The 144,179-nt window shown below is 39.7% G+C and overlaps 3 protein-coding genes and 1 long non-coding RNA gene across 6 annotated transcripts; 2 read left to right on the forward strand and 2 right to left on the reverse strand.

The window, feature by feature from the left end:
- Nucleotides 1–14,004: 14,004 nt before the first annotated feature.
- Nucleotides 14,005–16,491, reverse strand: gpr142 (G protein-coupled receptor 142). The gene is given in 3 exon segments (XM_036571687.1): nucleotides 14,005–14,563; nucleotides 14,565–15,013; nucleotides 16,353–16,491. Coding segments are annotated over 3 exon segments (1,095 nt in total). The 3' UTR covers nucleotides 14,005–14,056.
- A 20,674-nt stretch (nucleotides 16,492–37,165) lies between these two features.
- On the reverse strand, nucleotides 37,166–43,087 carry LOC118809069. 2 transcript variants are annotated; one of them, XR_005007333.1, is made up of 4 exons: nucleotides 42,887–43,087; nucleotides 42,463–42,686; nucleotides 39,526–39,630; nucleotides 37,166–37,211 (listed from the first exon to the last, which is right to left on the reverse strand). It is a non-coding gene; the product is annotated as an uncharacterized LOC118809069 (long non-coding RNA). The 2 variants fall into 2 exon arrangements; XR_005007332.1 differs by having other exon boundaries at nucleotides 42,457–42,686.
- On the forward strand, nucleotides 42,711–52,543 carry LOC118808810 (BTB/POZ domain-containing protein 17). The gene is made up of 3 exons (XM_036571685.1): nucleotides 42,711–42,929; nucleotides 46,791–47,073; nucleotides 51,454–52,543. The coding sequence occupies exons 1-3, from the start codon at nucleotides 42,866–42,868 to the stop codon at nucleotides 52,541–52,543; spliced, it is 1,437 nt and encodes a 478-aa protein (XP_036427578.1). The 5' UTR covers nucleotides 42,711–42,865.
- A 4,503-nt stretch (nucleotides 52,544–57,046) lies between these two features.
- Nucleotides 57,047–96,710, forward strand: map2k6 (mitogen-activated protein kinase kinase 6). Of its 2 annotated transcripts, none has more exons than XM_036572007.1 (12): nucleotides 57,047–57,507; nucleotides 77,784–77,847; nucleotides 78,134–78,182; nucleotides 80,021–80,134; nucleotides 82,423–82,542; nucleotides 83,473–83,589; nucleotides 84,295–84,346; nucleotides 86,943–87,070; nucleotides 88,939–89,016; nucleotides 90,584–90,723; nucleotides 91,942–91,987; nucleotides 92,235–96,710. In XM_036572007.1, exons 1-12 carry the CDS (start codon nucleotides 57,351–57,353, stop codon nucleotides 92,310–92,312), a joined length of 1,143 nt encoding a protein of 380 aa, XP_036427900.1. In that variant the 5' UTR covers nucleotides 57,047–57,350; the 3' UTR covers nucleotides 92,313–96,710. The 2 variants fall into 2 exon arrangements, with proteins under 2 accessions (XP_036427900.1, XP_036427901.1); XM_036572008.1 differs by lacking the exon at nucleotides 57,047–57,507 and adding an exon at nucleotides 75,925–77,341.
- The last annotated feature ends 47,469 nt before the right edge of the window (nucleotides 96,711–144,179 follow it).

The following is a 144,179-nucleotide window of genomic DNA, read 5'->3' on the forward strand; positions in this document are numbered from 1 at the left end:
GTAATATAATATAATATAATATGTAATAATCTACTAACTTGTCTGATGTTCTTCAAAAATGTTGCAATGTTGAATAAAACATCTTGAAATACCTTCTGGTGTCTAGCATATAGTATTTCAATCTATACTGCACTGGCTGAAATTAAATAAAATAATAGCAGTTAGTAAAATGACAAATCATTCCAAATATATATTATGTTTTGTATTCAAGTATACAGTCATATCCAAAAGTTTGGGCGCCCCTGATCAAATCATGTTTTTCTAAGTGAATAAATAAGTTAACACACCCTCTACAGAAAACATACTTCTGCTAATTTTAATGCACAAGTACTGTTTATTTGTCTAATTTAGCATAATGGGGAAAAAATTAAATAATAAAAAAAATAAAATGTGGCCAATGCAAACTTCATGGCACATATTTCATGTTTTATTTTGTTTTTTTCAAATATGTTAAACCCAACAAATCAATAGAAACTGTGCACTGAAATGTGCTTACAAATGCCATATTTAAGTTTGTTCCCTGTAGTGGTTGCGTTAACTTATTTTCACTTAGAAAGCCAACAAAACATGTGATTTGACCAAGGACCGTATATTGCACACTGTTAGAAATAAAGGTTCTGCAGGTACTTTTTTCACTCATCAAGGTACAAACAATGTAAATGTTCCTTCAAAGGTACAAAGATGGTTTTAAGGTCCAATTGTGCACCTTAAATAATTTTTCCCAGATGAAAATACATATTTGTACCTTTTCATAAGCGAATGTTTTAAAACAGAACAATGAAATAAAAAGTGGAGGTGTGTGGAGTCAATACAGCTTAGAAAATATGATTTCAGTGGATTATGGTACAGTTATGTTCCCTGACTAAAGCTACTGAGATGTACCCTTAAGGTTCCCACCCCAGTGACAAGAGGGGCACTGCCCCAGTGATAGGTGTGTGCCTTTTATCTGAGAGTGTAGATATCCAGAAATGACAATATATCAGTTATTTAGAGTTGAAAGGTCCATGTGTTTGAAGAAAAGTGGATTTTGCACATGATATTTACACGTGTTCATGCAACACGAAGTTCCAGTCAGAACGAGGATGATGTTCAAACATCTGATAATGACATTGCTGATGTGCTGTTTTCCACTCTGGGTGCGCTGATATTCTGCTGATATGAGGGACGATATGAAGGAAATCCAGTTTCCGGGTAACACAGTATCTCTCTCACAGCCGTGCTCACGGTAATGTTCTATGTGCAATAATGTTTACGAAAAACTGTTTTGTAGAAGTATCAGGCCTTAAAACACATCCTTTTCCTGATAGATGTAATGGAGAGTCATGTTTGCATTTGGTGTGGTGTAATTCCGCTGAAAAGTCATGATATCAAGGAAACAAATCTGTTTCCTTGCCAGCACTTGTATTACATTGTTCTACACAATACTCACAAACAGTGAAACTTTTGAGAAATGAGGTTGTGTTCCTGTTACACTGAATTAACGTGCTGTAATTCTGATGTGAAGGAAACTAATAAGTTGTACAGTAACTGACCATGACCCACAATCTAATTGGTGAGTTCAGATACGTTAAGTGCACCCATTGCTAACACAGCTGTTTGATTGCACACAGACAGCCTCTGTAATCTCCATAGAAAAGCAAGGGACTCTCTGGAACGGCTGCACCTGGTCACCATGCCCAATGCCAAGCGTCAGCTAGAGGGGTATGAAGCCCCCCAGCAATGTGGAACTTCATGGAACTGCAGTGATGGAGCTCCATCCAGTACCTTTGGGATGAGTTGAAGTGATCCAGAACTGATCATCCAACATTAGTGGCTCACTGCACTGATGTTCTTGTGGCTGAATGCAATCAAATCCTCACAGCAATATTCCAGCATAGTGTAAAGCCTTCCCAGAAGAGTAGAGGCTCTGGATGAGCAGGTGTCTACAAACTTTTTGGACATAGTGTATGTCAGCACTTCTCAAACTGGAGGTGGAGGGCCCCTAGGAGGCCACAGGGGGGCTCTAAGGGAGCTGCAGAAACATCTCAAAAGTTTTACCCCTACTTAGTCAGTGTTAATTTTGCTCGCTGTGGTGGTGAGAGGATCTGGATATTTAGTTCAATGCCTCTAAAAGCTCCCTCACAGAAAGCTGTTATATTAAATGGGTATGAATAAGCTGGCTGATGCCTGAGACACTGTTTTATGATCGTTTTGAGATCAGGTTTTGGCTTAACATGTACTTTTTAAAAATCCTTTCATCGGAGGAGTACATACAGGATGATGTAAGGCGAAATAGTCCCTAAAGAAAACCATTTTTTTCCATATTTACCACGATTTTACTGTTAACAACAATATGTATATAAACTCAGAAGACATGTGTGGGTTCACTGGTGATTTGGATAGTAAATGAAATGAAATATTTATGACCCCTGATTCCTATCACCACCACTGTAAATAATTAGCGTTTATTTAAGCAAAACTTTTGAAAAATTCCCCTTTAAGCATAAAAGCATTAAATCCTTGAGGGTTGGTTTTTGTGGATGAAGGTTAAGCCTAGTCTTGGACTAAACTGCAATGTCAGTAGTGATTCACACAGTTGCACACAGACAGCTTCTATAATCTCCATAGAAAAGCAAGGGACTCGAATGGCTGCACGTGGTCACCACACCCAACGGCGAGTGTCAGCTAGAGGGGTATAAAGCCCCCCAGCATTGTGGAACTGTATTCTCTGGAGAGATGGAGCTCCATCCAGTACCTATGTGAAGAGTTGGAGTGATCAGAACTGACCATCCAACATCAATAGCTCACTTCACTAATGCTCTTGTGTCTGAATGGAATTCAATGGTGATTCGCCATTGAATTTCCATATCTGTTCTCTGGGAAACTAACCCTGAGTGATTTACAACATAAATGGGCGTAAAGCGCCACCTGCTGGTAAACAGCAAACTGCTTCTTCCTGTGTATTTGTTTTTGATAAACCAAGTTTGACTGTTGGACGTTAGAAGCCATTATGATCCTAGAAGCCTTACAGAATCCTTCCCATGCAATTATTTGCCCATTTGTCTTGTATCCTGCCAACATGCTTCAGAGACAGTGTTTTGAGAACGATAACATTATTATTCAAATACACACATAAAATAATACTTGACATTTCACAAAGTATTTTTGATTCTAATTAGTTTTCAGCATATTTTCTCTGGAATCTTTTTCCAAACAAATATTTTTTTTCAGAGATGCCAGTAGGCCTTTGGGAATCGTAATCAGTTCACTGAAGTTCTTGTTCTGAATTAAATCACCAGGATATTCAGGGAAGAATCTCTGTTGCGTAAGTTCTGTGGCACTAGAGGCTTAATAAGCAGCATAAATTATATTATTAATAAAAGCAGCTTAGAGTGACCACTGGAGAGACTGTATAAAGTGAAAACCTGCATGTAGAGACATTTAGCCATAAATTAGGCCTACTTTGGCTAGATGAAATTCAGTGTCATCCAAGAGCCCCAGAGCTGCAGTCATTTCAGTATATAGTCTGAAAAGGTATTTAAAGAATACAGAATGTACATATTTGTGGTGATGCTTAATAAAGCTAAAGCTGCTAAATGGAACAGGGCAATATTTCCATTTTGACTTCACAGTATCTCCGTCTGGGTGGCTTATTCATGTTAACTAAATATTTAAATATGTAAATAACAATTTACATATTTACTAATGTGTGAATGTGTAAACATATATTACATTTTATTAAACAAAATAAATATATATATATATACATATATGTAGCCTGGGAAAACACACGGGACAACAACTTGTAAGCTGTTGGGTCTGTTTATTCTCTATCAGGATTTCAAAGATTTGAGGTAGTGAGAGGAATTCAGCTCACTGTCACAAAAGTATAACAGCCAACCGAAACAAACAAAGAAATAAAGAGAAACAAAAATACAAATTTTAAATGGACCTGGCTTAAATACTTTTTCGGTCCACTACAGCCTCGTATGTATACAGCACAGGCAAAATAACATAAGTATGTACAGTACACAAAATACGGTAGTGGCTGTTAAACTCAACATTAAAACCGCACCACTTTTGTTTTGTACAAAATCATCAATACACCACATTTACTTAAATCCTCTCTTTTCTCAGAAAAATCGGTACTCATTTTTGCTTGTGTGCGAAACACCAACAGCTTCTCTCACTCACAGTAACTATCAAAACAGAAATGGGAATATTCACCACCATTATTGACAATAGTACAATATTTTGCATTCCTATTACAACAAACTACCAATAAACTGAACATAAAACTCTATTAAGCAGCTGCCTTATAGCTTTTAACAGCTAACACGGATTATATAGGCAAACTGACCTGCTCAACCGCTGAGAAAGTCTCCATGCACACGAAATTTTGTGCTTTAAACTCGCTCTGTCTGTACTCTGTGGGATAGCGTGGGATAGATACATATATGCTATGCATTGTAGAGACAGCAGTTTATTTTGTCAGTATGTCATTTTATGTACTGTCCAGAACCAACAGTTTATTTCTGAGTGTGTTAATACAACATTAACAAGAATTAAGATAGATAGATAGATCTGTAGATAGATGTGTCTGATCCACTCATACTAGCACAACACACACTAACACACCATCACGATGTCAGTGTTACTGCAGTGCTGTGAATGATCCGCCACACAAATAGTACCTGTTCTGTGAGGGTCCATGGGGGTCCTGACCACTGAAGAACAAAGTATGCAGAGAAACAGATGGACTACGGTCTGTAACTGTAGAACTACAAAGTGCACCTATATAGTAAGTGGACCTGATGGACAATGAGCGTAGAAACAAGGAGGTGGTCATAATGTTATGCCTGATCGGTGTATATGCTGACACTGACTGAAAAGAACTGTGAGGCACAAATGTTAATGTGTTGAATTTTTAATTTGTCTTTGGCAGTAGAGAGAACCATATTGTCCTGCCAATGTACATAACCGGTTGTTTTTCAGTTCACAGTGTGGCCAAGTTAACAAAGCCATTTCACAGCATGTTTTCTCCGTACTTGGGTGCTTGTTGTGTTGAATAAAAATAGCTTTATTGACAATTGTCTGTAGATAGAACTGTGTGTAGAGGCTACATTTCATGTCGCATTTCACTCAGACTGAGCGTTCACACACAGTGTGAGCATAGAAATAACTTTGTCCATATACAACAGTCTATTCAAATGTACAGTGTGAGTCACCAAAGAGGACATTTTCTAAAATCTTTTGTTGAAAGAGAAAGATGAGGAGTGGGGATCAAAACTATGAAACATGCTTTACTTACAGCTGTAGAGAAGCGCTTTTCTGATGTGGAACAAAACCCACTTTTGTCCACTGCAGTGCTGCTGGATTCAAGGTAACTAATGTAGCATAACTAATGCACTTAATTTAAAATCAGCCAGTTTAACTGTTAATGTATATTGCACTTATTTACACTAACAACTATTAAATTCTGGGTAGGTTATTCAGAATTGTATCAGAATCGGTAGAGTACTCATCATGTACCCATACTCGGTCTGAAAAATGGTATTGATGCATCACTAGTAAATATACTGAAATACATACATATATACATGTAAATACATGGACAAATATGCACATATGCAGATGAAATGTATGTAATTGTCTTCAACCCCTTAAAATCCCAGGCTTGTTACATGCTAAGGCTTATTACTTAGTAACTACAGTGACTTCAATGCAAACTAGTTGAGCTATTCTTAGGTTACAGAAGTGAGTAATAAAACTTTGGCCCTGGCCAATATAATATAATATAATACAATAACAATATAATATTTACATATTTGTCAAACATATATGGAAATATATTACAAACCTGACACATATTTTGAATAAAATATGGAAATATACATCTTTTGCAAATGGGAGACTAATGTAATGTTACATAGTCCAAAGTAGGCCTTACTGAAATGGTCTTTTCTGTTTTAAAGAGTGGAAACATCGTGGTGTGGACGCATAACATTTGACTTGTATTATATTTCATTCTGTTTTAGTACAAAATGCATCAATATCTTTTTTTTTAAATCAATGACTGAAAGCATCCACAACTGTGTTGAGAAAAGAAACATATTCCACAAAATCATGTAAACATCACCATGTAGGCCACATTTTATTCCTCACAGAAAAAGCATGCAGGTGCCACATGCCGTTTGCATGGGCTCATTTTCCAGTGTAGCTGATGTGTGTTTAAACATTACATTGTGGAGCGCGCATTTACAGAGAAACGGCTACATAAAGTGCATAAAATTGGAACTGGGTCATTGCACAAATGCAAAGCAAACACAACACTGGAATAAAATGTGTCTTTTTTTCATTAAGGTCATTTACAAGGTAGATTAAACAATGTTAGGATGTCACTCTAAAGTGCTGGACAGCTCTTCCGTAACACATAATAACAATAACAACAAAAACATTACCATTAACAGTGTAAACAGCAGATGATGAACTTCATATCAGTGACTCAGAGGCCTCCTCAGCAATGGTGATCCTTTTGCTGGTGTCTTTATCAGTGTGAGACAGCAGTGTTTTTAGTGTGTACATGTGAATCTGCTACTAAGATAGAGAACAAGTGTAGAGTACAGTTAGCCCACTGCTTACTACCGTACTTAAAGTAAAGATCTAATTTAGCAGTCAATCAACCAAAACATATTTGGTGTCCAAAACTGGCTTCTTTAGATTTGCCCTGGAACTGGGGCAAAGAAAGCTAATGGAGTCTCAAATGTGTGGTTAAAACTGATTGAACAAGACAGCTGATAGTGCTGTTTTTAGCCATGCAATGTACTTTTGTTCATTTTTGTAAGTGACTGTATGTCACACAGTGTGAGAAACCACATAAACAGGTCAATTTAGGATATTTAATAACTTAATATGGTTTAATGTATTATGATTAAGGCATGCAGTTTGTCAAGGTGAACCACAATTATCAGTGCTGGCCTTCAGTTTGGGCCATAAATGCCAAAACCTATTCATTATAATGCTAATTTCTGCTTGCCCACATAAACATATTTGGCCTTCTAGATCAAACAGAGACATTTGATGCTTGTAAAGCAGATTCTATGTTTTATTTGAAGCTCATAACAGATAAATCAACATCTATTTTACCATATGTGAAACATTTTTCTAGTGGCTCCTTCAGTAAAGAGTCCTGGCATAGAGCTGCCGCTGTTTTCCATTTCTAACAACTCACTGAGACCCAGTTAGACTACAGCTCGTATTCGCAGTCAGTGACGTACCTAAAACTTCCAGAAGGCCTGCAGTGACTTTTTTTACTCCCAAAATTGGTCCCACCCATTCTAAATCAAAACAAGCTTCCACTGTCAGTTCCTAATAATGTAGTCTGTTCATCTAATAGCATAAGGCCTTCAATTTAGCTCCTGAAGTCCAAACCAATGAGAGAGCTCGCTTAGCTGTCTCTACACAGACAAAACAAAACTAAAAATGAACTAAAAGTTACATACATATTTTATTAATCCATTTAAAAATCACTAAGCCTTTTCTGGAGCTGAGGTTTCCCACTGCAGTTTGCACAGTGCTAATGGGAAATTATCATTTTCTATAACCTTTTAGCTGCATTAGCTTTGGAGCTTCTATGGAAAACCAAAGAAGCAAACTTCAGACATCAAACATGTCAGCATTTGGGGTAATGTGAAAATTATGTGGATGTGATTTTTTTTACCAAGCTATTTACAGGGCTAGCATCAGGGAGTCATATAGTGTGGCTGGCCAATCATCATGCCTCACTAAACCCGCTACTCTCTGTACATGGTTCCATACCAGCAGGTGGAAAAAAACAACTAAAACATTATCCCCTCTGCTTGTGGATCGTGCCAGATATAAAAGGCTACACTAATTAACATAGTAGGGTGTACATGCATCTTTCTGTGTTGGCTGCATGTTGGGGATGCACTGTGTGTTGTGCGAAGATAGCATACTTCCTAAATGGGCAAGAAATGGGTAGAAGTGTGGCTACCCCCCAACACCACACACACACATATATACACATACGCACATGCACCCCAGTTCCCTCTATGCCCCACTTATGATTTACTTCTGGCGCCAGGCCTGATAGAGAGGCATGATAAGGCCAGCTGTATGACTGCAAGTCAAACCTTTTTCTGTCATTAATGTTGAATACCAGCTGTCACACTCAGTGAAACTACAGTGGATAAAAAATCAGAAAAAAAATGGGTTGATCTGCCTAAAATGAACAAATCTGAAACAGTAGAATGATGTAGGCATTTTTGCTAGAGAGATTTACAGCAATGGACAGGAGAAAGTTCAGTCAGTATCACTGCCCCTCACTGTCTAGCTCCATCCTGCAGCTGTGTGACCCAGCATGCCTCCATTAGTTCGTAAGCAGAGGCCAGTCTGAGAGCGCGGTGGCTTTTTTGTGTAAAATATTTATACTCTCTGTCTTCCCCCTTTCCCAGCACTGCATTCATTAGGAGCTCAGTGACTGACGTAATATTGATGTATGTCTTCCCTGCTGTCAGTGTTTGCCATACAGTGGGAGGCATCTTCAAAGAGACAAAATATGATAACATCAGGAGGAGGAGAAGAAAAGGATGGTGTGGGGCACACGGTACTAAAAGTTTATGAAGAGGTCATTCATGGGATTCAAACTGTTCCTGAGCAAAACTGTGAACATGTGGATGAACACATGTGGCACTGATTGCATTTAAAGAAATATTGAAACATATTAATTTATAGGAACAAATGCGATAACTGACAAATACGTTCTGGCTATATGTTAACATTAGACCCACCTTCAAAATAAAAGTCATTGGGCCTCATTCACCGACCGTTCTTAAGAAGAAATTTCTTCTTAAAACCCATTAAAACCCATTTTCTTATTTGGAATTTATTCTTAGGTAAGAACAGAATCTACACACACTCAAGAGCACAAGGGAGTGAACAATTCTGCGGTTTAAGAACACGTCATATATCTGACATAGACTTTTTCTTAGAGCCTTCCTCAAGAACAAATTAAGAAAAAAATAGGAAGATATTAATGAACGAGGCCCATTGTGAATCATAAATATTTCTCAGTAAAGCATGGTATCAGGGATGGAGTCAGGGTTGAGCACTTTTGCATTATGAGAGGTGGGGGTGGTAGGTGTGAAGGGAAACTGAGACATTATATCATTGGTTAATACTACTATTATACTAATTAGAAGACATTTTTAAGGCAGAATTAACTGATTTGATATGCTCAATCATACTTAATATGACCAGGGACGTGAAAGGAGCAGTTTGGTGTTAAAAAAAGCAATATTTTTCTCCTTACTCCAGTTAAGCAAATGTGTTTGGTATTTGAAGTTTGCTCTTGATTTTTTCTCCCAACAAAAGTACATCGCATAGCTAAAAACTTAAATATCAGCCATGCTGAGGGCTAAATTTTGATATCCAGTTTGACATTCAGCCATCCTGACACCTAAAATTGTTGTCCAGTTTTATAGATAACAGTTTGTCATTATCAGGCCTTTATTCTCACAGTCATACAGCATTAGAAACCACCTAAACAAATTCATTTGAGATTTATGTGCGATGATTTATGCGTGATGCCATACGGTTTATATACTGCTAACTGATGATGAGATATAAACTTCCATTACTTATTAGCTACATTAGCCATGTAGCTTCACTGCAGAACTAAGGAAGCAAACTTTAGATGTCAAACATGCTTTGGCTGATTGTGTACTATGACCTTGAAAGCAGAAGCATCTTAAGATGTTTTATTCAATATTTATATATTATTTCAAGTTTATTTGAGGTAAGAGTAAAGTTGTACTTATTAGATGATGATGACTATTATTATTATATTATTATTATTATTATAATTATTATTATTATTATTGGATAAGCTGTTCCTTTAACAGAGAGAGAGAGAGAGAGAGAGAGAGAGAGAGAGAGAGAGAGAGAGAGAGTGTTGCTCAATCAATTAACTCGGGTTTTAGCTACACTCTTACAAAGATGGTTCTTTATGGGTTCTTCAATAAGGACGATGGTTCTGTATAGAACCATGAACACTCAAAGAACCATTTGCATGATTACATGGTTCTTTGCATGTTGAAATGGTTCTTCAGATTGACGGAGCATGTGTTGTATATGGTTCTATATAGAACCCTGTTGAAAAGGCTTCCATGTAGCACCAAAAATGGTTTTGCTATTGTATATAAACGTGACATCGTCAATAAAAGCAGAACCCTTTTTGCAGAACCATATGCAACACATTCTCTGTCTATCTGAAGGACCATTTCAACATACAAAGAACCATTTAATCACGCAAATGGTTCTTCGAGTTCTATATAGAAGCATTGTCTTTACTAAAGAACCCTTGAAGAACCATCTTTGTCAAGAGTGTAGGAGCACACATCTTCAAACAGGCTAATTTGTCAGAAACCAGTGAATCGATTCAGTGAATCGAATTAAAGCAGATTGTCATTGGTGATAAAGTCAAGGTCTAATCATTGATCTATCCCGTCTGCTTCCGCTCCACTCTCTTTTCTTTTATCAGTTCAGTGAAGATCAGACTCCTGTTGGCGTGGACAATGAGAGGAGCCCTATGACTCTGATAACGTGCATTTTTTAAGTGACGTTCATGTTGCAGTCACACAATTCTGCAACATGCAGTTAATGATATCATAGTAGTTACTCTATCCAGTGTTAGCATGACCTGTTTTGTCTGTGATCTTAATGGCTTCTATCTGACGGAAACTGTGTGTGCTGAGAGTCAGCGTGATCTTTGGTGTGTTCAGCGGAGAATATAGAGTGTTTGCGGAGTGGGGGCTTCACTCCCGACGGTCCTGAACACATCCCCCCACTGAAAGCCTCATCGAGTCCCGTTTCACCATGAATAAACAACAGGGCTGGCAGATGCAGTTTGCTTACGGGGGGAGAAAACTCTCGGATCATCTCTCTCTGCTCTGCCAACCGTGCAGACAAAAGACCTGATGTTGTGTAATTTAGCCATGCAAAATACACCACAGCTGAGACACATACCTGTCCGGAATATTCCACCTCTGATCTTCCCCTTACTCACTGACTGAAGTGAGTAATATATGGCACTCTGCAAAAAAAGACCACCCCTCATTTATTACATCTCCAATCAAAACTGCCTACAAGTTGTGCCATTTTTTAGGAGATATTTCTGCAGAGATTAATTATAAGATAAACCACTTGCATAAACCACTGTCCCCATCAGAGAAAGAGGAGAAAATCAAGATCCAGATCTAAAAGATCTGAAAAAAGGTGTTTCTGAAGAAAGGAAACTGAACAAAAAAGAAGATTTGCAAATCAAAGAAGCTGCTGTTGTTTTTAGAGCAACGGACTGTCCACTCCAGAGTCCAGACCTCACATTTTTGCATGCGTTTTGGATTTTTTGGATCTTCAGGAGCAGAAAATGCAACCAACTTCTAAGACTGAACTTATGGAAAAATATCCCTGCTGACAGTGTCCAAAATTACCCCTTGGTGTTTGGGGGGGGGGGTCCCATGTTGGCTGGCTACTCCAGCGTTGACTGGCTGTGTTGGTGCATTATCCTGGCCATAGTTACAGTTACCAGGTTGTGAGGGACCAGCTGGGTCAGCCAGTTTGAGACCCCCAAGAATTGTGATTTTGCTTGCGGATTTCTTTGAAACACAGAAAGCCAGTCTGATGAAAAGAACTGAAGCTATAATAAAGAGTTGACACATCAAATACTATTAAAAACTAAATTATATTTAGTTGTTGAGGCTTCTGTGTAATTTTCTGTTGAATACATGTTCTCTGCTTTTTCCTGATGCTGAAAAATTATTAACTTGTACTTAAAGGCCATTTTGACTGGAAATTAAATAAAAGGATGGTCTACTTTGCACAGTACTGTAGATTCCTTAAATATGTTTTCTGATTTTTTAATGATTCTGTAAAATTATTATAAATTATAAATAAATGAAAGGTGGTCTCTGGATTTAGCACAGCACTTTATATCTTATCTGATCTAAGCTAATATAATATGAAATAATATAACATACTATAATATAATATAATATAATATAATATAATATAATATAATATAATATACACTAGTGCTTATATATAAGTTATATTACCATGTAGATTAACATACTATCAGAAAACACAAGGTATTTTAAGATGTTTTATGCAATTTTTTTGGAGCTCCAATAATTATTTATTTATTTCTATCTATCTATCTATCTATCTATCTATCTATCTATCTATCTATAGATAGATAGATAGATAGATAGATAGATATTCATTGATAAAATGCTGTAACTTGCAATAGTATAATATAATACAATATACTTATAATATACATATGTATTAATGTTACTAATATAGTAAGTTCTTAGTAAGTTATCCAGATTTGATCATCATTTTTCAAAAATAAGGCATTGTGGATATTAATTTTATTATATTTCATAAAGCTTTTGCAGATATTTTAGAATCATCTACGGCTCTGTTCATCATTCTGGACATATAACATTTCTTATAGCTTCATAAAAATGACATGTTTTTGTAAGTTTTTTTGAGAGAACTAATCCACACAACAGAAAAACTCAGTATCGTAGACCTAATCATGCCACTTTATCACTGCAGGAAGGAACAATGTGTCTGGAAATGTAATGAAGTGTTTGGAATGTGAAGGAATCCGATGGGAATGTACTGTATCATTCACATACATGCTGTGACTATGATATGAAGATGATAAAAGCAATCAACAAAGAACAAAAAAAAATCATGGTACCAACCACTGCCTGAGTGAATTCACACAGTAACAAAAACAACATCAGGTCTGAATCACAGCCATTTATGTCAAACGTTAAGTCACAAAACTCATAATGAGCTAAAATATGTCTGTGCTTTTTAGAAATAAATACTGTATACTGAGGTATGAACGTCCCTGCCAAAGAAGGAGCAATAGACAACGATGAGGCTGTAAAAAAAAACAAAAAAAAACACACTACTCTGGAGTTGATGAAGGTGATGGGCATGACTGGAGATGAAGCGGATGATTGGCAGCTGTCCATCAGTGCTCTTGGACACTTGGACACAGAAAAGTGCTGTTGTTGTGGCAACAAGTGAGTGGAAGTTTGTTTGGTCTTTTTTTCATTGCAAAACATGGGAGAGTGGGAAGCTACTGACCTCAAATTAGATTTTAAGGTGGTCATGCTTGTTTTCCAATAAGCATTAAAGAAAGGACTATATTAACCAAATGGATTCCCAGTCACAGATGGCGTAGTTGCTTAGACCAGATGTGTCAAACTGGGTTTCTTCCAGGCCACAGCTCTGCAGAGATTAGCTATTTCCCTCTTCTTATGTTCTGAATTCAGATTAAGAAGGCCTTTGCTAATTAACTGATGCGAAGCTGTCATCCACCTGTATCGTTTTGATCACCATGGAGTTTCATGTTGTACAAAACTGTGCAAACCTCACCTGCATGAACTGACCCTCCTGATGCTGCTGCTGCTGCATAAACTCAAACTATCTAATTAACCATTGCTCCACCTGTTTTTCCCTGTTTTGTATTCTAATATTTTATACTGATGCTGTTTGCTATCCGGTGTCAACCAGAGGAGGATGGGTTCCCCTTTTGAGTCTTGGTTCCTCTCAAGGTTCCTTCCTCTTGCTCTTAGAGAGTTTTTCCTTGCCACTGTCGCCACTGGCGACACTAATGGGGGCTTGGACCTGGATTTTTCTGCAAAGCTGCTTTGTGACAACACCTGTTGTAAAAAGCACTGTATAAATAAACTTTGACTTGACTTGACTTGACTAGAGTGATGTGTATTATAGTGCTGGCTTTAGAATAGTGGAGCCTCTGATTGCTGCAGAGCTGTGACCCAAAAGGAACCCAGTTTGACGCCTCTGCTCCTGTACAAAACTAAAGAGAGTTAGCCTCAGACTGCAATGTTGGCTGATTCACTACATTTGGGTCAAAACTATTCCTTTAAGGACAGTCCCAGTACGCCAGTAAACAAAATGAGAGGTAGAAGACCTTCTTGCAGTTCACTGTCCGACAGGCCAGGACATGGTGCTATGCAATGATGTCTGCACTGAGAGCTGACAGTGGGGTGGCATCTCTGTGAGAGCGCTTGGCGTTGCTGGACAGAGAAGAGTTGGAAGTGTTAGCAGAGGTGTGCCGGTGGTGGAAGGATCTTGGTGGGTGCAGTGGCGCCCCCCTCAAGAGCAGCACATCCTTCACCACCTCTCTGAAGGGCTTGCTGACAAAGCAGTAGAGGAAGAAGTTCACAGCGGTGTTTAGCATGGCTAGCATGTTTGCCAGGTCGTAAGCTAAGTGCACACGCCAGTCCCTGTGAACAGACGACACGTAGAGATGGTAGAGTACCACAGCTGTTCGCGGGGCCCACAGCACTGTGAACACAGAAGTGATGGCCAGCAGCATTGCTGTGGTTTTCCCCAGCCTCCCTGCAGCTGCCCGCTGCTGTCTGCTGTCCTCCTGGCACCTTTGCTGGTGCTGGCGCCTCCGCAGTCGCAAAATGATCAGCGAATTTAACACCAGGAAGACGCTGCATGGCAGGAAAGTAGATGATGGTTACGTGGACCCAGATGAGGGTGGAGTCCAGGGTGTTGGGGGGCCTACTGACTCTCCACACATCTGACCACCAGAAGAAGGGCACACCTGATGCTAGAGCCAGTGTCAAGACGACGGTAATAATGCGTCGCGCCCGGGCTGGATAGCTGATCTGCCGGTGGAGCAAAGGGTGGCACAGGGCAACATAACGATCGACGGTCAGTGGAACGGTGGCCCAAATGGACGCGTGGTTGGCAGCAAACTCCAGAGCGCTGACGGAACGCAGCAGCGCCACAGGAACATCGCGGTGGAACACGGCAGTCTCCAGCAGGAAGCCCACAAAGATGATGAAGAGTTGGCTGAGGATGTCCGAGCCGGTCAATGCAAGCAGGTAGACATACAGGGCCTTCTGGGTACGGGCGGCCAAGCGGGACAGGGCCACCAATGTCAGTACGTTTACTAGGAGAGAGAATAAGAGGAATGAGAGGGAACAGTAAAATGTACACAAGTGGGACAGAGCCACCAATGTCTGTTCACTAATAAGCATGGATCAAGGTGATAAACCTTCAATGGTAGCATCCGTCACAATTCTTTGGTAGTTAATGCAAAATAACACCATCACTTCTAGACATTTTACTCAGCAGCATGGAAATTTTTGTCTCGGCCGCTGGCCCGGACACAATGATATGGTTTTGCTTGCTGTTCTTCTGTTTAAATACTGTACCTTCATTATTCTGATTTTTAGATGCGAAGCACCCCATGGACCTGGCTTGTAACTCACTCACTCACATTTTGCAGGCTGAAAAATGTTCTCAAGGGGGCGCCATAAATAAATGGTTTTATGCTCTGCTTGCTGTTTATACCACTGAAAACTAAAATTATAGCCAGGCCATTATAGCCGGTGCAAAGTTTTCCCTATTACTGTTATTTGGGGATTTAGGCAATGCAACTGAAGCACCCACCACTAGCCATCTACTAACCAAAGGGCCCCCCAGACAGTCAACACTTTTATTCCAGCCCAACTCACATACATAGGGATGAAGGAAAACTATGGGCCATCTGGAGGGCCCTGAGCACAGTGCTGGGAACGACTGCTCTGACCACAGAGCTGCTCTTGGCTGGATATTTTTGGGTGGTAGTCCACTCTTACCTAGCAGCAACACTGACGTTTGTAAAAACCTCAACAACACTGATGTGTCTGGTACACTCGTACCAGCACCACACACACGACCATGACAGTGACACGGCTGTACTGAAAATGACCTACCACTCAAATATAATACCTAGACAAGAGCAATCCTGTGGTCAGAAACTGACCAATGATGAATAGAGTAGAGCGCTCTGATAAAATGAGCAGGAACGGACTGTATAGTCTGTAATTGAACTATGAAGCTATAAGGTAGATGGAGCTCATAAAGTGGCCAGCAGGTGAAAGTACAAGGTGGATGTTTCTAATAAAGTTTTAATAACATTTCCTTGATGGTTATACGACCCTGAGCTAATTTAGCCAAGAGTGGGATGTGACCTTCAAACATTCAGACAATTAACCATTTATTTACTTATTGATTTGAGGCCTTGCTAACTGAATTGGCTGAGTAAGTGGTTGATTTTCCCACATTCATAGTGCTCATATCTGTCTAGATTGATTATTACTTGCTTGACTGATTGACACAGATTGTCATGTGATGAATAGAATACAGTTCATTCATGACCTTCCACTGAATGACAGACTACACTGTTTTGAGTCCTTTGTAAATCTACTGTTTCATCAGTGATACGAATACCCATGTGTCCTTACCTGGAACTCCCACACACAAGAGAATGCTGTAGTAGATGACGGGGATGTAGCCGAGTACACACTCTGACCTTTGGTACTCATCTGCACTCTCCTCCTCTTCTTGGTGGCTGGGCACCGTGCCATTATGCCAGCTGATCATGGCCCTTAAGATCCTCCTGTGGCAAGACAGATGGTGGGTTAGAGCACAATAATGCAATATGAATTTATATTCTTGAATGGCCCGCACACCTCTTCCTTTTTCCTTTTTAAACAGCTATCTAGAGGAAGTCCTCATTTTTGATAGACCCCCTTTGATAGACCCCCTTAAAATCTCAGGAACCTATATGTGGGCCTACATTCTCATAACTATGTAACTTACAGAACTTACTTGGTAACTACTATGAAATTCAGTAGCTTTAAGATTGAATGAGTAAAAGGTCTCTAGTTACCATCAGCCACTGTTTTACCTACCAGATGTTTCTTTTAGATGATCTTGTGCCTGCAACTTGCAGGCAAAACAGTTGGTCACTTCTAGCCTTCATAACTTCAGAACGGTTTAAAGTACAAACATGATCCACATATCAGGACATTCAGCAGACCTGCCCCTAACTAGCAAGCATGATGTCATCAAGCTGTGACATCAGCATCAGTGAGTAATTTGGCTCGGAAAATCACCTAAAATCCTGATATTAATTGGCCACTCTGCTTTTTGGCCTTCATATTCCAACAAAGGGTTAAAATATTTTGAGTATTAAAAATATCTGATATTAATTATGCAACTCAATTTGTAATTAAAAATAAAGTCAGTCTTGCCGTGTATCAGAGTTTTAGCGCTCAGGTTGAATCCAAGAGGACAGAAAATAATAAACATGTCCGCCTTATGCTAATTGTTTATTTTTGCTCATAATAACCAACAGAATGAATCACCATCAAAATGATTGCCTTTTCAGCTCACAGACACTCCAGGTGCAACTTGTTTTCAAGATCTCTATAAGGAAAAAATTACAAAATTCTGCAATCGCTAGGTAAATTTTTTTATCAGAAGTGACCCAAATTCAAGTAATGGCTTATCTGAGTAGCCCAGGGTCTCCTGAAAATAACAACATATGGCATGTGTGACTGTCACATGTAAGTATATTATAATTGCATTTCTAATTGTAATAGACCCAAAATATCAAAACAAATTCCCTAAAAGGGTTCTTTTAAACTTCATTGTAAACCTGCTTCTAGCCTAACTGCATGTGTATTTTATCTGGCACAGCCCAGAGGAGGATGGGATCTCCTTTTGAGTTCTGGCTCCTCTCTGTGGTTCTTCCTCGAGCTCATAGGATGATTTTCTTTTTGAGTTTTGGTTCCTTTTAGTGCCTCTCCTTCGTGCACTTAGGAAGTTTTTCCTTTTAAGTCTTGTTTCTTCTCAATAATTCTTTCTTATGCTCTGAGAGAGTTTTTGAGTCTCAGTTCCTCTCAGTCCTTCTTCCTCATGCTCTCATGCCTCCTTTTGAGTGTTTTTTTCCTCTCACTGTTTCTTCCTCATGCACTTAGGGAGTTTTCTTCTTTTGACTCTCGGTTCCTCTCAGTGTTTTTCCTTCATACTCTTACAGGAGTCTTAGTTCCTTTCAGTCTTTTCTCCTCATCCTCTTAAGACATTTCACCTTTTGACTTTTACTTCCTTTCAGTGCTTTTCCTTCATACTCTTACAGAATTTTCATTTGAGTCTCAGTTCCTCTCAGCTTTTCCTTTTCATGCTCTTCTTCACTCCTGTGGAGTCTTAGTTTCTCTCAATGTCTCTTCCTCATTTTCTTCTAGAGTTAATCCTTTTGCTTCTTTGTTCCTTTCAGTATTTCTTCCTCATGTTCTTAGAGAGTTTCTCCTTTTGAGTCTTGGCTCCTGTCAGTGTTTCTTCGTCACGCTCATGCGTTGTGAGTTTCTCTATTCTCGTTCACTATTGCCCTTATTCTCTATACCTCAACCACATTTCTGGACAAGCTGCTTTTTGTTACTTTGAACATGCCTTCAGCATATGGTTGCAGTATGAAAAGAAACTGTATGACTGAAGGATGGGAGAGAGCTCTGAGAGAAACTCTTGGGCACAGAGCACAGATTTGACTGCCTTTAATGATATACAAACTACTCTGTGTCCCAGTCATGAAACTTTCACATGATGTGCAAACAAGGAGATATTTGAGCGAAATATTGAATAAATCTGGTTTCAGGTTGTTAAAGTTTTACGCTCAAATTTACACACACTCCTACCAGATGTGAGTTTGATCATACAGATGTGCCAAAGATCAACAGATCATACAGATACACCAAGGGCTGCTGTCTCATGTACAAATTACTATTCAAATAAATGTGAATTAGCAGGGTGGATTAGCAGCATCCCCTTTGCTTTTTATGACTCCTACGCAACTCTTATAACTACACTGCATTCACTGTGTAGTTTCCTTTATCTGAGACATTCTTCATTTCCACATCCTTACATATCCTTAGATATGATCACTTAGCAAAAGGCTGTGTAACATTAACACAGAGATGAAGTGAACAGAGTCAATGTGAGTTCTCAGTGTCCTGTGTTAGATGAGTAAGCTTGCTATATAAATCTAAGCTTGTCTGAATATTATGCAACATAAGATGACTTACATAAGATTCACATATTTAAGTGTATGCCACACTAAGATTTCAGCTGTGCAGAGCAGAGTGGAGAAAAGCTAATGGCTTCAGTAAGTCCATCTCTTTAGACAAGGCTATTGTTAATGTCACAGGAGAGCCTGGTCTGGCAAGGCTCCATCAGTCACTTAGAGACAAGATCCTGGCACAAGACAAACCCAAAAGACCTGAAACTGCTCTTATTTTTTTCTTTTTCTCTCTTTCTCTCAGTACATTTAACCTAGATTTCACAATGCTTGCCTCCTCTTGCGCTTTATTGTATGGACGTCATACATTGCAAGCGTTTGTTTGCTTTTCGTACTTGACCCAATAAAGGACCTGCGCTAAATTATACCCTGCCTTGTGTTATCTCATTTTAGCATGGATGAAAATCTGGTTGCGCGAATGTCTCTTTGGCAAGACCTATTGATAAGGTCATGTTGCGCTTCTTGGAGCCAGGCATACAGCATGTAGTGCTGGTTAAGGGTCTGTGATTATAACGCTGAAGAGCAGTCATTAAAATTGAACCGCACCAAATGTAAAGGCAGTTCATTCCCTCTTACTGACACACAAGCAATATATCACCAGGATTTATGGTCTAGAACATAAATGCATGCTGGGGATGGGGGGGGGTGTACTAGCATTGAGCTGTTTTTTTCTATAGGTGGGCAGTTTCTCAAAGAGCACGAGAGACAGATCAACAACGATCCGTCTGCTGTCACCTCATAATTGCTGTCCTGACCCTGCCAGCCAGGGTGAGAGGGTTATTAGCGACTCCTCTTTGAGTAAATGTACTTAACTCTCAGTTCACAACACCAGTGAACTGCACCTGACCCCAGATGTTTAAAATTAATAAAAAATAATAATAAAATAAGAAGCAAATTTGGCTACTGAAGCTTTTTGTCAACAAAAGCAGGCTTTTGTGTTTGAAAAATCGGTCTCTGAAATGCAATTTATGGACAGAGAAAAGAGTCGTCATTAACGTGACCATCAATTTATTGACCAGATGTCCAGAATTAGTCAATCAGGTACCGTTAGACAGCTTTATGTGACCTTCAGCTGTAATTCCCTATCAGTGACCAAAGTAAAAGTGAGAAGGGTCTCAAACACAAAAGGATCTTGGCAAGTGAGAACATCTTATATCTATCCTATATATATATATATAATACTTTAAATAAATGCATGTCCTAAAATTGCCTTATGTTGCCATAGTTTGTGAGTCAATGTCTCACTAATAGCTAATATTCAAAATACTGTGAGATCTACCTTTAAGAGTTTTGAGGCTTGTTATGATTAAAGTAAATCAAAGGGGAAGGTGTTTATCTCAACCAACTCCGGATGGATTCCAAACAATGGCAATATTGATAAAATCTGCCTTTTCTTTTAAGTGGTTTAGAATTTACAGTTTACAAATATACAGATATTCTGCTCAGCCTCTGGCATATTTAACTCAGTTATTGGCACATTTCAATGTAGCTAGCCTTTTAGCAAACACTGTTATCCAAGCTAGTTAGCAAACCAATGACAATATTACAGTGCTGTACTATATTAAACCCTACATAAACAGACAAATGCTAAATGCTGTTTTTCACCGTAGCTAATGGTAACATAATACTTACTTCACCTCGTACCTTTTAGCTGATACCAGATGTGACAGATTTACTAAATAATGTTGAAAGTCTAATCTATACTATTATCTACACTATTAGAGTATGAAAGGAGCTTAGGGGATATCCTCACCCTGACTGTGATGCATCTATGTGCTATATAACTAGAGCCACATCCACAGAGTTGAATGAAACTCTCCTTTCTGCTTCCCTTGATTTTAAATCAGGTACAAATCAGACAAAATCAAGAAAACCAGGTAGCAAAGGAAAATGTATTTAACCATTAAGAAGGTGCCTGGTTTGGCTAACCCAAGTAAAAATGTTTAGAAATAAGATTATATCAACTACATTTTAGATGATATACACAATGTCAATCTATATGTATCAATATATATATATATATATATATGTATACACACACACACACACAGTAATCACAGTGCAAATCACTCAGTTATCAATATAGGTCCTAAAACCAAACTAGCAACATGAGTCCTATAAGAATATGTTATAGGAGGCTACCTCATACTCTGAATGATGTATCATGTTGTGATCTTTTTGCTGTAGCCCTCATGGATTAATGTGTAATAGAGAAATCCAATGTTCTGTCAGGGGACCGGAGTCCTTGAGTGCTTCAGAAACTGTGTTAACACCAATTTGCGCATCTATCACACATTTGAAATGGTGAGAGGTTGAGGGTTTCAGGGTTTCTCAAGAGGAAGTGGCTGATCCGAGACAAGGAACATTCTCTTGCGTGCAGCTACTTGTTACAGTCTATTCCTGTGGGAAATCTTGCGAGAATGCAGCTGGCTCACTTCTGAAAATTATGTGTTAGAGTTCTATCTATCCATCTATCTATCTATCCATCCATTTATCTATCTATCTATCTATCTATCTATATATCTATATATATATATATATATATATATAGATAGATGGATAGATAGATAGATATATAGATAGATAGATAGAATTCTTCTAACACATAATATTCAGAAGTGAGCCCCATGACAGGAGACAGAAAGCAGTTCAGCTGCATATACAGGCAACATATCCATGACTCTAAAATACAAACAAATGGTTCAATAGGTTAGAGTTAAATTACACCAAAGGCTTTACTGTGGGTGTATATTTCCTAGTATTATCTTGGTAGGCTTTTACGATTAGAGTCAAACTCCTAGTACATTATTAAAGTTCCCATCAGCTGACGAGCAATTGGGAATAAAGGGCCATGCAGGATAACTGGGACAAGATGTTTAGCGTGTCACTGAAGTTCACAGTGTGGCCCACAGTCTGTGATGGACAAGAGCGATGTTTTTACATGTGTAGCCCCAAGCCTGAGGGCATCCATGCAGAGTAATTCTATTTAAACAGGAAAGCAGCATCTCAAACATGGGAAAAAACAGCTTAAACATAGCACTATGTTCAGCAGTGGGCTCAGGACCTTTTTGGAAGTTCCTTTGGGAACCACTCTGATGCTGATGTTGGAGCATGTATCATTAATGCCAGTCAAGTCTGTAAAGGCTGTAATGACATGAAAGCCTAATGCCACCACGACTAACAATACATTGGAAAAGGACACCAGCCAATATGAATAGACTCTCGAATTGCTTCCCATACTGTTGACACTGTTTCATGCGTTGAGCAACCACTGCTATTGTTCTGAGCCTCATCTGTGGACCAGCATGTCGTGTGTGATTGGGACGAGGCCAGAAGGAGGCCTATCTTTAGTCCTTCTGCTCTCAATTATTCATGCTGAGACTGAACACCTGAAACAATAGCCATGCTCAAGGGCAATGGCATATCCATACAGTCCCTATCATTACTGATTATAGTGATAAGAGAGGAAGAGCGCGTAAGAGAGAATGAGTGAGTGAGTTAAGGTTTCATTTTGGCTGCAGTGCAAACCCACACGGGTTCTAGACACATAGACTACACACAGTGCTGTGCAGAAGTCAGAGACAACCCTTCATTTATTTACTTATTTGCCATTAAACCAGCCATTAAGTACAATTTTGTATTTTTTAATCATCGGGAAAAAAGTAGAAAACATATATTTAACGGAAAACCTCTAAACTACATATAATATTCAGAATTCAGTTTGTCCACACTTTACCTTTATTACAGCTTTCATTCTTTTTGGGAGACTTGCTTTCAGTTTTTTAAAGAAACCTGCAGGGACATCTTTCCACACCTCCAGAATTCAGTCGTAGAAGTTAGTTGGAATATCAAACATACTCATGTCGGACTCTGGGGTGGCCAGTCCACTGTTCGGAGAACACCAGCAGCTTGTTGGTTTTATCTGCCGATGTTCTTTTTTGTCTATTTCCTATTCTAAGTAACAGTTTCTTGACAGCTACACATCCTTTCAGACCCATAGCGCTGAGTCTTCTTCTCACAGTGGAAGGATGGACAGAAACACCTGTGGAGGTTTTCAGATCTGGAGCAGCTTGATTTTCTCCTCTCTCTCAAAGATGAAAGCTTTAAGTGCGGTTTATCTGATAGAGACAATGTCGCTGTCTACCAGGTCTTAGTTCTTAGTTATCAGTTGTTAGGAGTCACATTTTCTCTGAAGCTTTTAATCATTTGAATGTTGAACTTTTGAATGTTTTACTTACTCTCCATTGACTTTCTCCTTCCTTATGCAATTGGATTATCTTATATCTAATCTCCTCAGAATTTCCTGAAAAATAAAGAACTTGTTCTTAAAGGCCATTTGGACTGTATAAACAGTGATCTATGACTTTTGCATAGTAGTGTGAATTTCCAAGTAACTCAGCACAATCACCCAAAGAAGTGAAGGAGTGAAATTTCACAACTTCCCTAAAGGTGACCTATGGATTTCCTGCCAGTCCTCTGACTGGACATTAAGAGGACATAACGCAGGAGACGGACGCTGGGCGTCCAATGAGCATCCGATTTTCAGCACAAATCACTCCAGTGAAGTCTGCATGTTTTTAAAGCCATTTGGTTGGAGGATATAAATAAAAGGCAGGGAGGACTATGGGTATAAATCAATGTCTAGAAATAAAAACCTCCATCATGTTAACTCTTACATGGTCAGTTTAGCATTGAACAATGGACAATGAATGGAAAATAATCCCAAATCGACCTTTATATAAATGTTTTTAAAAATGAGCTACTCTGCAAACAGGACCCAAGAGTCAGTTTTCTCATCCCATCCTCTCATTTCATAACATAATGCCCCATAAAACATTCAGTTGATCTGTTCCTTTTATACTTCCACAGGAAGGAATTATACAAGCTTATTCAAGCAAGGAAAGCACATTTTTATTAACTGACCACTACAAATTCTGCATTTATTCAGCATTAGAAGACACCTTGTAGATTTCTTCCTTACTTAAAAATCTCCCATCAGTGAGCAGCCAAGACAAAACCTCAACTAACTCTGACTCTGATTAGTGTAGCCTCTGAAGAGGAGATCTTTTCACATACAACCATTAGGTTCCTAATGGTTTCTAATGGTCCTTTTTCCAGCAGGGCAGGCAAAAGGCCTGTTTTCTCATCCCATCCTCTCATTTCATAACATAATGTCCCATAAAACATCCAATTGATCTGTTCCTTTCTTACTGTTCTCTTCTTCAGTGTCAGTTTTCTGGACTAAAGCAAGATCTCACCCTTTGCAAATGTGATTTCCACTCTACACTTCAGGACTAACATTAATCTGTGTACAGAAAACCCTCCCTTGAAGTCATACTGTACCATGTGCACCTCAGAGTCAAATATTTAAGAAGACATTACTGTCTAAGTTGTCAAAACCAGAAGAAAATGATGTACATTTAACAGACTTGCCTTTGTAAAATAAATAGCGCTGCCAGTGGGGGCAAATATTTGGACAGACAGTCTGCCTAAGAGCAAAAAAGGGACTGATGCAGAGAAAGGAGAGAGGCGCTCTTACCCTTAGGGCTGCACGCTGGTCCCCATCTGTGGGCTCAGCCAGGCCCGTTCCTCTGCTGGGTTTTCGGAGCCCTATCGCCCGATTCCCAGCCCTGGAGTCCTGCAGAAGGAGTAGGAGGAGGAGGAGGAGGAAGAAGAGAGGGATGGAGAGCAGAGGAACTCAAGCAGCAGGAACATCACTGCAGCTGGCCAGCCAGAGAGTGAGAGAGCAGAGGAGTGCTGAGGAAAGGAGACGGGTGAGAGAGCTAAGAGGGAGGGGAGAGAGATAGGAGGTGGAGGGAGGGGTGAGAAGTCAGGCTGATTTCCATTAAGAAAAAGAGGGAAAAAAGAAATGATAGTAATACAGAAACGGCAGAGTAATCTGGCTGTCATATGGCTAAAAAAAAGGACCTGATTTTTTCCTCTCATTTTTACTTTACGTTAAAAATAGAATAATAATAATGATAATAATTAATTGATGATTTATAATTTATTTCCTGAACAGAAAAACATAAAATAGAAAATGTGCCATGTCTTTGCAAAAGCCACTGTTTATGTGTATCATTGTATAATTTATATATCGTCAGCTGGCCAAAGAAAAACAAGTATCTCCATTTTTGGTGATTTTTATTTTTCTACGTGATTGACAAAGAACATGACAGTTGTCCTTTACATTGTGTGAAAACTTCATGATGAATGGACCAATAGAAATCCCCAAAATCAATTAGAATAAAATCTCTTTACATTAACTTACATTAAAAGTTAAGGCCGTTTTGCCCTCTCCTGTAAAGTTACCATTTTAGATATACTTGTTTTTCTTTCGGACAGCGACGATATTTTATATTTCCCAATATGTTCAAGTGAGCAAATAAACAGTAATTGTGCATTAATATTTACTTATTTTCACTTAGATAATCAACAAAACATGTAACTTGAGCAGGGGTGCCCAAATTTTTGCATATGACTAAACCTGCTAAGCTACTCAGTCATAAATGGCTTGAAGTTTATTTTTTCTTTCTATTACTGTCTTATTTTTTGAGACTGACACACTGAAACAACGTAAGCAAGCCTATTTGAATTTAGCTAACAACTCAACACGGTTTGAGGCTGTGATGATGGCTAATTATTTGAAATTCAATAAGCTTCCATTACTTTTTAGCTACATTAGCCAAACGTGTTGGCTGATCGTCTGCATTTGGGGTAAGACGTCAGTTCTGTACATTTGATTTTGACCTGTTTCTTTAAGCGAACGCTGTAGGTGTTAATGGGGTACCAGAACACTGTAGGTGTGAATTTAGCACCGTGAATTTTGCGGTGTGAGCTCCTTCAGGCTGTGAGCTGAATGTAAATTGGACTAAATATAGCCAATGTGTATGTGTGCTCTCATTATACTTCCACAGGGAGGAATTATACAAGCTTATTCAAGCAAGGAAAGCACATTTTCATTAACTGACCACTACAAATTCTGCATTTATTGAGCATTAGAAGACACCTTGTAGATTTGTTTCTTACTTAAAAATCTCCCATCAGTGAGCAGCCAAGACAAAACCTCAAATACCTCTGACTCTACTGCAGACTCTGAAGAGGAGCTTTTTACTTTTAGCATTTTTAATGCAATAGTTTGGCTAAAAATCTTCTTCTTCCTTCTTACGTACTTTTTTCAGTAAACATTGTTACAGTAAACTGTTATCATAGAAACCATTAAGTGTTTCTGTTGATTTCTGATGGTTTTGTAGTGTGTTTTGGCTCTTTTATGGGTTGATATCACCATGTAAAGGACCCTAATGGTTCAATATGTGACCAATGGCTGATTCTAAACACACTTGATGGTTTCCTAATGGGATCTAAAGGTGTTCTACAGGAAACTAGTGGCCTCTATTGGAAACCATGATGATGTCATGCAGTGTCAGAAACCACATAAGCAAGTCTATTTAAGATTGATCCATGACGATTATGTGATTTGAGGCAAGCATGATGCAATTTGCATGATGCTAACTGGTGTACATAAGCGTTCATTACTTCTTAGCTACATTAGCTAAGAAGCGTTGTAGATCCAGTCAAAACTAAAGAAGCAAACCTCAGACCTCAAACATGTCTTGGCTAACCGACTGCATTTGGGTTAAGGAGAAAACTGTTTACATTTGCATGTTGACTCAACTATTACTTCAATGGTGAAAAAGCAGACTGTAGGTTCATAAATACAGGAGCAGAGCGACTGGTGATTTTGTAGTTTTGCTCAAGCCTCTTTATGTATTTAACCCCTGTACATATTGATACATTATATGTCCAAAAGTATTCAGATGCCCCTTCTAATTCAGTAAATTCAGATACTTTAAGCCATTTAGTTTTGCACACACAGCTTGTATAATTGCCATAGAAAAGCATTTACCAACAGAATGCGATGCTCTGAAGCAGTCGCATTTGGGCCTAAGGTCAGCACGTCCAGTGCCAAGCATCTGATAGAGAGACCTGATGAATGAGCAAACAAGGCAGATGAGATGGCTGGATGCATTTGTGAAAGCATGAAGACGCTGAGAGCACAGGGGATTCTGTAAAGACAACTGAAGACAAACACAGCAGGGAAAATTAAAAGCACGAGAAAAGCAAACAGCATTGGCACATGTTAAAGCCACATGAGGGATGGGGAACGAACAGAGTATACAAAGGCTGAACACTTTGAAGACTAGAAGCACCCAGACAAAAAAATAATTAGGAGGGGTTATAAACTAAACACAGGTGAGGTGGATAACAAAGGGGGTGGTGCTAGAGAAACACATGAGAAGAGACTGGGGAATAAGAGAAGGGGGTGGAACCTGACCACGGGAACTTACAAGAGCTATAAAGTCTCCCAGCATCGTGCTGTGGAGCAGAGGAAAAGTGTTCTCTGGAGTAATGGAGCTCCATCCAATACTTTTGGGATAAGGTCAAGTATAAACAAAGACAAAGTGCTACAACTAATAACACACAATTCTAATCTTTAATGGTTTTATTGTGCACACCAATTAAACATTCACAGCACTGTTGGAAAAAGGAAAAAGTAAATGAATCCTTGGATTTGAATTCGTCCAACCTTCTTTGGCAGCAATAGCCTCAAGTCTCCGGTAGCCGCCCTGACATGATCCTGTAGAACACCTCGATAAACTTGGGAATTCATTTTTCCTTTGATGATGTCATCCGGTCCAGGCCCCAGAAGCAGCCACAAATCATGATGCTCCCTCCACCATACTTCACTGTTGGGATGATGTTTTGATGTTGGTATGTATACATATTATGGTATGTATATTATAGTGCCCTTTTTATGCCATACATAGTGCTGTGTGTTCTTTCTGAACAATTCAACTTAAGTTTCATCAGTCCACAAAACATTTCCCCAGTACTGTTTTGGAGCGTCTAGGTGCTCTTTGGCAAACTTCAGTCATGCAGCAATGTGTTTTTTGGAGAGTAGCAGCTTCCTCCATGATGTCCTGTCATGGACAGCATGTCTGTTTAATGTTTTTCATATGGTAGACTCATGAACAGTGATGTTAATCAGTTCCAAAGCCTTTAGTTGTTGACCTAGGGTACCTTAACACTCATACACACTCAAATACTGTATAAGGTTAGGAAACTGTTACTGGGGCAGTACCCCTCTTGTCACTGGGGTGGCTCCCTCATGGGTACATCTCAGTCCCTTTAGTGAGGGAACAAAATTGTAATATAATCCATTGAAATTATATTTTCTAAGTTGTACTGACTCCACACACCCCGTCTCATCTCCAGGCTTTTTTTTATTGTTCTGTTTTCAACATTAAGTTGTGTTTGAAGGTACAGATATGTACTTTTCACCTGGGAAAAACTTATTTAAGGTACAAAATTGGACCTTAAAACCACTGTTATACCTTTGAGTGAACATTTACATTGTTTGTAGCTTGATAAATGAAAAGTGTACCTGGACAGAACCTTTATTTCTAACAGTGTAGTGTTCTCAAAGTGGAAGAATGAACAGAAACACTGGTGATTTCTTTCAGATCTGAAGCAAAATGGAGCTTGATTTTCTCCTCTGTCTTAAAGACGAATGCCTCAAGCACATTATCTGAAAGTTTTGGTGGTTTACCAGGTCATACAGATATGACACCAGCACTTAGAGAAATTGTTTGTACTTGTGATTCTTAACAGCCTTATATCTACTTATTCATTCTTCTCTCTCTCTCTCTCTCTCTCTCTCTCTCTCTCTCTCTCTCTCTCTCTCCTGATGGCTGATCTGTAAGTGTTAGTTTGTTAAACTGGCTCTGTGCTGGCCTTCCTCCACACCAGATGCTCAGCCAGGCGGAAAAGACTTCCCATCATACAACATAATTCTGACCATTAATCACAGCTACTGGGTGGGGGGCTCAGTTTCATTATGCCCCTGTGCGCTTTCAGGTATGAATGAATGTGTGTGTGACGCTGACACAGGCTTTGTTATAAATGCAAGACATTCAATTTTATCACCCGTTTCAGTCTCCATGTTTTCTGTATTTGACCTCTAACATATTCATAGCTGCTCATACACCCACAGTGTCAGTCCAGTCTATATTAGCCACTCGCCGGACTGAACGCGATTTGCGAATGCACGGCACCAGGGAAGCATAACAAGTCTCACAAGCTTTCTTAAACTAGGCCAAGGCAGCTAGACTCTCAGATGATGTTGATATGTGAAAGGGTGAAGGGCACAACTTCATCTTGATCTTTCTTGATTCATCTTGATAGAACAACCCTATATGCTATTCTTGCCCCTGAAAAGAATACATACTGCAAAATGTCCATGGCTTCCTTTATTCCTATAGAAGCTCACCTCAACTATGACTCTTGAGTAAAATCTAAACATTTATTCTCCAAACAAAAGAGACACATGACTGGTTTCTGGATGCCCAAACATTTATTTAACGGCTCTCCTCCTGACCCGGACACATTTTTACCCACTGCAATCATGCAGTCTGTTCATTTTATTAATGGCTGGGATGTGTCTTTGGCCTTTTTTTCCCATAAGCCAGCCAAATTGTGTCTCGCTAACCTCATAAATTACATTTTGCCTTTGTTTCTCTATCACCAATCAAGCTGCTGAAACATTTGTAGTTTTCAGATTAAGAATTTCAAAAACACCCACACTAAAAGTTTCCTGAAAGAAATAGTTTTTTTGATAGAAACAGTCTATTAGATTATATCTTTTACACAGAAAGGCTTAGAAAGACTTCAATTATTTAAGGACAGGCTGAATATGTTTCCTCTAACATATGATTTTTCTACACTACAGGGTGATTCAAAAAGATTCATCCGATTTCAAAATGATTTTTTTTTCACTTGTAAATCATTACAGAACAATGCAGTAAACTCTAAATGGTTTAAATGAGCATAAAGTTTATTATGTAATTTTACAAGTGCTCAATATGAACCTCCTCCAGCTGTACAGACATCAACGCCATAGTCAAATTCATCCCATACTCGCCTGAGCATGTCGGGTGACAGTACACTCACGGCTCTTTCAGTGCGATTTCAGAGATCATCCAGTGTTGTGGAACCAACGGCGAATGCTCTGAGCTGTTGGAGATTCACTGCCAACTAAAATCACGTCTTACAGTTATGACAGATTCACACTTTTTGAAGTGGAGAACGCAGAACGCTTTCTGATCAGGGGTCGCATCCCCCCCCAGACTGAAAGGGAGCCATCTTCCGCTGACAGTCAGAAACCCTACCATCCCCTCTTTCAATTAGATTGTGACTGGTTCCTAGGCACCTCATGGTTGTGAGAATATGGCGCTTTGAAATCGGATGAATCTTTTTGAATCAATTTCCTTTTGTATCCTATAGGGTTTTTATACTGTTTTTGTGACATGAACGTGGATTTCATATTTCATATCGTGAGTATGTTCTTCTCTGTTTTTACTTAGTGGTACCTTGTAAATGTATTTTCATCTCGACATAATGCCCGTGTGTGCTTGGTGTCTTCAAAGGACTAATTAAGATGAAGTATTGTTGTTATTATTATTGTTGTTGTTATAATTATTGTTATTATTATGGTTGCAAGCACCAAAGCTATGGAAAACTCATTGGTATTGTTCAGGTTTTTGTTACTATTTTTCTCCACTGCAAAAGCTTCCTCAGCTTCTAACAGGGTACACAGAAACCACAGGTGTCACACTTTACCTGAAGTGAAAGCATCCCAATTGGCCTATGGGGGGCACTATTGTGCACAGTATTTCATTTTAGTCTACAAGGCTGCATTAAGATGGCAGGACGTGTTCCACAAAAATATCTTAAAAATCACGGTGAATAATCCGATTGTGACAAATTTTTTGGTAGGTGTTACAGATAGGAAGTTCAGCACCACATCACATGTCACACCAAATAGATGGACTAGAGACACTGTATATTCCCATGTTCGCTCTTGTGTTCAGCTTTACCACCTTTTTGGATTGGTTATCCAGTCAAAAGTGACATATGATGAGGGAGATTATCCGCTTAAGATAAATATTTTTCAATTCAACCCATGAATGTTCTAGAAATCCGATCTAGAAATCCGATTATGAAATCTGATAAAGAGAGCTGGATTTTAGCTCATTAATCAGATTTATCAGTGCATTTCTCTAATTTCTTTTCGATTTCTCCAATCCAAACGAGAACACGCACGAGAGCAGACGGTAATACCAGCAGCGTTTCCGCCAGATGGCAACAAAACACTTTGGGAGCGGCACTGAAACCAAACACGAAATAAAGGATTTAAATATTCTTCATCTTCTAGATTATGTAAGTTCATATTTTCAAGTAAAGTTGCGCGATGTGTAAAAAATAGCTGCGGCATGAAGTTTGAGTTTTACATTACATTTACAGGCAGCACGGTGGCGCAGTGGGTAGCGCTGTTGCCTCACAGCGAGAATGGCCTGGGTTCGATTCCCGGCCGGGCAACCAGGGTCATGGAGTTTTCATGTTCTCCCCATGTCTGTGTGGGTTTCCTCCGGGTACTCTGGTTTCCTCCCACAGTCTAAAAGATATGCAGTTAAGGTAACTGGGACTTGCTACATTGCCCTTAGGTGTGAGTGAATGTGTATGGCTGTCTGTATGCCCTGCGATGGACTGGCGACCTGTCCAGGGTGTTTCCTGCCTTCTGCCCAATGACAGCTGGGATAGGTTCCAGCACCCCACTGCGACCCAGAAGGATAAGTGGTTTAGCTGATGTATGTATGTATTACATTTACAGTACGTCTTCTTCTGTGAGTTTATTGGCTGGTTGCAAAGCAGAAATACGATTACTGTCTGACTCATACAGACCTGGAGTTTACCCATTATCTGATTACTCAAGTGCATGTAAACATGTTGATTGGATTACTGACAAAATGTGATTTTCTGCAGTTCGTTGGATTATTAAGTGGATGTAACTCACTCAGTAATGCATCTGTTCTAGCCAATCAAGGACTTAAATAAGTTAAAACTGAACAAGTTAATCAGTTGGAGCAGGTGTGGCAGATTGTGGCTGGAATTGGATCACATGTGTCAGGCTCCAATCCTCGTGGGCCAAAACACTGCAGACTTCAGCACACTGCCTCATTAAACACCTATTCAGCTCATAAGCTAATTAGCAAGGCCTTCATGAAATTAATTCAGAGCGTCAGATGAGGGTAAACATTAATATCCACAGCAGTTTTGCCCAGATGGTCTCCAGTTTGACATGCCTGAACTAGATTCTGCAGGAAGGTGTATTTCTAGGACCAGTGGTCTAGTCCCCCTTTGGTTTGTGCTTGGACCCCTTTCATTGCTGCTTGTTGTAATTTATTATTATTGTATACTGAAGTTTTCTATGATGTTCTAACAGGTTCCAAAGCTGGTTTGGGGTGCTGGAGAAAAATCTTGCAGGTCACTTTGCTCTTGTTTTCCCAGTTGTCACCTATCACACACCCCACCATGCTCTCTGTCACTTCATTCTCTGTCTTTCTCAGGCTCTATATAGCCAGAACCTTACAGATTCAACACCCAGACCTCAAAAAAACACAACAGTGTTATGATTGTGTTTGCTTGTGTATGATGAAACACTGTCAGTCAGGCTCCAGTTTATTTATCTTCAATCATTCTGACCTCCATCACACCTCCAAAGTTCTCTTCACACTTTCGTATGATGCTGACGCGAACCTACAGCTCTCTTTTCCTTTCTTTGAGCTGGTTTTAATTTACGAATTTCCTTTCACTGCACCAAGCAACACATATCTTCCTGCAAACGAGTATTTCTTTTGAGTCTTTCTCTGCTGTGTAATGAAGCACAGTTCCTTTAGAGCTGAGGTCACAGAGTTCAGCTTCACCAGTGCAGCTTTAAAGCCAATGGAAAGAGTTACAGTACTGTGAAAAAGTCAGAGACCTGACTATCTAAATACAAAACCCCGTAGACCACACATACAAAGAAGATGGTTCTTCAAGGGTTCTTTAGTAAAGATCACAGTTCTGTTTAGAACCATGAGTTATTATACAATGCAATTCCATGCTTAAATGGATGGGGATACTGTTGGATATGGTTCTGTATGGAGCCGTTTTGAAAATAATTCTGTGTAGCACCAAAAAAGGTTCTTCTATTGTTACAAGCTTGGCATCAAATCCTTGTCAAGTCAAGTCAAGTCAAGTCAAGTCACCTTTATTTCTATAGCACATTTAAAAGACAACAAGTGTCCACAAATAGTATTGACAACAAATAACCACTACTAACTAAACAAGACTGCACAATACATTCAACAGGGAAAAAACCAACATGTATACAAAACAAATCAGATAAAAACAATAAAACATAAATCCGCGAAAACAGTCTTTTTTAAGTGTGCACCAAAACAGTCACCATCACATAAAAAGCTTTTTTCTTTGAGAGACAGTAAAAAATTCAAGTTCCATTCTTGCTTCAGATCCTTACTGAGAAAAAATAGGCATAAAAGAAGACAGTTTGCAAATCAAACAATGAAGCTGCTGGGGTCAGAACAACGGACTGACCATCCCAGAGTCCAGACATCAACATCATTGGATGTGTTTGGATTATTTCAGAAAATGATAAACCAACTTCTAAGACTGAACTTTGGAGGTGTTTAAAAATATCCCTACAGATTTCTTCAAAAAGCTGAAAGTGAGTCTCCTGAAAAGAATGGAATCTGCAGTGTTAGAAATAAAGGTTCTCTGCAGGTACATTTTTCGTTCATCAAGGTGCAAACAATAAATAAACAAGTAAATATTCCCTCAAAGGTACAACAGTGGTTTTAAGGTCTGATTGTGAAACTTAAATACGTTTTTCCAGGTGAAAAGTTAGTATTTGTACTTTTTCATAATCAAATGTTTTAAAACAGAACAATAAAATAAAAGTCTGGAGACGAGATGGGGTGTGTGGAGTCTGACATGCACTCTTGAGGGTCCCACCCCAGTGACAAGAGGGGAACTGCCCCAGTGACAGTTTAGTACCTTTATTTCTGAGAATGTGTAATTAAGGTTGTTGAGGCTTCTGTTAAATGTACATTTTAAGCTTTTTCTTAACGCTGAAAAAAGACACTTGTACTTAATGGTCCCTTTGACTAGAAATTAAATAAATGATGGGTGGTCTCTGTCTTTTGCATGTAAGTTTAACATTACATACAAACTCAGAATACATGTGTAGGTTCACTGGTTATTCTGGATAGTAATTAAATGGGTATATTTGTGTCGTACATATCATGACCCACTGTAAAGACATCTGAGTCTGCATGTTTCTCTAAAACAAACCATTTTGTAAGACTTGATCTGAGTCTTGAAGATCTGAGACTGAATTACACAGAAATGTCGAAAAATCAGTAAAATTCCTGTTTGAATGAACATTTGCAGGTATTTTGCATTGAAAAATGACAAAGAAAATGAAATGAAAATAAAGCATGTAAAAGAAGGCACAGTGTTATTTTTTTTTATTTATTTCCTTAATGTAACCTCTTTCCAGTCCAGCTCCTGTTGGTACTGTCTTTAGAGCTGGTTTCTTAGGCCCAGATTAAGCCTAACCCTGGATTAAGTGGAATTTTTTAATGGTGCAACCCCAATGACATGCAGTTTAATCCACGACTACACTCTTAAAAACAAGTGCCACAGTGATGCCAGAGAAAAACCCTTAAAAAACAGGTTTCAAAAAGGGATTTGTGAGCATAAAGAACCTTTTAAAGGTTTAAAGAATCTTCACACAATGTAGAACTTTTAGAACTTTTACATTGTGTGGAGATTCAAAACTTCAAAAAGGTTCTTCACACTCACGTCTCATTTACTAAAACAGAACTGTCAATTGGAAGTTTTTAGGGAACCAAAATTGGTTCTTCTATGGCCCAGTACCTTTATTTTTGAGAGAGTATAATCCATGTCCACAGAGCAGGTCCATAGAGTTTAATTCTAAGCCTGATTTAGCACGTCTGATAAAGCTAGTCAGTGTCTCCAGGAGCATCTAAATCCCAGAGAGAGGTGTGTTGGGTTTGGAGGTGTTCTCTCTCTCTCAGCCTCTGGCGTGGCAGACTGCAGTAAACGGCTCTGACTGCACCTGAACTAAGTGCACAAATAATCACCAACGCAAACTCTCACACAAAGCAGCTCTGAGCAGAGCTTTCCTTCCATCTGAATGCACTTCTCTCTAAAGATGAATAATGTGATTATCACGCACCACATTCACTCAGATTCTGAGTCGATTAATGCAGATTTCATTATCATGAAAGAGCATGAAAGAGAGAGAGAGAGAAAGAGAGAGAGAGACAGACAGTGAGAGAGAGAAGGTTAGGAGAGAAAGAAAGAAAGAAGGATAGGAGAGAGAGAGTGAAAGAGAGAAGGATAGGAGAGAAAGAGTAACAGACAGAGAGAGAGAGACAGACAGTGAGAGAGAGAAGGATAGGAGAGAGAGAGAGAAAGAGAGAGAGAGAGAGAGAGTGAGAGAGAGAAGGATAGAAGAGAAAGAAAGAGAGAAGGATAGGAGAGAGAGTGACAGACATACAGAGAGAGAGACAGAGAGAGAGAGAGAGAGAGAGACAGAGGAAGAGAGAAAGGAAGAGAGAGAGACAGAGACTGAGAGAGAGATAGAGAGAGAGAGAGAGAAAGAGAGACAGACAGACAGAGAGAGAGAGAGAGGAGAGAGAGAGAGAGAGAGAGAGACTTATTCTCTGTTACACATAAAACTACCATATTAAAGTATGTATTTAAAACTATTACTGACATCTGACTTAAAGGAGCACTGCCCTCTTGTGGATTTAAAAGGTATTGTTACATTTTGTTCCTGTCCATAAATAAATAAATACATAAAATACTTTCTTTTAATGTAAGTTAATATAAAGACATTTTATTGTAAGTAATTCTGGAGCATTTGTATTGATTCATTTTCACACAATGTAAAGATGTAAAGGAGATCTGCTGAGCCCAATGCTGTAGAAATAACAAAAAAAAAAAACTAAAAAAAAAATTAAAAACTTCTTTTTTTTGACAGCAATGATTCTTTTCTCATTTGATTTCTCACTAATTAAACCAATACTTTTCTCAATAACCGTCCACTTTTCTTTGTTTTGGAAACACAGATTAGTGAATAAGGGACCGTCTCACGTATTTAACTAAAAGAAGGCAAAATCAAGTCAAACCCTTTAAGCCTTCTACAGATCCCAGTGAAAGTACGGCACTCTACCAAAATGATTTACTTAAATAGGTCCACGGATCATGAACTTGGCTTAATATTTTTAAAAACAAGTTCCTATGAAGGATGGACTCCTCAACCTTCTACTTTTTCTCAATATTTCACTCTTTTCTGACTTATTGATCTCTTATTAGTATAAAACCAGTGGGCCTGTTGTCTAAATGTTCACAGCAACTGCTTACTACTGGTTACTATCTTGCATTTAACCCAATAAACAAGTAGAAGTTAATACTTTTTTTTAATGTTGCTATTATTATTGTATTTTTAAGCCGACAACTAATTTGCTGTTCGTGTTTCATTTTTCAGTGCTGGAGTTTCTGACCGCTGCATTTTTAAATTAGGGTTTTTACAAGATTTTTACACTATAGTTTTTCAGTGTGTAATGAATACTCAGCCAATCAGAGGACAGTGATGTCACAATGCGATAAAAACAAGACACCGCCCACAAGTGAAGTACCGCGTCTCGTGTGGCCTCACAGTGGATGTCACCGTGCCCCCTGTGCTGTCATAATGAGGCCTATAAAAGCCCAAATGTGGTCAATTTTCTTTCTTTTTTTACACTCTACTGTTTTACACTTGAGCTGTGCGCATGAGCCTTGCGAGAATTCATTTTTGATCAACTGACCAAACCAGAAAGGCTGGTGACTTAATCATGCCTGACCAGAGAAAGAAGAAAAAGAAGAAGACGGGCCGAGTTGTGGTCAACCTGCTGCTGTGCTCCTCCTGAGCTGCTGCAGAGGTGGAGCTTCAGAATGTGAGGAAGACCAGACCATTTGTTACAAGCAGAGTTGATCACTGTAATGATCTTCTTACTGGACTTCCTAAGAAAACAATACATCCTTTACCATTCATACAAAATACAGCAGCAGCACCCTAACAAAAACAACACAGAGAGATCAGATCACTCCTGTTTTAAAAGAGCTGCACTGGCTGCCTGTATCGCTCACTAGTTCTGCTACTAGTTTTTAAGGCTCTAAATGACCTCAATGCACCACTTACATCTCAGAGTGTCTGTTTGTTTATGTTCCAGCACGCAATCTTAGATCTGCAGATGCTGACCTTCTGCAAACACCTCTGTAAAATACAGAAAACATGGAGAGACTCGTTCAGTTATTCTGCTTCTAAACTGTGGAGCTCAACTCCACCTTTTATTGGTCAAGTTCAGTGCTCACTTTTAAGAAGCATCTAAAAATGTAAAAACAAATAAAAACGTATAAATTAATACTTATTTGATTTCTTGTATTACTGTTAAACTTTATCACCTGTCTGTAAAGCACAGAAACGTGCAATGTAAATAAAAATAAAAATAAAAATTATAATTATTATTATCATAACAACAATTATGGCATATAAATAAGTTACAATAAGTTAGCAAAAAGTTCTTACAACAATTTCAAAATGATAAATATTATATACTGCATAGATTTAAGATGTTTTTTTGCAGCGTGACTTAATGCGTGAGTGACTGAATGACATGAGATGTTCTGAGTTACTGTATCACACCCTCATGAGCATCGGTCAATACTACCACGGGCAGATCAGCGCTGACCACTCAATACCGGCCCGAGGCAGCTGATTGAGTCTTGTGAATAAAATCTCTGAGTCTATATTTAGTGGACTACTTAAAAACTCTCTCGTGGTGGGCAATAAACCACAGGCCAGTCAAAAGCAGACAGTTCTTCTTTTGTTACATAAGCAAAAACGTGATCACCAAAAGCATGAGCGGAAATCTCTGCATGGCTGTTAGTGTGGAGATGCGGATATGTAGGGCATGTCCGAGTGCGGACATGATTGATGCCCTATTTTGTTCAGTGTAATTAAAATGTCCTCTTGCCTGGAGCTAACTTACTGCTTCACCAGCTCTGGTCACCGCATCCCGCAGAGTTACTATGGCAACACCCACGACTCGATCATACTGACTAATACTATATCCACTGTCCATCACAGCAAAATCACCCAGGCTGAATTAACTCGCACACTGTCCAGAAGCAACCGGTCAACTTTTACATGGAGTGAGCTGGACTTAAACGATCACTGCAAGGATTAATTCAGCTCAGGTGATTTTACTGCACCACCATTCAAAAGTCTGGAGTTTTCCTATAAGTTTTGGTATTTTATACAAAACAGTAACACTGTATATTTAAATACGATCACAGGGGTATTCAAACTTTTATGTGGTATAATGTATATATACACTTATTGTCCATTCTATCAGCTCCACTTACTATATAGGTGCACTTTGTAGTTCTACAATTACAGACTGTAGTCCATCTGTTTCTCTGCATACTTTGTTAGCCCCCTTTTACCCTGTTCTTCAGTGGTCAGGACCCCCATGGACCCTCACAGAGCAGGTACTATTTGTGTGGTGGATCATTCTCAGCACTGCAGTAACACTGACATGGTGGTGGTGTGTTAGTGTGTGTTGTGCTGTTCTGAGTGGATCAGACACAGCAGTGCTGCTGGAGTTTTTAAACACCTCAGTGTCACTGCTGGACTGAGAATAGTCCACCAACCAAAAATGTCCAGCCAACAGCGTCCTGTGGGCAGCGTCCTGTGACCACTGATGAAGCACTAGAGGATGACCAACACAAACTGTGCAGCAGCAGATGAGCTATCGTCTCTGACTTTACATCTACAAGGTGGACCGACAAGGTAGGAGTGTCTAATAGAGTGGACAGTGAGTGGACACAGTGTTTAAAAACTCCAGCAGCACTGCTGTGTCTGATCCACGCAGACCAGCACAACACACACTAACACAGGTCCATGGGGGTCCTGACCACTGAAGAACAGGGTAAAAGGGGGCTAACAATGTATGCAGAGAAACAGATGGACTACAGTCTGTAACTGTAGAACTACAAAGTGCACCTATATAGTAAGTGGAGCTGATAAAATGGACAATGAGTGTAGAAACAAGGCCGTAATTGCATATTGCATGCAGGCACACACATATATGCATATAGGTCTAGTATATTAGAATCATTTTATACAATATCTGCAACAAAATCTGTTTTATATGTCTTGAAAACACTCATTCCAAACTTTTGAATGGCAGTGCCACAAATTGCAGTCACTAATACTGCATGACATACAAATGAAATGATATCAAGCCATGGACCTTTGTCTGGAACTGGGTTTGGCAGCCACGTCTGCTGCAGGCTGGGACTTTGCCTGCCAATTAAAACCAAATCAATGCTCATATATTCACACCATTGACAAGTTCTGCTGCAGCGCAGAGGCTGTCATCTAATCCACTCAAATCAGTCTGTTCAGATTAGGATCAGCCCATGCTTGATAGAGGCCATGAAGATCCTCCTCGAGTAAATGATTTACCTCTCAGAAAGCATTTCTCTCTCTCTCTCTCTCACTCAGTGTATTTGTGCTCTGTTACCTCGTGACACAGCCAAGGTCCTGCCCGTCTCCGACTCAGCACATTTCTCTGATCCCTTGGCTGGCAGTAAACAAGTGACATAACCACAGTGTCTAGAAAGAGAGTCTGGAGAAAAGAATGAAAGTGATACTTTGGCAAAAAAATATAATTGTCACAATTGTAAGTTTGCTGTGTTTGGTACATAAACAAAGTGGACCAAAGTGTAGAACAATAAAAGAAAAGAATAAATGTAGGAAATGGGTACTTTAATAACTCAATGCAGTTTGAGGCAAGTATATGATGATTTAGGTTTGCAGTTTACATTGATTATTGGTGAAGTATAAGTTTCCATTACTTATTAGCTGCATTAGCCTTGCAGCTACAGTGCAAAAAAACATATCACTTTTTACCCGACCGTTTTCCAACCTCTCTTTATCCCTAAAAATTAAACAGGCTGTTTTTGCTACTGTGCCTTTAAGAAACATACAAATGCCCTGTGTTCTGATTGGCTGCCCTGTATCGTGCCTCATTAAAAAGACAGTCCAGGCTTTAACATGCTGCTATTACTGTGAGAAATGTGACGTACTTTATACATTTTTATAGATAATGCAAAGCAGGTTGAGGCAATTGTGTGATAATGTGTGTAATGGCAGTTTGCATGATGCTAATTGGTGGAGTGTATAAGCATCACTGACTTGTTAGGAGTTGTTAACAGTCCAGGCTGAAACACTCCTTATAGCTTCAGTTTTAAAGGGTGGAGCTAAACTGCTGTAGGCTGAATAGGCAAACATATGTAAATGGTTATATTTTGTGACATCACAAGAACAACTGAGGCAAAATGGTCTGTTTTTCAGCTTAGTTTTCCCATTTATAGAGTATATGGACTGGAGACATTTTGAAACTTTAGCAGTGTTTACATACTGCATAAAACCCTTTTATTAAAAAAAAAAGAGAGGAAAAACTGGCTTTCGATAATATGGGACGTTTAAATCATCTCTAATAGATTTGCTTATGTGATCTCTGACACCATATGACATACTGTTGTCTATAAAAATGAACAAAAGCACAGACAAAATTCAGGCTTTAAGATGCTGCTACTGCTGTTTGGAAATACAATGCAGTTTGAGGCAGGTGTGTGGTGATGTGTGTGAAATTGCCATGCAGTTTACATGATGCTAATTGGTGGGGTATAAGCTTCCATTACTTGTTAGCTACATTAGCCTTACAGCTACAGTGCAAAAAGCCATTTCATTTTTTACCCGACCGTTTTCCAACCTCTCTTTATCCTTTAAAATAAAACAGGCTGTTTTTGTTACTGTGCCTTTAAGATATGTGCAAATGGTGTCTGTTCTGATTGGCTGCCCTGTATTGTGCCTCATTAAAAAGACAGTCCAGGCTTTAAGATTCTGCTATTACTGTGAGAAATGTGACGTACTTTATAAATTTTTATAGATAATGCAAAGCAGTTTGAGGCAATTGTGTGATAATGTGTGTAATGGCAGTTTGCATGATGCTAATTGGTGGGGTGTATAAGCATCCAGTGCTTGTTAGGAGGAAAATAAGATGTATTTGATTTGCAGCCTCACACACAGCTCTGGCTGGTCATTCTGTGTGGACAGCCCAGGCTGTAATAGGACTCTCCAGCTCTCCACTCGAGCCACTGAATGTACAGTATGAAAATAGCTTATCGAGGAACAGCATGTGTAGTGGCATGAGTTCACCTGTCTCTAATCAACTGCAAGCTTAGCTGGACAAGACACTTTGTGCTGACACTTTTCCAAATCTTTTGGAATCTGTTACGTACGTTATGTTCTGCACGAATAAAACAGAAAAAATAAGAGTCCGAGATCAGTTTGAATACATTAGACACTTCAGAAGTTTGGAAGAACTTGTCAAATTAATCATTGCTGCTAAGTTTTCAAAAACGACTCAAACAGTGCAGATTGAAATATTATGAACTGTTTACCAGAAGGTCTTTTCGATTTTTGATTCAATATTTCAAGTTTTTTTGGAACTCCAAGAGGTTAATTATCTGTCCATAGTAAAATCCTGCCATGTTATCTGCCTCGAGATTTGATCACGGCTTTCAAAATTAAAGGCAATCTTCTGGGTATTATTTTATTCTAACTCATTCTTGATGGCTTGACAGTTATTTTAGAATCATTTACTGTTCATAGAAGCCCATATTCAACAAGTAGAGCACAAAAAATCACCTCCCAATTTTTTCCTTCTCTGTTTCCGACAGCAGTATGTCAAAATTTTACATAGTATCACTTATTTTCTCAGAATATTGATCCACTATGTCAAAATAATCACTTATTTTTTTCTAAATTATGACATGATGTTAATGAAATGACTTCTTATATTTTGAAACAATGGTTTATTATCCCAAAATTTTGACATAGTATGTCAAAAATTTGTCTTAATTATTAAAACTCTAAAGAACGTAAGTAATCATTTTGAAATACTAAGACAATATTTCAAGGAAATAAGCCATTATTAATAGTTAGTCAAAATTTTGAGAAAATAAGTGATTATTTTGAGATATTATGCCAAAATGTCAGGAAAGTAAGTCATTATTTCTAGTTATTAAGCCAAAATTTTGAGAAGAAAAGTAATTGTTTTGAGATTGAAAATCTGAGCAAATAAGTTGTTATTTTGACATTCCAAATCATCTTTAGATACTGCTACCAAAAACAGAGCCTCAAATTAGTGTGTAAGGATTTCCCTAACAGCACTGTTCATCATTCTGGACACATCAATATTTTATCTATTTTTACAGCTTGAACTGAAATCTATGAAGCTGAAAAATGTAAATGTATCTGCAGAAAAAATGATTACATTATCCAAAACACTAATTCTAAACTTCTGGCATGGCAGTGTAAGTGGCAATTTATCGACAGTAAACTGACACACTTTCATGCATGCAAACATGAACACACACACACACACCATGACCTGTGATGGTAAGCGCGGCTCCCCCAAATCAATGCCATACGACATTGAAAGCAGAAAACTCTGAATCAAAGCTGTCGCCATGGTAACCACCCCCTTTCCCACCTCACGTCCGCTGATCGATTGGGGTTCAGTGCTGGTGGGACCGACCCAGAAGAATCACTAACCTACATAGCAGGCAGAACGCACTGTCCACCAGAGAGCGGAGGCCAGTTACAGAGAGAGAGCTGGGCGAACAGCAGAGGAGGAGGAGGAGGAGAGAGAAAATTCAACAAGAGAATTAAACAAGCAGGACTGGGGTAGAGAGTGAGAGAGAGTGAGACAGAGAAAGAGAGAGAGAGTGAGGAAAAGAGGGAAGGAACTGAAAAACAGGAGAAAAGTGAACTGCGTCCACTACCAGGGGAAAATGATGACCGGTGCATTGTACCTGCTGCTGGCCGTCTGTCTCCACATCAGGCCGTTAAGTGGAGGTAAGGTGACTTGGTCTGGGCACAGTGACAGCAGCGGCTGGGCTTTAGTAGGTAGAAGTGTTCAGACTTGGCAGAGTGAAAAGGAGCAAAGAGCTTCAGAAATGCTAAGCTTGACTGGGGGTCAGCGGGGGCGGCCCCGCGCAGAAAGGAGCTCAGTGTGCCGGGTCACGGCTGGAGCAGACAGAGGGTCCTGTAGTGGGGGGTTTCAAAGGGACTTTGGGGTTTTTAGACAGCTCATGTTCTGTGAGGGAAAAGTCCAGAAAAGCACACAACACAAGAGAGGAAAGAGTTCAGAAAGTTTTATGTGGAGTATTTTTGATCAGCAAGTAAATATCTCTGTCATGGACTCTTGTAAGTGCTGGTTTTCCGGACTGGAATAAAGCCTAGACCTGGATATTTGACTTTCAGTGGAGAAACTCCATTCAAAATAGTGTGTAGTTTAGGACTAAGCTTATTCTCTGTCTGCAAAACTGACCCAAAGTGTGATAAACAACCAGGAACAATTAGAAATGCCACAGTAAAATGTTTTCTTTTCTGATGTTGATACTGGTATTGAAACCTTAGGTATCAATAGATACCAATAAGCACTAAGCTTTAAAATGAGCTATTTTCAAATGAAGCTCTTCATCTAAAGGGGAATTCCATGTCCACTTTTTCTAAATTTCTGCTCATAAATCAATCATTCCGATGTAAACAAAGTCATTCAGAGTGGTTTATTGTGAAATGTTCCATTCTAAAGAAATTCAGTGGTGGTGACTGGAACCAGATGTCTGAAGTGTGTCATCCCTCCAAAAGCTCCCTCACAGAAAGTGTTTATACTAAATGGCTATGCTAATGCATTGCTTGATGCCTGATATATTGTTTTATTACAGTTTTGAAAGAAGATTTTGAATTAAAATAATTTTGTAACTACACTCCTAGCAGAGAAGTATAAGCACTTTGTCCAAAGACAAAATAGTCCCAAAAGAAAATCTACAAAAAGGCAACTTTACAGAAGAAGGCCAAAATGTTCTTAGCTTTTCATGTAAGTTAATATATAGCGCTTTTATTCCAAGCTGTTTTGGAGCATTTCTACTGGTCCATTCAACATGAAATTCACACAAAGTAAAGGGCAGCTGTTGTGCTTAAATGATGTAGAAAAATGAAAATCGGAAAAAATGGAGACACTTTTATTTTATTTATTTATTTTTGGGCAGCGACGATATAAAAACTCTATTCCCTGGTTGTTAAATAAAATGCTTATATTTGCATGGCAGATCTTGTGACTGCTGGTTCCTATCACCACTGTAAAGAAATCAGAATCTGAAAGTTCCTTTACAATTGACCGTTTTGCCTCAAACCACTCTGAATGACTTTTTTTACATCACAACCACTAAATTAAGCAGAAATCAGAGGAGCTCTCCTTTCAGATGTGCATCTAAAAGTGGGCTTTCATGCTCAAACTGCTGAAACATTACTGGAATCAATAATAATAAAGTAAAGTTTTTGAAATTATAAAAAGAAATGTTACTGTAAAATATATAAAATGATTTATTTAATTAGTAGGAAGATGTTGGAAGCTTTTCTTAAGTTGTGTAGACATATCCAGAACCCTGAACAAAACTGTAAACGTCTGAAATAATATTTAAAAGTCAGAGGTGTCGGGTTGGCTTTTGCGTGAGTTTTTCAGACTGTCACACATTATACTGATGAAAATATGATAAACATAGTAGATACTTCACTCACATCCTTGGAAGACATGTCCTTCACCAAGTTTTGACTGAATTCTTTTTGAACACTGTTTCAATATGCTTGCAATCTTCAGATTCATCTGCTCGGGGAAGGGGTCCAAAGCACAACCTGTGTAGTGAAATGTTCTTGGACATGTTCTGTGCAATTACACATTTTAACCAGAGAGGTCCCCAAATCCCCAAATCTACAAATCCTACATAGTGTAGCTTTAAATACACTTCTTTAAGCATGCAAAACTTATTTGAATTCATTGAGCAACTTTAAATCAACGTTTTGTCTTGTGATTCACGTTTCCTGGCTGCTGATGCTTCATTTATGACTCACATTAAGGGTCATGATCATGTGGTTATAAGTAACAAGGAAATCGCAACTAGGACACAAGATATGGTTTATTCACATAGGCGTGTGACCATGCGCACACACATAGGCACACACACGCACACACACACACACACACACACACACACACACACATACATGCACCATATAACTTAGGTCTAACAACAATAGGAATAAGTGTCTGAGAATTGATCTGAGTGAGCTTTGCTATGATATAATATTCAGTGTCATGCCAGGACTTTGAAATCTGATCCTCGGCAGAGGGAGGAGGTCCATCTAGCTGCTCAGATTGTGCAGAGATGTTTACCCAAGCTTGTTTCAGACAGAAAGGGAAGTTCTGGTGTAACCACACTTCAGCATGTAATTTTAACAATGAAAAAGAGGAACAGCACATCACGTCCACACTACAACCCACAGACACATATACATATTCAAATCTAGCCACACTGTGCTGCACCTGACTCCTTAACATGACTAGACCTTGTGAATAAACCATTAACATTCACTGTGTTGTCGGTACTGCTATAATATATTAATGATATAAACTGATTGTTTGTTCCAAACGTCATTAGCGTTAATATTACATTTCAACTAGGTATTTATATGAATTTATTAATTAATTTTATTTATTTATTAATGTTATTCAATATGAGGAAATGAAAAAATAGGAGGTTTCATTTGAGGTTTTATACAAGGCTTTATATATCGCTGTTTTCGGAAGAAAACCTTGTATCTCCAAAACGGTAACTTTACAGAAGAAGGAAAAAATCTACTATACTTTTAATGTAAAACAATGGAACCAGATTTTTTCCAAGTAATTTTGGTCCATTTTTTTTTCACACAATGTAAAGGGCAACCGGCATTTTTTAATTATGTTAAAAACTGGAAAATGGAGATACGAGGTTTTCTTCCGAAAGCAATGATATATATATATATATATACATATATATATATATATATATATATACATATATATATGTGTGTGTGTGTGTGTGTGTGTGTGTGTGTGTGCGCGCATACTGTGCACACACTTTACTTTTAATTTAAGTCAATGGAACAAATCATTTTTTCCTTTCACCATGAAATTTACACACAATGTAAAGAGCAACGATGTATACATTAAAAGTTATAGCAAAAGTTATAGCACATTTTATATTTTATGTCCCAATATGTTACATGTATTATATTACATTATATGTATTATATTGTGTTATATATTACGTTATATAAGTTCAATATATTAAATTTAGTAAATAAACAGTAATTGTGCATTAGAATAGGCAAAAATGTGTTGTCTGTAGAGGATGTGGTCACTTATTTTCATTTTGAAAACCCACAAAACATGTCAGTTCACTAAAGGCACCCAAACTTTCTTTATACGACCGTGTTCCATAACATAACAAATAAAAAAATAACAAATATCCAATACTAGCTATAATAAATACTAGCTGAAATGTCCCTTTAAAATAGTGATGATAGCAAAAGTGTGTTGTCAATCACCAAATCATGTTAAGAATGTACAGATGGTTTTGAGATCACTTACTTGATTCAAATGTGTTCATCATTTCCACATAGATACAGTATATTACATCTCAACAATGACGGCTAAACAGTGAGTAAACAACATAATAAGCAAGACACCCATAATGGTGTACTATATTTTATATTCATGGTGAAATACACATATTTGAATCAAGTAAATTCAGTACATTACTATTGTCAGTAAATGCACATAAGAGGACATACCTGCAGATCCACATGCTCAGTATCTCCCTGTTTGCCCTCCTGCAGGTCTGCTGAAGTTGGAGGGTGAGCTGGAGGGCAGCACTGTGATCAGTCACTCTCAGGGTTTGGTGGGCCGCCTGGAGACCCTCCTCCTCCAGGGGAACAGCAGTGACGTGTCCCTGCGTGTGGAGACGGCGGACGGCGACGAGGTGAAGCTGATCCAGGCCCACGCTTTGGTTCTGTCCCTACAGAGCCCAGCATTCAACCGCATGCTGCAGACCCGCAACAGCAGCACACTGGTCCTGCAGGAGAATGCAGACTGCGTGGCCGTCTTCGAGAAGTTCATCAGGTCAGCTCTTGACTGGACACACACAGCAAAGAAAACAGTCAAAGTTTGTAGACACCCTTTTCCAGTGTTTGTTCTGAAATCATGGTATTAATAGGACGCTTGCCTCTACTGTTCTGGGAAGGCTCTACACTATATGTTGCAACACTGCTGTGAGGGTTTGATTGCCACAAGAGCTCAGGTACTGATGTTGGATAATTAGTTCTGGATCGCCACTCAAACTCATTCCAAAGGTATAGGATGGAGCTCCAGCACTCCAGAGAGCACAGTTGCACTCTTCCACAGCCCAGTGCTGGAGGGCTTTGTAGCCAACACTTGGCATTGGGCATGGAGACACTAGGCTCACGTGTGGCTGCTCCAGAATATCCCATTCTATTATCAGTGCTTTTTAAAGGAAGTTATCAAAGCTATATGTGTGCAACTGAATGCAAGGGGTGCACCTTAAATTTGCAGAATTCACTAATTAGAAAGAGGCATCTGGACACTTTTGTGTATGTATACGAAGGCCAGGGGTAATCCAGGCCCAGAGTTGTGAAACACTGATCAAACACTGTACATCTTAGAGAGCAGCAGAAGCAAACTTGTAACTCTTTGAAATACATGAAAGACATGAAAATCATTGAAACACTTTGATGTGACAGAACCACTACTGAGTCAGTAACTCACTCGGTGGAGCTGAATGCAAATACATTACCTCTGCAGGTAAAACCTTACAGAATGCCAAGGGAACACACAATATGTCCCTCTAGTGGTCAGCAGCTGAAAAGCAGCCCCCCCTCCCCAGCAAGGGGCACAACAAGAGATAAGATCAATCAGACTCTGCTGATTGCAAATGAATTGGCTGTATTGGATTTAGCTTCTCATGTGCAAAACAGAGCACAGGGAGCAATATTACTGTGCTTGTTTTTCTTACCTCATATTTGTAGAATAAGCTGATTTAGGGTTATGTTAGCACCTAGGATAAAATGATGGATACGTTCCAAACAGAACCCAAATACATACAAATGTCATGTATAAAAAACTGTGTTCCCTTTAACTCTGCACTAAAAAGCCTGCTGTAGAAAACCAGCCGTAATTTAATTTAAAGTTTGAAATGGAGCCAACGTCTGTGCAGCTACTTGAAGAAGAGCCTAATATGGTACAGCAATAAATACGCTTTATTGCTTAATTCCTGTTTTTTGTTTGGATGTGATCTATGAATCGTGTTGATATTCATGATCCATATCTGTCATTAGTGTGGACACGCCTCTGGCCTAAAAGGACAATATCAGTATTGTCATAGGGATGGTCCACTTGCGTCACGAACAACAATAAAAACATAATATTTACGATACAGTCCATCCTTGCCATAGCGATGCAGCTCTGTCTGTGCTGGATGATGACCACAGTGATATTAGCACAGTGATGCAAAGTAAAAATTAATAAAATTTGGTGTTGACAGATGACACAAAACCTATTTTTTGTCTTAATGTTACAAGGTCTGATGTTTTTAGAGCTGTGTGGACACACAAATCTGCTCTTTTCAAATCAGATCTGAGCCACTTTTATATGTGGCCTGAGATTGGATTGGATTGCATATCAGATTCATTGGATTGCATATCAGATTGCCGTGCAACCTTCAGAATCAGAATCACTTCATTTCGCCAAGTATGTTACACTTACAAGGAATTTGTCTTGGTGAGTCACACATGCATGACATGTACCAAGCAAACAGACTGTTAACAAGAATTTATCAAAGGGAAAATTAAAATAAAAATACAACAAATAGAATAAAGAATAATGAATAATAAAGAGCTGTGGAGGAGTTAAACAGAAGTGTGTATATCATATATAGAATATTACAGAATGATACGAAAATGTGCAGAAATGTAACTTCTCTACACTCTTAGAAATAAAGGTGCTGTGCTGGTACATTTATCAGTCATCAAGATACAAACAATGTAATTTTACCCACAAATGTACAAAGATGGTTTTAAGGTCCAACTGTGAACCTTAAATAAGTTTTTCCCAGGTGAAAAGTACATATTAGCACCTTTTTTTTATAATCTAATGTTTTAAAACAGACCAATAAAATAAAAGCCTGGAGACGAGACGGGGTGTGTGGAGTCAATACAATTTAGAGAATATAATTTCCATGGATTATGGTACAGTTATGTTCCCTGACTAAAGGTACTGAGATGTACCTCTGAGGGAACCACCCCAGTGACAATAGGGGTACTGCCCCAGAGAGTGTATAGTTGTGCAAATAGCATTACGTTACAGAGGAGTTACTGTAATACAGTAAGGAGGTTGTAGAGTGAGTGTGAGGTGTCCACTGTGGTTGATGAGCTGTAGACCTCTGAGGAAAAAGCTGTTAGCGTGTCTGGTGGTGCTGGTTTGATGGTCCTGAATCTTGTACCAAAAGGACGTGGTGGTAAGAGGTGATGTCCAGGACAAGAGGGGTCAGCTGTAATTTTATTGGCGCGCTTTGTCACTCTGCTGTTGTAAATGTCCTGAAGCATTGGCAGACTACATCGGATGATCCTTTCCACTGTCCTGATTACTTACAAGTAGTTTAGTTCGTTCTTGTGAGGTGGAGGAACCAAACCAGATGGTTATGGATGATGTGATGATTGCTGTGAAGAACTGAATCATCAGGGCCTGTGTCAGGTTGAATTTCTTCAGCTGTCTCAGGAAGAACGTTCTCTGCTGGCTCTCTTGGCTGCTGAGATTGTGTTCCTCCTCCACTTCAGGTTCCTGGATATGTTGACGCCCAGGAATTTAAGTGACTCCTCAGTGGAAACCACAGAGCCATTGATGTTGAGGAGGGGTGGGGAGGGACGATTGCGCCTAAAGTCCACCACCATCTCTACAGTGTTTTGTGTGTTGAGCAGCAGGTGATTGCTGCTGCACCAAGAGAACAACTGGTGATGAAGTCTACACCTTAATAAACCTTAATAAAAATGGTGAGAATTTATGCAGCATAAACAGCAGTGGCTAACTTGACTTTTCTGCCAGTAAACGCTGCAAAAGCGTTAATGTATCTGGCCTTTTTTCACCTTCTGCCTGGTCATGAACAGCTGGGTGCTGTTCAAAGCTTATGATCTTTGCAACAAAGGGTTGTGCTACACTGTAAGCCCGGATAAGTTGAATTTACTTAAAAAATTTGAGGAAACCGGTTGCCTTAAAAAAATTAAGTAATGTTTAATGAAAACTTGAGTTAGAATAACTATAATTTTTGTGTTAGGCTAACTTAAACACATGTTTGTGAAACTCTTAAACTCTAGTTATTGTAATTTAACATCTTGAAATTGGAATTTGACTACGTTTTATTAGGCAATTGAATTTTTTTTCTAATTAAGTGATATTAACCACTTTGACAAACACCGAAGAGTTAACCTTTACAGTGTACATGGTCACTGACTGATATAAACCCCCACTCATCAGCAAAGAGTGCAACAACTTTTGCTCTTAGCCAACAACACAATGTCAGGCAACTGAGTTAAACATATATAAAACACATCCGCCTGAGGAAAGGCAGTCTGGGTCTGACGGTGAGTAAAACAAATGGAAAGAATCACTCAATATGCAAATAGATGGAGCCAGCAGCCAATGGGAAAGAAATATATGTTTAATCGAACAAGATCGTGTTAACAAAACACACATGTAACTGCATTTTACAGCTTACTTAGTTTGACTCCGTTTCACCCATTTGTTCAGCAACTTCAGTGAGAAAGAAACAATTATAACCAACAGAAACGTCGTCATTTTTTGAATGTAGGGATTCAAAGTTGCCATAGCAACAGACTAAACTAAATAGCAATAAGTTAATTCAACTCAAAAATGCCATTTGAGTGTGCAAAATCATCAAAAACGTTCCCTTAAGTTAAAATTGTTGAGTGATATGTGGGATATACTGAGTTTTATGTACAACAGACTTAATTTATTTGAGTTAAAACAAAATGCGGGATTACAGTGTACTAGTTTGTTAATTTGTTGTTAGTTTTGCTGTGCGGGTTGATGTTGATGTGCATATGCGGGTCGTTTCAGGGCATGAGTTTGTTCACACTAAAGACAGAAATGGATCACTTCAATACATGAAGGTGAACCATCAAGGCAGAAGATTGGATTTGAGCAAAAAATCTGCTCATTTCAGCACAAATTTCTGTATAACTTATTCATTGAGTTGTAAAGTCATTCAGAGCGGTTTGATATGAAATGGTTAATTGTAGAGAAACTTGCCATCTTGGATTTCTTCACATTGGAAGTGAAGTGGTTCTTCTGTGGCATCACATCAAAGAACCCTTTTGGCATCTTTCCTTTTAAGAGTGAAAACTAAGGCTTGTAATTTGAACATAGCTTAAGACATCCTTTAGAGTGACGTTATCTGGTCTCTGTCTGCAGGTACCTGTACTGCGGTGAACTCTCCTTACGCTTGGACCAAGCTACATCTCTGCACAAGCTGGCCACCAAATACGGTGTCTCAGATCTCCAGCAGGGACTGACCGAATACATGAGCCAGAACCTGGCCGGCGCCTCAGCAAGCGGTCATGTGGTGGGATGGTACGAGTATGCTGTGGCGGCAGGGGATGAGGGTCTGAAGACCACCTGCTTGCAGTTCCTGTCATGGAACCTGTCATCTGTCCTACGGAGTGCACAGTGGCCATCAGTCAGTGCAGAGCTGCTCCTGGCACTGCTGCGGCGCTCTGATCTGGTGCTTCAGAGTGAGCTGGAGCTGTTCGAGGGCTTGGAAGCCTGGCTGATCCAGAACGATCCAGACAGCTTGACTGTGGAAAATGCTCTCCGGGCGGTGCGCTATGCCATGATACCACCGCTGGAGCTTTTCCGCCTGCAGCGCTACTCACCCATCCTGGGTCGCTACCATGAGTCGGTGCGGGACCTTCTCTATCTGTCCTTCCAGTTCCACTCGGCTTCCCCGATGCAGCTGGCCAAGTTCTTCGATGTCAACTGCAGCCTGTTTGTGCCACGGAATTACTTAGTAGCATCCTGGGGTACATCCTGGGTTGTCAACAACCCGGTGCGGGATGATCGCAGCACCAGCTTTCAGACCCAGCTGGGTCCCAGTGGCCATGACGAAGGAAAGCGGGTGACGTGGAATGCTTTGTTTTCACCGCGCTGGCTCCCGCTTAGCTTGAGGCCCATGTACAATGAGCAGGGTGCCATGCACCAGTCCCAGGCTGCGCAGCCACCCATGAGTGCTGCTCGCCCACGCATCATCATCACTCCTACCACATCCAGTGCCGAGTTTGCAGGTGTCAGCTTCCAGAAGACTGTGATTGTGTCCACCAGGCAGCAGGGCCAGCTGGTGGTGCGCCACATCTACAACTTCCACCAAAGCACAGAGGAGGCTGGGGACTTCCTAGCTGGAGCTGACCTGCAACAGCGCACCTCTGAATACTTAACAGAGGGGTCCCTGCACCTGCATGTCATCATCAAACCCCTTTATCAGACACTCATCGCCATTAAAAAGTAAAAGCAGATGTGTTGATCGGCATCAGAGACACAAACGTAGCTGTAATCCGAAAGCACTGATGTTCTTCGAATGAGAGATGAGGATTCACTTCAGATGTTAAGAGGATGTGGAAAATTTTAAAGAACATGATCATCGACAAGCCCCTCGATCAGATGCTCATTGCCATGAAAATGTAAAAGCTAATGCGCCAATATCCAGAAGACCCAGCATTGTGTGGAATAAGAGATGAGAATTGGCTTCAGATCTTTAAAGATCTCTTATGATTTCAAATTTTGCCTATTGCTGCCAATCCCAAGCTAAACTTTTCATATGTGAATGACTCCACATTGTCACCAAGCAGAGATGGGAACTCAAGTCAGTGACTTGGACTTGAGTCACATTCAAGTTGCATGTTGATTGGCTTGTGACTCGACTTGGACACAACCTTAAATGACTTGCGTCTCGACTCTTTACTCCAGGGGTGTCCAATCTTATCCGCAGAGGCTGCAGGTTTTCACTCCAACAAAGCAGGAGGTCACCTGATGAAATACTTGAAGACTAAGACCAACTGATTAAAGAATCAAGTGTGCTTTTAGCTTGTTGGGAGTGAAAACCTGCAGCCACACCGGCCCTTTGCGGATAAGTTTGGGACACTCCTGCTTTACTATCTTACTTTAACCTCAGAGCTTCAGTTCCATTCTTTAGACTGGAGGTTTTTCTACAATGAAAGGCTCTTTCTTGAATTCATGCTGGAAGTGACAGGTTTTTAGTGGGAGTTTTCTTTTGTAAAATGCCATGAATGCAGCTAATAACGAGACTAAACTGAAATTCTCTACTAAAGATATAAGGCTTGACTTGGGCCCAATCCCATTTCTTCTTTTTACCCCTACCCCTTGTTTTCGAGTGTCACCATAACACCTCGGAACTGAGTTACAAGGGGTAGTGGTTGATATCTTGCCCTACGAAATGGGACAACCCTCAAATAAAAAAAAACAAAACACTGCTTCATTAAAAGGCGGTGCTCTGTAACGTTAGGTGACCCGGCCCGTCTTCAGAGAAGGGAAAAGTTCAGCGACCTTACTGCTGGTATAAATCATATGCCTTCAAAGAGGGGGTATGAAACAATTATTTATTATCGCCCACTGCTAATTCTTTGGTGAAGTCAGATATTCACCAGCTTCTTGTTCGAATTTTTCCGTTCCACCTTAAATGGTGCAGCATTTACATTCTGGCACTTCAGGCGTCAGAACTGCTGGACTATTTAAGGTGGGACGGGAAAGTTAGCTGGCTAGCTACCGAGACATTAGCATGCTATTAGCGATTTTTTATGCTTGCTATGAAGAAAATGACCATAATACACTGAAACGACATTAAACTAAGATAATACGATGGTTATTGGAATTTTTTAACAGAGAAAATTCTCACATTTGTGGGTTTCTTTGGTCGCTCATGCAGCCATCTTGTCGGTTTTTCTTTTTTTTCTCGTATCACTCCGTTTGGAGTCTCTGAAAAACCTCCGTTTGGAGGGCCATGTAGCCCCTACACTTCGTCCTACCCCTCTATCTCAACAAAAATCGGGACACCCTAGCCCTAGACGTGAACTCGCAAAACAGAGGGCTAAGGGCTAAGTGGTAGGGGCAAGGGGTGAAATGGGATTGGGCCTTGGTCTCACGCCTTAGAGACTCGTGACTTGACTCAAACCTGCACCTCAGAAACTCGAGGATTGACTCGGACTCGCACTCCAGAGACTCAAGACTCGACTTTGACCCATAATCCAGAGACGCAGGACTTGACTTGGACTTGTAACCCAGAGACTCAAGACTCGACTCAAGACTCACACCCAAGAGACTGGAAACTCAACTCATACTTGCACCTGAGAGACTCAAGACTCCATTTATACTCGCACCACAGAGACTTGACTCAGGATCTCACCTCAAGACTCAAGACTCAACTTGGACTTGCACTTTAGAGACTCGAGACTCGCATTTGCACCCCAGAGACTTGATCCCCAGAAACTTGACACTCAACTCGAACTCTCAAGAGTCTTGTGAAGATCTTTCATCAAGCCCCTGAAGTAACCACACAACACCACGTAAAATCACTGATATCCATCAAACAAAAGACGACAGTTTGAGTCCAACATCAAGAACACACTGAAGGTTCTGAAGAACACTGAAGGTTTTGAAGGACCTGTTCTTATGGCTGCCACAACAGGCTTTTTTAATGTGCAAATAAGCCGGATATTTCTTTTGCATCTTGCTAAAGTACATACAGCTATGAAATTGCTTGAATGAATTTATGAATTTCTCAAAAGATCAGACAACATAGACTCAGCGACAACCATCTGTCTGACTGAATAAAACTGATATGTAGGATTCTAGGAAAATCGTGTCTTCTGACTTTGCATTTGGTTTCCTAATTAAGGTAGATACTGTCTTACTGCATTGAAATGGACTTTATGCCTATAGCCTGCGACAGAGCGCACCCATATCACAGCCTTAGAGAAAGAGTACAGCCTCATGCACTGCTAGTTACATGTACAGCAACCAGACAATACATCTCCCACTTCAGAACTATCATTTACTCCTCACTGCACTGCTTCCAGACTTTTCAGAGCGACACAGGAACAATGAACATTGTTTCTTTGTGTAATGTGAAAAGGTGCTGCTGTAAATATGACACTATATCAGACCACTTTCAAGTTTGTAATCTCATGCAAACATTACAGTAAGTGTGCTTTAAAAAAGTCACCTAAACTTTAATTTGTAGGTATTTTGCATTTGCAGTAGCCTCATTGCTCTGAGAATGGCTCCTAATTCCTTGTAATAATTCTTGTATTCACAACATTTTTCCATTTATTTTAACTATTGTGAGTAATGATGTTAATGTGTTTTGTTGATTATAACTTAATAACTTACCTGCTGTATGAGTATATATATATATATATATATATATATATATATATATATATATATACATATGTATATATATATACATACATATATATAAAGTCAGACACCACCTTTTTTCATTTATTCAATTTTCAGGTATTTAACTCTATTCTTTAACCATCAAGCATGGTGGAGGATCAGGAGTGAATAAATTCTGGAGTTGCTGCTTTTTTATTATTATTCTTTTTTTGAAGGCATCATTAATTCTCATAAGTATAATTTGATTTTAATACCTCATGTTGTACCCTCTAGAAAACATTTGATTGGGAAGAAATTCATTCTACAGCAAGATAACAACCCCAAGCCCACTGCTGAGAAAAGCAAACTGCTGAGAAAAGCAAACAGTGGGCAAAAGGGTGAAAATTTTGACTTTTTATCTAGAAGTCTAGAAAAATGATAACTTTTAACACTTTTTTGTTGTTTTGAGAGGAAATTAAATAAAAAGGTGTTCTTTGACTTTTGCACAGTACTGTACACAATAATTCAAAAGTTTGGAATCACTTGCCATTATTAATTGTTGTAAATGTATTTAATAGTAAATTATACTGTGGAGAATGAATCATTATAAGTTAGACATCAAAAGATATTTTTATGTTTTATTTAATATTTTTATGTTTTCCTGGGAACAACAAAAACATATTATATGAAAAATAAAATACTATGTTTACTGTAATTCCTTGATAAATAATCCACCTCAAGATTTCGATTATCAAATTTCAAATATGAGACATTCTGGATGTTACTTTAAATAGTTTCATTCTTGATGTTCTACAGTTTTATGAGTCATTACAGAATCATCTTTCACTTTCCTTCTTCCAAGAAATTTACATAAAATGTTTATCTTAATATAATTATTTTATGTTATTGAAAACAGTGATTCCAAATTTTTGAATATGTAAATGTATATATATACCTCGTATCTCCATATTTATCATTTTTTCAGTTTTTGACATAATTTGAATTTGTTGGCCTTTATAGTGTGTGTAAATTTCACGAAAAACAGACCAAAAGAAATTCTGATTCCACTGACTTCCGTTAAAAGTACGGTAGGTTTCTTCCTTCTCCTGTAAAGTTACTATTTTGGAGACATGAGGTTTTGTTCAGACAACAGCGATATGCATATATATATATACATATATATATATATATATGTATATATATGTGTGTGTTTGTGTGTGTATGTGTGCGTGTGTATATATAAGTATGTGTGTATTAGTACATATTAAAATCCTTCCTAATACTGATTCTTTTCACCTATTTACCTAATAAAAATACATTGTGTTTCATTATGTTAATGTGCTTGTTTTTGTTTTCTTTGTTTTATATATATACACGTATTAAAATACTTCCTATATTTTTTTTGTTTTTTGAACGTTACAATAAACTTTTCCAATTTTTTTAACTTCTTCATTGATTTTTTAAAATAAATAAACATGAATAAATAAACAAACATTCAAATAAAGTGAACAGAAGTGGCACAGTAGGCGTGGCCTCCTCCTTCCCTTCCCTTCGCCGCCCAAAAAGGAAACCCGGTGCACTACAACTCCCATGAACCTTTGCGCGAGCTTTTTTTTTGTGGCAGGAAGAGCGTGTTCTCTCTCTGTATCTGTGTCTCTCTTTCTCTTTCTCTATCTCTCTCTGTCTGTCCATCATGCCGAGCGCCGCCGACTTTTCTCTGCGCGAAACTTAACGCGGAGGGGGGGCTTTTCGTGCAAAAAAAAACAACCAAAAAACTAAAAGAGAGACACGGCGTTGTGCGCTGCGTGCAGGCGGCGGCGCGCACCTTCACCCCCCCCAAACACACACATACACAGGAATACACACAGCACCAGCACCAGCAGCGAGCAGCACCGACACAGCACCGACACCGAGATTGCATGCAGATCGCGGCTCGTGCACCTCTGTTTGCAAGGGCGAGCGCTTTCTCGCGGCCAGGGGGAGGAATGGAGGGAGGGAGCGAGAACCAAGGCAAAGTCTTTCGCGCCTCCCCTCCCCCGCAGCAGAGCAAAGGGGAAATGTCCGTGTCCAGAGGAGGTGAGTACAGCTCGCCGTGCGTGTGCATTGCACGGCGCTCGCGCTGCGTTTGATCTTTGCACGCTTTTCTTGCAGCGTGCACCGCCGCAGCCTCTTATTTTTCGGCTTTGCGTGCTAATGCAACTCTAAAACTTGGATGGTTTGGAAAGGAAAAAAGGTGGAGTGGAGTAGAAGGGAGGGAGGAGGAGGAGGAGGAGAAGGAGGAGGGGGGCTTTGCATTGCATTGCATTTCCTGTTTTAAAGAGCTACCGTGTTCCTGCGACCTCGGCTTTCTCCTCGGTTTTTTTTTGTGTCCGTGCAATCGACGCTTATTTGCAGTCGTGCACGATCGATTACGGTGCCTTTGTTCAGGAACTGAGTAACGAGGCTGAAGTTGGCTTCTTATACGAATTACCCCGTTCCACCTTAAATGGTGCAGCAGTATCATTCTGGCGCCTGAGGCGCCAGAATGTTACTGCTGCACCATTTAAGGTGGAACGGGGTAATTCGAATAAGAAGCCAACTTCAGCCTCGTAACTAAGCAGCTAGCTTAGCAGTGGATCGCAATGCATTGCAATGCAAGGGGGTTGTGCAACGGCAACGTCGCCCCGCGCCCGAGTTAATGCATAATATCCCCCCTAAAGTCGACTGTTATGAAATGAAATTTTGCATGCAATCGTGTCCTGCAGAATCCAATGCATCGGGGTTACTTTGCACCTCGTTGCATGGAAAATGCATGCAGTAAACATCGAGCTTTGTCAGTGCCCACTGTGCTGGGAGAGGAAGAGACCTGAGCCTTGGTTGCATGGCATGTCGGAGTGAGCTAACTAAAGGGTGGTGGAAAAATTGCACTGAAGTTTTTTTTTTGTTTCGTTTGCGCCCGACCATGCACGTAATGGAAAATGATTGGGGCGCCCCGTCCTGAGCTTTGTCCCAGCAGCAAGCAGGCCCATGCAATAGGTAGCCACACGCTGCAAAAAGGAACACGGCTAAATATAGTTTTTGTTGCGAACGTGCATTGCTCCCATCATTTCGAGGAAACCAAGCAAATGTTCTCGAGCTGGGACCTCCCAAATCCTGGCCCGGAGCTGCCACCCAGCTGCAGATTCCTCTGTTGCTTCTTGTGCAAGATTCCTGCAACTTGATTGTCACCTACAGGCCAAGCGAGCTGTTCAACAAGGCCTTTTGTTGCACTTTTGCCCAGCTGCACTGCAGGGAGTTTTCCCTGCTTTCTCTACAGAACTGCTAGACGGTGCACAAGCATGCACCTTTGGGCCTAATGGAAGTAGACCAGGCTGCTTCTTTTGCAGCTTAAACCATGCCATATAACAAACAGCTGGTGTGGCAGGTCCTGCAGCCTCGGGGCTGCTCGGGGACCGACCGCCGCAGCCTTAGTCGGCACGGAGAGTGTCGGAGAGCGGAGATGCCCAGGGCCGAGCTCAGTGATGAGCAGTTTTGCAAGAATTAGTGGAGCTCAGGTTTTGTTTCATGTTAGAAAGGGAGTGGTGGTGGTGGTGGTGGTGGTGGTGGTGGTGTTGCGTAACTGGGACACACCTGGCTCCGTGATCTAAGGTTTGTAATAAGGGCCAGCATGCACGCAAGCCTGCTCCTCTACCTGTGCAGGGAGAGTGTGGGAGTGTCCAGGAAATGCTTTATGGAAAGGGGAAGTCTGTGTGGCTTTTCTCATAAGTTTCAGTTTTCCCAGTCGCTGTGTCATCGTGATGGATTCGGGCTGTTCATTCATTGTCAGAAATAGCGCATTAAAGTGGATTTAGGTCTTCGTGGTATGAGGGAGACTGCATGGTGACTCACGTGTCAGTTGATAAAGAGGTTACTGAATACAGTCACAGTGCTGTGCATGCTGGGACGAAATGTCACGTCTCAGAAACTTTGGTAACACTCGTCTTTCCAGCAAGACAGTTTGAGTGAATTCCCCCAGTCGGAAAATCCTGTCTGTGATCATTCTGACAGCTTATGAAGGCAGCATGAGTGACTGCACAGTTTACCTGGACTTACGGGACTTTCAGCGTAGGTGAAAGAGGAAGCAGCTTGCCGAGGCCTTAAAGTTGCAGATAGTGGTTAGGTTTCTATTATTATTATTATTATTATTATTCTTACTACTATTATTATTAGAGCTGACGCTACTCTGGTACTAGGAAAATGCCGGACTGGATATCGGAGGGGAAGAAAGGAATTAATCCTGTGACACATCTAGGCCTACAAGAGCTGGAACATTGTGTCACATCATGTTTTTGTCTATGTCTTATGGGGCAGTAGAGTAGTTTGAGCATGATGACCTTTCAGAGGCTCGTCTTAAGTGAGGTGCTTTGATTTAAATGCGTGTTTTTTAAAATGTAGCATTTCCTAAAGGAAAAAGGTATCAGATGGTACTCAAAGTTACAGCATTTATTTTATTTACGAAGATTTATTTTTTTAAGATATATTTTTTATTGTTATATTTTGTCGCTTTTGGAGAAAAAGAAGAATGCATCCAAAGTGGTAACTTTATAGGAGAAGGAAAAAAAACATTCTTACCTTTGAATATTTGTTAATGGAACAATTTTGGACCTGCTGCACCAATTTTGGAGCTTTTCCGTTGATTTGGTCATCTTGAAATTTTAACACAATTCAGAGTGTAACTGGAGTTTTCAAATTATGCAAAAAAGTAAGAAAAGACGAAAATGAAGATGCAAGGTTTTTGCACAACAGCGATGATATAGATTTTTAATCAATGACTTTAATTAAAGAGTCTTAAGCACACAGTGTGTTTTTAGCCTAGTTGGCCAGCATGTTAGTTTGCCTTAGCCTTCCAATCGGCATGACTTACATGCTCATCTAGTTTTCCTCTGCTGAATAGACATTTATGTTGATGACTCTTGACTCTTTGCACTTGCTGAGTTTCTCTTGCAAATTTAGCTATAATGCATTGTATGTTAATGTTCCCCATGTATGCAAAAAACGTGGGTGCCGCCGTGAAGTCTGTTAAAATCCACTTCAGTGTATTTTGTCCCATTTTGACAGTATACAGTTTTTGTATTTGAGCAAAAGTTTCTAAAGTTTGTCAACAATCTTGACCGTACTAGTGAAACTCTTGCGGTAACAATCCGATCACTCGTTCTTGCAGTTTTTAAATAGAACTCTGCACCTGTTTTGCTTCAGTCATTAATTTTGTGCATAAATCCTATTGAATATTTTAAAAACTTGCCCATTTCACGACCCTTTTGTTTAATCTGAGTGGTGCGCAGAGTGACGTTGCGTCTATGTAATATTTGGTGTTTAGAGTTGGACTCTAAATGTGTATCGAGTGGCAGGAAGTGACAAAAATAAAATCATCCTCTGGATTGTGGTGCTGCAAGGGATTCCCATGAGGGAGATTAATGATGAGGATGAGGAGTGAATCAGCCCCCCCGAGTGAGTTTATCATGTTTTTTTGCCATTGTTCAGTCTGCTGAAGGTGATTAAGAGGCCATGTTTGTCCTATTAAATACAGTCTAAGGTAGCTGCCTAGTGGTCTTGTCAAGGTACTTGTTGGTGATTACTGTTTTTGCACAGAACTACACTGGTTGAATCTCCCTCCTTTTGCACACACATGCTTTTGCTTCTCTAATATGCAAACTCCATTTTGGGCTGCTATAGTTGATGCCAGTTTCAACAAGATGGCACTGAAAAGATGCATCTAAATAAAAAATAAAGTAAAATAAGGTCTCTGGTTTTCTTGGCGTACTGCGTTCTGAATCTTGTCCATATGCACATAGCTTGAGAGGAGTAGCAGCTTGGCTATATAAAAATTGTAGCCAAGATGTTTTTGGAGCTTGATTTCATGCAGGTTGATCAATAACAAGTTGGGAGTTGAGATCAGCTTTGAGATGAACATGCCGAGCGAACTAAACGGAAAAGAATTTTTTTTAATTAGCAGTTCACAATGAGAAATGCAAAAAGCAGGCCTAAAGCAACAGGGGTCAGAACATCTCCGTCAACTTTCTAGAAGCCCAAAAACTGGATAGATTATTTGCAACAGGCAGAGATTTAATTAGAGCACATTTTTTTACTGCTGTTTTTCTGCAGAACGGCTTTATAAGCCGTCCCACACTGTATCAGTAGACTTGTGTCTCGTGCCTGTTGGCCACTGCTCGCCGTGCCTGTTGGCCACTGCTTTAACACGCTATTACAATGTTGCTTCTCTGGCTACCATTGTGTGCCGTGCTGTGGCCCCAGTGATGCACAGTGGCTCAGTGTCCCGGCCATGCCTCGCCCCTGCAGCCGGGCCTAAAGCTACGCGGGGAGGCTTCCACGCCGCACAATTGTCACATTTGTCATGCAAATGGCCCCCGCGAGTTTCAGCGGCACAGATACTAAATCCGCTGTTTCGACAGGCTGATTGTTGGTGGCCGTCCAGCCACGTTGCCTTTTTTTTTCTGCACGAGGGAACAATCCGGTCGTTTTCTGCATTGTGCAGACGACCCGCCGGGCCGCCTACCTTTTTGACTGCACCCCCAGTCTCGTCCATCACAGCCTGCAAAATCAAATCCGGGTTGGGAATCTGCACCCAGTGCTTGCATGCAAATCTGTTTTCACGTGTGATCTGTGTTAGATTTGACTGGAACTCCGCAGCTGCATGCGTTTCGATGAGACCCTTGCATTGCATGTGTGAGTGCACTGAAAGAAGGTGACATGCTGAAAATAAGACAAGCATAAATAGTGTCTCCCTGGTGTTGAATCGCTCAGGAGTGATTAGCCTGTCCGCTCTGCAGGCTCTCAGACAGAGAGGCCCTGCCTAGAGGGGGCAGAACGCTCTCTCTAACTCCCCCTTTCTTTCTCTTTCATTCTCTCTCTCTCTTTGCTCTGAAGGATATGAGCTATGCAGGGTTGCGCAAGCTGCACATTCTGACATCGATCCGTCTTATTGCAGACTTCTGAATAATTGACTGCGCAACCCCCCCCTCCAGAACTCCACTGAGGTGTCTCTTTACGATTGCACTTACAAGATGTGCATATAGGCTAATCAGTCATGTTGTTGCAGTACCACAAGGGCCTGCTTGTAATGCTATTAAAACAGGCCATGCTATATTTTCGAGCGAGCAGAGGAATGCACTGTGCAGCACCACCACCATCTCGTCAGCTCTGCTGGAGGTAATAAATAGCCTCACGTCATCATCAAGCAATGCTGAAATATGTTTGATATTAAAGTAGCGCTCTTACTTGGCCCAAATGCACGGTTCGCTAAAGCTCTTGCACATGCAGGAAATAATCTCCTGCATGCAAATAAGGCTGCCAATTCGTATTGGTTTTAGGGAGCAGCGTCTCGTTCTGCTCATTCCCCTCCCGGCACAGTTGAGTTTCTCTAAATTGGCACCTGCATAATTAAGGCAGCGCATAATAAAGGTGGTATTTGACGTGAAGAGAACTTCAGAGTCCAGTGAGCTACTCAAGGTACTTAGTGGCTCATTTGTACTTTGGTAAATTTGTGTTTTTTTGGCCTTTTCTTATTTTTTTTTCCCCCACTGATCCTGCTAGCTACAAGATGAAATGCCTAGCATGCTTCGTGAGAAACGACTGGAGCAAGGGTGAATGTCTGATGAGGATTAAGTGAAAGAGTTTAACACGCCTAGCTGTTTGCTGTTAACACACCTGTTGAGTTTTCATAATGGTTAGTCTCCCAAGCGTTTATGCTAACGACTGAATAAAAAAAATTGCACGTCACACGGACCACTTAGCGCAGCGGCAGCCGCTCGTAGGAGAAATGTAGGCAGAGATTGGGTGTCAACAGGTTGACATCTGATCTGAAATGATTCCTTTTTTCCACAACACCCCTGCACAGCCTTGCTAGGTCTTCTGCCAAAGAGAGTCAATTGGGAATCTCTGGCGCATCCTGCAGTCACTGAACATGCCAGTAAAGCTGTTTTTAGCTAAGAATCTGGAATATTATTCTCACACTTTATTTTTATTTTTAACTTAAGATAAGAACTGACATATTAGACCCCAGGTTATCTAATGATTTGGCAAATTAGACCCCAAGCTAACATTTTTTAGCTGAGAAGTTCTTTTGCGTGTTAGCCCCCAGGCTAACACTGTTTTTAAATAAACAGCACAAACTAATGCTATTTTTATTTTTTAAACTTTTTCCATAGCCAGCAAGCTAACACTGTTTTTTGTAGCTAAGAACTTTTTATTTTTATTTTTTATTTTTTTTTAAATTTATTTATTTATTTATTTTTTTTTAACATATTAGACCCTAGTCTACTTAATAACTAGACCTCAAGCTAACACTGCTTTGTTTTAGCTGAGGACCTTTCTGTTAGCCTCCAAGATAGCTAATAACTCTTCATAGATATTGGCCTCTAATCTGAACTTAAGAGCAGCCTTGCTAAGTCTTCTGCCAGATAGAATCAGTTGTGAATCTCTGGCCCAGCCTGCAGTCGCTGAACATGCCAATAAGTTTTTAGCTAAGAATGTTTCTTGCATATTAGCCCCAAATCTCAAATCTCTCAAAACTTTATTGAACTTTTCTTACATTATAGACCCCAGTTAGCTAGTCAGTAACTTACATATTAGGCGCCAAGCTAACAGTTTAAGCTAGCTAATAACTTTTCTAAGATTAGCCTCTAAGCTAACAGTTTTGTTCTTTTACATGTTAGCCCCCAAGCTAACCTCAAAAGCAGCCTTGCTAGGTTTTCTGCCAAATAGAATCAGTTGGAAATCTCTGGCACAGCCTGCAGTCACTAAAGATGGCAATAAACTCATAAAGGTTTTAGCTAAGAATATTTCTTGCATATTAGCCCCAAGTCTAACACTTAAAAAAGAAAAAAAAAATCTTTCTTGAACTTATAGACCCCAATTAGCTAGAATAGACCCCAATTAGCTAGCTAATAACTAAGACACCAAGCTAACAGTTTTAAAGCTAGCTAATAACCTGTCTTGCATATTAGACTGTCAGCTAACAGTTTTAAAACTAGCTAATAACCTTTCTTACATATTAGACTGTAAGCTAACAGTTTTAAAGCCAGCTAATAACCTGTCTTACATATTAGACTGTAAGCTAACAGTTTTAAAGCTAGCTAATGACCGTTCTTTCATATTAAACCTGAACATTTTTTAGCTGAGAAGTTCTTTTGCATGTTAGCCCCCAGGCTAACATTGGCTGGGGCTGTTTATTTAAAAACAATGCTATTTTTATTTATAAATTTTTTCCCATATCCAGCAAGCAAACACTTGTAGCTAAGAACTTTTTAGACCAGTCTAGCTAATAACTAGACCTTAATCTAACACTGTTTGCTTTGGCTGAGAACCAGGTTGGCTCCAACACCAAGCTAACAGTTTTAAAGCCAGCTATCAACGTTTCTTACATATTAGACTGTAAGCTAACAGTTTTTGAAGCTAGCTAATAAATATGTTTACATGAGACCCCCAAGCTAACAGTTTTTAGAGCTAGCTTGCTTATTAAACCCTAATCTATCTTTGTTTTTAGCTGAGAAGGCCTTTTACATGTTAGCCCCCAAGCTAACACAGTTTTAGTTAAGATATAAACTAAAACAGTTTTAGTTAATATAGACTCCAAGCTAACACTTTTTTTTTTAAGCTAAGAGCTTTTTCTTATAAAATAGCCCCAAAGCTAACACAGCTGTATAACAGTAACTTCTCCAACATGTGTAACCTTCCCTGCCCACGTTTCCTGTTCAGACTTCTAAAGTACAAGCACTTGTTCTTGGGAAGAGCTCTGTTATTGGCAGGGAGTGTGTGGTGGGTTACAGTCTGTAAGCTAATGCTAGAGGCTTCTGGTGTGGAGACCAGAGTCCTGCACAAGGTCTGTCATTTTAGCTAGTGCGGAGCAAAGGAAGCAGACAGAGAAAGAGCCAGTGATGACATGCTTCCCAAAGCAGCAGCCCCAGCAGCTCTAAGCTGCAGGGTCTGCCATCTTTGGAAGTGTAGAGTGTCTTACAAACTGCCAGAGCGGTCAGGGGGGCCAAACAGCCGGCGGCTCAAGAGAGGTTATTTTCATCTCTGTCTGTCTCTCTCTCTGTGTCTCTCCTGTTCTCTCTCTCTCCCTCTTTTTTTTTCCTCCTCTCTTTTGGTCTGAACTGTTTTAGTTTGCTTGTCTGTCCATTCTCGCTTAACTTGGTTGTCCATACTTTCATGGCATTTTCATTTTGTCCCTTTTTTCCCTCTTGCTCCCTTGCTCCGCGCTCTTTTCCTCTCACGCTGTGATTCATCCTTCCTCCTACGGGTCCCTGGAATTCCGCAGAACTCTTGGGATTATTGGAATTCCGGGCATAGTGCGTTAGAGGGGTTTTGAAGGTTGACAGCAAGCTGCCCAGTGAGTTCTTCTGCAGGAACTCCAGGCACGCTGAGGCTGTGCTAGTCACCAGCCAAACACTCTCTGAAAACCACACACATTAACTGGCAACCGTCCATTCAAATGCATGTGAAGAAATTGCAAGTGAATGTTCAGGAACTCGCTGTGAGGTCGCTTGTCATTTCGCTGAAGTCTCACCTGTCACTTTCTCCTACATCAGCCATAGAATTAGATACAGCTTGGCGGTAAAAGCAACGTACGGCTGAATCTCTGCCGTTCCCAAGACTGTCCATCCTACTGTATCTTGGCACCATCTGCTTCACATTGTGTGCTTCTCATTGCAACATGAACTGCTGAGCTCAGCGCAAATGTGGGTTTAATGTGTTCTGACACAACCGGCTTATGGAAAATGAACTACCTGAGCTTCCTAAGAAAGAAAGCATCAGAGCGCTCCGATCTGGCTGACAAAAATATCTTTCTCTGGAGTCTCGGAGGAAGTGCCAATCTCGTTTTCTTCCCGTGCTGGTCAGACAATACATACTAGCCATTGTTTCCTGCCAACGCTGTGCGGTTATATAATCCATTGATCATGTTATGTCCTTTCTAGTTCTTGCCGGTGCAGCAGGCCGAGCGCAGGCAGGGCCATGTTTCCATCTACCTCCATGGGAACAATGTTTTCATGTTTTTCCGAAGAGTACTTCCCCCAACAATGTTAAGATTGCTAATGGCGAAAGAGACGCAGCTTGGATCAGTTGGTGCTGCTCGCGCTAATCTAAATGGTGTGTTAACCGATTCCTGTTGGCTTCTGGCCACCTCTGCTTGCAGTAGTGCTTTTTTTGGTGAGGTACTCTTTTAAGGGCAGGTTTGATGTGTGTGTGCCATCTTGTGCAGCCTAGACGCGACAGTTAACGTAAGGTGTGGCTACACAATGTGGACCTTCAGACTGCAGACGGGTAGTTAGTGCTTACTGAAGTACTGTAAGGGTTATAAGATCAGCCTGTGATATTTTCCATAATGTGCTTGAAAGAAGTGCAGTGAATAGCCGAGGTAGTTCTTTGGCTGTGAAAAGAGCTTATCTTTTCAACCAAAAAGTCAGTTCATAGCTTCCTTTTGAAAGAGGAGCGTGTGCCATGTTTTTTGGTGTACTGAGTAGGTGTTAGATAATGGCAATATTGCAATGCGCTCCTTTTACATGAAGAAACCAGTTAATTGTGCAGCTCAACTGTAAGATACTGCTCAGCCTGGCTCTTTGTAATCATTGCATTTATGTTTATTTTCTTGGATGTAAAAGCAATTGCATATATTAAAGTGGGGAGGGTGTTTAAAGGAATGATTGAGTGAAAAATCAGATTAACACAATTTTCCACATAGTCGAGCAGCCAGGACATGTTTAGTGTCTAAATTTTGCTTCTTTAGTTTAGCCCTGGAGCTACGAGGCTAACGTAGCTAATAAACACTGGACGCCAATAGTCACCCAAATCTTTTCTGTAAACACTAGGGATGCACCGATATGGGATTTGTGGGCAGATGCTAAAGTCCAATATTTTTCACAAACCTAGCTGCCAACACTGATACATAAACATTAATAAAATGTAGAAATTAGGACTAAATGCACCTGTACTGAAGAGAAATTAACATTTATTTATATTGAGTTATAAATGCAGTGAAATGAATGAAATGCAGACATTTTAACACAGCAACCCAGCATCGCTTAAACATCTGGTGTGCTTAGGCCTGCGTGACGTGCGTGTGCACTAAGGACAGTTTTTGGAACAACGCTGTCTTAAGTGCCTGCCCGTAGCATTTAGCTACGATGAACTTTGGTTCATTTTTATAGTTCACAGTAAGTTGTACTGTGTCCTAATCCACATTGACAGGTCTACACTAGGGGTGGGCGATATAAAGCAAATATATCACAATACATTTTTTTCGATACACAATACAAATCACAATACTTTGTTTATTGTCTGGTTTCCACCTACATGATGCACTAATAGTGCCATATTTATAAACTGCTTATAAAACAATGAGTGCAATGATTTTTATTCAGTGTTTCATATACTGCACTGTGTGGGAGCCATTTTAAGATATTAATGTGTTCTCAAAATAATTACTTATTCACTTAAAATACTGGCTTACTGTATTGAAAAAGACAAAATCTCGTAACAGTGACGTACTATGTCCGAATAATGTCTTGTTTTCTCAAAATAATGACTTACTATGTCGAAATAATGACATGGTGTCTCGTAAGAATGAATTAATAATCCTTAAATAATTACTTAGTTTCTTGAATTTTAATATCTCATTATTTTGACAGTGTGTCGAAAATGTCATTATTTTGAGCTACACTTTATGAAATATTAAGTCAGTATTTAAAAAAAAAAATGAGTTGAGTCAATATTTTATCATACTGCGGCTAAAAACAGAAGAAAAAACAAAGAAAAACAAACAGGCAGTACCTTCCTTCAGTGCCCTTCAATAGCACTGCACTAATTTCAGTAAACAGGACTAGTTATGCTCTTTTTTTAAAGGAAATGTTTAGTTGGTCAGTTTTCTTTACTGATATCGTGAAAACAATAAAAATATTGCCCGCATTTAGTCTGCACAACCTTAATGAAGAGCTGGATGTGATTTGAGCAAGTTTGGGGGATGGACTTACAGAAAAGATTTGGGTGACTACTGACTTCTAGTGTTTGTTAGCCTGAGAGCTCCAGCATTAAACTAAAGGGAATAAAAATTAGACACCAAACATGTCTGATTGCCTACACTTGGGTAAGTGGAAAATTGTGTAAATTTATTTTATTTATTTATTTATTTCTGAACTTCCTTTAAGTCTCTATGGATTACTTTCTGTACATTCATGTTGAGCTGCTTGTCAAGTTTAGGTGGAGTTGGGGATTCCACCAGGTTGCAGAGCGTGAATGCTTATCAGTCTTTGTTAATGTGTAAGCGTCTCTGATTTGTGAGAATTGGTGATTTGCATGGCTGCCTGAGTGCAGATGAAAGCTGTCCTCTAGCCTGTAGAGCGTGCCACTGCCTGTCCCATCAGCTCCAGCCCAGTCTCTCTCTCTCTCTCTCCCCTCTCTCTCCCCCAGACTCTGCTGAGGAGAGAATGGAAAAATGACTGCTTAGCCAGAACACTCGGTTACCCCCATGACAGCTGAGAAGCGTTTGACATGGCATGGCACTGGTTGTTATATTTGGAGGCCTTGAGCTGGCCTTTCTAGTGCTTATGTAATAGTTTCTCAGCCATTTGCAGCTCTCAGAATGAACTGAAGCCTGCAAACTTATTAACTACTTTTTTTTTCCTGCGATGACAGTTTGCAGGAGCTTATGAGGCGTCAGGCTGTGACAGGTTGTAATTGTTCGGATCAGGAACGTTCACTTTGCGGTAGTTTTGAGTGGATAACTAGTTTTGCCTCTATTCACAATAGTCACGTTTTTACCTCCGGTGTGAAACTGTAACCGAAACTGCTTTGAGCGCTGAAGCGCCCCCCCTCTCTGAAGAGCGTCTCTCCGTCCTGTCATTCATAAGAGAGTCGTGTGTGTTTGTGTGGGTGGGTTTGACGGGGGCGGAGTAGTTGAGTGTCAGTTTTCTGCCGCCATTGTTGCGTGTGTAAATGCAGGTGGGAGGAGAGCCTCCTGACTCCTGACTTTCAGGCAACAAAGCTGTTGTGGAAATGAGACAGCGGTGGGCCCGTGGGTGCAGGGAGTGGGGGCATGACGGGGCAGGAGTACAGCAGTCTGCTTCCTGCAGGTGACTGCTCCGGACAAAACGCACCACGTGGTGTTCTACACCTACGCTTCCTGCACGGCGTGACCAAATCAGGGATGGGCATTTCAGTCAGATTTGATGTTCTAATTTATAAGGTTTATTAAAAATGAATAAAGAGAGAACACAGAATAATGTACTACTTAGTCTCCTACTTTTACTGTATAATATTAGTCCCAGGTCACAAATCCATGACAGGTGACGTAATAGATGAACTTTATACCTAGAAATGCAGCCAATCTAAACAGACAAATGCTTAGTGTCTGTTTTCACCTCGGCTGACGCCACTAGTCTGGTCACATCATAACTTATTAAGATACACCTCGTACCTTTTCGCTGGGTGACGGTGAAGTTGTGAGGAGTTGACATTAAACCTGATAAGTTAAGTAAATGATGCTGATGTTTTATTCCATTTAAATCTGTACAGGTAGAGTGTAAAACGAGCTTGTTACAATTATTACGTAATCGCCTAATTGTAGTTATGTGAGATGAACGCATTTATTTAAGGCGACTGACGTCATTTAACGGTCATTAGATTTCACATCTTATTATGCCACTGAATTTAATTGATTGAGACAAATAAATATAAATACAAGAAAGCAGTAAATGTGTTTATTGAGACTAACACAAGGTTTCTAATTTCTAACTTGGTGCTCGAACATGTTTAAATTTCAGCATATGTAATGTGTGTTTATTTGTTAGCTATGTAGCTAATTCTAAATGTGTGCTTTCAGAATGTAGTTTTTTTTTTGCTTACATTTATATAAACGTAGCTTTAATTGTCTGTACACACGATTCTGTGTAACTAGATATTGAAGTAAACATCTAGAAAGCCAGATTGGCCACTTTAGGCCTTTATTAGTTGCATGAAGTGAACAAAAGATAAATCCTAAATCGCAGTTATTACAGCATGTTAGAGTTAATCGCCATCTACAGTTTAATGATCGTTACAGCCCTAATCGGCGCTCTTACTGCAACGCTCCCTGTGTATTATAGCTAACAGGACAAAACAGTCCTCCTGCTTCACGGATGGGCTTATAAACGTACTAAAAAAAAGCCGAAAAGGGCTGACATACGATCACTTTTTGTAGTTGTGCGTCTTTTTATTTTCAGCCCCTGACAAAGCCGCAATGCATGAAGCTATGTAAGCTAAGCTAAGATCAGCGCTCCGATGCTGACGTACTAACAAACAAATTCTCAAAGCTTTGACAACAAACCACATTAATTACAGCTCTGGTTGTTCACACAGCACAGTTTACAGCATAATAGGAGCCGAATATGTAATATACTTCAGGACAAATGTTTTTCATTAGTGAAATAGATATAATGAGGCTGAAGTTGGCTTCTTTTTTGCCAGCTTCTTGTTCAGATTTTTCTGTTTCACCTTAGGTGATGCAGCGTTCTGGTGTCTCAGGCTGGCGTAGCCATTGAAATAACCAGAGCCCATGTAACCGGCGCAGCTAACGGGACAAAACAGTCCTCCTGCTTCTTGGATGGTTTTTTAAATGTACTGAAAAGGCTAAAAGGGCTGGCATATGGTCGCTTTTGTAATTTTATTTTTATTTTCGGTCCCTCCTAAAGCCGCAATTCATGAAGCTAGTGTAGTGTCAGCTAACCTAAGATTAGTGCTCCGATGATAACATACTAACAGAAACAAATTCTCAAAGCTTTGACAAGAAACCGCATTAATTACAGCAGAGTTTATAGCATAATAGGAGCCGAATATGTAATATACTTCAGGAAAAATGTTTTTCATAAGTGAAATAGATATAATGAGGCTGAAGTTGGCTTCCTATTTGTCAGCTTCTTGTTCTTAATATTTAGTTCCACCTTAAATGGTGCAGCAGTTGCATTCTGGCGCGTCAGGCGAAATATGACTCATGTTTTACGTCACTGTTCAGCATCAGGCAAGTTAGAGAAACGTCTGCCGATTGCTGATTTGCATATTTGGGTTAAAAATGTGTCTGATACCGATACATAACTGATGGATCCTTCCGTCTCTACTTAAGCCTTTCAGAATCATGAAACTTTTACATACGTACTGTATTAAATTACACATCTAATGTGGACAAGTAGGTCGATAAGCCGCTTTGCTTCCAACTGCCAAAGCTTAGTAGCTCCCAGTTAATAACAGAAGTCGCTCAAGCTCAAATAAATGATTGTTACTCATCAGTCGCCTCTAAAATGTTAAAGCGCCAGTCAGAAATGAGAACTTTTGTTGTTTTAAGACCCGTAAATATGTTTACTGCTTTTGGATATTTTGCCTTAACCCAGGTGGCAAAATGCATCCAATTCACATGTTGTTGTGATGTCAACATATGATGGTGAAGGCTTACTACAATGGGTACTGAACAAAAATAAAAATGCAACACTTTTGAAGCAGATTAGAAAGATGTTTTGCTAGGAATGTGCTGCTACAAGCCAATGGTGGTCATGATGCTAATGTGGGGAACACTGTTTCATTTTGCGGGTTTCAGTAAAATCTTTTCAGTGTTGCATTTATATTTTTGTACAGTGTATTCATGATCAGCTCAAGTAATTGCAGTCAGATGATTATGTAATAATTGCGACAGGCCTAATAAGGCTTGTAATACGAATGTAGTGGCCTGTTTTTCCAGCACATAGTACCACCTGAATCCACTGCATCACTAAACTGGCACTGGCGTTCCCCATAATAGAGCAGCTATTTAGGTCAAATAAGAGTCAGTTACACTGGAATCCCGACACACATCTAATGTTCTTAGAAACTACACTCATTCTTCTCCGGTATCATTTTTGCCTGATTCAGCTAACGTTGCCTTTAGCAGTTCTTTTGCCAATAGCTCGTACTTAGAGGGGAATATGTGAAATACAAGTAAAACAGGAAGGTTTTTAGTGTTGTCAGCCAAACTTCGATGTGCTATTACAGATCACATTTCCACTCCTCCCAGTTCCACAGTGAAATGATAGATCCAAGCCTCTTAAGATGACTAGAATAAAGACAACGTGGTGCCTGCGTTTTCTTTATGCAGGCATGTCTGTATCCTGTGTGCTTGAGAGTTTTAGAGTCCTTGGCAGTGAGAGCAGATACAGCAGAGGTTAATTGTTGTTAAATACAATATAATTGTGATTAGTCATTTTTCCAAATATCAGTGAAATGAAGCGTTAGCAGATTTAATCTAACAGTAAAAACAGCAGTACTCAGTAGGCTTACACAGCGTGGGGAAAATATGTGTGTGATTATTATGAATCAGTTGCGGAATGACTTGTTACATGAATTAAACTGAATTTAAATGTGCTTAAGTGCCAAGAGTGACTTTACATGCAGTGGACCTTTGAAATGGTGCTTGAGACCGCTTTAGTTGCAAAACGTTTCTAAACCACATGCAATACACTTAAAGGGAACACTGCCCTTCCCCCCTTTTACAGATAGGAGTTCGATGTGGTATGTAATGGAGGTCTGCACTCCCTGTGGGTCCCGCCACAATATCTTGCAGTGTGCGACTAATTTTCAGTGTTGCGTGCGGGAGCGGGTGGGAATCTCGCCCACTGCAGGCGGGAGCGGGCTGAAAGAGAAATCTCGTAAATTAATGAATAGCTTAAATAAAGTAGAACGAGTTGTTACTTCACAGTGAGCCTGATGACCATGACTGCTGTGTTATTTCAGCAGAGAATAATGTGTTTATGAATAGACATTGTCAGATATTGGATGTCAGTGGATCGTCTTGACGGAACTGCGCGGGCGGCAAATGGCGGAAAAATGTTTCGGTTGTGGGCAGGAGCAGGACAAATGATTCCGATTTTCTGAGGGAGCTGGCTGAAATCTTGCGGGAGCAGGTGGGAGCGGGACTGAAAAAACGGTCCCACGCAGACCTCTAGTATGTAAACATGGTTAAAATTTTGAGATGGTTTGGCCCATCCATACAGTCCATGTAGGGAAACTAAGCTACAAAATGTTCATTGTTTTTATGATGTCAAGAAAACCAATGCGTTTACATATATCCAGCCCATGCATGCTGACACCATATGAAGTGTTTCAGCCAGGACTGTTTTTGAATGAGGCACGGTACAGAGCATCTAATCAGAGCTAGTGATATGTCAGTATGATTTTTTTTTTTCAGAGTACCAGTACGTGTTTTTAAGTACTCGCCAACATCGAGTCAGACACCATAATGAATTACCTACTTAGAATGAAGTAGCGTTGAAGTGGAGAAGAGTGGGTCTTGTTGCATGTCAGAAAAGCGCTTCTGTACAGCTGGAAGTAAAGAATGTTTTATAGTTTTGTTCTCATGCTCTTCATCTGCCTCTTTCAACAGTCTCTGTAGTACAGTGACAGCAGGGATCACATCCGAGGCTGAAGTATGCACTTATGCTCGCATTTCGAGCTTTACGTCTTGTTTGGCTGGCTGAGCTGTAGTTGAATGTCCTCTACAGCTAGACGCATGCTGTGCGATTTTTAAAAATCTTGCTGTGCGTGTGAACAGACCATCGTGTACGAACAAAGCCTACAAATTATATACTCACTGTAGGACAACGCTCATGCCATAACGAATGGAGCCCCTTCAGACAGCTCTGTCTATGAACAGTTTCACATAAAGCTGTCATAAAAACAGCACATTACACACCAAGTGCTGCACAAATACGCTGAGAAACTGAGCAGAAACGGTCTAAAATTGCACGTTGTATTTCTAATGGGAATATAATAGCAAGGCGGAATGTTTAAAGTGTCCAGTGACTTGAGTCCAACTACAACGGGGTCAGTAACACTTCTCTGTGCGAGCAAACCCTCGTTCAGTTGTTGGTTCGTTAGCGTGGCAGTATACACTAGGCTTATGTCACATGGTGTCAGTTGGTATTAGATATTGGTATCGGTGTACATTTCACGAGTATCGGTATCAGTGCATCCCTAAACAGAACAGAGCTCATTTACATGTTAGTCTTAAAGGTACAGTAACAAAAAACAGCCTGTTGAAATATTGTTGCTCTCCAAAGAAAAACCTGTATTTCCAAAATGGTAACTTCATGAAGAGGGCAAAAACATTCTTAACATTTCTACTGGTGCATTCATCGTGAATTTTTCCAACAATGTAATACCTTTTTTTTTATTATATAATTTTTTTCAACAGCGATGATCTGCTGTGCTCAGTTGTGCAGAAAACAAAAATGGCAAAAATGGAGGTTTTTTTTTTTTTTGTGGTTTAGGGAGTTTGGACAACGGCCGTGTAAAAGTGAATCATGCTTGTTTTTGGTATGTAAAACTCCACTAACCATAAGTAGGTCTCTTTAAATTAGCTCGTATTGAAAAGTATCGAAAGCAGATGTACTGTACTAGTACTTGAAAGTGTCAATCACTTATGTAGTAGTGGAGTACATGTATTTCTTTACAATAGTAATTGTCAGCCGTTAGAATTTACAACCTAAGTTGATTTTTTTTTGGGGGAAAATGTAGGGGTGCATGACAGTATTGGAATCGTATCGATATCTGCAGATAATTTTTTGAAAAAAAAAAAAAAATTCTTTGCATCGGACCGATGTTTGGATTTGGCTGATGTTTCAATCACAGACACAGAGTTCAAATGAAAACACATTGCTCACTGCTGCCCTCTAAAAGTGTTGTAGCACCAGAAGTTACAACTGTTGTTTTAGTAAGACCCAGGCATCACACGGATCAGGCATAACATTATGACCATTCCCTTGTTTCTACGCTCATTGTCCATTTTATCAGCTCCACTTACTATATAGGTGCACTTTGTAGTTCTACAGTTACAGACTGTAGTCCATCTGTTTCTCTGCATACTTTGTTAGCCCCCTTTTACACTGTTCTTTAGTAGTCAGGACCCCCACAGGACCAGTGGTGGTGGTGTGTTGTGCCGGTCTGAGTGGATCAGACACAGCAGCGCTGGTGTAGTTTTTAAACCTCTCAATATCACTGCTGGACTGAGAATAGTCCACCAACCAAAAATATCCAGCCAACAGCATCCTGTGGGCAGCGTCCTGTGACCACTGATGAAGGACTAGAGGATGACCAACACAAACTGTGCAGCAGCAGATGAGCTACCGTCTCTGACTTTACATCTACAAGGTGGACTGACAAGGTAGGAGTGTCTAATAGAGTGGCCAGTGAGTGGACACAATGTTTAAAAACTCCAGTAACACTGCTGTGTCTGATCCACTCGTACCAGCACAACACACACTAACACACCACCACCACATCAGTGTTACTGCAGTGCTGAGAATGATCCACCACCCAAATAGTGCCTGCTCTGTGAGGGTCCATGGGGGTCCTGACCACTGAAGAACAGGGTAAAAGGGGGCTAACAAAGTATGCAGAGAAACAGATGGACTACAGTCTGTAACTGTAGAACTACAAAGTGCACCTATATAGTAAGTGGAGCTGATAAAATGGACAATGAGTGTAGAAACAAGGAGGTGATCATAATGTTATGCCTGATCAGTGTATGTTTTTGAATCAGCCTGATGGATGAGAATGCAGCCAATTCACACTCTGTTTGTTGTGACATAAACATGTGATTGTGAAAGATAAATTTTGTTTCTTAAGGTTAGAACTGCAGCTAGGAGGCTAATGTTGCTAACAAACAGTACAACTCATAAGTTGCTTAAATAACCCAAATTGTTTCTGTAAAAGTACATCACCAGAACTTCTCTCAGCCCCCTCAAACCACATCCAGGGTTCATTAAGGTCACACAGAGATGCTGATGTGGTTTAGAGCACAGCGAACTATGAAAAACGACAGCTTTGCCACTGTGGGCAGCTTTCAGACAAAGCCTGGGCTGTTAATCGCAGAGCAGGACTGATCTTAAATCAGAGTCCTCTGTATTTTTAGCTCTCATTGTCACAAATACTGATTCTAGATCAGCACTCCTGCTTTTGGGGTAGTTTGTAAACCCTGTTATCTAAGCTGGCTGCCCACGGTTTTGTTCAGTTTCACAGCTCATCGCAAGTCATACTTTGTCCTGAGTTTTCACAACCTCAGTGATGACCTGAATGTGGCTTTAGAGAAGTTTTGGTGATGAACTTTTTACAGAAATGATTTGGCCTATTTGGGTGGCTATTGAGTTATAGTGTTTGTTAGCAACGTTAGCCTCACTGCTCCACTTCTAAACTAAACTTTTGTCATTTATTTTAGAAATTTGTGTAAAAACAGCTCAGTTTGAAAGAAGCGCATGCAGTTTGCAGTATGCTCAATTAGGAGCTTCCATTAGGAGTGAGCTATATCAGCCTCATAGCTCCAGTTTAAAACAATACAGGGAGACTTCAGACACCAAGCATGTCTTGGTGATTGACTACACTGGAGGTAAAGGGAAAGTTGTGTAAATCTGAGGAAAGGCTGGCCTGTTGATTTTTAAAGCTGGTATGATTTAGCTGGCATGCTAATGTATTCATGAGCTCAGATTTAAATCTGCTGCACCACCTAAACGCACCTTTCTGGCACAAGCTGTACCTGCGCAGGCTGTTATTGTTCCTGTTCAGCGGAGTGGAAGGGTCGAGTTAGGCAGTTGGGCGTGCAGCTGCGCAGTGCCGTGTGTGTGTGTGTATACCTGCCCTCAGGTGTTTGGATTGGCTCGCCCTGCTGTCAGTCACCCCGAACCCTGCCCGTTGCCGTGGTGCTCTGCGGCGCCGGCGCAAGAAGCTCCAAATGAGAGAATGCGACGGTGGCTGTTGCCTCGTCTCTCTGTGTCACTGCTGTACGCTCGCTCACTCGCTCGTGCGCTTTCGCTCGCCCTCTGCTCTCGCTCTCTCGCTCCCCAGCTTTCGCTCAGCCAGGATCTGGAGCCGCGTGCGCTGCCCGACCGTAAGTGTCCGTCTGACTTCCAGCTCCAAAACCTGGGATTCCTCTGAAGAGCTGACAGAAAGGGCAGGGTGTCTCCGGAGGCTGCTCTGGAACGATGCAGTCCATTCCGTTACCCTTTGATCTTGTCGTCTTTTTTTTTTTGTCTCTGCGTGTTTTCTTTCCCCCGCTTTGTTCATGCCAAAGTGATGTCTTCCTCCTCTCAGCCTCTTCATTACCCTCTCTCTGTCTCTCGGTGCTCTTTTTTCACTATTACCACCATTTTTTTCTACTTTTGTTTCAATTCGACCAACCAGTGTGATAATATTATCTGGCTAAATGCCTAAATGGAAGTAGCTCTTTGTTGTTGACTGTCAGAGGCACTGTTCATCCCACTAAACGTGTTTTGGGCTTGCTCCTCTTTTCCCCTCTTTTTTCCTCACTCCCTCTCTCCTCCTGTTCGCAGGTAAGAAGAAGCCGGTGCTCAAGCTCTCTAAGGAGGCGTTTGAGCAGCCCCCTCCTGCTGCTACGTAAGCACATCCCCATTTCTTCTCTCAAATCTCAATTAAAATTTTCTTTCCATTTAAGTCGTCTTTTGAAGTCTGCGTTGGGCCTTAAGTGCCGTATCGCAAAAGTAATTAACTGCGTTTTGTAATTGCTGGTGTTATAATGTGAAGAGTCAGAATCCTCATGCTTTTTAGGTTACAGTGTCATTTGAATCATGTCTGTAATTAAGGAAGACTTGTGTCCTCTGTCTTTAATTGATTGTGTGAGAGCTCTGTAGAGACTAAAAATGATTTCTTCATTATCGTGCAGACCCCCAAGAGACCTGGACTCTAAAGCCTGCGTTACTATTGGAGAGAAGGTAAGATTCCTCCAGTTTTCAATTAACTTAGTGGAGAAAACAAAAAAAAACGTGTCTTAGAAGTGAACTACTAGTTATTGTCTTGTGTTACTGTAGTTTCCTATATTTTTTTTTTTTCTCTCAAATGTCTTCTTGGTCGAACGTTTTGTGTTGCCCTTTACACTTTAGTCGTTCCTCTTCACAATTTTATTGCTAACACTAAACCAAAAAGAGAGTTTCCTGTTTGCCAGTTGTATAGCATTTGATGAAAGATGTTGTTGTTGTCGTCAGAACAAAATGTCAAAAAGGTGTAAAAGTCACTTTATAGGAGAAGAAAAAAAGCTTGAAAAAACAACTCTTAATGGAAGTCAGAGGAACAGCATCTTATTCCAAGTCATTTTGCATCAATTCTTGATCCGTTGACCATGAAATTTTATATATAATTTGATTACCATTCTTTCCCATAATAGGGTCATACAGGCAAAAGTTTGGGCACTGCTGGTCAAATGATGACATTTTGTTGATGTTCAAGTGAAAATAAGTTAATACATCCTCTTCTGAGAAAATGAGGAGGCGGTCACGGGCTGGAGGTTAGGGTACCAGCCCTGTGGCCGGAAGGTCGCCAGTTCGATCCCCTGAGCTGACAGTACATGACTGAAGTGCCCTTGAGCAAGGGCCCTAACCCCCATCTGTGCCCTGGGCGCTGCGGATAGGGCTGCCCACCACTCCGGGCAAGTGTGCTCACTGCCCCCTAGTGTGTGTGTTCACTAGTGCTGACTAGGCCTCCATTAGGGTTGGGCAATGTGACGATACTTTTTCGGTATAGCGATGCATCACAATACGCTTTTCTGAGCATATCAGATATCGTCAGCACTTAAAGAGCGCTGACCAACCTCATATTACACTTCAAAGAGAGCATAAGTGGTCCTCTTCATTTGGCAAATATTGAATGAAGATCACTGCACTCATAGATGCTAACAGTATTTTTAGGGTTACAAGTTTTTTTTTTTTGTCAGTTCCAACTCATCAAACCTCAGAAACACTAAATATTGTCATACGCATCATGTATTGTGAAAAGTATCGTGATATTATATTTTTGCCGTATCGCCCACTCCTAGCCTCCATGGACGAAGTTACAGAACATGATCGTCATTCTTGTGCCAGAATGCTCCATAAACACTGGCCCACCTCCCTCTGCGTTTCATATTTTGTGTTATTGTGTGTGGTGATGTAAGGTTCTTTGAGTGGATATAAAAGCTTGGCTCAATTAATCGCCCCTGAGCCCTAAAGAACGGCCCAGTGCACTTTATAGCTCAATTGGATCCTTCTGATTGCAGGCAGACTGGAATGTGCTTTACTGCCTCCTGGGCTGTAAAAATATTTATTTTAAACTCATCAAATAAGTGGAATTTTCCATTGGCAAAGGTGGTGGCTTTTTGTCTTGACAGTTTAACCCGAAGTTTAAGTTGCTTTAATGGTCATCGTGAGATAGAGGCAGATTGGATTTTATGGGGGGGGCGGCTTTGCAGAGATTGAGAAGATCTTAGATTGCAGAAGGCCGTTGTTTTGTGGCTTTGAGGTTCAAAGCCTTTCTGGCGTTAACCAGTCATAGCAGGTAACAGCAGGCAGGAAAGAGCTTGTGCTTTTTATTACCTAACATGGAGTCACGGTTGTAACAGTGGCTTTTTTTGCCCCCTCGTTAATCATTTTTTAACCAGACTTGTCAAATAGAAATTTCTCATTCTGCTGTCTTTTTCTTTTTTGTGTTTTGTGAATGTGCTGTAAGTCTTGCAATGAATGAGTCATGATAAGTGAATGTCCTGGAGTATCTCTAATGGTTTTTCTCTGTGTATGTGTAGAACTTTGAGGTGAAGGCAGATGATCTGGAGCTGATTGAGGAGCTGGGCAGAGGGGCATATGGCGTGGTGGACAAGATGAAGCATGTGCCCAGCGGTGTGATCATGGCCGTCAAGGTTAGCGCCACCGCTTTTGTCTAGCACCATATTTCCCCAGAGTGAGACTATACGCCTGAAATTTTCTCAAGAACTCGAGGCTTATGTGGTTTGCTGGAAATCACCCTTAGCACATCTACTCTTTTGCAAATGTGTTTCTTGCCACTTTGCACTTCTGTTATGAAAGTGAAGACGGGGGTCAGACTGCAGCTGTCTGTTCACTGGTTAAACTGTAACATCACACAGCTTATTTAGTTTATACTCTTCTCAATTGAAGCCTCTCTGGGCCTGCAGACATCTGGGTTCACTAAATGTTTAGGGCTGCAACTCAGATATTTAATTAATTGAATAAGCCATTAACTATTTTTCTGATAAGCCAACTAATGAAATCATTATTTCTTCAAAATAATTGTTATCTTGATAAAACAAGTCACGTCACAATATCAGTGCTGTCGGAACAAAACCTTGTATCTCCAAAATGTTAACATTGCAGAAGAAAGAAAAAACATTCTTAATTTTGAATGGAAGTTAATGGACCTAGATTATTTTCCAAGCACTTTTGGAGCATTTCTGCTGGTCTGTTCGTCAAGAAATGTTGGAACATTGTAAAGGTCAGGTGGTATTTTCAAATTGTGTAAAAAAAATAAAAAATAATAAAGTAATAATAATAAATAAAAAATAAAAGAACAAAATGTCAAAAATAGAGATACGAGCTTTTGTTCCAACAGCAGCGATATGCTTTTCTGAGCATATTGTGGGTATCGTCTTTACTTTGGTTCTGTTCGATGGTTAGTTTTTTTTCTATCCCAACTTATCAAACCTCATACTGTAATACATATTCTGTGAAAATGTCTTACACAATCTTGATGTTTTCCATATCTCTCACCCCTGGTGTCTTCTGGGGTTCCTCCACAGCGAAATCGTCTGTGAGACAAGCATTTGTTCTTTTATGATGCGGGGAAACAACAAAGGTCAAATCACCCCCTTTTAAATAAGCAATGAGTCTTGAAGAATTTACTCTGTCTGCTAATTGTCCCAGCTCAATTTAAGTTCACCGTATAAAGAGAGGAATCTGGTTCCAACAAGTCTTGTAAGCCGCACCCCCTGGTTAGCATCGTTACATAATGACTCCGCAAATTTTCTCCTCTACTAAGTGAGGCAAAGTGGATGTATGTAGTGGAAGATCATGTATGCAGTACTCCTGCCCCCAAAGGCTCGGTGGTGTAACAGTTCCAGAAAATGCCATCACCTGGAAATCCAGGCTAAGTTTGGATAATCTGGGTGGATGTGCTTGGATACAATGATCCTAATGCAGCCAGCACTTTACACACACACACACACACACACACACACACACACACGCACACAAACACAAAAGAGGTGTCTACTTCAGCGCTTAACATCAAAATTATCCCCACCCAAATGTTTCACCTTTGGATGCTGTAAGTCAGGTAGATTTGGTGTGTCTACCTGAGAGTGATTATTTGGAGTCTTTAGAATTGCCCCCCCTCCCCTTGACACTGGTCTGAAATGCACCCCCACTTCACACTGTCCTAGAATGCCCCCCAATTCACGCAATTTTAGAATGCCCCCCTTCACACTGGTCCGAAATGTCCTTCCCTCCATTCACACTGTTCTCAGTGGTTCTCCTTACATTCACACTGTTCTCAGTGGTTCTCCTTATCACACTATTCTACAGTATTCTCCCTCCGTTCACACTCTTCTAGAATTTTCTCCTCCGTTTTCACTGTTTCAGAATCTTCTCTCTAATTCACACTGTTGTAGAATACCTCCATTCACTAGAATGTTCTCCCCTACCCAGGCTGTTCTAGAATGCTCTGTTCTACAGTGTTCTCCCAGTCACGCTGTTCTAGAATGTTCTCCTTACAGTCACATTGTTCTCAAAGGTTCTTCTTATATTCACAATACCTACGATATTCTCCCTCTGTTCTACTCTTCTAGAATATTCTCTGTTTACAGTATTTCAGAATCTTCTCCCCAATTCACACTGTTATGGAATATCTCTGTTCACACTGTACTAATATATTCTCCCCTAGTCAGGCTGTTCTAGAAGGCTCCTTTTACTCAGGCTGTTCTAGAATGCTCTCTTACACTGTTCTAGAATGTTTTTCCTCACTCATGCTGTTCTAGAATGTTCTAGAACTCATGCTGGTTTGTTTGGTTAGTGTTTTTTTTCTAAACTTTCCAAAACAACTGCCAACATCACGATGTTGGTGTTTGTGGCGGCTCTTAATGCTTAGACTTCTTTAATCTTATAACAAGACTTGCGATTTTCTTGTGTTTTCTAGAGAATCCGGGCAACAGTGAACACTCAGGAGCAGAAGCGGCTGCTGATGGACCTGGATATTTCAATGAGAACAGTGGACTGCTTCTACACAGTGACTTTCTACGGGGCGCTCTTTAGAGAGGTACTTGCTGCACTGGCCAATGACCCATTGGTTTAACCTCATATTAAAATGAGCCCCAAACTGGTGAGCAGTTTCACAGGTTTAGAGTTTCATTTGTAGTCTGAATTCATAGTTAGTATATTAAGGCTACGTTCACGTTACCAGACAGAAGTGGCACAAATCGATCTGACCTAGATCTGATGTTTTCGGGGCTGTCTGGACACGCAAATCTGATCTTTTCGAATCTGACCTTTTCAAATCTGACCTGAGCCACTTTCATATGTGGTCCTAGATCAGATACGTATCCTATTCGTGGCCATGCGACCTTAATGTGACGCTCAGATCGGAGTTCACATGCTTTTTTTGCACTGCGCATGCGCCATCATTCAGCATTACCATGGCAACAGCGCCAAAAAGAACTTAAAGCCTGTAAACAGTGGAAAAACAACACATCTCACCTTTTTCGCCTTTGTCTCACTCTAATAATGAGAAGCTGAGAGCTGATAAGAGTTAATTATCTTCGCAGCGAAGGCTTGTTTTGCTCATTAGTTTGTTTGCTGATGATGCACGTGACGCACGTAATTCATTCATGTGACCTTACTGAGTAGGATGTGTGAATGCGGGTCATTTCAGGAAGCCAGTTCATTCACATTAATGACAGATTTGAATCACCTAAACGAGTGTGAACCATCGTGTCAGAGATCGGATTTGAGCGAAAAATCGGATTTGAGCAATGAGGCCTGTAATGTGAACGTAGCCTAAACGTGCCAGTACGTCCTGTAAATATAGTGAGCTGAAATGTTCTCCTAGTATCTAGATGCTGATTCTCCAATAGAAAAGTGACACACAGTTTAGTCATTTTCTTCATGTTAGGATGTGTTATGATGTCTTAACCACTCCTCCTCCACTCACTGCGAGGCTGTTTTCCTCACCTGATGAATGTGTTGTCAGGGTGACGTGTGGATCTGTATGGAGCTGATGGACACGTCGTTGGATAAGTTTTATAAGCAGGTTCAGGAGAAGGGTATGACCATCCCAGAGGACATCCTGGGCAAGATGGCAGTTTCAGTAAGTACTGAGATCATTCTACTCTAGTGGCTTATCCTTTTTATTTTAAACAACACATTGATTAAACCAATCTTTTAAGAGCCATGTGTATCGTGAATAACTGCGAACTGGGCCGAGGGCAGTCCATATGGCATTTTTGTGCTTGTGTGTATGGTCAGGCCTTATGTACACTCCTGGTCATTGTCATTTTAAGCAGTTTTCTGTCTGTGGCTACGAATTTTCTGTTTAGCTTAGTTGTTACTTAGAGTTTATGCAGCTCTGATAGTAAATCAGTATATTTAACCAAAAACCAGCCTGCCTAACGCTGAGTCTCTTGAGGACCCAAATGGCAAAATTGAGACTGCTTTGTTGGGTAATAAGATACAAATGTTGCAGTTCTGGGAGGGAATTTGGATCCCATTTCTTCTCACGTCCTTATCCTGTCTACTTTCCCACCTTCTATACAGCTCTAGATATTGTGTTTCTCCAGCTGGCAATGAAAACAGCAGTTTGGCTGTAGTTTGTCTCTTTTCTTCTGGACTAGCTTCGAAATGAGAGGAAGAAGATATGGTCAAATAGTCACAAGTGTATTTTCCAAGGAACCTATTCATTTGATTCCTTTCACCATGCGTGCAGCATTAATTTTATCCCCATTTACCCATGAATGAGTCCCCTCTCACTGGGAGACAATATATCCATTGTACTCAGTGTTGTTTCCTGTTGCAGATTGTGAAAGCTTTGGAGCACCTGCACAGCAGACTGTCCGTGATCCACCGAGGTGAGAGACTGGGGTGTTTTTAGATGAGCTTTTGAATGCAGCTAATTAAGCAGGTGTGCTAATGACGAGCAGGTTTAACTGTGAGAAGTCTCAGCTTTTGTGATCCATAGCAGAAAATACTTAATTCTTAGGGTAGCAGGCACTAATGTCTCTGGCCTTCTACTGTGCCTGTGATTTTGCTTTGTTTTTTTGGTTTTTTTTTGTTTGTTTATTTATTTATTTATCATTTTATTTTATTTTTTTTCCCTCTGTGATATTCATCATATACAGATTTTCTGCAACTGTCTTTCCAGGAATGTAACAGTGGGGGGGGCGTCTACATTAGGGCTCAACCTATAGAAATTCATTCATTTATCCATTTATTTATTTTTTGTTACTGATTTTAGTGGCGTTAAATTTTTGATAACTAATCAATTTGATAACTGGCCGATATAATTTTATTTTTTCCACTTTAAGTTTATACTCCAGTAGTTTTAGTTAAACACTGCTTTACTGACAGATAATGATTGTCACACTTGTTAAACTCAGTTGTCGTACTTGTTAAACTACAGAAGCTCCCAGCAACCCATGGTTCGTTTTTCAGCTTTCATTTCTGTTTATAACCTCTTATTTTTGTATTAACAAAAACGTAACGTTTGTTATATTTTTACCATGATGGTGCTTTGTTTTCAAATTCAGCAGTTCAGTCTGCGTTGCTGTAATATATTTAAAAGGGGTTGCCTCATACTAAGTTCCCCAGTGGCACAACTGTCTAAGGTTTTGCACTGATCTGAAGCGTTAATTGTCTGTGCCTTATCAACAATATTTTGCCGACATCTATAAAACTACGGCTGTCAGCATCAAGTGATATTAGTGTCCGAGTGACACATCGGTCCAGGGGTGTCCAGGATGAGTCTATAGGGATCCACACAAATAAGACATTTAAACTCACATTTACACTTAACAAGTAGGCTTATGATCTCGCATGCAATGTGCTGTCGTACGATCGTACTACTTAGTAATCACCAATTGCTTGTGCTGTTGTAGAGTTTTGGGCTCGTTTACAACATGCACAGATAAAAAGGGGTCATAAATACACACTGCAGCTTGACAGACTGAGGATGCTGTTAATCGATATCTACGGCATCTTACTCCAATAACCTGTTTTGAGATTGTGATAACACCAGACTACCTGCTGGGACTCCTTAACCTGGACAAAACGTGGTCAGAAACTTGTATGCCAGCTGATCTCGGTATGATTTGGTAGTTTTTACTAAATACATTGAATGTTTGCATGTGATGCTTCTGAATGTTCTAAACCCAGACAGCATATCAAGGCTGATTCAGGACATGCACTAACATTGCACATCAAAAGAAAGCCTGTTAATAAAACAGATTAGGAGAAGAATATAATGACTTTTGTGCATCCAAAAGCTGCGGATGGAGTGTGTTCACACTTTTAAATCATCTGAATTGATAGCGTACTTGATACTATCGTCATTCAGCTCGAGCCTAATTCTCATTTGAGTGAGTGAGGATACGTTTTACATGTTATTGTTATTTTAACTGTGATTTTTATTCAAAATCACCAGTTCAGTCTGCATTGTTGCAATACATTTAGATGGGAGGTGCCTCATGCTAGGCTTCCCTGTGGCACAATTGTCTAATCTGAAGACCGCAAGTCAGATTCCTGGTGGACAAAAGGGTGTCTGCGGGGGTCCACAAGTCTATAAAGGAAGTTACCCATAGGGGTCCACATACATAAGACATTTATATTCATATATATACTAAACAATACTTTTATACCTTCATACTAAAGACGACATACCCTTTATACTGTTTTAACGTTGAGGTGTTCTCAAAAATTCTGAGCACCATTTCAGGGATTCCAGCAACACTGAAAACTATTTCATCATCATTCTTCTTGACATCAACTCCACCCATCCTATTTCTTTGCACAAGCTGTACTTCCCTGTTAAGAATAGTGCCACTTACTCATAAACTGTCTTCATTCTAAGTCGGTGTTGACGTGACATTCATGTTAAAAAACCCACAGGGTGTTTTTTTGTAAAACTGGCATCTTGCTAGTGAATTCATTTTTGAAGTTTTAAAGCTTTCACTCTCTGTAGAAGCTCCAGTATAAACCTCCTACAGGGACTTGTAGGTAGGAACTAAATAAAGCTCCACTCATCAATAGAAGTGTCTGGTTTAACTGACAACATGCTATTACCGTGTAAAAGGAATTTGCATTGATTCCAGAAATCCCAAATTAATCCTTTAACCCCAGATGACTCCAGCACTGCTGTGATACAGCACCTAATGCCACATTTGCCTTCTAGTGTAGGCCTGAAAAACTGCACTGTGCCCTCTGCCTGGTCAAATAAGGCTGTATCAAAAGAGGCCCATGAATGAATGTTCAGTGTTGTCTTTATATAATGATTTTGGCTGCCTGGAGAAATGTGTTTTGCCGTTATGAAAAGGGGTTTTCTTTTAAAAGGTGGTTCTGATGCTGATTGTATGCACTGCCACCTTTACACAAAAGCACAATTTTCTTCTTCTCACCCACGTTTTCACTCTTTTTTTTCTGCGCTGTCTCGCTTTTTCTCTCTGTTTTTAGATGTGAAACCCTCCAACGTTCTGATCAACATGCAGGGCCAGGTGAAGATGTGTGACTTTGGTATCAGCGGCTATCTGGTGGACTCGGTGGCTAAAACGATGGATGCTGGCTGCAAACCCTACATGGCGGTGAGTAGCACAACTTAGGATGTCTGTGTTCAAATAGCTCCTGATAGTATTTGTTTACATTATGGAAAAATGGGATATTGATGTATATTGCCTGATGGTAATTAGGGCTGTCTTGATAACTCAATTAAACTTGATTATTTGATTATAAAAAAAGTTGATTTATTATTTTCCTTCTCAGTAAATTAGCAGTGATTGTTGTCATGATGATGCATTCTTTAAATTATTGTACAGATTTTTTAATTAGTCTTTTTAAAGGCATCCTAACCATCTTTTTACTTAAGTATCAATTGTTATTGCTAAGATATTCAATAATGACATTATAATAATGGCTTTATCTTATTTTTTTGCACATATAATATTTATAACAAATAGATGATATGATGTGTACGGGGGGAATAATGAGACGATTTATCATTGACCAACTGGTAGCATGTTAAATTATATGCTTGCATTATTTAATATTATTTTATTATTCTGTTACTAGTACTGCACTTATTATTGTGTACTCGTTTGGCTTTTTTATTTTGGCTGTATATTGATGTTTGTCTAAATGTTATGCATTCTGTTGGATTTGTAGCCCCTTGAGATTTTCACCTAAATGAAAGGTGCATTATAAATAAAATGCATTATTATTATTATTATTATTATTATTATTATTACTATTATAACCCATCCCTCAATCCACCTAACAATCATGTACCTCTTATGCCAGCTTCATGCACTAATCAAGTATTTAATCTTCTGTGTTTCCGATGATGATGATGATGATGATAATAATAATAATAATACTATTAATAATAATTTATAGTGTCTTTGACACATATAATATGCAGCTGAAAGTACTTTGCAAGGTGAAAGGGAAACAGCGAAAGTGAAGAAAAAAAGGAAATTGAGAAAACAGTAAGAAAGAAAAAATTCTAAAAGTAATACTAACAGTACTGCAAAATGTGAGAAACAATAAAGGTAAAATAGTAATAAAGAAATGGGTAAAACAAAGAATTGATCATCAGGAAAAAAAACAAACTAATAAACTGAAATAATCATTTTATTTCACCAAGTGTGTTACACTTATAAGGAATTTGTCTTAGTGAGTCACACATATATGATGCAACATACTAAACAGACCAGAGAAGCAAACAGCCTGTTAACAAGTATTAACTAAGGAACAAATAAAGTAAAAATAATTAGAATCAAGAATAAAAGATTAACTGATGAAGAGCCAGTGCAAAATTTGCTTAAGAGGTGAATGCTAAATATGTACATGTACAGGGTCTGGAGTGACATAGTATAATAACTGTTGTTTATGGTATATTACAGAATGGTAAAAATGTACATAAAATTACATAAAATGTTAAATAATGCATCAAATATATAAGCTGTAGAAGTGCTAATGTAAACTGATTTGTTTTAACTGCTTTTAGTGGTTTGTTTTTTATTCATTTAAACTATTTTCTCATTGGGCATATCTGAATGGTATTTGTTTGAAAATGTCGATTATATAAATAGCAAAAAATGGTTAAAAGGCCCTTCCTTACTGGTAAGCTGTATGCCATCATGGGAGTTTGACCCCATAGTTTACCCTGAAAGGGCCGTTAACATGGCTGTCAGTGAATGAAGGCTTCATACAGCAAAGTGCAGTCAGAGAGAGAGCGAGGTGGTGGGTGGTTTGACGGCTTTATGAATGAAAAGGCGAGCTCTTGTCGTCTTGAGGAAAAGCTTTGTTCATGCCAGAGTGACGTCTTAATAAACTTCCTCCTCTCAGCCTCCTCATCCTTCTCTTTCTGTGTGCTCTCTTTCTCTTCCACCACCACTCTATCACTGTTCTTTTCAATCTTCCTTTCTCCTCCTCTCCGTTTCTCTCTTCGCAGCCGGAGCGGATAAACCCGGAGACCAATCAGAAAGGCTACAACGTCAAGTCTGATATCTGGAGTTTAGGAATCACCATGGTGGGTCTGAGCTTTAAGCTTTTGTGAACTGATGACTGTGTGTGACCACAGTGAGTCACCACGTGTTTACAGCTGAGCTGTACGTCTGCAGAGTGATTAATCAGTGCAGTGCATGCTCCTGCTGAGACTGTCTCCGATGCTCTAGTGTGAACTAGACAGTAGGCCTGCACTGATATCAGAGTTCTTGGCTTTCGTCAGAATTTGGACTACATCCAGCTGGGCTAACGTTACAGAGAAATTTAAAACCGTCATATGATTCCAGTATCATTGTGAATCCCTAGTAAGTCCCCTAATGCGGTTTGAATCAACTTCAGTAGTCCATAGAACCTTGAAGGGCAACTCAACTGATTTTTCAGAATTTCTGCGTAATTCAGCTGTTGAGATGTAAATGGAGTCATTCAGAGTGGTTTGATGTGCAGTGATTATAGATTCTTTGCATTGGTGGTGACAGGAACTAGAGGTTGCAATCAATATGTACAACACAAATAAAACCTTTTTATTTACTATCCAAAACTACCAGGGAACCAGTGAAGGTGTGTTCTGAGGGTTTTTTATGTGTAATGTGGATAATGGCGTGATAAATCTCACAAAAACAAATGAGCTTTGGGGATGGTTTTGTCTGACAACACCCTGCATGGAGGGGTAAAAAAAAACATATATACTTGAATGTGTGTGTGTGTGTGTGTGTGTGTGTGTGTGTATGTATATAACTTTACCAGAGAGGGGGGCAAACATACAGTTTACATGTAAGTCAATGTAACCAGACTTTTTCCCAAGTAATTCTGGGCTGTATCTTTTGGTTCATTCATCATGAAATGGATGAATGGACGTAAAAAATGGAGATACAAGGTTTTGTTCCGACAACAGCAAAGCTAAATACTTATTTCAAAACTCTTAATTTTCTATATGGGAGATGTTGGAGGCATCAATCTCTCCAGATGTCTGGTTCCTGTCACCACCATTGTGAACAATTCTGACCCAGCAAGTTTCTATTGATTGGAAGATTTCACATCAGAACACTTTGAATGACTGTTTATATTAATTTTTCAAAATGTTTCGAAAAATCTGAAAATCTGGAAAAAATCAAAAATAGAATTACCTTTTAGTTCTAGAGTTGGGCTGCACAAAATTCTAGTCTTGCTCCTGTATTGCAGGCTGTATTGCATTTGTGTCTTGAAATGTATCAGAATGCATTGTGAATCAATGTGTAATTTAATGTATAGTTTAGTTAAACCGTTTAGGCAATTTAACACTTGTAGTTGAAAATAAGAGCAGTTTTGCGTTTTAAACCTCACTGTGATGAAACTGAACTATTTCCCCTTTGGATTAGGTCAATTTGGGGCAAATATACAGTGTAACAAAAAGCCTATTCTTCTCGTTTCCGCTGAGTGCATCATGTTGTAAAAATCTAATATACTGTGGTGAAGTTTAATAAAGTCCTCTGCAGTGCAGTGTGCTGGAAGCTGTTGGACACTGACAGTGGCAGCAGAAGTGATATGTTGTTGCTCTGGTTGTTTGTGTTTTTCTTAGCTGTACATTAAATTTTCCCCTCCCCTGTTGTGGTCAGATCGAGCTGGCGATCCTGCGCTTTCCGTATGACTCTTGGGGGACGCCATTCCAGCAGCTGAAGCAGGTGGTGGAAGAGCCATCACCACAGCTACCTGCTGACCGCTTTTCGCCAGAGTTTGTGGACTTCACATCACAATGGTGGGTTTTACCTGCATAACTAGACAGATCTCAATGTGGTCTCATTACAGATCAGGGATGTACTATGATATCGGAATCACAGTGTTATTGGCGAGCAGTTGCTTTTAAAAAGAAATCAACTTTTGTCAGATGTTTAGATTTGACCAATATTTCAAACGTGTATTTACGTATTTATTAAGTATTTTATGTTTTTATTATGTATTTATTTATTTATGTATTTATTGTGCTCTGGAAGAGCTGAATGTTCAGGTGATGCTGGGCTACTTCTCTTAAATATCTGCATTTTATTCATTTTAGTGCATGTAAAACAGTAGAAATAAGTGAGATTAGTATGTAATGCAAATCCAGGTAGATTTTAACCCCAGTTTTTATATTTTCTAGATGTTTATGCATTGACCGCGTCAGCATCTGTAAATAAGTACAGGATAATGACTTTGGCCCATTATATATTCCAAATTCCTGTTCATCCCTAGTAACTAGCCAGCACACATGCATACATCTTCGTTGGGTAATATTTCTGCTCTGTGAAGTGTTGTTATCTGATTAAAGGGAAATTACACAGAATTTTTTCCAGAATTTTTTCATTGGGATATAAACAAAGTCATTCAGGGTGGTTTGATGTGAAATGGTTCGCTGTAGAGAAACAGACTCAGATTTCTTTAAAGTGGTGGTGATAGGAACCAGGAGTCGCAGTGTCTACAGCACAAATATGGCCATTTTATTTACTGTCCAAAAGCCACCAGTGAACCTACACACATCTTCAGAGCTTTTATATGTAATGTTGGTAGAATAGTAATAAACCTGAAAAAATATTTCTTGGACTGTTTTAGACCAATGTGTTCATAACTGTATCACTTAATAGCTTTTTGTGAAGCTTTTAGAGGTATTAAAACTTGGATGTCTGGTTCCTATCACAACCACTGTGAACAGTTTTGTTTCTCTCGCCTGCAATTCACATCAAACCGCTCAATGATATTTACATCTTGACCATTTATTTAGGCAAAAATATTGAAAACATTGGGGAAAGGCAAATGAGTCAAGGTTGAATGAGGGGGTTCAGAATTATATTATTTCTGAAGACTGTCAGCGTCTAGCTTTTCAATTAGTGATGATTTTGAGATTCGTGTACATGACTTATTAATAAATCATCTCTTCTAATATATTTGTTTCTCTTTTTTTTTAATTTTTATTTATTTTTTTTGTATATTTTTATATCAGCTTAAAGAAGAATTCCAAAGAGCGGCCAAACTACACAGAACTCATGGTGAGTTTTTGTAATCTGCTGTTTCTCTTTCGGCTGCATCTCCCTGCTCTGACCACTAGATGTCAGCCTCACACCACTGATCTCCACTCTTAAATGGGAGCTGAGCCAGCACCTGTTGCTCCATGATGTTCGGAAGTGCAGGCGAACGCTCTGGCAGTACAAATTAAGTGCAGTTCATGTTCATAATGTCCTTTGGTGTTTAACACTTGGTGAAATTTTGTTTGCTTTTAACTTTCTCTGTGTGCAGCAACACCCCTTTTTCACCTGCCACGACTCCAAAGAGACAGACGTTGCTAGCTTTGTGAAGATCATCCTCGGCGACTGAACACGCCTCCTCACGGTGAAACTGACCTGCCGCCGGCGAGGAAAAGCGGGACTATTCCACAAAAAAAAAAATAAAGCACCAATCGCAAGACTGACACCTGTAAGACACGCCCACCTCAGCCAACAGCTCAGAGCGACTCGGTAGAGGCCGGGGGGTGGAGACTGAAACTAAAGGGGGGCTACGGGCGTTTCCTAGCAACACACAGGAGTTGGGCAGGGGACAGGTGTGTGTGTGTGTGTGTGTGTGTGTGTGTGTGTGTATGTGCCTGATGTGTGTGCTTGTGTGCGTGTTAAAGGAGGGTGTAACAGTCCCAGGTTGAATTTTCCTACATGAGATCTCACAACCTTTATTTAAACATGCCAGTCCTCTCAGTCCAAAGCCAGTTTCGACATCAACTGATTTTTAATAAAGACGTCTGTTGAAGTCCCTTACATTAGTCATTTACCTTGTCAACACAAGAACCAGGCAAAAAAAAAAAAAAACAGAGCGATATAGATATATTTATATATTATATAAATGTGTGTATATACTCAATGGATATTTCTTTGGATATTAGAGTGCATGATGAATTATGTGGTGGGTTTGATGGGGTCAGAAAAAAATGCCGTTATTTGGGATGGATGCAAAAAAAAAAATCTCTCTTCTTCTCGAGTCACGTAGTAGCAAAGATAGGAGTGCTCTATTCTGCTGTGCTTTGGTACGTCGCGCCCTTACGGGCTGACCTCAGGTCAGTTTTTTTTAAATGTGCTGGGATAGGGGAGGTCAATAATTAGGCCCATGTAACTGGCCTGAGTCAGTGAAGACGGAGTGGGATGTTTCACAAAACTGGTCTCGGTAAGTAAAGAGATGGTGGGGTAGAAATGCTCTGTACTTCTTCTATCATACGTAGTATTGAGGAGCTCCATGCATGCATCATTTTTTTTCTCTTATATTTGGTAAAACATCCAATTACATTAAAGGGGAATTGCACCAGTTTTTCAAAATTTATGCATAATTCAGCCATCAAGATGTTGACGTCATTCAGTGTGGTTTGATGTAAAATGGTTCAGTGTAGAAAAACTCAGGCGTTAGGTGTGTTCTGTTTTTTTTTTGTTTTTTTTTAAAACACTGTGGTGATGATAGGAACCAGAAGCTGTGATGTCTACATTTTGTTTGCTGTCCAAAATGCTGATAATTATAATGGTCAATCTGAAAAAAATGTTGGGGGACTTTTTTTTTTTTTCCCTTACAATGCCCTGCATGTACCTCTCTGCCATGAATGGATGAAAGAAAAATATGTTTTACGCCAAAATATTCTCGTCTATCATACAGCATCCTGTCAGGTTTCGGGCAACATATTTGGAACCATTTCATGTAATAACTTGAAGCTTTTAGAGCTGCAGGAAAATCTTATGAGTTGTATCTTTACTTTGTTTAAATGTTGTCGGTTTATTAAATCTGCCTCAGTCATATCTAAAAATGTACTTGTTTCAAAATGGTAGATGTCTATTAAAATTAAATATACGGCAACCAATCGCAATTCACTGCCATAACAAGCCAAGTCATAGAAGAGGGCCATGTCTCTGACATGGTCAGCGATAGTTGTAAAAAATGGGCGAGGAAGGGGCCGAGGGGGTGCGCAGTGGCACTTAGTATCCACAAAGGGGCCTTTGGGACCCGCTGTATTAGTGGCGTTAAACACTTTGGATGTCTGGTTCCTATCGCTACCATTGAGAACAGTTCTGAGTTCCTCTAGTATGAAACATTTGACCTTAAAACACTCCAAATGACTTTGTTTGTATCTTAATGATTTAAATACGCAGAAATGATGAAAAATCAGTGCAACTGCCCTTTAATAAGCATCAGTCCTGTCACTGTTGTTTAAGAATTACACTAGTCTTCTAAGACAGTTCCTTCAACTAACTTTGTGCTTCATGTCTGAGCAAAACACAACATAGACATTCCCACATTCCAGTAGGGGGTGCCTGTCTGTGACTAATTCAACAGACCTGATGGAACTCTTGGACAGTGTCTCTGACCAGCAGTATCACCAGATCTCAATCCCAGTTCTCTTTTGGAAAAGCAGGTGTGCTGAAATAGGCGCCTAAGAAATTGGAAGAGTGGGGTACAATGAACAGGGACTATCTCAAGACTGGTGCAGGGGTAGACAGATATAAAAATTTGCACTGGTCACTCGGGCCACTAAACCAAGAAGTGGCCAGTATTAAGACTTTGTTGCCACAATCATAGAAACACGGTCTGTACATTGGTAATTTCTGTTGTGATGACTGTGCTGATCTGTCCTGATGTCATCCCATTTAGGCTATTTCATTAGGTACTGTTCAGCTACTGCAGTGAGAGCCTCTTGCTGTAACGGCAGCTTATTGAACACCATATCACTGTTAACAGAACAAAACCTTGTATCTCCAAAATGATACCTTTCCTGGAGAAGGAAAAAAACCTTCTTTACATTCAATGTAAGTCAATGGAACCAGACTTTTTTCTAAGTCATTATTGTCCATTTCTTTTGGTCCATTCATCATGACGTTTATACACAATGTAAAGGCATTTTCAAATCATCACAAAAACTGAGATGCAAGGTTTTGTCCTGACAGCAGCAATTATTATTTTTTTTATATGTAAGACCTTATTTCATAGACTGATATTACCAAACTTCATTCAGTAAAACAGTTCTGCAGGAGTGGCCACCCATGGTCACCACGCTGCTACATTAGCTATCACAGTGGTTGCAGTTGACCAACTGGCTTTGCGTTTCCTGTTGCCAAAATGTGAAATGGTGTGGCAACCTCCACCCCTAGACCAGCGTAATCCTTACCCAACAGGACTGATGCTGTTATTAAGGCAAGGTGACAAATAACCAAGTATTAGAAAAGAAGTAGACCTCTGAAATGGTCATCATTCTGCAGGTGGCATCGTACCCAATTCAGGAACCCTAGGTCTAAGCTGACTTTACCTATGTGGAAAATGATAGTGTTACTTAATCCTCTGAATTACGAGGTTGTTGAGGAGTCAAAATATGCATAATGCTACATTTTATTAAATCTACAAGCAAGCTAACACTCTACTATTAAAGTTCAACACTGTTATATACCAACACCAGCTACTCAAACTGTAGGCTACTACTGCTAAAGCGACTTAACTACCACGTTTGGTAGAGCTTGGAAGGAGGCGTATTTGGTTGAGGTTGCCAGTCTTATGATGTCAGTTTAGTGCACAGCTGTATTGGCTTGCATGTAGCAATGGTTGCATTTTGACATAATTATCTCATAATTCAGATGATCTACTGTTATTTAGGGGAGAGGAAGGGATGTGCAACAGTGAAGCGTATCGGGTATGTAACACAGTTTACCACAGCAATAGCAGCAGTTTTTGAAAACACCATTTATTTTCCCCATCTTACACCCAGAGTTCCTAATATGTGCGAGACACCGACTACAGAGAGATCCACGATGCATGCGGCTGACTTTGCAGTCTGCTTTTTTGAGAAAATCCTGTTTTGTGAAATGTCCCCAAAGAGAAAGCAGGAGCTTCTGAGTGCAGGTCTGCACTTCACATACCCTCCATGAAGCGTGTATGCGCGCGTGTACTTGCTTGTCTGTGCGTCTGTGTTGAGGTTACCTGGGGAATTGGTATCTTTTGGTCTGTTGCTTCATCTAGTCCTCTGTTCTGAGCCAATCAAAAGAGTCCTCGCTCTGTGTTCAACTGCAATTCAACTGGAAATTACTATTATTATTATTGCTATTATAATGATTTATTATATTATTATGTCAGCATAAGTACATATGTATTAACCGTCTTGAGGTGTTTTGCAGTTTCTGTATTTATTGTAACTGCTGTTTTTTTGTTTGTTTTCCCTCATTGAAAACTTGACTTTTTCTTTTTAATTTTAAGGTTTATATGTGAATGTTAAGAATGTTGTATGCATTAGCTGGCATGATCGAGAGGGCGAGTGCGCTCGGTGTGCGTGTGAGTGCGTGCGTGTGTGTGTGTGTGTGTGTGTATTGTATTACAGTTTGGACACACGTAGCTGACACTTCCCTGAAAATCTCACCGTGACTCGGAAGCCTAAATTGTGCCTCTTTATAGAAAAACAAGACCTACAATACATTAAACAAACAAACAAAAAAACTACAAAACCCACGCTGCTTTGTGTCGCGGATACTGCTTTGCAACCCTCAGGTTTTTGGATAAAGGGGGGGGGTGCGGAGGGTGTGTTGCTTTGGGCTACTGGTTCTGTTTGTGCAAAAAGCTCTGTTTTGGTGAAGACAGTGAGGTTTTCCTTTTTTTTTTTTCCCCTCTGTGGTGTATGTGTGAGAGACCAGTGTATAAAGGATGAATTACAACTGATTCCCCTGTAATTGTCATATTGTATGATTCAAACATAAAGGTTCCCCTCTATTTTTCTGCATCTTTTTACTCTGCCATGGATGTAGACACCAGAAAGAAAAAGCGTGAATGGCCTGACGCTCTTTGGTTTCCTGTGGTTTTAATGCTTTAGCACAGATCTTTCGATTCTATATATAGATCTCACACACACACACACACACACACACACACACACACACACACACACACACACACACACACAGCATACTGTGCAAGAGTCCCCTTCATTTGTTTAATTTCCATTGTGAATGGCCATTAATCATTTGAGTTAATCATTTTCAATGTCAGGTTAAAGTAGAAAACATAAATTTAGTACATTTATTTAAAAAATACTAAAAAATATTTAGTAAAAAAAATGACAAAAGTCTTTAAATATAGTGTCCCTTTTCTGGATTTAGTGTGTCCACAGCTTCGATTCTGTTCAGGAGATTTACTTTCAGTTTTTCAAAGAAATTGGCACTGATATTATTCAAACCTCCAAAGTTCAGTCTTATAAGTTGGGTGCATTTTTTTTGCTTCTCACAATCCAAGTAATCACAAAACACACTCCGAAAACACTAGCAGCTTCTTTGATTGACAGCTACATATCCTTTCAAACCAGTATTGGCGTTGATTGTCTTCTCAGAGTGGAAGGATGGACAGAAACACCTGACAATTTTTTTTTTTAGGTTTGAAACAGGAGTGAAGCTCGATTTTCTTGTTTTCACTATATTCTTTTAATAACGCATTTAAATTCCAGTTTCCCTTTTTTTCACTTTCTCTTTCCTTATGCAGGTGGACTATCTACATCTAATCTCTTCAGAAATATCTCCTGAAAATGAACTTTTATTTAATAGCTGCTTTGACTGGAAATCGTATAAACGGAGGGTGGTCTCTAACTGTTGCGCAGTGCTGTTCTGATGCTCTTTGACTTATAACAATAGTGGGAACCTTTCTTGAGCTATATAGAACCATTTATTAAAGGTTCTCTAAAGAACCAGACACAAGAGGTTGTTCATTATAGAGAAGAACCATTTAGCAAGACAACCATTGGTTCTCTTAGTTGTCATGGTTCAATATGTAACTATTGCTTTTCCTAAAGATCCCTTAAGGAACCTCTTTGTTTATGGGTGTGGTTTTGGACCACCATTGCCCTGCATATTAGACGTGTCAAAGTGAAGGTTTCTGCCATTTTCCAGCCATAAGTGAGGTAACGGCTGAGAAATGCAGTCTTCCTCGGCCGCTTCCGTGGCTTTGAGACACAACTATTGTGTTTTCCCTGCTATAATGCTGTACCCAGGTCACCTCAGGAAAGGCTGTTAATTAGTTCATTAGTTGCATCAGATGCGTCGGGAGCAGAGGAAACGCTGACATGTGTAAGGAAGTGGTACCAGGATTGAGAACCACTGTTATAGCATGATCATGTGTTGTTACTTGTCCCTCTCAAATACTCCATCTTTTGACACACCTGATCCAACTCATCAGCTGACTATCAAGCCCCCCGTCTAACAGGGAATACTCTAAAACAGGGGTGTCAAACTCAACCACCTTAAGGGCCATATTAAAAAATCTCAGCAAATCTGTGGGCCAGCTGTGTTTTTTCTCTTTTTATTTAACATTTTGTCATGACCCAAACGGGCCATTATTTTTTTTTTTTTAAATATGCCAAAACTCAGAGTGAAATGGGCTAATAAGAATAGAAAATTCAAATATTGTCATGGGCCAAATAGCACTGTGTCACAGGCCTGACTTGGCCCGTAGGCCTTGTGTTTGACACATGGGCTCTATAATGTGCAGGGTAGGGGCTCTCTAAGACGAGAGAACCACTGACTTAACGCAGTTTTAATACAGGATGCACTGTAAAAACCCACTGAGTCACTGTTACATTAGAGGAGCTGTTATAAAAAAACATTTAATAAAGTATCCAGTCATTTCAGGCTATTTTGAAGTGCAAAATTCCAACAAAATGAGACCATCCTCAGCACCCTTCAGTGTCAGGTTTATACCCAAGCATCCAGCAAAAGTCAAGGATCAAGGACTGGTCCAAACGCCAGGTCCATGCAGATACATCATTCCTTAGTCCCATCAGTATTGTAATTTAAGCCCCAGCCACACCCCTCTACTTTTTGCCTTAGTACCAATACTGTAGGACTTGGCATGTTTAGGACCACCCCTCAGGCCCATAATGGTGAGGCCTGCTACATAGGCATTAGGACAGAAGACGGAGCCCAGCCTTGGGCCATATGCCCTGAGACCATTGACCGAGACCAGCATCCAGCCCACCCAAAGCTTGACACATAGGCCGAATAATTTTTAAGGTTTCAGGCCTCTAACCCAATCTCAGAACACACAATGCTCATTTTTCATCATTAGCTATATCAGTACATATAAATTAGAGTCTTGTTATGTTGGCTCTGAGGCCCAGGATTCCAGCAGAATCACCAGGTCAAGATGTTCCAACCTTCAGGCTTGGGACATTGGCTTGAAAAGCCAAGAACCAGGACCCAAAGACCTTAGAGGCCATGGCTTTCCCAGGACACAGGGCTCTTTGACCCCAGTCCCTGAATTTTAGGAAGTATGCTCTTGAAACAAACACAAAAATCTGAGATTTCATGATGCATTAAATTGGTTCCTAAACAATCGTAATTGATTTGTGAGATGCATCGATTTACACACTTCGTATGCATATAACTACCTGATTATTAAAGCTACCATATGTAAGATATGGGAATTTGGAGACTAGTAGAAGTGTGTAATTCCCTGCAACATGCAGAAGATTTCTTTTTTTGTCTTAATATTTTTTCCCTTCCCTCAGTGGATGAATCTGATGATTGCCAGTGCTTTGAGAGAGTATTTAGCAAGAACTCATTCAATACTTTGTAAAGGATGTTGTCTTCTGAGGATGTGAGTCAATTATCTACTATTGTCATCATATCTTCAGTGTAATGTTGATGATGGTTAGGTCTCAAATCCAAAAAGCAGGATCTTCTTTGTGATCCTGTGTGTGTGACGTTAATACATACGGATGTGGTATGACACAGACCAGAAAAACTCAGACATCTGACTCAACACCTTATAATTTATATATTTTCATTAGAAAGCAAAACCATTAGGTTTTAATCTTAATGGTTTCTAATAGTCCTTTTTTAGCAGGGAGGGTAACTCAGCAGTGCACACTCACTATATTTTCTCCTGACTCAGTAATGCTGCCTCTTTCAATTTTAACATCATACATACTGCAGCTTTAAGTAATGTTTAACACATTTCATAATACAACCTTCACATGCTGTTTAATCTTGTTAGGGCTATTTGAAGTAAGACTCTGTCACGTAGCTTAATTCTGCTCCTGGTGTCGTTTAATTGACATTTTAGTGTTGTTCTGCTCTATCGCACCCTTTTTAATCTCATGAGGAGCTTTAGATGAGTTGAACGAGGTGTGTTAAAGCAGGGAGAATGCTAAAATGTATCTTCCAGGGCCAGGACTGAGGACCATTGGTCCACATGATGAAGTACGTTTGAGTAGTTTTGTCATTTAGTCAAGCGCAAATTTACTGTTTCTTATAAAACTGAAATGAAGTAAATGACACTAGCTACTACTCTAATCAGAAAGATGAGCATTGTTGCTGATCGTGGACACAGCAGACAACGTTTTTACCAAATGATGTCTGGCAAACAGAATGAGTCTTCAACAAAGTAAGAGGATTTAGGGCATCAGACTGTGTAAACCAGAGTACAGTCACCGCTAGACAGTCCTTCATTCTTCCAGAAGTTTCTGCACTAAGCTCTCTCAGGCTCGACTGTCTCTCTGGACGCTTGCCCAGTGCTTTCATGCGCACTGACAACCGGACTTGTCAAAATGCTGAACAGCGAATATTAGTTCAGAGTTTCACAGCCGCTGCCCAGTTCCAACACAGCTGACTCCACTCATCGGCTTGTTATTAGCCCTTTATGAATCAGGTGTGCAGTCATGCTCTTGTGCTGTGTCCCAATTGTGTACTCAACACTAATTCTAATACAGTTGGTTTTTTAGTATATAGTAAGTGTGAATTTGAGTGATCTTGAGCTATTAAAAAACACCATACTAACAGTTTTTTGAGTATGGTGTTGATTGATGCTGTTGTCCCAGACTGCAATGTAAAACTGTAGATGCTGAATTGAGATCATGCTGGAACTAACGTGGAAAGCAGCACTCCTCTACAGGAGAGTCTTTGCGATCTCAAAGAAGTATGATGAAAACATCAGGTAATGAAGCAGGGTCAAGTGGGGTTGATGGTGAAGCAAAACAGATTGGGCCTCATTTGCCAATATAAGTTTTATAAGTTGTTATTGAGAAAGGTCCTAATAAAAGGTCTACGTCAGATTCATAACATGTTCTTAAACTGCAGAATTGTTTGTGCTCTTGAGTGTGTGTAGATTCTGTTCTTACCTAAGAACAAATCCCAAATTAGAAAGCATTGGTGAGTGTCAGAGTCTTCGTGAAAACTGCACAAGTGGGTTTTAAGAAGAACTTTCTTCTTAAGAACAGTTGGTGAATGAGGCCCATTGTTTGTGGTGAGCCAAGGGCCAAAAAGACAAAACAATATACTTAATAATGAAGGCAGACAGGTTTCAAATCATTCATTCATTCATCATCTAACCCACTTATCCTCCTGGGTCGCAGGGGGGAGCTGGAGCCTATCCCAGCGCTCACTGGGCAGAAGGATGGAAACACCCTGGACAGGTTGCCAGTCCATCACAGGGCAGACACACAGACATGTACATTCACACCTAGGGGCAATTTAGTGTTACTAGTTGGCCTGACTGCATGTTGTTAGACTGTGGGAGGAAACCAGAGCACCTGGTGGAAACCCACTTAGACATGGGGGGAACATGCAAACTCCACACAGTTTAATACACTGATCAGCCATATCATTAAAAACCACCTCCTTGTTTCTACACTCATTGTCCATTTTATCAGCTCCACTTACTATATAGCTGCACTTTGTAGTTCTACAATAACAGACTGTAGTCCATCTGTTTCTCTGCATACTTTAGCTCCTTTCACCCTGGTCTTCAATGGTCAAGACCCCCATAGGACCACCACAGAGCAGGTATTATTTGGGTGGTAGATCATTCTCAGCACTGCAGTGACACTGACGTAGTGGTGGCGTGTTTGTGTGTGTTGTGCTGGTACAAATATCTGAGTGTCGATACAAAAAAGTGTTTTTAATATTATGGCTTATCGGTGTATATTAGGTAAATTGTGTTTCACTGGTTGTGTCTCAGACTGACCCCTAGATCTAATTACAATCTATCAGGTCATGAAGGGAAAGGATTTACTGGCACACTGGGACACGAAAACGTCTGACGTCATATGCAAGCAAACTAAACGCATGTCCTTAATAGGGCAGCAGTAATAAACCTTTAGGCAGAGTAATCTGCATTTATGGACGCTCTCAGGCTGGCACGGCCTGTCACTGATACATTAAATATCCTTTCATAACATCAAATAAAAATCCTGCTGCCGTGGTAATTTCAACACAAGACCCTATGTTTATTTAGCACCATGGAGCAGAAGAAAAACAGATTCCAAGAAATACCAATTATAAAAATGTTATCCTTGTTGTCGTTGCTTATCTTTTTGCAATGATTTGCGAGCATCGAGAAGAGTAGCAACACAGATGAGAAGATGGTGTTATGTGGTGTTAAATTTTATAGTAGTGCTTTATTGAAACTGTGAAACTGTTATCTGTGATAACTGACTTTATTATACACGAGGTGGACACCACATTTTTATATACACTACTGTGCAAAGGTCAGAGACCACCCTTCATTTAATTTCCAATCAAAACAGCCCATGAGTATCAGAAAAAAAAATAAAAAAATAGATTTAATAGAAAATTACACAGAAGATTCAACAACTAAATGTATTTTCAAATTTATCAGTATTTTTTGTGTCTAACTTTTATCTTTATTACAGCTTCCATTCTTTTCAGGAGACTCGCTTTCAGTTTTTGAAAGAAATCTGCAGGGCTATTTTTCCCAACCTCCAAAGTTCAGTCTTAGAAGTTGGTTGAATTTTCTGAAGCAACAGAGGAGGTTGATTTTTCTCCTTTCTTTCAAAATAAGAGCTTTAAATACTGTTTGCAAGTTTTGGTGGTCCATCAGGTCTTGCATGGTTCTATAGGGGGCCCATTTTCTCTCCAGCCTTTAATCATTGTTTGAACTCCAGTTTTAGAAATTCCTGTTTTTTCACTTTGACTTTCTCCTTCTTTATGCAAGTGGATTATCTTATATCTAATATCCTCAGACATGTCTCATAAAAAAAAGAATAAATGAATGAACCAGAAGTTTGAGTGATGCTGCATCGCAGCTACAATGCAGCCTGGATCAGCCACTTGAGTGACAGCGTATAGCAGCTTTAAGGCTGTTCAGACCGGTTGCCTGTTCGACACTACATCACAGGTACATGGCTGCCTGGGCCCGCTACTTGGATGATGCTGCACTGCAGCTGAGGGGCTGCCTGGACTGGTGGTGTACGGCTGCAGGAAAATGCTATCCCTTTGCGGCCAAGGACATCTACAGCCTTCACGGTCTCTCGGGCCGGCCACCTGTGTGATGCTACACCACAGTTGCGGGGCCCCCCAGGCAGACTGAGACTTTCCCCCACAGCTAAGGACTCTTTCAGGGCCAGCTAAGTGACTCTATACCGTGGTCTGGAAATCCCCGCTGCCAGCTGTGGGAACTCTGTGTGAATGTGTGTGTGCGTTTATATGTGTTTGTGTGTGTATATGAATGAATACAGTCCATTAAATGCAGGGAGGTCTCTGTCTTTTGCACAGTACTAGATGTATTCAGTTGGTTTGATTCATAGTGCATTCTGGTATATATGAAATCAAGTGGGATGCACATTTGACCTTTATATGTTACTCATTTTGAGGTGAATTGTGGGACACATTAAGGAAAAGGTATTATAGTGCAAATTTCCACATGGGAAAGCCCTAGAAAGCAGCTGAAACCTACATTATCTAGGCTGATCTGAGACACATCCTCATTTTTTTCTGTCTACAGCTTCTTGATTTCTTGTTCTTGTTCTTGTGAATCACTCACTCCAACAAGCTTTCCTGTTTCCTCTTCCTGTGCTTTATTCGGGGGATTCTGAATTTCTTTTTTCCACGTTCACATTGCAGAGTTTTTCATAAGACCTGCTCCAAGCCTTATGACTGTGCTGCTCCATGCCAGGTTGTCCACTGTACTCGTCTTTTGGCTGTTATCACTGTTGTTAATTTAGCAGACGTGACAAGGACAAATGGAGCTTCAACGTGCAGCCAAGTACCATGTGACTCTCTCTCTCTTTCTCTCTCGCTCTCTTTGGGCATTAAGCATAGTCAGGATAGTTACATGAAACATAACAGTAGAGTCTTTATAAATAGCAACACAACAACAGTAATATTAATGTCAGTTAACATGTTGAATAATGAACTGCTAAAATATCAACAAAAAATAAAATATAGTTATCTGTGTACCTTAGAGAGACCATATTTTTGCCGTTCCTCCGTTATTCATGTCTTCAGCTGTGCAACCAAACAGGGCCTTCGTTGTCACATTCTGTGCTTCATAATGCGGCACACGTTTTCAGTCGGAAACAGATAAAGACTGGCTAGTCTAGCACCAACTCTCTCTGATTACGCAGCCATGCTGTTTCAATACATCCAGAATGTGGCGTGCCATTGTTATGTTGAAATAAGCCTGCAGATCCCTGAAAAAAGACATTGTCTAAAATGCAGCATATATTGCTCCAAAATGTCTGTACATCTTTTAGCATTTATGGTGCCCTTTTCAGATGTACGAGTTTCCCACTAATACACCCCCATACCATGACAGTCCCTGGCTTTTGAACTTTATGCTGGTAACAGTCTAGTTTATTGTTTTCTTCTTTGGCTTGGAGAACATGATGTCAATTATTTCCAAAAAACAATGTGAAAGGTAGAGTTGTCAGACCACAATACAGTGCATTTCAGATGAGCTCAAGCCCAGAAAAGTCAGCAGTGTTTCTAGACGTTGTTGAGATATGGCTTCTGCTGTGCATACTGCAGTCTTAACTTGCTTTTGTGGAAGCAGCGACAAATGGTGTTAATTGACAACGGTTTGTCAATGTATTCATCAGCCCATGAGATGATATCCTTCACAGCGGCATGCCAGTTTCAATGCGTCTTAAGGATCGAAGGTCATGGACATTTGGTTGTGTTTTGCGGCCTTGTCCAATATGCATGAAGATTTCTCTTTTGATGATATAATGCAGACGGCACTGTCTATGCATCTATCTATACATAGGTGACAAAGTGAGTGAGTAGAGACATGCACATGCTTCCAGACAGGTGTGCTGCGTGAAACAGTTGAACACCATGCTCTGCAGCATGAATACGAATGCGGACCAGGCCAAACTGACCTTGATTTTGAATGAACAGAGGGTTCATTGTGAAAAGGGGGTTCATTATTGATGGCAGGAGTTTCAGTCGCAAAGATTTATTAACTGGCTAGTGTTTCAATGGGAACAGTGCATTTGTGTTTAGGGTTGAAAGCACACATTCAATGACAGTGATGCTCAAGCCTTAGTGCGATATATAAGGAAAATCAGAAGAGTAACTCTTCATCACATGACTGAGAATGTCAATGCAGGACATGATCAGCCTGTCAAGAGGTAGAGTCTATCCACAACTGCATAGGGAAGGATATTATGATAGAGTTGTAATGCATGAACCCCTTATTAGTTCTACATCAGTGATGTAAAACCCAGCAGCACTTTTCTACACAGATGTGAAAAAGGTGATCTAGTATGTCCAGTGTGTCCTCTTTCACCATGTTCTCCACAAGTGGGCGAGTGCGTGTGCGGCATACACCAAAAGAACAGCACCCCCCCAGTACAACGCCCCCATCCATAGGGCACGAGGGGTCACTGAATGCTTTGATGTGTATAAAAATGATGGCAGTCATATGCTATGGCCTTCACAGTGACCAGTTCTCAGGCCAGTTGAACACTTTGAGATTTTGGACACATAGCACTCTCAACCAGCATCGCCAAAATATAGAATATCTTTTGGAAGAAGGATGTCCCATCCCTCCAGAACTGTTCCATAGACTTGTAGAATCGATGGAAAGGTGCATTCAGGTGGCTAGTGGTGGCCCCACACCTTGCAGGATACTTTATGTTGGTTTTATCTGGTTTTGTCATCACCCATGTTATCCATGGTCAGTCTGCGGTGGTCAGTATTCTGTCTCAGATCTGAATCATCCATTTATGCATGTGTATGAGCTGTGTGTGTTTGTAATTGTATCCAGTGCTATTTGTTTTCTCCTTCTTTTCTTCTTTTCTAGCTTCCTTCTGCACAGCCTAGAGTCATTCTGTATTTGAAAAGATGAAAGAGGCCGAGAAGAGAGCGTTTCATTCATTAGAAGTTCATAGATGTGTTTATTTCAATTACAGCCGCATCCCCGGCTCATCACGAGCCACAGTGTAGCCTTTGTGCTGTATCTGCAGGCCCTCCCTGGGTACAGTAACAAATGATCCTTTAGGAATATGCTTTAGCCACGTGTCCACTTGATATCACTCTCATATGGTTTAATGAAAAAGCTTACATGCCTGTTTTATGTGTGTGTGTTTGTGTGTGTGCGCACACCTTTATATATGGTTCTATTTGCAGACACTGACACCTGCCTGCTGATAAAACACTGTGTGTGTGTTTGTGTGTGTGTGCACGTGTGTGTGTGTGTGTGTGTTTGTGTGTGTGCTGCGTCACAGTGGAAAAAGTACCTCGTTGGCATCCACGTGACATCAAAATCCCCAATGTCTCCTCCATGCTGCCTATTTAAGAAACTCAGTGTACTCACAGGCAGTGTGTCACTGAGTTATCATCTTTTTACTGGAACTTGACATTAAGACATTAATTCATCACAGCAATTTATTTTCACGTCAACGTCATTGTTCTCTTAAAGCATATAGCTCTGTACAACTAAAGGAAATGTGAGAGATCGTCATCCTTCTTCCTGGAAGTACAACATAAATGATATCCCAGCTAAAACCTCATCTCTTTGTCTTCTTCTGTATTTGTTTTACCCTCAAAGTGGGGAAGCACCAGTTGTGGTCACCAGCCCTCCCCCTGGAGATCTACTTCTCACATCCATCTAAAATGCTGCCTCTCGATTTACCTCACTAATGCATCTGATCCAGCTGATAGATCAATAGACAAAACTTTATTGATTTATTGACAGTTCTTAATAACTGTTCTTGCTCTCCATAGACATGGTATCATCTGTTATGTTAAATAGGTTTAAGGATGTTTAAGCTGCAAATGCACTAGATTTAAGAACTTTTGGTTGATTATAAAAATCCATGATTGGACAGGACTGTCCCTGTAGTAAGGAAGCTCATTGTAGTGTACTCTACCAATAGCAGCTCATTCAGAATGTAGTATGGTAGAATCTTAGTAAAGCGGTTCCAGTATAGTACATTGGTCTCCAACCCTGCTCCTAGAGAACTACTTTCCTGCAGTGTGTAGGTCCAACCTGTATTCAGTAAACTGTTGATTAGCTGGAGCAGGTGTGGCACATTGTAGTTCAAACTAGGCTCTGCAGGCAGATAGCTCTCCAGGACCAGGGTTGGAGACCCACTGATGTTGTACCAAAGGTCATGTGACTTCGCAGAACCCTTTCTGGGGCTATATAGAACCATTTTTGAAAGATTATTTTAAGAACTATACACAGCAAATTATAAATTATGGAGAAGAATCCCTTAACCAGACAAAGAATCATTTAAAAATTCTAATTATTCATTGAGTTGATATGATTAGATATATTACCACTGTGGTTTCCACAGAACCATTAAAGAATCCTTTTTTAGGGTATAATGTGTGGTTTGGGACTTCTGAAGAAGTTAATTATCTGGAGCAGGTGTGTTGAAACTGGACTAAAGTCAGTCTCCTGGATCAGGGTTGGTCACCACTGCCGCAGACCTTTAAGGGTGTTCACAGCCTTAAGATTGATCTAAAAGTAAATCTAAGCTGATTTTATTCAGCCGGTGAAATGTGTCATAGTTGAAACTGTGAAAACGTAGCAATACAAGACAACTCTGGGATAACTTCACTAGTTGTTGTCAACAATTAAGTCTCATTGCAAGTCTGCTGCAACTGTACAATGTCATGTTCTGTCTGAGAAACCTCAGGGCTGGTCCTGTAGAGATCATGGCACTGTTTTGAGAATTTATGATCGATTTAACCCTTACATGCATGAGTGTTTTCTCAAATAGTTTGTTGGATCTAAAACACACTGAGTTAGTATTTCTATAATTATTATTTATTACATCAGGGTCATTCTGCAGCAATTCACCTAGGCATGTAATTTCCATGAAAACGTCAATTTTTTTTTCATCATTTAAAAATTTATTCCAAATCGTTTTGTACTTGGAATTTTCGAGTTTCAGTTCACCGGAGTAGGTTCTATTTCACATCTTAAATCTCAATTTTAACTGCTTAAAAAAATGATTGAACAGGGCTGAATGTAACATAGTGGCTGAAGCAGATTGCAAGTGACTTTACTAAGTCTGAAACTCATTGTCGTAGCAGGCAGGGGTCAACACACAGGCAGGCAGGACAATATGCAGGTCCATAATCTGACAAAACAAAGTGTAGTGGGGTCAAAACCAGAGAAAACCAAACACAAGAAACAGGCTCAGAACTCAGGTATTGAACACAGAGACTTCGCAAACACAAAGTGGAACCAAAGGGGTATGTGTAGCAGTCTTAATGAGATCAACATGAGTTGCAGGTGTGTGGAAGAGGAGGTGAGTGGGTGGAGTCCAAGTCAGTTTCCTCAGAGGGGGAAAGTCATGACACTGAATTATAAACTAGATTTAAATAAAACACAACAGAAGAATAATATTCTCGTTTAATGTTGACATATTCTAATATCAGTTTAATTTATAGGTGTACGATTTGGAGCACACTTTTCGGTTGGTGTGACTGTGCTTGGAATAAAACCTTGTTATATTACTTTACATTAAAAACCATTTATTTCCTTCTATAAAGATACCATTTTGCAGACACAGGGTTTTGTAAGGACATCAATGAAGCGGGTGAAATGAGGTCCTGAGTTACTAGTGACCTAATGCACGCATTTAAGGCTATCAGAATAGCCTGGCCAGTGCCTGCAGGAGATTACATTGTTATAGCCTCAAAATGACTGTATTATATCAGGGTACATTTACGACACTGTGATTTATATGTTTTATGTAATGTACTTTGTAATGTAGTGTTGCAGTGTTTTTCTTTTCCCTGAGAAACTCTTTTTTGTCCAATTTACTGTCCTGGTTTGGCCCTGTTTGTTGCAGGGAGTACAGCCCCAATTCCAAAAAAGTTGGGATGCTGTGTAAAATGTATGTAAATGTAAATAAAACCAGAATGCAATGATTTACAAACCTCACAGACCCATATTTTATTCACAATAGAACATACAACACATCAGATGCCATCAAGTTGTAAATGAGTTAATGTTTGTCATTAAATGGTAAAATGTCTCACTTGTAACATCTGAATTGGGGTTGTAGATTCATGGTGGTACATGCTTGGGTCAGTGTAAGAATTCCAAGGATTAGATCTGAGGCTTTATTGATGCTACAGTCATTTCCACAATTACCTCATCTTTATGTACAGTACGGCAGCAACATTGTCAACTGAACACAAACAGAAACTACATTAAGAGAGCTTGTGGACAGGGTAAAATGGGGAGAGGACCCAGTGTATGATATAGTTAGCCAGAACATTTTTCAGGTTAATTGATCTGATATTTGTGTCATTTATTAAGGCCCTCAATTTGATTTTAGTACATTTATGTCATTGTGATTTGGTTCACACTACCAATGATCCATTTAAACAGGTTCAGCATTTTAGAAAACCTTTGTACCTTTGCACGAATCCTGTGTACAGTATTATTCTTTAATATGTAAATCTTGTAAAATGTTAGATTTTCAGTAAAAAGGAAAAAGAGGGTTATAACAGGGGCTGGCAACCCAAATGTTAAGAACAGCCAATTTGTCCTTTCAACAAAAATCACCTTGGGAGCCACAACATTTTGTGTCCATTTTACCATCTTGGCTGTAAATATGTCTCAGCAGGTGCTGATGTACTAGTGTAGCATGAAGATATAATATACACAAGAACGCAGACTTACTTTGCTCTGCTTTAAGCTTTAGCATATCTATAGCTTTTCTCGCATCTCTGACAGAAAACTTTTTGGCAAAAGTAGAAAGTTTCTCGTGAAATGTCTTTTAAAATTTGATTTTTTACAAGTCTGAAGTCGGTTTCTTATTTGAATTTTCCCGTTCAACCTTAAATGGTGCCTGAGGCGCCAGAATGCAACTGCTGCATCATTTAAGGTGGAACGGGAAAATTTGAAACTAACTTCAGCTTTGTGACTTTTCAGTGTTTATCAGTTTCTCGTTGCAGATTAAACATCAGAAAACCATCTGGAGTGATTATAAATGCAAATCCATTAATCTTCAAATTATCAAAGTTCATCTTAAATCTTTCTCTTTGCCTTTTCGTTAGCTACTAGCTAGGCAAGATTGTTGTCTGTGTTGCTATGGTGACCCGCAGTCTGCACACCAACCTTCAGGATTAAAGGTCAGTGAATTAGCAGTTCTACATTAACTCCAGCGTTTTAAGACCATTTATTGTTAAAACTGTGTTGAACGACCAGCAGAGCTTTATTTTACTGTGAAGGAGGATTATTTTATTATTACCAAAAAATCCAATTCTGCTGTGGAGCCACAACAGGACAGTAAAAGAGCCGCATGCAGCTCCGGCGCCGCATGTTGCCGACCCCTGTGTTATAAATTACTGCAAGTTTAAGCTCTGGTGGGATTAGTTAATTACAGTTTTTGAAAAACACAAGGCATATTAATGATATGTTCTATAAAAATGTGGCAATAATTCATGTGAGATTTGAGCTTCTTTCCTTTCTTTCCCTTCTTTTGTGCAATAGCACCAGAATTTTTCTGCTTTTCCAAGTTACTTCCCCTTATGTGCTGGATTATGCATCATCACATGAGTGTTAGCTAATCTCATGTACAAACATGGTTTTACTCTACAGTATATAGACTTTTGGCCTGTTTTAATATCCACACTTGTGGTTTATGGTCTTGCTGAAGTGCATACTTACAGGACATATCTCTGAATGTAGCACAAGTCACTGAAAATGTGTCTTGTGGGACAGAAAGTCACACATGGTGTTATTGCTTTTCCTCAATACCCCTGAAACAATGTGAGCATCACTAATGCATTGACCTGTGGATATACAGTGGGGTCCAAAGAGTCTGAGTTTTTAATTTGATTAAGAAATTAACAAAAAAGTTTAGAATTTTAGAATACTATTTCTAAAATCAAGATTCAAACTTGTGCAAATCTGTGACATTGACCATGTTAACGCTGTCAGTTTTATTTATTCTTATCTCATCCATTGAAGAACATATTCAGTGAGTCTCAGGAGGACTTGATGACTGATCAAAGGCTTTTGCAGAAACTTGTGGGGTCCAGCTCGAATGCAGAGTCATTAAAGCAAAATGGGACACACTGTACCAAATACTGAGAAATTCTGAAATTCATCTTAAAATTCTAAAGATTCTACTTTTTATTATTATATTTTAACAATGAATGTCATATGTAAAGAGAAATGTTGTATGGAATTAGAAGAGAATGTAAAATAGAAGCATTTTCACTAGTGGTCTCAAATTTTTGGACCTCACTGTATACTTTGCCTAATAGCACTCTGATGCAGTATTTAGGCTCTGTCCACATATCCAGATATTTTTGAAAACATTTTTTTTCTTTACATTCTGTGTTTCTGCTCATCGAAAATGGAGGTTTTTTAAAAAGGCTGTCCAAGATGGAGATTTTTGAAAACTTTACAGCGTGTTCATGTGTGAAGTTTGGACAGAATTCAGACACTTACAGACCAAACTGAGGTAAAACAGATTCACCAGCAAAAGGAGAATCCAAGGTCAACCAGTCCAAAGTCAGAAGCCAAAATGAGAAAACAGTAACCATGAGGGCAGTCCAAAAAACAGAGTCCAAAATCCAGAAAAGAAGGTCAAACCAGAAATATCAAAAATACAAAGAGGACTAGGCGAAAGACGAGGTCAAAACCAAACATACACAGAAAAGCAAACTAACAGACTGGAAGGCTTGGTAAGGCTCTGTGTAACAAAGGTAATACTTCACAAATTGCCAACACACTGAGGGGGTTTAAGTAGTGTCCTTAACAGGTGAGCTGAAACAGTAAGCAGGTGGAACGGTGGAGAGTCACATGAGGGAGATCTGGGGTTATGTGATCAGGTGGGGTGTTCTGGGAAATGGAGTCCGGAAGCTGGGAAAGTAGTAACAGCAGGACCAGAGGGAAGCGTGACATCATGTGTGTAGACAAAATGCAGCTTGTGAATGTCTGTAGTTGTTTTCATTTGATTAAATATGTAGAACTTGAAATATGTAGGAGTTATAGTCATGTTTATATTTGAATTTAACTTTACTTTTTCATGAAACATGCACTGCGCTCAGTTTTTGTAAATGGGGAGTCACCTCGACAGCAAATATTCAAACTACCACATTGATTCTACAGATATATGACTTAATGATGATTAACTGAAGTCAGATTCAAAATAATTCCCAACTCCATAATTTAAATGTGGAGAAAAGCTAGAAAAACAGCTTCTCTGCCCGATCAGGACTGTATGGACGTTTCAAAGCATGGTGGCGTAGCCATAGCAACATTATCGACCTTATGGCACGTGGTAGGCTTTATATTACTTTTTAAAGTTTTATTTTCGAGCAAAAATCAGACTTTGAATCTATGTGAAATATTACATTATGGAGGTCTGACAGCCTGCAGGTCAGTATTAACAGTGGTTGTAAAACTTTGCTGTTACGCTGTTAGAGAACCTCTTTAGCTTCACGGTGCACTCTATATTTTGCACACTCTACATGCTCACAATGGGCCTCAATCATCAATATCTTCAGAAGTTTCTTCTTAAATTTGTTCTTGAGAAAGATCCTAAGAAAGTCTACGTCAGATTCATGACGTGTTCTTAAAGTGCAGAATTGTTCACACCTTTGTGCTCTTGAGTGTGTGTAGATTCTGTTCTTACCTAAAAACAAATCCCAAATAAGAAAATATTGTTAAATGTCAGAATCTTGATGAAAACTGCGTAAGTGGGATTTAAGAAGAAGTTCTTAAGAACTTCGTGAATGAGGCCCAATGTTCTTCTTGAGGTGTATGATCAAATGTTATGGGTTATTTACCTCCTCACTGGGCTGCCATGTTCACGTGAGTGTTTTCAAGTCATTGTGTTCTCATGATTTTATGAAATTGAAGGGAATAAATTATGCTTTTGAAAAATCCGTAATCGTGTGGATGAGGCCTTAGATCGCTCTGCTTTTACACAAAAATGCAAGTGTGGACTTTGGGACAGGGGCTTTGTTCTTAAGACTTCTTCCCCCATCTGTTTGTCTGAGTGTAGCTGGATCATCCCTTAAAACCTGCTGAATTAAAACTGCATGTCGACCCCGTGATTTTTTTTGTCCTTGCTTACTCAGCATGGCCAGTTGCTGATTCTATATGAAGGGAGGAATGTGAGCTTCTTTTTTCACAGCTACTCGATAATGCCGAAGGAATTCGGGCGAATATCTTCGGTGCGCAGCTGTAATGACAGCGGCCGAGTGAAAGGGTTTTTTCCGGCTTGATGCTTCTCCTGCTACCCTCATTCCGCAGCTTCAGACGGTGGGCCACGGCAAGAGATGGAATTTGACTTGTGGGCTTGGGGCCAATGTTTAGTCAAACGCAAGTCTTTGACTAATTTGGTGAGAAGGGGGTTTTTGAGTGCAGTCACGTAGCATCGCCCTGTCATCCTGTCGAGTGAACCTGTTGACCGGTGAGGATATTACGCATATTAAAGAGAAGGAAGCCCTGGACTCTTCCACGGTGGCCACAAACACACAGGGAGCTGAAGAAACGTGTGAAAATGAAAGCGCGTCTATCAAAACAAGGAAGTGCATGAAAACTATTTGGCTCCTTGAACTCAAGGCCTCGAGAGACACCTGGGGTCCCTGGGGGCCTCATGACTCGAAGGCCCTGTCTGACGACCACCTGTTCTTGATGGGCTGATTGTTTTGATGCACATCCATCCCCTCTGAACTTGACCTCAACACTGGCCTGTTGGAATATTGGGTTATTTATAACAGCATGACTGACCTTCCCACTTCCAGGCATCAGAGAAAAACTAGGATACACACGCACACAGACCCCATTTTCAGATCCCTGTCGTCTGTGGTGACCTCACACACACACAAACTCACGTATGCACGCTCACAGCTCCGTTGTAGAGGATGTGTCCAGTGAGAGTGGCCACAGACCTCCATCTCCTCATAGGACCGGATAGACAGACAGGGACACGTTTTTGAGGGTAAAAATATCCCTTTTTGATCCACGTGTGTTTCCAGTGGGAAGTGGGCTGGGTGACCACATGTTTAATAAAGAAAGGAAGATGGAAAGGAGATTGTGTGAGAAAGAGAGAAACAGACACACACACTTTAAAATCAGGGCTGTTTCAGATAACTCAGTATTTTTCCACATTAGACATTAAATCTGTTAGCCGATCTGTAGGCCCTCTAGTGGCAGAAGTTGACTCTGACATTTCTAATTGATATAATAATATATATTTTCCCTGTTACTCTGTCATCAAATTGACAAGGACACTGTTGGCTGTTTTTATGTGAAATGTTGAGCTGCTAGCAAGCAATGAGGGGTGAAAGGGGAGAGGTGAGCAGCTCCTGCTGTGAAAAACAATTCACATCTCTCCACAAAGACGGCCATGCCAAGATAAAACAGACGCAACTGCAGATTTCAGATTTCCTCATATCAAGCAATCACATACAACTGCCTCAATAAAAAATAACATTTAACACATTTCCACTGAAAATAGAAATATAGTATTATTAAAAAGAAAAATGCACACTGCAAAAACTGCCTTTTATTGTTACTGTCAAAAGGCAGTAACGTGCTGTGTGCTGTGGTCATACAGTCTTATGCAGAAGTTAGAACACCCCTGGTCAAATGTGTTTTGTTGATTTTCCAAGTGAAAATAACATATACTCTATAGAGAAATTTAAATACAGTCCAAATATGGCATTTTCTGTAAATATTTGCGCACACTTTCTGTTTTTTGCTGAGTTTAACATACAGTATAAGATGTGCTGCAACTACTGCATGAGGCACATTTTATATGTTATTATTTTTTCCCCTACACTGTTAGAAATAAATGTTCTGTGCAGGTACATTTTTCATTCATCAAGGTATAAACAATGTAAATGTTCCCTCAAAGGTACAACAGTGGTTGTACAAGTTCCACTTGTGTACCTTAAATAAGTTTTTCCCGGGCGAAAAGTTCATTTTCATAACCGAATGTTTTAAAACATAACAATAAAATAAAAGCCTGGAGACGAGACGGGGTGTGTGGAGTCAATACAGCTTAGAAAATATGATTTCAGTGGATTATGGTACAGTTATGTTCCTTGACTAAAGGTACTGAGATGGACCCTTGAAGGTACCACCCCAGTGACAAGAGGGGCGCTGACCCAGTGACAGTCTCATACCTTTATTTCTGAGAGTGTATATGTTAAATAAATAAGCAAAATAAACAGTAGTGGTGCATTAAAATGTGCTAAAGTCTGTAGGGAATGTGTTAACCACTCAGTAAAGGATGTGTTAACTTATTTTCCCTTAGGAAATTAAGCAAAACGTCATTTTAACAGGCATTCACAAACTTTTGAAATCAGTTTTTGCATGATGAACTCTCAAAAATTGTGTTAATTAACAATACACTTTTTATGTGTTGTATATTTTAACACCTTATGTATCGCATTGTTATCTGTTACTACACAAAATGTATTGTTCCTAACTATGCCGTGTTAAACGCATAGGCGTTTTTTTTAATGTGGCACCACTGGTTCTTTTTTTTATCTGTTCCAACTTAACAAGCCTATGAAGAACTAATCATCATATCACATTGAATATTGAGAATTTGTTGTAATGTACTGTGATATTATATTTTTGCCATATCACCCACCCATATAGTGCTACATCATCAATTTAGCTCCAACCTGAAGGCCCAGTTGTTAAACATAAATGCTCAGTCGAAAGTATTAAATTAGTGTGCAGAGGAACAAACACAGAAAACACAACAACAACAACAACAACAACAACAAAAGCAGATAATACAGACCTCCCTGTAGATCAGAGGTCTCCGAGTCTACTCCTGGAGAGCCACTTTTCTGCAGAGCCTAATTCCAGCCACAAATTGCCGCACCTGCTCCCTGATTGGCTGGATTAGATATATTAGATATATTAAAGTTAAGTAAAGGGTGAGGCAGTTTATTGGACACAGGTTCTAACTAAACTCTGCAGGAAGGTAGCTCTCCAGGGGGAGAGCTGGAGACCACTGCTGCAGATATAGTGTAGATTTCACAAGGAAGTACAGTTTAGTCCAGAGTGATGTCAGAAATCTCAGCTTCAGTAGTTTATTGTACAACTTAAATATCTCAGTTGTGCCTTGAATTTGTCAGCATTTCCTTCTTTTCCTGCAGAAACAGTTATATTGCTCTTACATCAGCTCTCTAGCTTAAAAACCTTTGACAGTTATGGGCTGAGGATCGAAAGAACAAAAGATTTCCTTTCCTATCTCAGCATCTTCAGCCTCATGAATAACCTGCTTGGAGGACTTCTCTTCATAAGCCAGCTGCCAACTTAAGTTTTTGCCTGTGCCAGCAACTTGTTTATTCAGCGAGCTCTTAGACGTCATGTTGCTTCCTCTCCCGTCAGAAAGTGACCCTAATGACCCTTTGGCTCAGCTTGGCTGATGGCAAAAGGGTTGCATTCCTTATTACCCCAACATCAAGTAGCGACCCTGACTATCTTTCACTTTTGCTGACCGTTTAACCCCTTAAATGACCAGGCAGCGGTGCGTCCAGATGAGTTTTGCAGCACACGGAATGCAATGTGTTAAAGAAAAGAATACAACATGGCTATTGTTTTTACAGTAAACATCATGTAGGAAACATCATCATCACTTTTCTCTTAAAACAATGTGTAATAAATAACACTTAAAAACCATTTCCACTTCCTGTGGCAAAGCTATAGGCAGGATATGAAGAGTTCAGTTGCAAAAAACAGGTATCTCCATTTTTAATTTTCATAAATCATGTTTTTTTTTATTGTGCATTTCAGGTAATATCTAGCAAACTGCTGTTGGGTTGTTTTAAAAATAACTCAATGAAATACAGGTAACTTACAAAATTAAACTTTATTGAAAAATTGTGTTTTTTTGGCAAAAGCAGATAACTCCAATGGTCATTTCATGTTTCAGAGTTAAACAAAGCCATGTGATGGATACAAGCGCAATATTTAATATTTTTATTCTTTAACATAAAAACAAGTAGGTAAAGTCCTGAAAATTGCAACAAAAGCAGCCCATTAATGGGTAATATTACATCATATATACATCTATAAGATCATAACTCTGAAAGTCCTAAGGCTGTAAATATATGTCCAGTATGAATTCTGCACACATGGCTGAATCCAAAGTGGTTCTTTCTTAGACACGCTGAGCTCTGTTTAGACGCAGTAGCCATTATTTTGAAGACCTTCATACTGCACTTTGTAGGGAGAAGGGAGCCATTTGAGATTCTACCTAAAACAGTTCACGGCATTGTTGTGTCATCTGACCCAAATACTGCGCGCTGATTGACTATTTCTGCTGTAAAACGTGAACTTGCAGTGCCTCGACAATGGACAATAACGGCTTTTGTGACCAAACATATTCAGGATTCAGAATGTGCCGTGTGTTAAGAATAACTCACAACACTCAGCTTTTTTTAAAGGATGGCGATTATTGTTTTTTGCAAAGGAACTCTTCATATTATATTATTAGATATACATGTGATACTCATTTAACCCTTTAACAGTCCCTAGGCTGGCCAGTGAATCCACACTTCATGATCAATAATTCAGTATAACAACTAATATATATATTTTTTTTTCTTCGTAACTATCATTGTTGCACATTTATTACATATGACTATGGTAGCGCTGCCAGATACATTCTAAATATCTTCCTGTACCTGTTGTGTAAATGCCAGTAGCCGACCTACTTCTTCTAGCAGTCTTGGTTTGGTGAGCATGGTACCCGTCAGTGTTTGTCTAACTAAGTGAGCAGTTTAAAACACTCTGTGCATGATCAACGCGCTTTCAATAACCAGCTGTGGGGCCTGATCACCTTGGCCCATGTTAAGTGCAGCCAATAAAAAAAATAATACATTTACATACGTCCAGATGTTTAGTAAATGTTGTTTATAGTATGGCTGTTGCTACCCAGCCAGCCATTGTTCCTCATCAGTTGTGGTAGCCGCTCATAATAGCAAGGCAATATAATGAGTCAAGTCAAAAATGCAATGAAAGTTAAATTTGGTAGCAGCCATTAGAGCAGAAATTATTAAATGTTAAATGTTTGGGACCAAACAGCCAGAGGATTTCTACATCATTCAGTCTGGAAAGGACAAAAACTCCTCCTTCGATCCAGAGTGGTTCAAGAGAAAAACATGGCTAACTGTGAGTGTAGCTAAAAAACACTCTTCTGCTTTCCTTGCCTGATCTTGCTCTTGATATGCTATCACATGAAATCATTCATGGATTGGTGAACTTTGAGAGAAAAGTTTTTGAAGAGTTTACCCAGATTAAAGATCGTCGATGCATCGTTTCTTTTCGAGCAGTGACTGTCACCGGTGAGTCATTCTGCATTATTACAAGGCATGGTATTCCTAATGCCCAGAAAGCAATGTGTTTCCCTGCTCTGATATGTCGCTTTGGATGTGTAGTTGCAGACCACAACGATCGTGTACTGCTAGAGAGCTTTGGATTTGTAATGCGATGCTGTATAACAAGGTTTTGTGGGACCTAACATATCTAACTTGGGATCTGCACCACATTACATTAATTTGTGAATTTGTGATTTCATTGATGGAGTGCGTTTGTGTTTGGACCAGGTTTGTGTCTAGTTTCAATGATGAGTCGGCTGCTGCCCCTATAGTTTATTGTGCCCCCCAGGCTTTCTGTGCCGCCACTGATCACGTCATGATATTCTCATACATTTGATCCCGAAAGTTTAAACAGCGTTATTCTGATGGTAAACATTCTTTCAGCACATGCGAAGGCTGCACCCTGTCATTGTTAAAGGAAGGTTGGTAACGACATGAGACCCTAGCACAAATTTACACCTGGTTTAAAAAGTGGGGCTGCTGCACGTTTCTCAAACTTTTATCAATCAAGCAGAATGTAATCAGCATCAAGGGTAATATCTTCATATATCCACACTAATTTTGAGTTGCCCTCCCTGAAATGCATATGCAATAGGAAGAGAAGCACATTTTTGCATTTTTCAATGCACAGATCCCATGAAATGCATGCATAGGATCACACACAAGCAGAATGCATCTGATTTGCTTAATACATCAGGTCCTGAATCTGGTCTTTGCTTCTTCCTTTGGCAAAAAATGTGTTTAGACTGGTCCTGTAATGTGTGGTGGTTAGTGTAGGCATGAGGTGTTAATTAAGTTCTTTTTTTGCCTCTCTGCATAGAACACATTGTGTTGATGTGTGCATCCCTATTTATTTCCACTGCACCCTGACTACTCTTACTCTAATTGTAGTCAGTATAGTTATTGAACTAGCAAAACACTCTAAAATATAGTGTCTGTGCGCTGATGCTGAAACAATAATTTAAAAGTCAGAGGGGTCAAGTAGGATTTCTTGGACCAATTCATGCATCTTTAGATGTTTATGTCACACGTACAGGCTCAAAAAAGAAGGTCTGCCTTGATATTTAGGTCTTAAATGCAAAATCAATATTATAAAATATGATGAAAATTCACTCACATCCTAGAAAGATCCATTCTTATCAAAGTTTTGGGAGAGTTCTCTTTGAATTTTCTTTCAGCAGGCTTGCAATCATCAGATTCAACCTCACAGAGAAGTGGTCTGAAGTATAACCCACACATTGCATGCAATTACACATTTCCATCAGAGAGGTCTCCAGACTCCCATGTCTGACAGAGTGTAGCTTTGAATATGCCTTAGGATGTAATAAGCCTGAGACTTTAAGAAGTAAAGTTATAGTGCTATTTTTTGTCTTTTGTATTTAGAAAACTTGATCTTTTGAACTCTTATGGCCAACAGAGTAAAACAGATGAAGGTTGCAGATTACAAAGTATAAGTGATGAGTTAATGGATGCAAATGGATTTTGGTGGCTCATATTTTTTTTTACTATTGTATTAAATTTGGCAGCATGTGTGCACAAATGCACATGTGAATGTTGCTGATTTGAGACAGGTTTTGCTGTTTTTCCTGTAAACGTTAAGGGATTTAGGCAGAAAAAAAGCTGGTCATACATCTGAGCAACAGGCTAGACAAGTCAACTCAGATCCATACACACGCTCTCACAGCATGCTAACATACATCTGTGTGTGTGTGTGTGTGTGTTTTGGTGTATTGCAGCGAGTCCTCTTGTTGCACGAGCAGCTGGATGCCTTTTCCATTCCCTGGTTTGAGTTTCGCAATATAAGCGACTGGCTTCCCATACTGACAGCTGATGATGTCATGGAAACTGTTATGAGCGTGCTTTAAAAAAATGGGCGAATGATTTGTAATGAAATGCAGCTCTCCCCCTGCTCCCTGTTACCTCTGTCCTCCGGAGGTGGTCTACCATAGGCCTCCGCAGGTCATTAAGCCCATCTACCTGAACTGAACCCTTCACTTTTCGGATATTTCTGCCTTTACGTAAACCAGAGCGGCCGCCTCTGGGCATCTGGACATGCGAAATGGGGATTATTGTATTTTTCTTCCGAACCTGGGCCTCCGGTCACTTAGGAGGCCTTTAATGTGCACTTTTACATCTCTTCGCTGCTTTTCAGCATGTGCACTATAAAATCACGCCACAGCGGCCAAACATAAAGCCGGCGGTCTGAGAGCCAGGGGCCTGTGGGAAATGGATATTTCTAATATTGGCACAAAACAGAATGACACGACATGAAGACATTATATAAGGTGACAGTCCATTGAAGTATTACATAAAAATAATAATCCTAACTAAATGTTGCTATCTAGCACAAAAAAAATACATTTTAAAAGCCTTTATTGCATCATGGCTATGGACAAAATGTTAAAAGGCATGAAGGCCTGTGTCAAAAGACGAAAAATCTAATTCACACAATTTTTCCCCTTATCCTAATGCATTTGGCCCATTATGGTGTCAGTGTTTATAGGTAACAGCATGTCATACAGTGTTAGAAACCACATAATCAAATGTACAAAAACTTGCTTATCGCTGCTGTTGGAACAAAACCTTGTATCTCCAAAATGGTAACTTTACAGGAGAAGGAAAAAACATACTTTATTTTTAAAGTAAGTCAGTGGAACCAGACTTTTCTCCAAGTAATTTAGGGCCATTTCTTTTGGTCCATTCACCATGAAATTTACACACAATATAAAGAGCAATGGGCGTTTTTTAAATTATGTCAAAAATAGAGATACAAGGTTTTGTTCCGACAGCAGCGATATGTAGATTGGCACTATACATCCCTAAACAAAGGGGTTCTTCAAGGGTTCTTTAGAAAAGGCAATGATTATAAAACCATGACAACCCGAAGGTCAATCTAAATGCTTAATCATTTGCCTAGTTAAACTTTTCTTCTCAAAGAACCGTTTTTCAGAACTATATCAAACCAGTTTTGCTAAGAGTGTTTGTCATACTAATCAATAAGAATGGACAAAATTCAGATTTTACTGTGTCTATGTGAAGCACTTTTGTCCTCTGTCTTTATAGATGAGTCATACAGTGTCATAAACCACATAAGCAAGTCTATTTGAGATCACTCAACAGCGCAACACAGTTTAAAAACAAGTGTATGATGATTTACATGAGCTTCACTTATTGGCTACACTTAAAAAATGGTGCCACAAAAGGTTTTTGAATGATGTCCTAGAAGAACCTCTTTTGATTCCCTAAAGAACCTAGTTTAAAAAAGAGATTTATACTATGAAGAACATGTTGAAGGTCTATGGAACCATCACATTACGCAAAAGTTCTATTCCAAATTAAGGGTTCCTCCTTGAAACTTTACATTATATGGAGGTTCTTAAATCATTTAAAAGGTTCTTTACGCTCACACATCTCATTTATAAAAATGGTTCTCTAAAGAAAGATCCATGGAAAGGTTCTTTTTAAGGTGGTCAGTGGTTCTTCTACACTCATTCTTCAAAGATTATTTAGTACAGACTATGGTTGTGTATAGAACCATAAACAGTCAGAGAACCACTTGCATGCTTAAAGGGTTCTTTGCATCATGAAATAGTTCTTCAGATTGATGGAGGATGTGTTGTATACAGTTCTAAATACAACCTTTTTGAAAAGGGTTCTATATAGCACCAAAAAAGCGTTCTTTTACAGTTACAATGTCAAGATTATAACAATAGAAGAAGCCTTCTTGTGCTATATAGAACCTTTTTTTTAGTTTTTATATAGAACTATATACAACACATCCTCCAGTATTCTAAAGGACAATTTCATGGTCAGAAGCATATAAATGGTTCTCTGACTGTTCATGGTTCTATATAGGACCATTGTCTTTACTAAAGAACCATTGAAGATCTGTCTTTTTTAAGAATGTAACACAATAATCTGGCTTTACACAGTAAAACTTTCATGCAACTTTAGTTGCTTGAAACTAAAACTTTATGTGAACCCAAATTGCACTATTGCATAATTTTGCTTAATGAGTTGCGTAATGTAAGGCATCCTGCAACTCCTTTGAAACTCAGCTGCAACAGTTACAAGAGGAACGTGGAAGGTTTATGAAACAGCCAATCAAAACACAAATAATGCAAGTTATCAAATCGAACGGCATATTTACAAACCATGATTTCATCAGATTAATAGACAAGAAATAAAACTGATAGTTCATAGGGTGTTTGAAACAGGAGATCCTTCTCACTAACTTAGTACTTTTTTGTTTGTTATTTCCATTGTTTCCTGAGATGAACATAAGTTTCTCAAAGCTAACATTTCTGTAGCAAGCTAATGCTAAGAGCTGTTTAAATGGCTTCCTGTGGCAGCATTTATTGCTGTTTAGCCTGCTGTTGTTATGATCTATATAGCTAGATTTATTTTCTCTCTCAATGTCCCCTAATTTTACACAGAGCTCAGATTCATTTGGGATCAAAAGGATGAAAATTATTACATGAGAGGAGAGTGAGATGCGCTCCACAATTAACTTTCTTTTAGGACAAGATGAGTGAGACAACAATAGAAACCATTGTGAGCGGATGGTGGCTGTATGAGTGAGATGGAGCTATGAAGAAAAGGGACATTGAGTAAGTTATAACTGTAATGGCTACTTAAACATTACTATTCAAAGGCTTAATAACATGCAACAGATAAAAAATATACAGTAAACAGATCAAAACAGATATATACACATGGAAAAAGAACAGCAATGATAGCTGGAAAAAACATACAAATATGCAGCAAACATAAAAATGCTGCAGACAGGTAAACTACACTTTGTAGATGGCTTTATACAGTGAAACGATATGGTTATGGATATAGTTTGACTATATAGTTCAAGTAATTGAATGTGTTGGGTGCAACAAAATTGCTTGGTGCAACGCAAGAAATTATTAGAGAAGTTAGAGGCAACTCACAACATGCAACTAATTGCATCAGAGTATGTGAAACTATATCATACGAACCTTAACCTTGTAGTTAAAGAGGCCAACTTCAGACACTAAAGATGTCTTTACTGATTGATTACATGTGGGTTAAGGGGAAATTGTGTATATGTCATTTTTGGCAGAACCATTCTTTTAATTTTTTGTTCATAGCCATAAAGAATGCCATGGGAATTCATTTTTTGCCCTTTTGAGCCCTCTGTCTATAGCACCTCTTCATTGGTAGCTGCCTATTTTTTTTTATTTTTTTTTTGCTGGTCAGTCTTGGCCTAATTACTAATTTTGTCACTGGTCAGTCTTTGCCTAATTCGCTACTTTGATGTTTTGTGTTTTTTTTTTTGCTTAGTCTTCTCCTAATTTATGTAGCGTGCTCTAATAGGCCTACGCAACAGCTCAGACTAACAATAGAAGCCATTGTGTGCGGATATTGGCTGTATGAGTGAGATGGATACGGCTCTCACAGAAGAAAAGGGATGAGTAGGGCTGATGGAAAAAGTGTGGGGGGGTTCTGAGGGGTCTGTGTGTGTGTATGCACCTGCAGTGGAGCTGCTCGTTGGGAAAACGGAAGAAAACAGGATCTGGAGCTCAAACAACATCCTGTTGCGCCTAAAGCCCCCCCCCCCTTTCCCCTGCCTCCTGTGGGCTGTTTGTATGTGTGTGGATATTCCTGCCTCCTGGGCAGAAAGTGGGAAAGAGATGAATCAAGGTCCGCTACAGGGACGAGTTGGAGTGGTGAATGCGTGTGTTTTAGTTCCTGCACTCAAGCTTCACTTGTTTTCACATTTCCCCCATTCTCTCTCCCTCTACTCTTCATTTAGCTCTTTCATTTCATTCACGTTGCTCTGGGGTAAAAACAAAAGTAAAGGATAAAGACTCATACTGGGCTCATAAAGACTCACGCTGAGCTTTTATACTGGTCTACGTCTACGTAACAAAGCAAAAGAGAAAGAGAGATATGTGGAGGAAGTCACGCAGAGTGCTACAGTAAAGAGTGCCACGTTAGTGTTTATTTGATGTATACAGTAATTCCCCCCCGTTTACTCATTAATGACACAGTATCAGGAAGTGCTCAGCTTTACCCGAATCTGTGCACTTCCTCTCGGCCAAAATCAGCCATGATTAAACCCTTGCTGGACCTAAAATAGGCCGAATAATCACGCAAATCATGCCATCGCTTCCTCTCAGAGCTTCAGTGCTGGACGCTGTCACACGTGTCTGTGGCTTTCCTGCTTGTCTAGGGTCGTCTGATATGGGATGAATCATAAACGCTACCTGTCTGACTCCCAGATTCGTCCATCAGACAGCCAGATAGAGAAGTATGACGATGGCAATGTTGACTGGAACTTACATAAACAAGACTTTTTCACTCTACTCACTACTGTATATGTGACAATGTGGGCATAAGTACACATACACGCACACATACGCACATATATGTCCTTCAGAATGACTTCCCCTAAGTCATTAGCTGCTGTTCTCCACCTAATCCAACTGTAGCCTTAACCTCAGCAACCAAAAGATCACCGTTAGACTCTTTTTCCCACAAATAAAGCCTGTAGTTTTTGTCACAGACAGAGGCCCCAACAAAATGATTTAGTAATGATTTCATCATCCTGAGGACTTAAAGTCTCTGTAAAGAGCTAAATACACATATACATGCATACACTCACACACATTACAGTGCATGTCTACGCTTGTCCCTATCATGCTAAAATAAGCTCACGGCTGATCTGCCAGCTTGTCAACACATCCATAATAAATGCACACAGTCGAGGATAAACACTCACTGAGCTTGTAATATCACCTTTGCTAATCTCCAAGTCTTTCATCTATCTCTTCTTGTCTTCACAGCTCTTTGCTCAGTTTGCCAGATAATTTAAGCTTAAACATAGGGTCATCTTGGTGTCAAGGTCGAGGACATTTCTGTCAGACAATCCTCACTTTGTGCTTAAGTAATCCAGTTTAGCGAGAATTTCTGCTTTGTGAAATTTAACTCGTTTCTATGGATTAATGACATATCAGGGATTGAGCTCTATGCTCTGTGCTGATAGCATACGCTGTCCAAAAGTTTGTAGACACCTGCTCATCTAATGTTTCGTAGGGAGTTTGTTACCACTTTGTTGCAGTTACAGCCTCTACTCTTCTGTGAAGGTTTTACACTAGATGTTGGAACATTCCTGTGAGGATTTGATTACATTCAGCCACAAGAGCATTAATGAGGTCAAGTACTGATGTCGGATGGTTAGTCATTCCAACTCACCCCAAAGGTATTGGAGGGAGCTCTATCACTCCAAAGAGCAAAGTTCCACTGTGGCACAGCCCAAAGCTGGGGGGAATACCTATAACCAACACTTGGCATTGGGCTTGGTGACTTAGGTACATATGTGTCTGCTCCAGAATGTCCTATTCTATTGGTCAGTGTTTTTCTATGGAGATTATACAAGCTGTGTGTGCAATGAAACAGCTGTGTCAGTAGTGAGTGCACCTTAAAGTAGCTATATTTACCAGTTAGACAGGGTGACTGGACACTAGACTGAGGAATACATACTGTAAATGCAATAATCTTATTGATATTTTTGTCTCTATTTACAACATATTATCATTTGAAAATTCAATGTGGATTAATTGGTAACTACTGTGAAACTAATGTGTACATTATATGACAATGTTACATCAAATCCCTCACTCTATGTAATATGTAGTTATAAGAGTATATACAGTGGGGAATTTAAGTGTTAAGTCACGCCTAGTATTCCTTCTGTACCTGTTTTACCCGCAATGTTTCATAAATCACTTTTTCATTATTTGACTGTCAAGTCAGTACAAATAGGCTAATAAGTGTTAATTATTTTAACATAGACTAACTACTTCCCACTCTCTCTCTCCTCCTCTCTCTCTTTCTCTCTCTCTCTCTCTCTGTCTCTTTCAGAGCAGAGGAAGGGGAAGTGTGTATGTCCTGGTTGTGTGTGGCCGGGGAAGGCGAAGTGTTAAAGTTATTAGGGGAGAGGGAGTGCTGTGTGGAAGGAGCATCCTGTGAACAAACAAGTGCTTCCTGCCCAGTCTTCCACAACACACACACACACACAGAGAGAGAGAGAGAGAGAGAGAGAGAGAGAGAGAGAGACCATGTGCTAATGTACTGGTATTTGACTGATATTAGATTGTTGATGTACATATAGAGATTTTCTGTTCTGCGTGTTTTATTGTTGACATTAATGGTGGTGCTACATTTACCTTACACTACATTAGATTATATGGTACTGTTACATTTCATTGCATTGCATTACATTACATGTTATTGTTATATTACATTGCAGGGACCTTTGCATTACATTACATGACATTGTTCTATACTGCACATTACATTGAATGGAACATTTACAGTGCATTACATGGCACTATTGCAATACATCACATAGTACTGTTACATTACATTACGTGGTACTGTTACAGGGCATTACATGGTACTGTTACCTTACATTACATGGTATTGTTACATTACATTACATGGTACTGTTACATTAAATTACATGGTACTGTTGCATTAGATTACATGGTACATTACATGGCATAACATAACGGTTCTGTTGCATTTTATTATTAATACCGCTGCATTACATTATATGGCAAAGCTACATTAGATTTCAAAGTACTGGTACATTACAGTACATGGTACAGCTGTAGTACATTGCATGTTACATTATGTTATATTACATGATACTGTTGCATTACATTACATGGTGTAGTTGTACTACCTGATAGTGTTACACTGCATTAAATGGTATTGTTATAATACATTACATGGTACTGTCACATTACATTACGAGGTGCTGTTACATTACCTATCATCTTGTGATTGTGTAAGTCAGACCATAATAAATCCATGACGTGTTAACATTTTACAAAGCAAAGGGGAAGAAAGGAAAGAAATAAAGATAGTAAGAAACGATAAAAGAACAAAGGAAGGCTACAAAGCTAAAGCAGCTGAAAGTCATTAATAGACTCACAGTAAGAGACACTGAGTGAGGATGGTAGTTACTGTATCATCTAGACTTGCAGGAACAAGCGCAGTCCTGCTCTCTGCAGCCACTGTCAACTCTGCTCCTGCAGCGCTGGACCAGCGGCGGCATATTTCTGTCCCAGCGCAGCACTTATGTAATTCCACTGTTCATTTATAATGATAATCAAATCCTTCTGCGGTAACAATTTGAATCAGGTGTATTAGTGAAGTGAAAGGATTCTAATCTGCTCCAACGAGATGTACTTTCATCCAGCAGCCAGAGACTTCACTCGGATCAGCCTTATTTCTCCTCTAATTATGCTCTTCTTTTCATTCTTTTCTCACTCGCTCTCTCACCCTCAGTGCACACACACATACACAGATTAGAGTCCCTGTCATCTCACAACCACGGCTGGCCAATTACAACCCAAAGGAACATCTGATAGCATTATAACATTATTAGATTAAATAAACCGGATGATGTAACCAGGACCAATGACTGACAAAGCCTGTTCTTGGATCAATACCAAAGCTTTTCCTCTGGGAGAATTCATCAACTCTCTCTCTCTCTCTCTCTCTCTCTCTTTCTCTCTCTCTCTCCCTCTCCCTCTCCCATGTGGCTGGCGGCTCACTGATATAGCTGATCCATTGATCCATAATTGGGATAATTAAGGAAATAGAGGCAGAGTGCCAATAAGTCCCCAGTTAGCTCTCACTATGCCTCTCACTATGCCTATCTCCTTCCTCCTGCCAGGAGAAGTGCAACAGCTGCTGGGATTACTTTACATAGCCATGCCGTTGTCAATCCTGGTCCTGCAGATTTTAATGTTTGTTCTGCTCCTATCCAGAGGTGGGTACTTCCAAAAGGGTTATTTGGCATGATACTCTACAACTAGAACAGTACATCCAAGCCAAGAACCTTCTAGGAACATTCATTTCTGTGCCTACTTGTATATAAGTATTTCTCCATCACTGAAATAGTGACTCAAGTACACTCTTATTATAGTCTATCACAAAACAGGCTGAATATGATTTAAAAGGTATCAACACCTCAAGCATTGAAGTCCATATGGATTTGCAGTGGGACTTTGTAGTACAATCAGTATAAAATGCTACAGCTCGAAAAGTGACCAATGGCAAAGCTATACAGGCACTAAAACAATAGAATGGAATAAAATTATTGAACCAATGCATAGGAACTGGAATGGAATTAATGGAGTAAAGGTAGAGTAGATTACATTCCTCATACATGTACTAATAATTACATACAATATAAGCAGAATAATTATCATTTTAAAATGCTCAGTTCTCAAAAGTGAACATAACTGGGCAAATACAACTGCCCACCTCTGTCCCAATACACCCATTCAGCTAAACAGCCGATTACCAAGTGTTTCATTAGCTGAAGTGACGTATTAGAATCATAACCTGCATCTAAATCCACATACTATTATACTATAATACTGTACTATGTGCTAATTAATGCTCTTCTAATGGTGTTGTGGTATTTTAAACATGGTTTAGTACACTATACATATTAGGGATATTAGTCATATTGATATTCTTTTACCATGCTATGAAATCAATGGATGTCTGTGGATGTAATGTAATACATTCCCAAAAAAAATGGAGATCTTGTATATAATGCCCAATTTATGAATTGTGGAAAGTTCATGTGTATTGGTGTAACATTTTTATGTCATTGTGAAGTTATGGCAGCAAGTGAATTTAAAAAAATGGGTGATACTTTATTTGGATGGTCCGCTATAGATGCTTTGCAGATGCTCAGTATATCTTTGTTGAACCAAGTATCCATTAAATGCAACTAAACTTGAAGTTGAGTGTGAAAGATTCTATCAAGTCTAACCCTAATCCTAAACCTAACCCTAACTCTAACCTCAAAGCAAAAACCTACATCTACTCCTAACCCTAACCACAGTGTTACTGAGATCAAATGAGTATCACCGGAAGGTTTGTTGATAATTAAAGTATCTGTAGATCATCTAAAGCGGACCATCCAAACAAAGTGTGACCAAAAAATAAAAGACTATATTTAATTATACACCCTGAAAATAGGCTTCTTCAATGGTTCTGTGTAGAACCATTACAACTCAAAGAACCATTTGAGCGCTTAATGGGTTCTTTGCATGGTTAAATTGTTCTTCTCCATGATGCCAGCTGTTCTTTGCCTTGTGCAAACATTTGGTGATGAATGGTCCAAATTGACTTTGGATAAAATCTCGTCACATTGACTTACATGAAAGTTGACTTACATAAGCCTTGTTGTGTGAAGTTATACTCCTAGCAAAAAAGGGTTCTTTGGCTTGTAACAATAGTGGATCCCTTTTTGGTGCTATAAAGAACCCTTTTTAAAAAGGTTCTATATAGAACCATCTACAGCACATTCTCCATCAATCTGAGGAACGCTTTCACGATGCAAAGAACCCTTAAATCATGCAAAGGGTTCTTTGGGTGTTCATGGTTCTGTGTAGAGCCATTTCTTTACTAAAGAACCCCTAAAGAACCAGTTTTTTTAAAGAGTTTACCATTTTGGGGATACATGTTTTCATTCAGATACACTAGCATTACTCAAAGATTCGTTAGTTAGCTAGCTCATTTTCTTCACAAACATTAGAGTAGGCTATTTATTTGACAAAGACAGCTTAGCTGCATTAGTCATGGGTTGCAATGCATTACAGACTAAACCATGCAAGACAATTTCACTCCAGGACCGGAGTTGAGAAACACTGACCATAATAAAGGCCTTCACTGGACCACTTTTAGTCTTTCTCTCTTGAGGGATGGTCCAGGATGCCCAGGGTGTAGGCCAGGCTAGCATCTGTCCAACACAGTTCCAACTGACCATCACATATGCCACCAAGGCACAGCAGCTGCCTATGCCAATCTCTCTACACATCCCTCTCAATGGACCAGCTAAGCCGGGCACACGCAGACATACGCACACAGTGGCCAGACCACTCAGTGAAGCAAAGACACATACACACATAAACAGTCCAGACTGCTGTATAGTGACTGGACTAAATAGGTTCCAGGGCGCTGGGGTTTGGCACGGGCTCGCTGGTGGATTAGCGGTGGCAGAGCTGTGGCTTCGTTTTGTCTCTCCGCTGAATACTCCCTCACCACTAATAATATTAATAATACCCTCACACTATTATTATTTTCAGTTGCCTGGCAGATGTCTGTTTCGGTATCGTCAACAGCTTGTGCGCTACTTTTCTGCACAATTCAAAAGGACTTTGTTTTGTACACTAATCGGATGAAAGGCTGTCGTAACTGAACAAAAGTAATGCATTGACTTTGTATGATAAAAATTTTGTACATCGAATACACATAAAATGTATTACATCAACAAGATGTTGGCGAAACGGACAGACAAGATTTTGTTGATGCAATAGTTAATATTTGAAATTATTTGGACACATTTCAATCAAGCAATTAAAAGTAATCTTTTTAAAAGTATATACATAGTGTCTGAGCAAAGCAAATCCCATTGTATTCAGCATCATACGGCAGGGGAAACATGATCCTAGCTTGAAAATCTGTTGGACGGACGGATGGATAGACGAATGGACAGACAGACAGATAGATAGATAGATAGATAGATAGATAGACAGACAGACAGACAGATAGATAGATAGATAGATAGACAGACAGACAGACAGACAGACAGATAGATAGATACATAGATAGATAGACAGATAGATAGATAGATAGATAGATAGATAGATAGATAGATAGATAGATAGACAGAGTTACAAGACAGAGTTACAATTGCATAGCAAAACATGTAAATCTTAGACAATTTTTATCATACAAAGTCTAAGATTTGATAAAAACAACAATAAAATGTCCAGAATTTTCAAAACGCTTACAAGAGACTTAAGACAACACTGGGTTTACAAATGTGTGCATGAATGCGACTGTAAATTTATGGAAAATGCAAGCTCAGGTAGGCATTGAAGTGCATTTTAATATTATAAACATGCATTTATACGTATGTATTTTTCCAGATGATCCCCTCATCCTCCTGATGAGCTATAAAAATAATTTCTGACTACTACAAACCAGTATTCCACATTAATTTCTAGCAGGGTTTTGTTCAGGAGTATGCTGACTTTTTATTACATGCCTTTATCATTTCTTAATGAACCAGGTTGGTCTTTTGTAGATTACTGAATATTCATTTTAATGAAACATTATTCACATGCCTGCTTCAAGCATACAGTGGTGTTAGTAACTATGGCAGCACTACTCACAGTGCTGAGATTGGGGTATAAATCAGTCCGAGTGTGATGAGAGAGGTATCAGACTAATGAAGAAAGAGGAGCTCAGCCAACCCTTACACTTTTACACCCTCTCATCACCCTTTCATCTCCTCATCATTCACTACTGACTGTACTGCAGCCTGCATTTGCGAGTGATAGAGGAGAATTATTCAAACACATATATAATAAATTTACCCCTTAACCTCACTTCAGTTCAGCGATCTCAGAACTACATGCATTTCCTATTAGTTTCATATAGTTACTCCATTATTTACAGTACTTACAGAATAAGTCATAAAAGATGACTATATTAAAATAGTCACATAAATCATATTAATGAACATATTGTAATTGTTGAATAATTATATTAGATTCAAAATAATTCATAGCAGTTACTACACAATATATATTAGATATTGACAATATATAGTAGTTAGTCAATAATTCATAGTAGTTATAATTAAAATTAGAATAATTTAAAGTACACTGTAAAAAGTGACTCATCTACCTAAAAAATACTTCATGTGGTACCAAGCAATTGAACTCGTTTTATTCAACTCAAAAATTCCTTTGAATGAAATATTTTTTCATTCTAAGTATTTATGTAGTTAATAGATAACTAGTTAATAAATTAGTTATAAAATGTAACTAGTTGATTTACTTTTTATCACATTAACTTTTTTTTTTTGGTTGAACTGGCAAATCATTTTTTTGCAGTGTAGTTACTGCACAATTCATATTAGATAGTAAATATATCACAATAGTTACTGGATAATTGGATAATAGATACAGAACATGTTATAGCAGTTACTGAATAATTACTAACAAATTATTACCAAATAATTTGTATCAAATACCAAATAATCAATAGTAGTTACTTAATAATTTATAGAGGCCTCAAGATTAATAACAGAATAATAAACCTTCATTTTTTGTTTAATTTTTGTACAAATATATCAGCTATATTAACACACAAATATTTCAGATATACACTGTAAAATGACTCATTCGATCTATTTAAAAAAATGAATTCATGTGGCAACAAGTACATTAACTAGTTTTATTCAACCTAAATATATATTTTGAATGAATGACTTTTTCAAACAGTGTAATTTTTTGAGTTGAATCAAACTAGCTCAATTGCTTGTTACCATATGAAGTAATTTTTAAAGTAGATCTGACGAGCCACATCAACATATATTACATATGAATAGGAATAAATATTTTGCCCTTAATTTGGAATTTTGGTTCTAAGACATCACACATATTGTTGCATATTTTAGATAAAGCACAAAAAGTATATATTTTTCTTATGTATACTGTAAAAATGGATCAACCTAAAAAATCACTCCATGTAGTAACAAGTGATTGGACTAGTTTTATTAAACTCATATTGAACTTTATTCCAAAAATTACATTGACTGAAACAATTGTTCATTCAAAGTATATTCTTTACGTTGAAAAAATGTACTTGTTATTACAAAAAAACTCTTTTTTTAGGTTGAATTGACGAGCCATTTTTTCATAGTGTCCAGTTAATTTCTTTAAATACAAAATAGACTATAGTTCACATTCCCACTACTTGTGTGTATACTGAATTCCTGACAACCCCACCCTACCTAGAAGCATGCTGGACTTTTTATCTTTAGATGGCACTGCAGTTTGGACAGTACATCTGCGTATATATATATACAATATGTATATATATATACAGGAGGACTGAGCTAATGTTTCAGGAGGACCTCAAATAAACAGACACACTCAGGACACATGTTGTGCACATACTGTACACACACACACACACACACACACACACACACACATATATATATATATATATATTTGTGTGTGTGTGTGTGTGTGTGTACAGTACGTGCACAACATGTGTCCTGAGTGTGTCTGTTTATTTGAGGTCCTCCTGAAACATAAGCTCAGTCCTCCTGTGCACGAGAAGACTTCAGGAGCTAATCTGAGACTACCGTGGGTCAATTAGCATTCATAGCCGCCGACTTTCCTTCACTTTTATTTGCGGTCCTCACCCTGGAGCCAGCGTGCTGTTATTGCAGAGACTTGTGTATGCATGAAAACAGTTAACTGTGCATAATTCAACACAGAAGTTCTCCAGAAAATGTTCTGGTACTTCCCAGAAGTGCTCAGGTTGGAGAATGTAATCTTGTTCAATTATGCAACACAGCTAAAGTTTAATCCGGATGCTCCGACCTGTTAGTATTTTCACCCTCATGTGGCGCATTCTTCAACTGCTGTTTAGATTTGTGAAAATTAGAATCAGAATTGGCTTTATAAGACAAATAAAATAGTGTCTACATGGAAGAGTCTTGGCTGTTGAATATGATATAGTAGTTAACCCCTCATAAGGCCAGGGCCCACCAGCGGGACCCGAATTTTATTACACACTTCTATAACCTTAGAATAGCTCAGCAAGTTTGCATTGGAGTCCCTGCAGTTACTGAATAATAAGCCTTAGTTTGTAATACGCCCTGGATTTTACAAGGATAACTTCGCATTAAGCTTTAGTAATCATTTAGTGATGGATTAAGTGCTTAGTAATTAGTAATTGTGTACACTGTTAACTATTAATTTAGTTTGTCATTGAAGATATATACAATTGTATGCAGTGTGCAAAATACTCCTGGGTATTTGCGGGGGTCCCATGTTGGCTGGCTACTCCAGCACTGCCTAACAACTAACTTACTTGCCTTAGCGGTCTTGCTCACATTAATTGAGATCTTACAAATCTCCTCTGGTGTCTTTGGTGTGAAAAATGAGTAACAATTCACTCTTTCTACTAGAGGTGGGCATTATAGCAACAATACAATTTTGCAGTACTTGTTGAAACGTTAATGATACAAAAAATGTCATGATATTCTTTTTTTCGGATGTTTGCTCAGTTGGAACAGAGAAAAAAAGAACGAGTAGTGAGACATTTTAAAAAGTACTATCAAAAATTCTCTGGATCTGACTCTCTAGAGAGCTCCGATTCCCAGAACTCCCTTGGAGATCACATGACTGCTGCTCCACCATCCACAGCCAGTTGATGTTCCCCTTCACCCAAACACTAATCTGTCACACCTGTTCTGTTTGTCACATGATTTAGAGTAGTTAGTACCAAAGCCTGGGCTTTTAGGTCAGAACTTTGCGAGTTATTGCTTCTTTCCTGTGAGCTGCCTAGCGTTTACTATTGTTTTTGGCTTTTGTGCATTTGGACTGTGTTTTTTGGGTTTTTGATTTTGACGTTTGCCTTTGCCCTTTGGATCTTGTTTCCCTGTTTCTCTGATGTTTGTCTCTTTGCCTTTTTGGATTGTTTCGGATTTGACCAGTGCCTGTTTTCTGACAACGAGCTTGGATCACGTTTCAAACAGTGAAGGCTTTTTTTCTAACTACATCTGCGAGCATCTGATCAGTTGTGTCGTGTTACAAAACTGTGAATTCAGAATATTTTTATGCAGTAATTGACAAACTGTGTTGCACTAATTCTAGTTATACGGGACTAATTTTGCTCTCTTTATAATAAAACATGCATTTGGTCAGTGTTCAAGTACTGATTATATGCTCGATATGTTCAGAAAAGCATACTGTATTGTGACATAGTTTATCATCATAACGATATACAGTGTCATATTGCCCAGCCCTATATTCCACCAATCTCTTGTGAAATTGAGCAAGTTTTCAGATTTACAAATATGCTATGGCATATTGTAAAGATATCTAGAGGTATTCTGAGAATAGCTATAGTAGATAGGCCAAAAATTTGCTACAGCGCCACCCTGAGGCAGAACAGTACTGCATAGTTAGTTAAGAAAGAGTTTGTATTTGAGTGTAAATTTTTTTTCCTAACAAAAAGTAGAACTTTAAGTTCATTTATAGGGACCACCCAGAATTTAGAGAATTAACAGATTAATTAGGAGGTCCCAGACCCCCGAGCACCCCCTGCATTTTGTACCTTGGTTATATGCAAAAGTTAGAACAAATTATATGTTCTGTTGACTTTTTTTTTAAGGTGAAAATAAGTCAACACATCCTCTACAGTGAATAAAGAAATGTGTCAAGGACCAAGCACAGGCCAAGTTTTATTTTTTTCCCACTATCTTAAATTCAAAACAGAAAATGTGCATTAAAGTGTGCAGACGTGTGCCCTGTGTAGAGGACGTGTACTTATTTTCACTATGAAAATGAATTCATTTTGTGAAGAGGCACCCAAATGAAGTTGTAAATATAAATGAAATACTATGTTTTTTGCCCTCTGTCTGAATCCCCTCATTTTTAAAATGGAAAATAATCAACTTCATAAAAACGCCAGATTGTGAAGAGACTGCAAAGCAATATTACTCTGATAAAAGAGTTGGCCAAACCATTTGTCCGAGCATTCCCACACACTGCAGTGCTGGCGGCCGGTGGAAGTAGGGCAGGGGTCCTGACACAAGCACTGCTGCAGTGTCACAGCGGAGAGGAGTAAACAACAAAGCGCTGTTTGGACCAGAAGATCTGGCACTTGTTTTTGGAACATGAGGACAAAGATGGATGCAAGCAGAGGGAAGGATATCTATTTCATAACAGAGAGAGAGAGAGAGAGAGAGAGACAGAGGGAGGGAGGGAAGACGGGTGGTGTGGAGAGGGAAAACGGCAGAGGGGAAGGACAGAAGGTGAATGGCTCAAAGTGCACAAGAGGAGACATGTGGAGACATGATGATCATGGTTTTATCAGTTAAGCAGACTTCACAAATACATGTGTATGTGTTCATGTATTTAGCTGTTTGTGGGGACTGTTTGTGCCCAGTATGATGAGAAAACAAGAACATTTAGACTTTATGGAGAAAAAAGGAAACTCTGAGAAGAACATATACAGACCCCACAAAGCTACAAAAACCACAGTGCTGTGTATTTGTGTGTGTGTGTGTGTGTGTGTGTATGTGTGTGTGTGTGTGTGTGTATAAAGAGAAAGAGAAGAGGTGGAGAAGGGGAATGGATAGAAAGAGAGAGGGGGAGAAATAGGAAAAGAAAGAAAAAGTGAAAGAAAAAATAAAGTGAAAGAAAGGAGTGAGTGAAAGAGGGAAAGAGACAGATAGGAAGAGAGCAAAAGAGAAAAAGAGGGAAGAGATAGACAAAGAGAGAGTGAGAAAGAGGGAGGGAAGAAATGGAGAAAGAGAGAGAGAGAGTGAGAGAGATAGAGAAAGATGGAGAAAAAAGAGAAAAGGAGAGAGAGAGAAAGGGACAAAATAGAGAAAGATAGAGAGATAGCAAAAGATAAAGAAAGAGTAAGAGAAACAATAGAGAGATGGAAGGGGACAGAAAGTGAGAGAGAGAGAAATAAAATAGAAAATGTGAAGAAAAACGTTAGAGTGAGAGAAACAAAAGACAGTGAGTAAAAATGAGGGAAAGAGAAAGATAGGGAGAGGGGAGGGGTAGAGAAAGAAACAGAGAGAGAGTGAGAGAGAAAGAAGAGAGAACAAGTGAAGAAAAAAGTTAGAGTGAAAGAAAGAAAATACAGTAAGCGAAAAAGAGGGAAAGAGAAGGGGTGGACAAAGAGAGTGAGAAAGAGGGAGGGAAGACATGGAAAAAGAGAGTGCAAGCGAGTGAAATAGAGAAAATGTGGGGAAAAAGAGAAAGGGACAGAGAGAGAGAAAGAGAAGAGAAATAAAGAAAGATAGAGAGATAGAGTAAAAGAGAGGAGTAACAGAAAAGATAGAGAGATGGAAGAGGCCAGATGAGAGAGAGAGGGGGGGGTGGGGGTGGGGGTGGTGCTGAGCTTTATTCTCTGGCCTCGGTCCGAGTGCTTTACGGAGGAAAGAGAAGAGGAATTTCCCATGCGGTTCTGCGGCGCTTTTAGGAAGTAAAGAGAGCGTTTATAAAAAGGCCTGAGCGGAAACTGGGAGAGAGGGAGTCTCAGCAACAGGCCGGGAGTTGGTGTGAAATTATTCCTGCTCTGAGAATTCCACACACGCACACACCGGATAAGAATTCCAGTAAGAAACGTCCCGTCAGGAGAGCAGCTCAGAGAGGACTTCACTCCCTTGTATTGAATGACCTCAGCTTGTAGTCTTTCCACCAGCTTCTTCCTTTATGTAACTCAATCCAGTCCACCGAACCTGAGCTATACGACAAAACAGTTAAGTGAATGGCGCAGAGCCGGGATAGGAGCGGGCTTTAATGAATGCGAGAGCCACTCTCGTGGGATCATGTTTTTATTTTTCCATGCGTTCTGAGCGCCTGCTTTTCCATTTGAGACCCTGACAAGGTTGCCTTGCTTGATTGTGATCCATTTCTGGCTTGTTTAAAATACAACTCCATGCCATAAGCTGACGTTAGAGGACACTGGAGCACGTTTAGGGATCCACATCTTACATGGCACTTGCCAAGAGGGCCTAAATGACCTTTGACCTGGTTTTTCAGGGCAGGCTGAAGACATACAGTAGATATACACAACATACAGTAGATCATTCTGAGAGTTTCACAGAACACCTCTGCCAAGAAAACAAAACGTCATTTTTTAGCTAAAAACTTAATTTAAACACCTTCAAGTTCAGTAAAAAATCAAAATAAAAAAAAACAATGGAAACACAGCCGTTTTAAATGATTTTGTTTAAAAAGTTATTGCAATGGTTGATATAATTAATAGAATTAATCAAAATTAATCAGATTGTTTTGAGTACAGACCTAATTTATAAAAGCATTAGGGGCAGTATGTGACATGCTAATAACAACAGAAAGCAGCAAGTTATAAATGTTGGACCTGCATTCAATTAAAAAAGGTATAAAAACAATATTTGATATACTTTATGAACATTATTGCTTTTGTAAATCAGCGCTCATTCCAAATTTGACACCTGCATAAAAGTTGGGACAGAAGCATTTTTACCTTTCATTTTAACCACTTTTAATATTCGCCACAGACTGATCCAGTTTTGAAAGAGGACTTTTTCTGCCATTTTTCTGTTATACAACCTGAGCAGCAATATGGGGTCTTTGTCACCACGCATTTTCAAGAGGAGACAGACAGTCCAGTCTAACACCCACACTCTCTGATTACAAAGCCATGCAGAATATGGCTTGGCGGCTTGGCGTTGTCACATTGAAAAAAGTATGAACACCTAGAAGGCAGGATATGTTGCTCCAAAATATGTATACTTCTTTCAGCCTTAATGGTGCTGTCGCAATGTGAAAGTTTACCCATTAATACACCCCCATACCATGACAGACGCTGACTTTTGACCTTTTCTTATTTGGCCCAGAGAACACAACGTCCATTATTTCTTTTAATCTGAAATGTTGACTCGGCAGACCACAACACACATTTCGGTAACACTTTATTTGGTGTTGTCCTTTGTAGATGATTAATAAACTCATAACAGATTATCAGTAACACATCAACAACATATCAGTGAAGTAGCAGCAGTGAAGCGTCTGAATACACTGAAGTAAATATCTTGAAGATGTACTGTTGACACATTACTTACATTAAGTATTACTTTATGTAACTCTAACCCTGGCCCTAATCCTAACCCTAACCTTAACCTCAACCCAAAACCAAATCCTAACCCTGGCCCTAACCTTTACCTCAACCCAAAACCTAATCCTAACCCTCATATGTCACTGACATGTCACTGACAGTTAGTTGAGTTAATACACATGAAGCAGCACCACATGTTTTCAAACTGCTGCTAACACAATGCCATTGGAGCTCAACATGCTGCTTACTGCCAATTCTGTTTCCTCAGCTAACAGATTCCTGAGTTGGCTAGTATCGTATGATGGGGGAGAGGAGGGACTGTCGTGGTCTTCCAGCCCTGGGTGGCTGTGGCATAACCGGAAATTGAGCTTGCAATCTCCATATTATATTGCCACTGCCTTGATGGCTTCCCCACCTGGGATCCCCCTGTCAAACATATTTTGTAAGCTTGTTGCTTATGTTAAAAAATGGATGGTGGTGGTGGGGTGTGTGTGTAGGTCAGAAGTTGTTACTGACCACAGGTATGTGTTTAAGAGTCAACTCCTGCCAGTTACCCTGAGCTCCTTTTAAGATCAGTATTTTCCATATGCAATCTTAGGCTCAATACCATTTCTATGTTTTTACCCCTACCCCGTTGTTTTCGAGTGTCACTTTGCCCCTTGCAACTGAGTCACAAGGAGTAGTGGTTGAAATCTTCCTCTGTGAAATGGGAGCCTCAAATAAAAAGAACATTACTTCATTAACAGGCTACTAGCGCTGCTCTGTAGGCAGTGATAGCAGAGGACAGCAACCTCACTGCTGGGCTTTGGTTAGGGCATCATACACCTTTGAAGAGGGGGGATGTGACAATTACTTATCATCGCCCACCCCTAATTTTTCGGTGATGTGAAGCTGAAGTCAGCTATTCGCCAGCTTCTTGTTCTAATTTTCCCATTCCACCTTAAATGGAGCAGCAGCTTTAGGCGTCAGTACTGACACATGATTTAAGGTGGAAGGGGCGAGGGGTAAAATGGCATTGGGCCTTCAGACTGACCCTATATTGTACAGCTTAGATTTTGTGCTATTTCAGGTCTTAACTTCCCACTATGAGTGGAATCAGTGTAATTCAGAGTTTACTAAACACTGCAGCATGCAGACTGTAAGTAAGAATATCTGAACTGAGTTTCAGAAGCGCTGAAATAAACACATATACACATTCACACGCGTTCATAATCCTGTTGTATATCACTGCCGCCTGTCGTCATCCCATTCAAACAATAGAGTAAACCAGCAAGCGGAGCAGCTCTCACGGCCTCTATGAGCTCACACTTCACACTGACCTCACACTGAGTGCTGTGAGGGCCCGTGTGTGTGCGCGTGCTCTGGCGCTGATCCAGCCGGTTTTCCCATCTCGGACCTATTACTCATTGCTCATCCTTATTTCTGTAAGTTAGCCGAGTTTGTTTACCGGCACTGTAGAAAATGCATAACAAAAGTCCCTGATTTCAGGTTTGTCCAGCAGATGGAACCTAGCACTGATGAAGCGTCCAGGAACAAGGTCATTCTTTATCATCATCCTGCACTGCACAGATGTTCACAGCTCTGACTTACATTTGGTATGGTACTTATGAAAACAGTGTAGATGAAAATGTCATGAATTAGACACTACACTGAAATAAATAGTGCTTTGAATATACATGGTATAAGCGCAACATTTTAAATCAACATAAATCTTGTCAAAAAAACTCAAATCTGAAAAATCACAAGCCATTTTGGAGCCTTTGTGACCAAAGACAATTACAATATACAGTTCAGTTTTGGCTGTGTCACACATTTTAGTCAAACATCTCTAAGTGTGATGACACACATCTAGAAACAACCAATGAAAAGTGACATAAAATGACAATTAAAGTAAAAAGTTTATTATTTAACTTCTGTTAGCTTGCATAAGTCACCCTGTCCCAGTATTCAGTTCACATATATTCCTATGAGCTGCAGCACTATGAAGACAGATTAAGGCAATAACACTGTTCATCTTGTAATCATATCCAGTCGAAAAATGTGAGGTGTGAAGACCTGAGTGACTTTGACAAGGGCCGAATCATTTTGGCCAGGCGACTGGCTCGGATCATCCCCGAAACAACAAGGCTTATGGGGTGCTCCTGGTCAGCAATTATGTGCACCTACCAACAGTAGTCCAAAAAGGTGACCAAGGACCACAAACCGGTGTCAGGGTGTTGGGTGTCAAAGCCTGTCCTGTCTGATCTGAACCAACAGAAGGGCTACTGTTGTACAAGTCACAGATATTTGTAATGATGTTTATGGGAGGAATGTGTCACAACACACAGTGCATCGCACCCTGCTGTATAGCTGCAGACTAGTCAGAGTGCGCATGGTAACTCCTGTCCACTGTCAAAAGCAAAGAGCAATGGAAGAAGGTTGCCTGGTCCTGTTTTCTTTTATATCGTGTGGACAGCTGGGTACATGTGAGTCGTTTACCTGGGGATGTGCTGATACCAAGACACACTGTGGGAAGAAGACAAGCTGGTGGAGAGGGTGCTGCCTTGACCAGTGTTATGTTGGGAAACTCTGGGTCCAGGCAATTTGACACTAGCCATCTATTTAAACATCATTGCAGACCAGGTACCACATTTCATGGCAGTGGTATTCCCCGAGGTCAGTGGCCTCTTTCAGCAGAATAATGCCCCCTGCCACACTGTACTCATTGTATAGGAATAGTTTGAGGAAAATGATGACGAGTTCAAAATGTTGACCTGGCCTCCAAATTTGGACCCTGCTCTCAAGCTAATCGAGCATGTGTGGCATGTGTGAGAACAAGAAGTCCTATCCGTGGCAGCTCCACAGTGCAACTTGCAGGACGTACAGGATCTGCTGCAAATGTTTTGGTGCCAGAGACCACAGGGAACCTTGAAAAGTCAATGGTTGGTGGGTCAGAGCTGTTTTGGGGGCACGTCGCAGCGGACCAAGAGCATATTAGGCAGGTGGTCATAATTTTTTTGCTCATCAGTGTGGAGTAATCTGCCTTGAAATGGCAGAGGTAATTACCACATAATAAACAAAAATATTAGACTACTGACCTCAAGGTCACTTTGGAGAATGAACTTTTCATGTTGCCTGTTTTGTCTAGAAGAAGTATATTGAGACAAACAAGTTGTTGTTCAATGATAAACAATATACTCTGGTTATCTGTTTACTACCATTTTTGTCAGGTTAGCTACCTCAAGATTTGAGGATCAGTTTTAAAACATGAGACATTGTGGATATTTTTTTACTTTATTTTTAAAGTTAGAAAGTTTCCTCAGACATTTTAGAATCATTTACTGCTCCATTCATCATTCTGGATACATCTAACATTTTTTTTATGGCCTCCAACTAATTATTTGGAAAATGAGCATGACTAGCATATTAGAGTCACTTTATACATTTATAACATTGACTCCAAACCCTTGAACAGTGGTGACCTTCCCCTAAAGCCTTGACTTTCCCCTAAACTTTCCTATTGACAGACTCAGGCTGTAGGAAAAAAAAAAATCTGATACCATCATAAACACAGTTGGCATTAGTGAACCATGACGGACAGGCCGGAGCCCCGGCCAAGACGGCGAGGCGCGAGAGCTGTGGATGCCTTGTGGTTCCCATCAGACTCATTTGATGCCTATTTAGATGTTAATAACAAGGATGGACCACCACTGTACGTAACGCGACCCTTTGCATGCATGCATGGCAGAGTGTGATTATCCATGAGCCGAGACGGATTTTATCTATTTAGGGCCCAGGCTTGCTCAAGAGACAGAAACCAGATCTTTACCTGAGAGGGAAGAATGGAAAGATGCGAAGGCCACTGGATATGTTTGTGTTGTGTGGGACGTGTGTATGCGCGTATAAAGTGCTTTGTCAGGAACGCTCCTAGTTCTTGCCAGAGTTGTTCCTGTCCGGTATTTATATGAAAGGACAAATCCATGCATGCAGCTGTCATCTCTTCTTACACATGTAGTTGCGCAGTCAAGACGTGCACAACATAACCTCACTTCTTCACATTTGAAAATAATTACAGAAAGGACACAGTGCGGATTTGGTTTCAGTCTCCATCCACTTGAAGTGCAGTATTAAAATTCACTGTCACTGGAAACACAACAGAGGGAGTTCATGGGGAGCAGGTGAGTCTCTACATCATTCAATATTAAGAGAACAATTTGTCCTGAAAATGCAGCCGTCAGAAAACACTGTCAGCTGCAAATCAGGAAACAGGGCAGAAACATGTAAACACTATATCACACATTGTCCAAAAACTTGAAATCATTGTGTTTAATGATGGTGCACACATTGCTGGTGACATTCAGTGTCGACATGCGACACAGTGTGTCATTTAGCATTGTAGGATTACTGCAGTAAATAGAAGGGCTTTGTTGCAAAATGTATTCTAGGCCACTTTCAAGAATTTTCTTTTTTTATGATATGGGAGTAGGCTTTACACATACAAGGTCAATGCTGCATTATGATGAATACTACCCAGACAGCAGACAGTTTTGGGCTGATTCTGGCTTTCCTATGTGAGTGCTGGTTGACTACCAGGTAGTTGTTAGGCATGCAGGCCATGATAGGCCCACATCCTGGACAGCTTCATACCGTTTTGCCTCATGCCTACATTTGTGGGACAATTCTGATGTGAATGTTGTGGACCAACAATGTAGTTGGGCCAGATTAGGGCCATATCCATAAGTTCTACACACTTTACAGTGTGTGGGCCAGATCTGGGCCGAAGACGCAGCCATATATTATTAAGATTAAGTGACCCGTATTAGTCCCACAACAGGGACATTTAACCACATACACACTAGTGAAGACACATACTAGGGGGCAGGGAGCACACTTGCCCGGAGCGGTGGGCAGCCCTTTC

This window comes from Colossoma macropomum, unplaced genomic scaffold (genome assembly GCF_904425465.1).
Source record: "Colossoma macropomum unplaced genomic scaffold, Colossoma_macropomum, whole genome shotgun sequence".
NCBI classification, from domain to species: Eukaryota; Metazoa; Chordata; class Actinopteri; order Characiformes; family Serrasalmidae; genus Colossoma; species Colossoma macropomum.

Coding starts and splice junctions, on each gene's coding strand:
- map2k6 (XM_036572007.1), top strand. CDS start 57,351: ATGCAGATCGCGGCTCGTGCACCTCTGTTTGCAAGGGCGAGCGCTTTC. Junction 84,347..86,942: donor ACTGTCCGTGATCCACCGAG/GTGAGAGACTGG, acceptor CTCTGTTTTTAG/ATGTGAAACCCTCCAACGTT. Junction 87,071..88,938: donor GCTGCAAACCCTACATGGCG/GTGAGTAGCACA, acceptor CTCTCTTCGCAG/CCGGAGCGGATAAACCCGGA.
- LOC118808810 (XM_036571685.1), top strand. CDS start 42,866: ATGATGACCGGTGCATTGTACCTGCTGCTGGCCGTCTGTCTCCACATC. Junction 42,930..46,790: donor CATCAGGCCGTTAAGTGGAG/GTAAGGTGACTT, acceptor GCCCTCCTGCAG/GTCTGCTGAAGTTGGAGGGT. Junction 47,074..51,453: donor GTCTTCGAGAAGTTCATCAG/GTCAGCTCTTGA, acceptor CTCTGTCTGCAG/GTACCTGTACTGCGGTGAAC.